General features: G+C 37.6%; 15 protein-coding genes, 1 long non-coding RNA gene and 1 pseudogene across 36 annotated transcripts; 9 read left to right on the top strand and 8 right to left on the bottom strand.

The window, feature by feature from the left end:
• Window positions 1–3,087: 3,087 nt before the first annotated feature.
• On the top strand, window positions 3,088–14,992 carry LOC135648302 (oxysterol-binding protein-related protein 1D-like). 2 transcript variants are annotated; one of them, XM_065165835.1, is made up of 8 exons: window positions 3,088–4,012; window positions 6,589–6,945; window positions 8,433–8,520; window positions 9,490–9,965; window positions 12,343–12,498; window positions 12,690–12,998; window positions 13,690–14,034; window positions 14,681–14,992. In XM_065165835.1, exons 1-8 carry the CDS (start codon window positions 3,479–3,481, stop codon window positions 14,846–14,848), a joined length of 2,433 nt encoding a protein of 810 aa, XP_065021907.1. In that variant the 5' UTR covers window positions 3,088–3,478; the 3' UTR covers window positions 14,849–14,992. The 2 variants fall into 2 exon arrangements, with proteins under 2 accessions (XP_065021907.1, XP_065021908.1); XM_065165836.1 differs by having other exon boundaries at window positions 3,900–4,012; window positions 6,573–6,945.
• Window positions 14,993–16,994: 2,002 nt separating this feature from the next.
• On the top strand, window positions 16,995–17,569 carry LOC135649377 (uncharacterized). Its single transcript, XR_010501246.1, has 2 exons — window positions 16,995–17,152; window positions 17,255–17,569. It is a non-coding gene; the product is annotated as an uncharacterized LOC135649377 (long non-coding RNA).
• Window positions 17,570–17,575: 6 nt separating this feature from the next.
• On the bottom strand, window positions 17,576–19,634 carry LOC103996735 (BTB/POZ and TAZ domain-containing protein 2). Of its 2 annotated transcripts, XM_065167663.1 has the most exons (6): window positions 19,403–19,634; window positions 19,211–19,323; window positions 18,806–19,127; window positions 18,094–18,413; window positions 17,846–18,008; window positions 17,576–17,713 (listed from the first exon to the last, which is right to left on the bottom strand). In XM_065167663.1, the coding sequence occupies exons 1-5, from the start codon at window positions 19,532–19,534 to the stop codon at window positions 17,852–17,854; spliced, it is 1,044 nt and encodes a 347-aa protein (XP_065023735.1). In that variant the 5' UTR covers window positions 19,535–19,634; the 3' UTR covers window positions 17,576–17,713; window positions 17,846–17,851. The 2 variants fall into 2 exon arrangements, with proteins under 2 accessions (XP_065023735.1, XP_009415987.2); XM_009417712.3 differs by having other exon boundaries at window positions 17,576–18,008.
• A 4,112-nt stretch (window positions 19,635–23,746) lies between these two features.
• On the top strand, window positions 23,747–28,405 carry LOC135649343 (glycerol-3-phosphate dehydrogenase [NAD(+)]-like). Its single transcript, XM_065167607.1, has 11 exons — window positions 23,747–24,119; window positions 24,362–24,438; window positions 24,526–24,598; window positions 25,552–25,769; window positions 25,848–25,955; window positions 26,909–26,972; window positions 27,063–27,100; window positions 27,177–27,297; window positions 27,376–27,430; window positions 27,547–27,595; window positions 27,989–28,405. The coding sequence occupies exons 1-11, from the start codon at window positions 23,942–23,944 to the stop codon at window positions 28,169–28,171; spliced, it is 1,164 nt and encodes a 387-aa protein (XP_065023679.1). The 5' UTR covers window positions 23,747–23,941; the 3' UTR covers window positions 28,172–28,405.
• An 880-nt stretch (window positions 28,406–29,285) lies between these two features.
• LOC135648558 (uncharacterized) lies at window positions 29,286–34,969 on the bottom strand. The gene is made up of 5 exons (XM_065166335.1): window positions 34,601–34,969; window positions 32,167–32,203; window positions 31,810–32,046; window positions 31,626–31,673; window positions 29,286–30,017 (listed from the first exon to the last, which is right to left on the bottom strand). Exons 1-5 carry the CDS (start codon window positions 34,900–34,902, stop codon window positions 29,538–29,540), a joined length of 1,104 nt encoding a protein of 367 aa, XP_065022407.1. The 5' UTR covers window positions 34,903–34,969; the 3' UTR covers window positions 29,286–29,537.
• Window positions 34,970–38,214: 3,245 nt separating this feature from the next.
• Window positions 38,215–41,041, top strand: LOC135649392 (protein SIEVE ELEMENT OCCLUSION B-like). The gene is made up of 6 exons (XM_065167687.1): window positions 38,215–38,468; window positions 38,581–38,685; window positions 38,778–39,226; window positions 39,300–39,409; window positions 39,486–40,111; window positions 40,200–41,041. The coding sequence occupies exons 1-6, from the start codon at window positions 38,268–38,270 to the stop codon at window positions 40,815–40,817; spliced, it is 2,109 nt and encodes a 702-aa protein (XP_065023759.1). The 5' UTR covers window positions 38,215–38,267; the 3' UTR covers window positions 40,818–41,041.
• A 632-nt stretch (window positions 41,042–41,673) lies between these two features.
• LOC135584458 (uncharacterized) lies at window positions 41,674–46,310 on the top strand. 9 transcript variants are annotated; one of them, XM_065165908.1, is made up of 3 exons: window positions 41,674–43,137; window positions 45,393–45,487; window positions 45,806–46,310. In XM_065165908.1, the coding sequence occupies exon 1, from the start codon at window positions 41,680–41,682 to the stop codon at window positions 42,937–42,939; it is 1,260 nt and encodes a 419-aa protein (XP_065021980.1). In that variant the 5' UTR covers window positions 41,674–41,679; the 3' UTR covers window positions 42,940–43,137; window positions 45,393–45,487; window positions 45,806–46,310. The 9 variants fall into 9 exon arrangements, with proteins under 9 accessions (XP_065021980.1, XP_065021977.1, XP_065021978.1 ...); XM_065165905.1 differs by having other exon boundaries at window positions 45,393–45,499; XM_065165906.1 differs by having other exon boundaries at window positions 45,393–45,499; window positions 45,767–46,310.
• Window positions 46,311–49,418: 3,108 nt separating this feature from the next.
• Window positions 49,419–55,786, bottom strand: LOC135648336 (protein FAR1-RELATED SEQUENCE 6-like). 8 transcript variants are annotated; one of them, XM_065165941.1, is made up of 5 exons: window positions 55,450–55,786; window positions 50,185–52,677; window positions 50,001–50,111; window positions 49,855–49,918; window positions 49,419–49,705 (listed from the first exon to the last, which is right to left on the bottom strand). In XM_065165941.1, the coding sequence occupies exons 1-5, from the start codon at window positions 55,753–55,755 to the stop codon at window positions 49,638–49,640; spliced, it is 3,042 nt and encodes a 1,013-aa protein (XP_065022013.1). In that variant the 5' UTR covers window positions 55,756–55,786; the 3' UTR covers window positions 49,419–49,637. The 8 variants fall into 8 exon arrangements, 6 of the variants coding, with proteins under 6 accessions (XP_065022013.1, XP_065022014.1, XP_065022018.1 ...); XM_065165942.1 differs by having other exon boundaries at window positions 50,001–50,105; XM_065165946.1 differs by having other exon boundaries at window positions 49,419–49,713; window positions 55,446–55,736.
• A 1,835-nt stretch (window positions 55,787–57,621) lies between these two features.
• LOC135584393 (coilin-like) lies at window positions 57,622–68,717 on the bottom strand. 3 transcript variants are annotated; one of them, XM_065167289.1, is made up of 14 exons: window positions 68,455–68,716; window positions 68,053–68,117; window positions 67,460–67,738; window positions 67,064–67,267; window positions 64,981–65,047; window positions 63,789–63,866; window positions 63,520–63,658; window positions 61,211–61,254; window positions 59,143–59,337; window positions 58,812–58,883; window positions 58,492–58,644; window positions 58,230–58,383; window positions 57,923–58,135; window positions 57,622–57,787 (listed from the first exon to the last, which is right to left on the bottom strand). In XM_065167289.1, the coding sequence occupies exons 1-14, from the start codon at window positions 68,644–68,646 to the stop codon at window positions 57,768–57,770; spliced, it is 1,875 nt and encodes a 624-aa protein (XP_065023361.1). In that variant the 5' UTR covers window positions 68,647–68,716; the 3' UTR covers window positions 57,622–57,767. The 3 variants fall into 3 exon arrangements, with proteins under 3 accessions (XP_065023361.1, XP_065023360.1, XP_065023362.1); XM_065167288.1 differs by having other exon boundaries at window positions 57,649–58,135; XM_065167290.1 differs by lacking the exon at window positions 67,064–67,267 and having other exon boundaries at window positions 57,649–58,135; window positions 68,455–68,717.
• A 1,119-nt stretch (window positions 68,718–69,836) lies between these two features.
• On the bottom strand, window positions 69,837–73,938 carry LOC135648388 (cytochrome b5-like). The gene is made up of 3 exons (XM_065166044.1): window positions 73,761–73,938; window positions 70,330–70,396; window positions 69,837–70,240 (listed from the first exon to the last, which is right to left on the bottom strand). The coding sequence occupies exons 1-3, from the start codon at window positions 73,845–73,847 to the stop codon at window positions 69,990–69,992; spliced, it is 405 nt and encodes a 134-aa protein (XP_065022116.1). The 5' UTR covers window positions 73,848–73,938; the 3' UTR covers window positions 69,837–69,989.
• A 1,571-nt stretch (window positions 73,939–75,509) lies between these two features.
• LOC135648455 (high-affinity nitrate transporter-activating protein 2.1-like) lies at window positions 75,510–76,377 on the top strand. Its single transcript, XM_065166167.1, has 2 exons — window positions 75,510–75,678; window positions 75,759–76,377. The coding sequence occupies exons 1-2, from the start codon at window positions 75,555–75,557 to the stop codon at window positions 76,229–76,231; spliced, it is 597 nt and encodes a 198-aa protein (XP_065022239.1). The 5' UTR covers window positions 75,510–75,554; the 3' UTR covers window positions 76,232–76,377.
• Window positions 76,378–80,035: 3,658 nt separating this feature from the next.
• Window positions 80,036–80,823, top strand: LOC103996724 (uncharacterized). Its single transcript, XM_009417697.3, has one exon. The coding sequence runs from the start codon at window positions 80,071–80,073 to the stop codon at window positions 80,665–80,667; it is 597 nt and encodes a 198-aa protein (XP_009415972.2). The 5' UTR covers window positions 80,036–80,070; the 3' UTR covers window positions 80,668–80,823.
• Window positions 80,824–85,692: 4,869 nt separating this feature from the next.
• On the bottom strand, window positions 85,693–89,926 carry LOC103996723 (GDSL esterase/lipase ACHE). Its single transcript, XM_009417695.3, has 5 exons — window positions 89,561–89,926; window positions 86,830–87,039; window positions 86,571–86,737; window positions 86,200–86,470; window positions 85,693–86,110 (listed from the first exon to the last, which is right to left on the bottom strand). The coding sequence occupies exons 1-5, from the start codon at window positions 89,790–89,792 to the stop codon at window positions 85,845–85,847; spliced, it is 1,146 nt and encodes a 381-aa protein (XP_009415970.2). The 5' UTR covers window positions 89,793–89,926; the 3' UTR covers window positions 85,693–85,844.
• Window positions 89,927–95,136: 5,210 nt separating this feature from the next.
• Window positions 95,137–95,845, top strand: LOC103997217 (uncharacterized). Its single transcript, XM_009418388.3, has one exon. The coding sequence runs from the start codon at window positions 95,238–95,240 to the stop codon at window positions 95,715–95,717; it is 480 nt and encodes a 159-aa protein (XP_009416663.2). The 5' UTR covers window positions 95,137–95,237; the 3' UTR covers window positions 95,718–95,845.
• A 1,369-nt stretch (window positions 95,846–97,214) lies between these two features.
• Window positions 97,215–102,323, top strand: LOC135649255 (uncharacterized; annotated as a pseudogene).
• A 2,564-nt stretch (window positions 102,324–104,887) lies between these two features.
• Window positions 104,888–106,120, bottom strand: LOC135649972 (ethylene-responsive transcription factor ESR2-like). The gene has a single exon (XM_065168978.1). The coding sequence runs from the start codon at window positions 106,118–106,120 to the stop codon at window positions 105,032–105,034; it is 1,089 nt and encodes a 362-aa protein (XP_065025050.1). The 3' UTR covers window positions 104,888–105,031.
• A 3,572-nt stretch (window positions 106,121–109,692) lies between these two features.
• Window positions 109,693–116,237, bottom strand: LOC135648329 (serine/threonine-protein kinase STY13-like). 2 transcript variants are annotated; one of them, XM_065165916.1, is made up of 6 exons: window positions 115,581–116,237; window positions 115,357–115,489; window positions 115,077–115,272; window positions 110,789–110,913; window positions 110,543–110,701; window positions 109,693–110,457 (listed from the first exon to the last, which is right to left on the bottom strand). In XM_065165916.1, the coding sequence occupies exons 1-6, from the start codon at window positions 115,709–115,711 to the stop codon at window positions 110,146–110,148; spliced, it is 1,056 nt and encodes a 351-aa protein (XP_065021988.1). In that variant the 5' UTR covers window positions 115,712–116,237; the 3' UTR covers window positions 109,693–110,145. The 2 variants fall into 2 exon arrangements, with proteins under 2 accessions (XP_065021988.1, XP_065021989.1); XM_065165917.1 differs by having other exon boundaries at window positions 109,792–110,457; window positions 110,789–110,892.
• Window positions 116,238–129,326: the final 13,089 nt, after the last annotated feature.

Here is a 129,326-nt window from a genome sequence, read left to right as displayed (position 1 = left end):
AGCAGTGTTTGGCGGCTGTCGCTGCCGCGTGCTTGTGGACTCCGGATCTCCTGTTTAGTTTGCTGCAGAATCACACGAAAAATTCCACGACGCACCGAAAGACAGGTGGCGCGACCAGCGCAGCGGATACCGCCATCTGGCAGGGGAGCGCTTTGTAACGCTGCCACGTGTTTTCTCCGTGCTCACGGCTTCGGATCTGCTGTTTGGTTTGCTCGGTGCCTCAGGATCTGCTGTTTGGTTTGCTGCAGCATCGCATATAAAATGCCGACAATTTCCTCGTTGCTGTTTGGTGTCTCCACCCATTAACTGTTACGTTCGTTCTTATGAATCGTTGAGATGCTGTTTACGGGTAGGGAGTCGCAGTTTGACGTTGACTTGACGGTGGACGCCGTCGGTCAGACCTCTCGTCAAACTCGATTCTATTTGCCACAGTTTCCTTGATGAAAAAAAAGAGAACAATTGAGAGTTTGAGGGAAATTGGAGGTTTTATTTGATAATTCATTTTAGATGAATTTTTTTAGTTATAAAATTATTTTAATTGATAATTCATTAATAATGGCATTCCCAATATTGAGTTATTAAAAAGATGAAAATCTCTTATATACTTAATAAGGATCAAAATTAAATATGAATAGTTGATTTAAAATGATTAAGCATATGCTAATAAGTATAAGTTGCATTTTGTAATCACAATATTACAAAATATTTATACTTTTCTCTTAATTCATTAAAATAATTTTTAATAAATTAAAAGAAATCCAACCCTTGCTTACGCTTGAGTCATAGAATTCGAGAAGATTGACCCTCGCTATCGTCCAAAATAAGAAAATTGAAAAACTCAACCCTCGACTTCATAGAGACACGGAGGTCAAGAAGTCTAACCCCCACATTCTTCAAAGATGGGGAGGTTAAAAAATTCGACCCTCACCTTTACTTGAGGTCTAGAGATTGAAAAACTTGACTCTCGCTTTCACCTGAGACAGAGAGGTTGGGAAACCCAACCCCACCTTCGCTTGAGTCGTGGAGGTTGAGAAAACTCAACCACCTCCTCTACTTGAGTCATGGAGATTAGCAAACTAAATCAATCGAGAAAAGATTGATAAGTTAAGAAACCTGACCTTGTCAAACCAATGTGCATCCCTCGATAATACTAAATGTAGATTGATGATGGATCGTCACTAGCAATGCTCAGGCACGATGAACTAGATAGACATGTCGGACGAATTAGATGTATCACCAAGTTAAGTTGGCGATGGATCAAAGAGGTATAAGCTTAACGTACTATATGAACTAAATATTACACTTTAGACCCCTCTCATAAGAATCTTGAAATATGCCTTCGTGTAAAGGAGGACAAATGACATAAGTACATCGTTGACCAATCTTCATCAATATATGACCATCACATAGTGTATAGGATGAAAGGAATATATGAAGAGCATCATTCACACATCTGCTCACATTGGTAAAAGTCTAAGGTAGACAGTTATGAGCTGCCCCTCAGCAAAGGGGAGTCTATTAAAAATAATTAGAGACTATCTCCCCGTAGAATATTCATGAAATATTATATCCCTTTACAACAAAGTATAAAAGCTTATCTTCACTACAATAAAAATGAAGCTACTTTTTTTACTACTCGTGTCCATACTTTATATACTTGAGGGGTATCGGAGCGATCGAGTTAAGAAACCTCTCCCGACCTCAATCTTCATATAGGTGACACCTCGACAGCTCGATGTTTCTATCTCGGAGACATCTCAAACAATTCCACATATATAGGTTTGGACCACATCAGGATGGCAATAACTATTTCCCTCAACAAAAACCAACTAATATAAAAATAAAAATTTTAATATGTATTTTTATTAGTTTAGAGTAAGAACATCTAAACGAAGAGAATTCTATATGGATTATAATATTTTTAAATATGCATTATATATTTTTTTTCTAAAATATTATTTATTAAAAAAATATATCTAATTAATTAGACTTATTTATCCTATTTATGAGGTATAATTAGATACTCCTCCGATTATCTTATATGAGTATTTTAAGAATTAAGTCAAAATTAGGAATGCCATTTGAGAAATCCGAAATGTATACAAGCGCTTATCGAGAAAACCCAAATGAAGAATTTTTCTTGGTAATTCATATTTTTATTTTTAGTAGAAAATAAGTGAATATTTTTTGTTTGGAATCCAAAAGAATTCTTAAACCTTGTGCTAATGCTTTGTATTTATTTGAATGGTTGATGTGCGTGAGGCATAAACTCTCTTCCAAAACATTACGACTGTAACTAAATTCATGAATTATTCGTTCATGATAATATCATATATCATATCTATTTTTAAAATATAAAAGATATTACCTATCTTAGTCGATAAAGAACTTGACACTAGAAAAATCGAATCTCTTTTTATTTATGATAATATAGTCGATCATATCCATGGCCCCATTTTCATTTATGATTGTAGTCACATTAGCCATAAATCACCAAAAAGAAGATGGGATGATAACATATGCCAAACAAAAAGTCATAAAGTGAAAGAAAAGAGATCACCAAGCCAACCCCTCCCCCTTCAATGCTCATGCTCTCTTCCGAAGGTTTCCCAGCTCACAGCATTTGCCTTCCAATATATTCCCTCAATCAAAGACATCCCATTTCTATTACTCCTCACCACCACCCAGCCCAAACGTGCACCAACGTAAGCTCCACACGGATCACCACAAGCGATTTCTCTGCTCCACCCCGTCGTCGACCCCTTGTTATGCCATCGCGGTGAATGGGAGAGAACCCCGTGGCCCGTCTCAGTCCGTTCCTTACCACCTCCTCTACCAGTGCGATCACTGAAGGAGACAAGGGGACCCACGGCGGTCTTCGGCGAGCGCCCAGCGAGAGATGACTTCACTAACTCCGGTCTACCCGTTTTCCTACCCATCTGCGGATCACCGGCACGGCCACTTGGCAGCCAAGTGACGCCATTGTAAGATGTGGCGTAGAGGTGGAGCAAACGGGCGATCCGTGGCAGGCCCATCCGGTCTCTTTCATCCTCTCCTCTCCCTCCCTCCCTCCCTACTTCTCTACTAGTCTGCCTGCTGCCTGCCCACCGCTGGTGCTGCAGCTGCCGCCGTTTCTGCTGCGCCCGTTCAGCGAATTTAATAGATCTGCCGCGCCTCCGCTTACTCGCCTTCCTCCTCTGCCCTCTTCTGCTCCTCTCTTAACAACTCCTCCGCCCATTAATATTCTTTATTAGCACAACCCAACCCTCTCTCTCTCTCTCTCTCCCCTTCTTCTTCTTCTTCTTCAGATCTGGATGCGGCGCTCTCATGTCGCTCCGCCGATCCCTGAAATGGCGGCCCTCCGATCGCAGCCCCTCTCCGCCGATTTGGATTCGGCGAGATCTCATCGTCGCTTGATCTCTTCTGCTTGATCGTTCTCCTTGGTGTGGAACTTCTGGAGATCGCAACCCCCTGGAAGATGAATCCTCTGTGCTGCATTGCGCCCGTGTCGCTGGAGCGGGGCGACCGCGGGGACCCCTCCCAGGTGGGGACGCTCAAGGCGGCGAAGCCCCCGCTGGGGGCCGAGAGCCCCTCCAGGAGCTTGTCCAGCAAGATGCTGATTCAGGCCCCAACGATACCCTCGGACTCGGATGCCGCCGCGCGCCGCGGAGCGGCGGATGAGGCTGCAGCTGCGGCGGGGTTAGCGGAGGGTGGGGATGCCAAGAGTGGCAGTGGGAATGGGGCGGTGGCGGGGGTTCTTTGGAAGTGGGTGAACTACGGGAAAGGGTGGCGTTCGCGGTGGTTCGTGCTGCAGGACGGGGTGCTGTCGTACTACAAGGTTCATGGGCCGGATAGGGTATCGGTGGGGCCCGCAGCGTGCAAGGCTGGGGTGAGGGTCATCGGCGAGGAGTCGCTGAGACGGGTGAGGAAAGAGCAGCAGTGGGAGAGCGGTAGTTTCGTGGGTTGGGGGGCTGCAAACCAGTGGAAGCCATTTGGGGAGGTACACCTGAAGGTGAGATTTCGGGCTGCTCTTCACCTCTTATGTTCGCTACTACTGAATATTTCGCTCTTACTCGATAAGTCGATATGATTCTTGAGGTATTCTATTGCTGTTGAATCGTGTAGTTAAGTTTTCTTGATGCCAGTGGATTTTAAGTTGCAACAAGCAGCGGGGTCATGACATGTTATTTTGTGTTTAGACATGATATCATGAAACTGTTCCTTCTGATCCCAATCTCTCGGGAATACCGGTCTTTGTAGGATCTTTATACTGTTTAGGTTCACTGAAATCACGATTTATTTCAGCAGATGCGGCAAAATATGAAGTTCAAGTTCTTTTGAAAATTAGATCAGTAAAAGCATGGGTGACAATCTTTAATATCAGAAATGGTTTATACAAGAACTAGATGATAATGATGTTGACCCTGTTAATTATGTGGTTTCTTCTATAAGCTCATTTTCTTAAATTGTTGTCTGATCTCCCGACAAGCTAGTTTCATCCTCCCAGGGAATCACATTCTCTTGCTTTCTCTTCTAACTTATGAGGTTTTAGCAAAATGAAAATGTTAATGCCCTATTGGATGTGTGTTTCACTGTTGTGAATGGAAGGGTTAATCACTACCTTGATAGTCCTTTATCTAGATATTTGACCAAAGAACATGTCACTCAGTAGGATATTGTGATAGATCATACATGCATAATAATTTCAAAAGTACAATAACAACAATTTATAGATATGAGATGGGTTGCAATAAACTATTTACTTAAAATATAGTATATAATTATTTTTGTAAAGATTTTATGATGCCTTGAAAAATAAACTTATGACAAAATTCCTTTATATAAAAAGTGCTGAGAATTAGTAAAGAAAGGAGTTTGTAGTGGATACATTATCGTGGCCAAATACATAAAGGATAGAGTAGTTACTTCAAAATTTTGTGGAAGATACATTGTTGGTTACTACGTGGTTGCACCAAGGTTAAATTGACTCCTTATTGTTTTTCATGAACAATTAAATGTACTTCTGACCAAAGGTAACATGAGGAAAAACCATTTAAAGATGCTATGAACGCAGGAGAACTAACCCTGTTTTGATGAGTGAATCAATTAAGACTTCCAATTTGAAGAGAGGTAGGAGGCTTAAAACCTCATTAGGAGAAAGAACTGTTTGCTCTAAATTAGACTATTAACAAGGATTAAGATCTCTATCTGGTACTAATACTAGTTGATGGTCAAACCATTATGACGTCAATATCATACAGTATATGGATGTTGGTAAGGGCTGATACTCGTTCGTAGTGGTTGGATGGACCACTACAAATAGAGAAAGAGAGAGAATAAGAGATGGTAGAGGAAAGGAGGAGATGGAGGAGTGGTCCCATGTGATGGAGGAGAGATGAGGATGTGGCGATATGGATGAGCAGAGGAAGAGTGAAAACAATGACCGGGGAGATGGTGATGCAACAATGCAGCAGAGAGGAGGAGAGGCGGCAACGGGGAAGACAAGAGGAAAAATACATGGTACAATGGGTTCCATATTGGGCTGTAGATTGTTGCTTAACACCACTTGATAATGGCCCAGCTTAAGTTTACCAAGTGGTAAGATAGGTTTAGGATTAGACTGAGTGAAATTGCTTGGTCTTCGTACAAGTCAGCAGTATCGATCAGTGTGGTCGGTTTGTAAAACAGGACAAGTGATATTATCTAAAGAGAGCTCATTGGTGGGAAAAGATTCATGGAGCTAACCTAAAATAGTTGGGACATTATGTCTGATTGTTCATTCGCTTTTCAAATTACATTATTACTTATCTTTTTTGCCACAATCTTGTACAACGAGAATGGCCACAGATAAGGGAGCTTAACCATATAAGCTGCCTGTAGCCATGCCAAGAAAAATGTAAATTCAAGAAATTCATATCTCAGGCTAAGCAAAGAAAAAAAGAGAGGATACCAGTATATTAGCTATAATTTTGAAGGATTTTTCTTGTCTTTGTAAGTTAGTTTTTTTGCATCATTTTTTCTGCTGTGTCTTCCATGATTATTAGTCAAATTATACAGGAAATTCTGGGGCAGTAAGATAACATCCTTCCGGTTATCTATAGTCCTATTAGTTCTTCCTTTGCAAAATTGAGCTTTGAACATTGTGCGGTTGTTAATCAGATATCAATCTGCTAAAACAAAGACATCTTTTTGAAGATGGAAGGTATTTCCCATTCATGAAATTATGGTTTATGCTTTATAGCAATATACAATTTAGTTCTTATATCTTCTAAATTTTGCCTCAATGATCCATCATAAAATTTTCTACAATACATGAATAAGTTGTACGATCAAGAAAACATCCTTCGAAGGCAAGTGCGTTTTCTTTCTAGCTCCTTGCATAGCAATACCTATGGTATTGGCATAATTTTTATTGATCAGTAATAAAATAAAATGATCAAAATAAGCATGCTTACTCTTGCTTCAACCTATGTCCATTGTGGTATTTGTTTGGATCCTGCTATGATCTCTTAATCCATTCTAAACTAGTTACATGGTCTCCTATTTAATATATATTTTTTATGAGTGCACAGTGAAATGATTTTTCAGGTTACTTCAATTCGTGCTAGCAAATCAGATGACAAAAGGCTGTATATTTTTACTGGCACGAAAACTCTTCATCTACGGTGTGATTCTAGAGAAGATCGAACTGCATGGATTGAAGCTTTGTTGTCTGCCAAAGAGAATTTTGCGCATTTGCTGACAATTAATGCATCTGAACCTTCAGTAGAAGTTACTGTCTCGACTGACAAGCTGCGAGGAAGACTGTTGCAGGAAGGACTGAGTGAATCAACAGTGAAAGAATGTGAGTCTATTATGCTATCTGAAATCTCTGAGCTGCAGAATCAATTAAAGTCTCTGCAGCAGAAGCATCTTATTCTGCTTGACACATTAAGGCAGTTGGAGGTAAAATTTCTGAAATTTTATGAAGAATGGTATACCAATGTTCAAATAATTTGCTGGTAGATATAAAATGACTCTGAGGCTAATACATTGGCAATGCAACATAGAATAGGAGGGTTTTATTTTCAATTAATTGATACAATAATTAGTTTGATGAGTTTCTCTAATTTTGCTTTAAATCAATATTCTGCCAAAATAAATTTGGTGCTTGAAGTGCTTTAAAACTGTTCTTTTTGTGTTTAACATTATTCATCGATTGGTCCTAAAATGAAGAAGCACAGCATCATATAATGTTTAACTTGGTATTTTAAATTAGGATCAGAAGTGACCTGTGGGAAGAATCAGGATCACAAGACTTCAACCAATAGATAAATTGGAGGATATGGATTGGAGGATCAGGATTTCAACCAAAAAGACTTTGGAATCATTTAAGAGTCAAGATATACTGATTCGGAAACAGGAAAACAGAAAAATATTTAATGATCTATAGATAAATTAACAATTTGTTTCTCTCTTACTGATTATTACAGCGGATATACTATTTAGTAATTATTTTTAGAAACAGAATATTAAACTTTTAGTGATTATTTAGCTTTGCTTCTATTTTTAAAATTTTTTTTTGAAAAATTGAATCTAACTACTCTTTTGAAGTGAGAAGAGAAAGACTATTATCTTTCTATAACTGTATGGATTCATTTCTATTTTTATTAATCGTTTCACATAATAATTTCCTTATTTTTTATGAACTTTTAGTAAATAAATTTTGAATGTTTTCTGATTGTCCAGCTCTATATTAAATTTATGTAGTTTATGTTTTTATAGAAATTGGCAGTTAACACTTCTATGTTTTTAGAGACTAATTTTATTAGATGTTTTTATTTTTGATCTGATATTATATTCTATTCTGTAGTTTTTAGTTTATATTATTTGTTTATACTTTTTTATTTGTTATAAATTATCATATGCATTCTTATTACATTTGACTTGCTATTTTTACATTGTTTGTTATCTATCTTCATATTCTCTATTTTTTCTATGTTTCTACTAAGCCAAAATTTTTCTTTAATCTTCTTTTCTTTTCTTCTGTTCTGATCTCTTTTCTTTCCTTGTCTTCTCATTCCTTCTCTTCTTATTTCATTTCTCTTTTCTTCTCTTTTATGTTCTCTTTTTTTTTTCTTTTCTTCTACTTTTTCCTTTTCCTATTAATTTCCCTCCTTGTAACCGGAGATGCATGGATTCATGTGGAAAGCACAGGGATAAAAGGGTGGATGAGTAAATGGGGAAATGGACATAGGGGCATGGATATGATGCGGACAAACCAACACGAAAAATTAAGAAAGAACATAATATGACTTGGAAAGGGCAACTAGATATTATATTATATGCATATTTATGTATAATTAATTAATGTTTCTTATGGGTAAATATTTGCTTACTATTATTATAATTGTATAGAGAGTACCCTTATTGCTGGAGTTTCGTTCATGCAGACAGAGAAAGTTGAATTGGAAACTACAGTGATTGATGAAACAAAGGAACGTGAAGCACATCTTGGACTGATGAATGGAAGATTTAGCGGTTAGTACTGTTTATGTCTCCTTGATTTGTGATATTAATACAAGAAGTAAAAGCATAAATTTATGTTATATAGTGTGTTGCTTGTTTCCATATCTGTATCATCAACCATTGGTTAGTTTTAGTCCTAGGTAGTGTTGGGATCTTGTTCCTATCTTACATGAATCTTTGTTCCAAGCTGCTTATGTAACATACTGAAGCTTTTGAATTTTGAGTTCTAAATTGAGTCAGTGACTAACTTGTTCAAACCATTTGTCCCACTCTTAAAAATATTTGTCTTATGTGATGAATATGCACTTTGTTGATCCCTAAATTCTTTTCTTCTAGCTGCTATATCCTAAATGCAATGGTTTTTTTCCAAAAATTTAAATGGTATGCATTCTGCATTCTGGAACACTTATTGCCATCAAAATATGCAAGATTCCCTATTCATCTGTGGAATAATAGAAATAGCATACAATTTAATTACACAGAGACGAATGGAAAGAATTTACAAGTTGCTAGTGGGACAAATGGTTTGAACAAGTTAGTCACTGACTCAATTTAGACATCAAAATTATAGTAGAAAAGCATGATGATTTTATACAGTTTATCAAAATTAAGTGGCCAAATTATTATTATTATTATTATTATTATTTTGAAAAATAAGCAGCGAAGATAGGATTCGAGCCCAAGACCATACGATTAACTTTTTTATTTGAAAAAGCTTTAGTTAATTTGGAATTTACAATTAATTCTTTTTTTAATGTTAAATTTCATATTTCCAGTGATCATGCTGTTTTTACCTTTCTTGTTTATGTTAGACATTTAATTGGTAGCTTTACCATTTTACCTTACATTTTCATGTTTTATGCCCGAATTATACACCTTTTACCATCTGATATTGTAATAAACATAACTAAACTCAATTTTTGTTTAGACTTGTCTGTGCATTTCCTTTTTGAGAACAGTCCTCACTTTTCTTTTGTGCAGATTTCTATTCAGTTATATCAGAGGGAACAGCAACTGACTCTGAAGCTGATAATGAAAGTCAAGGGGCAGATGCAGAAACAGATGAAGATGATGGCATGTACTTTGATACTAGAGACTTCTTATCTTCCGAGTCACTTAGAAGTGCTTCGTATCGTAGTAGGGAAGTTATGGGTAATTGTTGCACTGGGTCAACATGTTGTACTGAATCCTACTTTCCCGACAATATTCAAGATATTAGTACAGGAGTTCAAATGATTGAGTATCCATATGTTAAGCGGAGGAACAAATTGCCTGAGCCCAAGGAAAAGGAGAAACCTGTTGGTTTGTGGTCAATAATCAAAGAGAATATTGGGAAGGATCTTTCTGGAGTCTGTCTTCCTGTTTACTTCAATGAGCCACTCTCTTCTCTGCAGAAATGCTTTGAGGATCTAGAACATTCTTACTTGGTGGATCGAGCGTTAGAATGGGGAAGGCTGGTATGGTTACACATTTAATTTCTTTTCATTTTGGTGAAATACACTTTTCGATTGCTTAGGAGAATGTTTGTCTTGGTCTTTTATTTGGAAGCCTTAATTCTTCAGAAATTTTATTCTAGAAGTGTAAGCATATTACCTGATCATTGGTCTTGACCAGGACAATTCTTCGTACAATATCTTATCTATAAATTTTTTATTGAATCTTCAGTGGAATGGGTTGTTGGTTATACTTTTAGATTTTCTTTTCTGTTGGCAAGAATCTTTCCTACAGTCTTTCATGTGATTCTAATATATCAAATAATAATGAAGAAACTTCTTACGTGGTTAACTGCACCTTTTAAATAGTTATTTTTTGTTTTTTTTCAATTATAGTACCATAGAACAATATTCTCACTTTTTTATGCATTAATATTTATAGTAAACCTGTTTGAGGTCGTCTCTATACATGACGGTAGGATTGTCCACCTAAGTCTAACATATGCATAAGCAATAATTATTAAGCTGATAGTTGATCATTCATGTCATAGTATCATGTACACAAAACAAAAATGTCGCATTATATCCTCATCCAATGAATCTTAACATATATAGGAAGATTCATACATTCTTATGATGGTTTTGTGGATTTGATTGATCCATCACTTATTGAAACATTTCTGTTTGTTATCTATTTGAGTATTTGTCTGACCAATTAAACTTTTGTTAAAGCAAATCAGAAGCTCTTTGGTTAATTTATGGCTAGGTAGCAAGGTTTCAAATACTGATCTGTACGGTGTATGCTAATCCATATTTTCCCTGTCGAAGCAAGGATCGGTATTGAACCATATGGTCTCATACCGTCAGCATATAATATTTTCATATTTTCTTCGAGTGATTCTGGGTGGTACAGATCGTTATACTCTATTACACTTGGTACCATACCAGTCTGGTAGATTACCGAAACTGATATCAGAACAAGATTTAAATCCTTGCTAGGTAGACTTGCTTTTGTGTTAAAGATAGTAAGATTGCACAAACTGCAGCACTGACGACTAAAAATTTCCTAGGGCTATTCGGTAGGCAAATGAACCTTCTTTTGGAACTTTTTAGGTTTATTTTTTTCCAGGTTGGTGCAGTGAGATACTCCTAATGCGTAAAATCTGCTATGAAAATTACCTCTACTTTCATGTAGGTGCATATTCCAAAAAGACAACGTAGTGCTGGCTAATAACAATGGTGCAGGCCTTAGGAATACCAAAATTATTCCCTTTTTTCACATTTTGTATAGTCTATTTCATAGATTTGAACCCAGGATGACAAGTCGATGGAATAATTTTATGTAGGTGCATTTTGTCCATTACAGAAAGTACTAGATGAAGGATATCATCCAAAATTTAACCGATATATCTTGCGACACATGCAGTGCCATATTTTGAAAGTTTCCTCTTTAGGTAACACCTTCAGTGCAACATAAGATTATCTTCCCGTGTGTTTTTCAGACAACCTTTGATTCGAGGAACTACTCCATATTGAATTATGGCTTTGATGGGCTATATTTCACCATAATTTATTTGGTCCCTCTCTAATTAGCTCTAAGACCTGACATTTTAGTGTAAACTGGGTAGTATCATTTGTGGTAAGGCCTCTATTACATCTGTTTCTGTTTGTAATCATGTGCAAATCTTCTCTCTGCTTATTGAGATAAAAACCTTGTAGATATGGTTGAAAGTCTTCTGGTTGCCACATGCAAGGACCTAATGTGGTAGTGGAAAGTCAGTTTTAAAATTTTACTAGATCTTCATTGGAGCCTTCTCAAATTTGATTTCTCCAGTGTAGCCCATGATATGTTGATAGGACGCAGCATGGAAGCTGTGAACTATATCTTCTTAGTTATGGTACCATTCTTAACTGTTGTCACATTTATCCAGATCTCTCATTTTGCTTCTGATCCTGCAGAATGGTGATCATGAATGCTTGATGGCGATAGTGCCGGTAGTGATTAGAATGGTTGCTGAAAATATTGTAATGTTAATTCAAACTATAGTGAATACGGTTATATCTCTTTGAAACATCCTTAAATTTTATGTTAATCGAAACATCCTTAAGTTTGGAAATAGTTCTAGCAAAGAACTGACAATAGACTATCAAATTTCGGTACCACTATATCTGGCAGACTTTTAAATTTTATGTACGAATAAAACCAACATTATGTAGCTTTAGTTGCTGGTTTAATTAATCATGGCTATTATGAGACTCCATTAACATAATTTCCATCTGCCTGACATAGTTATATATAAGCAATGAAAGATTTTGTAAGAAATGCACTCTTTGATGTCTATGAATATATTTATTATTGCTCGAATGCTGATAACAAGGAAACAAGATGAACATACTGCAGGGAAACAGCCTGATGAGGATTCTTCACATTGCTGCTTTTGCTGTTTCTGGGTATGCTTCGACAGAAGGCCGACAGTGCAAACCCTTTAACCCTCTTCTTGGTGAGACATATGAAGCTGATTATCCAGACAAGGGCCTCCGCTTCTTCTCTGAGAAGGTTTCAGTTTCTCTTTCCTCAGCAGTTGGTCTATGTAATAATTAATTATGATGGATATGCCCTCTCATTATATTTCTATTCCTTGCATATCATTCTTTTCTGTTCAACAAATGTTCTTTTAATGCTTGGAGCACTACAGCATTGTCATGAACATCACATTACTGGTTTTAGTAACAATGATTTTCTTTCAGGTGAGCCACCATCCAATGATTGTTGCTTGTCACTGTGAAGGTAGAGGATGGAAATTCTGGGGTGATTCCAATCTAAAAGGAAAGTTTTGGGGCCGATCTATTCAGCTTGATCCTATTGGGATCTTAACTCTTCAGTTTGAAGATGGAGAGACATTTCAGTGGACTAAAGTCACTACTTCAATATACAACATAATTATTGGAAAAATCTATTGTGACCACTATGGTACTATGCGAATAAGGGGCAGTGGCCATTACTCCTGCAAGCTCAAATTTAAAGAACAGTCCATCATTGATCGTAATCCCCATCAGGTATTTTTACGATCTTGCAGATGTCTGAATCCCGAAACACAATTGTCACTAGTTCTAGCGGCATAAAATTGTTGCGATATCTTTATATGCAACTGATTGTTTTCATCAATGCAGTTTTTTTTTATAAGCAAAAAAATAGAATCATCCCTTACAGCAAAGCACTTGTGACAGTTTTGATTGTAAACTTGTTTTTTAGAGTATATTTATTATATTTGTAAATTTCTCTTTTCTATTTTAAGCACAATCCATTTTGTATAAGGAGAATAACTACTTCAGTATGCAATATCCAATAGTTGTTATTTGAACAGACTATCTTGTTTTTAAAAATTTAACCATAATAAAATCACGAAAATTGGGCTTGTCTTGATATAAGTAGCAACGGGATTACTGCATAAAAGACAGTCGATAAGCATTGGACCCAACAATGATATGCAAGTTATTCCAAGGATGGCATGCTTCATCATATTAGAGTGATACAGATTATTCTATTCTGATTCTAGTAGTTCTTTGTTTATATATATCAATACATTTGTTCTGATATTTATGCTATTGCATGAAAGGTGCTTTTATGTCCTTGTTTTAAAATTTAGATGATTGCTATTGTGATGGTTTCACAGTTGTTTTGTGATCTGTCATATTTATGTCTTCTTCACCTCTCTGTCTACTCAAGGAGATTTGTTTTGTTGTTCAGGTGCATGGTTTTGTGCAAGATAATAGAACCGGTAACAAGGTAGCTATGTTGATAGGTAAGTGGGATGAGGCCATGTATTATGTGCTCGGAGACCCAAGTACAAAGCCAAAGGGTTATGATCCAATGTCAGAGGCTGTGCTGCTTTGGGAACAAGACAAGTCTGTAACACAAACACGATACAACCTCACACCATTTGCTATTTCATTAAATGAGTTGACACCATCCTTGATGGAGAAGTTGCCCCCAACTGACTCCCGCTTAAGGCCTGATCAGCGGCATTTAGAGAATGGTGAATATGAGCTGGCAAATGCAGAGAAACTCAGGCTGGAACAGTTGCAAAGACAGGTATTTTGTCACTGCTTCGACATGTAGAACTATTCCCCATTGTGTCGCATACTATGATTTCCATCTGCATTTCTTTTGCCTTTGATAATGATTTTAGGTAACCGCCAGTTTTTCTTTTCTTACTTTGAAATTTGTCAAATCATGCTACCAGGAAATTTGATACATTTAATATAGGAGTCTTGGACAAACAATGGAGATCCATTCAATAGCAAACTAGAGAATAGTTGAATCAGAAATATGATTTACTACATGGAGTAAGCCTGTTAGTTGGAACTAAATTTAGCATGCGTTGGAATTAATTATTTATGATATAGGTGAAATTGATGGATTAAGTTATGATAATATGGGTGCTTTGATAATTAAGCTATAATATGGACATGAATTTGTCAATAAAAAAATAGAATATATAACCCTTCACATTTATGTAGTGTTAGAATGTGCCTGCCATCCTGATGAATAATAGGATATTCCTAAATTTTTCATAAAGAAAGAAGGCACTTTGATAATTCAACACTTCAAAAATATAGAGAAGAAAATAGTAAACTTCATGCTAATGGATTGGCATGACTTTGAGCATTTTATCTTTGCACAATTTTTTTTTGTTAGAGACAGGTTGACGTTGGAATAAATTTGTCATTGTTCATAGGCAAGGAAACTGCAAGAGAAGGGATGGCAACCAAGGTGGTTCAGAAAAGATGTGGAGGATGACTGTTACCAGTATGTGGGTGGATACTGGGAAGCAAGAGAGGAAGGAAAATGGGATGGAATTCCAGATATATTTGGTCAGGGTGACACTTTGTTGAGTACAGAGTAATTTGTTTTTCTACCTTCCATGTGTAAGTAGTAAGTAGTAAGGAAAATTAGATGCACAGTAATTTATAATTAGGAGGATGTACTTCTCTTTTGTGAAGCATCAGATGTTTGAGATCAAGATTTCACTATCATCAATTTTATTTTAGATACTCATCTTGTTCATTAATGATATTAAATCTAATCCAAGACCAAGACTGTAAGGGAAGCTCAAAAGGCAAGGTTCTGGGTCACGAGAGTCATGACACAATCTGTTCCCGAGACACTGGTAAACTTTATTATCAGAGGTCTGGATCACATTGTTCCCATTTTCACACAGTGACAAAAGTCGTATGTGCTGTTCGTAGTTGCTTCTACCTTGTTTGTAGGTCCACTCAAAGTCATCTACGAATGTGGAGGTTGGCTGCGACAGGGCTTGGGTGCATGGGGAAGGCAGTGTATATGCTAAAGGCAAAGGCACAGCAAACGATGTTGCTTCCAAAGAACAGTATCGGCAGCCACAAAAACCAAATGCTTATGAAGCTAGCTGCTACTAAATAGTCAAACTGGAAAACTCTTTATTTCTTGGAACATTTAGGTTCCAGCCTCATGTATTCCAATACTCTTTAACACCTTGCTAGCCTAATCTTCTTACAGATTGGTATTTTGATTCTCATCACCTCAGCAACGACCGTACTCGGACAGCAGTGCAGAGAAGAAAATGCCATGGTGCAGAATTTGCAGTTCCCTTTCTCAGGAAGGACGCTACACATCCTTATGCAGGTTTAACTTCACTGTGCGAAGACTTGGCGGCCCTTTCTAAGTTGTAAGTCCTGCAATAATGGATATTGTTGCATTGTTTGTTTGTCTAGATTCCCAGACACGGCAGCTAGAGAGTTCAATACTAAAAAGCTTCGACGCCCTCCGCTTGCTGAGGCTTCTTTACTAGGTATTGAAACTAACCATATGACCAGAGAAGTGCCGTCCTATTACCACAGGAAGGATCACTAGCTAATGTTCTTCAAAATTAAATCTGCTTAGGATGCCTTGCTTCCCCCTTTAGCATGTGCCTCATGCTTAAACATCATCATTGAGAACCTATTTAAGCTCTTTCATTTCTTCTTAGTGCGTTCTCCTAGGATGAAAAGTTTGTTATATGTCATATTTGAGTCTACATCAAACTTGTTTTCATTTAGTCATTCACAACATCTCTAATCATATTAAAAGAATTTAATATTTTATTGCTCATAAGAAATATCTTCTATTTTTTCCTTTCATCATTAATGCCAATCGATTTATTTTGTATAATCATAACATTGTAAATAGTTAGCAGGAAAACACATCACCCATTTTGGATTGGGTGGAAAAAATAACAACTTTTTGAAGGGGCATTTTTGGGACATTAGAAATATAAGATGATTGTTTGAGAATTATGAAAATGGGATATCATCCCAAAAAAAAAACCCAAAAAGAAAATAATTTATAGGGCAATCGCCCATTGAAAATAATATTTTATTTTTTTTCTTAATTCCACACTTTCAAATACACATTTTCATCCGGAGTACGTTTGTGGTACATTTATGGCTTAGAAAATTAGATATGATTATTCAAATTTTATTATTACATATGTCGACAAACTAATAAATAAATGGAACTTGAAATACTATTTTCCTTATTTTGACCAACTATCATTTTTATGCAACTGGAACAAAAGAAATCTCATGATGCCGGAGCAGCTAGAATTCTTGGTCTCTAATCTTCCTCCATGGTCTTTCCTGGTGGTGGCAACCAATTATGAGAGAAGACTAGTGGCTGTAACTCTAATGACAGACAGTCGGCAGTAATGAGTCCCCTCCATCCTCCTTTTTGACTTGGAAAGGATTTTTAACCAACCCTAATCATATAAACATCTCCCTCATTATGACCATGTCCACCCATTAGACCAGTAATTAATTTCTCACCGCCATGTGCTCGTACTCTTGCTAGTGGAGCTCACATGAGACAAAAGTATTCTGAGAGATCTCAGCCTCCAAAAGGAAACAAAAGAAGAAGAGAGAGACAACTTTCTCTAAGCTCACAGAAAGACCAGAAGCTAGAGATTCCTTTTCTCTCATAACCTGTAGGCCAGCCACTGGAACTAGCAAACCTGGTTGTCTGCTCGCTTAACTCTCCTTTCGTTGAACCGATGAGAGAAGTTAACTTTGAATCCATACAAAAGGGAGGTCAGTGAGAGGGAGTATGGGGTATCTCAGAGTAGTCGCAGCGGTTTGGATGGCTCTTCTCGCGCTTGCAGTCCTCTCCTTCCTCCATCAACAACCTACAGCTGCTGGTAAAGCATCCTTCCTTCTACTGCATCATGTCATTCTTGTTGTTATCACCCAAAGTTCTTGACATGTTCTCTGTCTCCGTGCTTCATTTCCTCGATGCAAAGGCGCCATCAGGCTGCACGATGACCGGAGACCGACGCCGGTTAGAGGAACGAGTACAACGACGACGGATGGGATGCCTTGGTGGTGGAATCAGGATTACGCTCGTGTAAGCGATCGAAGACCCATTAACAACAGGTTCATTCCATGAGTGGAAGAGGGCGAGAACTTAGTATCTCGTAAGTTGCACTGATAGAAATCTGCAGTTCATATAGTACGTATAGTTTTGGGTTAGCAGTTCTCATATATTCTCAAGATGTTTAGTACGTGAATGCAATACTTAACTCAATCCCATGGAAAAAGGAATACAGTGTTCTTGATTTGGTTCTTGTTTTCTCTCATTTCACGATGCTCGAATCCATCTACTGGATGTTTGCCATGTCACAGTGTGCACCATAGCGAAGCAAACCGTTCGTTCTTGGTTTTGCCATTTCTGTTTTGTCTGCGGATCTCTATTTCTGCTACTGTAAGGAGCATGATCTTACCGATATCAATCTCATACAACAGATCAATATCATTCTTAGAGTAGAATTTGGCTAATTCCATACAAGGTGGGAATCAAAGAATCATCTAAGCCGAGAAAGAGAAGATCGTACATGACCCTATCTTGTTCCTCTACATCTCATCCATGACTTGTGCACTACTTGTGGCACCTTCCTGCTGGCTAGTGAAGACATAACCCTAGCAGTAGCAACCTTCTTCACCAGAAGTCTCCATGTCTTGTCTACCTTCTCCTCCTGCATCTTCTCCTTGAACTGCCTGTTGCCAACGACGGTAGGTAAGACCCCAGAAGAACAACTCAACACAAAAGCAAGAGTTGATGAGCTCGAGAGGGATGGCTTACTTGCAGAGAGGGATTCTACAGGAGGCATGCTGATCACAGAGGGAGGAATGGAGGCGGAAGAGCTGCCACATCCTCTTGCAGTGCGTGCAGGTCTTGGTGGCCGCCTGCAGCTTACGGCCGCAGGTGGCGAAGTGGCGGATGAGGAGCTGCAGCCCCTCGCACGTACTAAAACTCATGCAAGGGTTGTCGGGGCGGCGGCTGTTGTGCGGCCAAACGTCGGTGCAGCCTTCGGTGTAGATGTGCTGCAGGCAGTTCATCGCCTCGCTCAGTTGCCTGTACATCGCCTGATCCACTCTCTCTCTCTTCCATCGCTTCCTTCGCTGCGCAGATCACCGTGGATTAGTCCACTACCCAACACAATTCTATGTTTCGGTCGATTCTCGTCGGTTAACGGAATGGGAATCGCTTGGATTTCATGTATTATGTTCTCTCACTTGACTTTTCAGCACTCAAAGGCTCCTCCTACCGAGTGTTCGACTCAATTCTTGACTTCCTTTGATCGGAGTAGGTAGCTAAGATAGACGAATTCCAATTACCTTAATCTACCTTACAAGAACAAAAGACAACGAAAACGGACAGCTAATTTCTTCTGTATCAGATCCAAATCCACCCTAAGTATCCAGATCTAATCACCAAGCAGTCTAATAGAATAAGAATTAGGATCATTATTACGACTCAGACAAGCATCCATGGCGATGATCAGATCACAAACCTGGGCTGTTTCTTGCACGAATTGGAGGACCTCCAGCTCCAGGGCCGGATCACGCTTCTGCACGAAGCGCCACCCCTCCGACTCCTGCACGGCCGCGAAGTCCGCGGCCACCAGCCTCAAACACCGCTGGTGCAGCCGCGGCGCGTCGCACAGCCTCGCCAGTTTCAGCACGTCCATCGCCCTCGCCGCGCTCAGCCACGCCGCCAGGCCCGCCTCGCACCGCCCCTTCAGCCACCGTACGCGGTACGCGTGCGACAGCGCCAGCAGGGCCATGCCGTGCCGCTCCATCTCTTCCTTCGCCTCTCTCGACGACGTCGCACTCCTGAAAGTAGACACCACGCTTGCTTACAGCTTCTACCCGCTTCGATCTCAACACAGAGGCGTTCACACGTCGAGATGATGAACCTGGAGGAGTAGAGGAGCCGAACGAAGGCGACGACAGAGTCGTGGGGGACACCGAGGATGTGGAGGATCCGCGAACGATCCAGCATCCGCTCCAACACGGAGGAAGACGAAGCCTGTCATCACGACCCAATCAATCCAGAGAAGGCTTGAGCTGTTCAGAAGCAAGATTCAAAGACGATGATGATGACATACGAGAACAGTGGAATGAGCAGGGATGCTTTGGCCGTCGGAGGTCACGATCCGGACGTCGGTGGGAGGCACGTGCTCGTTCCCGACCTCGTGCCATCGCCGGCAGCCATTTCGACGGTCAGCGGAAGCTCCCATATCACAGTTGGATGGGTCTCCCAAAGGCTCCTCTATATGGGAGAGTAGGTTGAGGAGGGAGGAGAGGGAGATGTGAAGGGCAAAGGGTTGCGTTTATAGAAAAGAAGGGTTGGGTGGACAGATGCAAAATCTACCATCAAACAGTAGATTGCTCAGCCGCAAATTAAATAGGGCAATTTTTTGGAGCTCAATTGAGGAGCTGACTTGCTGCCTCGTCACTGACCACTAAGTAGATTTAGATTGTGTCGGTGACAACTAAGTTTTGAGTTTTATTACGTTATATATATATATATATATATATATATATATATATATATATATATATATATATATATATATATATATATATATATACTTAAATTTAGAAGGATAAATAAAAAATCACTAAATTTGAATATATTATTTATATGTGAATAATTTTGTTTTTTTCTTAATTTCTAATACTTAAGGAGGCCCACAACCATGTTGGATCTCTGTCATCCATGGTCTTAACTTTGACTGTCGTGGGGTCTATGAATCATTTGGTCTCATCCTACTTATCATACGTCCACCTCTCTCTCTCTCTCTCTCTCTCTCTCTCTGTGATCTCTCTTCGCAATTATTGTAAATCTCAACACAAACACTGCTTGCTGCTGATGCTTCCTTCCACCTTCCCAATGACAAGGACATCGAATTGAATGTGGTTTTTTTTCTTTTTCTTTTTTTTTGGAAGAGGTCTAACTTGATTATTGATAGTAAGATCGAATGATGGAATCAGATTCTCGTTATTTATCTTTTAAGAAAAACTTTTTTTTTTATTATGACATAATAGTTTACTATTTTCTTGATGATGTTAGCTGGAAAATTTTTTGTGATCGACGATAGATTCTTAATGCTATGCGTTGGGTCCATGTATCTTTTAATTGTAGAATAATGATCATATGAATCACGTTGAGATTTGGTTGGGATGGAACCAAAAGAAAATCCAAAACAAAATAATAGATCAAATCACCTCATTTCGTTTGTTTGTAGTTTGGATTTGTACTAGTGACTTGACATCGCACCAACTCCGATGTGGCCATTTTTGTGGCCACAGATATAATCTAAGAAATTATCCTAATTTTGATATAGAACTCACCTCGATTTTGATCCTATAAATTATTGAAATCTATAGATCTTAGTATTGAAATTAGCTTTTGATCCACATAATGAGGTACTCTTGGAAAATCATTATCTTTTGCAAGATAAATCTTCGATGTTCCTTCAAAACTATTTACTGCTGAAGGTGTGTTTAGCATGATTAGTCTGAGAGTCAAAATAGAGTCTAAAATCTTTAACATACTAAAAAAATATATTTCTATAATAAAAATTATTCTAAAAAAATATCCTCCTCCTTATAATGAGATACAAGTCAACTGAGTAAAATATATGTGTCGAAGCTCGATTGATCCGAAATATCGATCATATCAATATCAGATTTAAAACCTTGAACAAGTTAATGTAAGAAAAATAAAAGGTTGGGATTGTGGTGTAGAAGACTCCAAGGAGTAGGTTCCACTGACTATTTGGTCCATTAATAATGTGACTATGAGATGGAAAGCTTTGGTACACAAATAGGCACATGAGCTTATATCTTTGTGTTCTTACCTTATGATAAGGCTGAGAGCAGTAGGTAGTCCCAGCTGTTTGACTCAGAAGCTTGTCGTAATTTGCACCTATCAACACTAGGACATGGGCAGCATCCCCTCACAACTTGGGACCATCATATGTGACCATCTCAATCTCTTGTGACATCTCTCTCCTGTTTCACATGTTCCTAAAATTATCTATCATAGTTGAGCTATGACACATTAAAAATTATCTGATCCAACAATCTAATGCATTATTTATACTATTGAATATGATTTTATTTGAGGCTCACCTTAAGACATGATTTAAGCCCTACTTTCTTAAATTATATACACAAAATATTAATTTGGTCGTAGTATATCTGACTCGACCTAAGTCGAGGGTTCGACATCTCATCCTATAATTTATTTTATGTCTAAAATATTATTTTGATGATAATATATCAAATTTATTTACTAAAAATTTAACGTTCGAGATCTTATCGGATAGATTTTTATACTTAAAATATTAGTATGGTGATAGTAAATCTTATTCGATAAGTTTTACTTTTAAAACATTGGATTGATAATAACGTACAAGATTTACTTAATAAATATTATGACTTCAAAATTTATCGCACATATGTGAAGATTTCAATTTGTTTATTCATGAAAATCTTGACTATTAATATCATGAATTTAGAATCAATCTGGTCTTCAACATTTATCTTCTGTTGAAAAAAATTTATAATATATTAAATTTAAAATAAAAAAAATTTGAATCTTGAAAGAACTTTTTATAATTATTTCATTTAATTTAAGCATACTCATTTGAAAAATGTAACATGTAGTCTAATCATTAAAACAAGTTATTTGGATGGTATTAGGTTGAAGATCTAGTCATGCTGTCCTGCTCAGCTGCTGGTCTTGGGTCACTTGGTCAATGAGCATGTGATGTTTTAATGCTTCATACTCAACCTAATCATTGGAAGATTGCCAGTGAAGAAGAAGAGGCAGCTTCCTGCCCTTACTCATCTTCTGCATTGCATTGCATTGCTATTAGCAACCTTACTTGGTCCCATTGTCATCATGTAGAGAGGAAAAGAGCTAATAGGATAAGGAAAGAACAGAAGAAGTCACATGAGTCATGCACTCACACCACTGTTGGCAATGGGTTGGTCACAAGCAGTCCCTGAACACTGCTTTCAACCTCTTGTTCTTGATGGATGCTGACAGATCTGAGAAGCTGGGGAGAAAGTTGCGTGACATCTTCTTCCTGCATGTTACCCATTTTTCACTTCATTATTTTTCTCATAAAAAATATAAAAAAATAATATAATCAGTGGAACAATGTAATAAAAAATTTTCGGATAAAGACAAAGATAAAGACGAAGACGCTTGCTTGTTAAGAACATCAATCATAAATTTGGAGTTCGTTTCTATATCGACTCACGACATACGTTGAATTACTTTCATATGAAAATATATATATTTATAATTAAGAAAAACACATGAAATATCCTTTATTTTTTCTTCTTATGACGAAACCAATACCGCTATCTAAATCATGATTCTATGCTCCATCATAATTAATTTTAATCCAATCTTTAATATGAAGTTTCTCCACCTCCCCCCTCAAAGGTAGATAGGAAAGTGCTATGTAAATTTATGCCAACAGCAACCCTGAAACTTGATCTAACTTATGCCAAATTGGCCCAATAAAACAAGCAAATTTAATGAATTGAATACATCGTTGCCTCCGTTACTGTCACTATTATTAGATAATTCAGCATTAGGAACGGCAACAAAATTATGATTCTTCTGCATGCAACCGAATCGAGCTTGACATCCGAATGAGAGATCATACACAGCATTATGTGATCAGCAGCACTGTTTTCGTTTCCACTTATCAGTAAAAATGTTTCGAGTTCGAATTCCCTGGTCATGTCCCCAAGCTTGTTTAGCTTTTCGGCCTGTAAAGGCTTGTCCTTCATGTCTTGCACTTAATGTTCTCCATGAACACATCGAGTCGCTTGTCCTTCATGTTTTCATTTTCCAATGGCTCTTATAGCAATAAGACTATCATCAACGAAAAAAAAGAGAAATCTTAATTCCTTTAAAAAGGGATAATCTTCTTCTAACTTGCACGATCCTTAAGAAGGTTAGAGAGGATTTGTTATATAAAAAGATAGGAGGAGATTGAGTCAACTTGTCCTAAGAAAAAGAAGGAGAATATATGCAAATGTGAATCTAAGCCATAAGATTTCCTAAATCAAGTTTGATAAGAACTATGAGAGATTTATTTTTAGACTTAAAAGATTGTATGAACTAACTCACTTGCAATCAATATGTTATTATGGAGATTTTTATCTAGAATAAAAGTTCATTATTCTTGATCAATCAAATTATTAAAATAATAATAATAATAATAATAATAATAATAATAATAATATTATTATTATTATTATTATTATTATTATTATAAAGTCACGCATGCACATTAAAAAAAGGGAGGTTCGCACGTGCCCACGTGCAGGTAATGTCCGCGTATGGGGCCGCCAACTAAGCGCGAGCCAAGCAAAACACCCCATCGGCCTCGGCGACGCACGTGACAAGTCTCTTACCTTCGCTGGCCTACCTAAGGAGGCGCTGACAGAGAAGGGAGGGGGCGTGGTGGGGGAGGTGAGGGGGAAGAACGGAAAGTGGAGGGAGCGAGCATAGGCGGCTCCGCCATTCTTTCCACATCGCCTCCCTTCGGTCTCTCCGCGCCCAACTCCTCCGATTCCTCCACCACCTTCCCCTCCCCCACATATCTATATACATGGCTCCTGCCATCGAAGGAAAGCGGCCCGAGGTGAAGTCACCAATGAACACCACCTGCTGCAACCGGGAGGAGATCACTCCCCGGTACAGGGTCACGGTGGTCGGCAGCGGCAACTGGGGCAGCGTCGCCGCCAAACTCATCGCCTCCAACACCGTCAAGCTTCCCATCTTCCACGGTGAATCTTTTCTTCCTATGTGCTCCCCTGCATGACATCCAATACTGCCTCAAAAGTCATCTCTTTTCTTGGTGTTGGAATGAGCATTTCTTTCCTCTCTTCTCTCATCGATCTCTCTCACATCGGATGCTCAGGATTCAATCCCCTTTACAGAACAATTCAAGCTGTAGACGATGATAGCATATAATTTATCTCTCTGGAACCCAAGCAAAGAGATATCACTGTTTGTTTCGATGATGCAGATGAAGTACGGATGTGGGTGTTCGAAGAGATACTGCCTGGTGGAGAGAAGCTGTCCAAGGCGATCAATCAAACTAATGTGAGATCCACTGTTTTCATTTTGACTCTCGCACTTGTGCTACATGAATTCTGTCTTGGCTGATGATTTCTGCTATACCACAAACAGGAGAATGTAAAGTACCTTCCAGGCATAAAGCTCGGAAAGAATGTGATTGCGGATCCTGACCTTGAGAATGCAGGTATCTAATTGATCTGTGGGCTATACTGAAGTGAAAATAGATTTGAGAGGCTCAAAGAAATTATTAGAAGATACTTTGATTCTTATTTAGCATCATATGCTGACTTCGCCTTTTGAGTCTCTCAAAGTAGACAGCTTAGACACTAGAAGGAGTACCACTCAGAGAGGAAGTTTGGAAGAAGATGATCGATAAGTTTCTTAGGTAATCGATATTCCAACCACATCAACGTAGGCATCTTTTACAACTTTATGACCTTGTGCTCAAACAACAATTAAGCTCCACGAGGATTGAAAATGACAGAGAGAAATCCATTAAGGGGCAAAATCCAGCGATTGTTATTCGGATACATGCTGCAGTACCGAGGAGGATGGACCAACATTGAGAGATCGACGAGGCAATATGAGGAAGATAGAGAGGCAGGGACGGGTTTAAGTTTCACATTAAATAAAAAAAAGGGTTGAACCCAACTAGATGATCCAAAAAGGTTTGGTTTGTGTGCCTGTTCACCATTGGACCGATAAATAACATTCAATATGGAGCGATTTGAAAAGTACTTAGAACCTTGGGAAGGGGTAAGGGAGGACTGGAAATATATCAGTATGACTTTAATATTCAAAGAACTTGTTGTATCACCAAATGTATTTAGGTCAATGCTATGTCTTCATGTTTGTGACGGAAAACTCTCACCTACACAAGATGTGCACCACAAACTTACCTCCCTGGTGTACAGGCTCGTTTTCAATATTGCTGACCCTTTCTTGCTCTCTTAATTTCTTCAAAGTGCTCGAGGTGCCAAGCACTTGTGATGATGTGTATGTATATCAAAGTTAATGCATTTGGGCATGTAAAATATCATTTAGAAAGTTAGACATCTCCAAGTAAATTAGTAGTGTAAATTAATGTGCTTCTGGGGCATCCTTATGCAATTGACATGTCATCTATCTGTTTTTCAGTGAAAGAAGCAAACATGCTGGTCTTTGTAACTCCCCACCAGTTCGTTGCGGGCATATGCAAAAGGCTTGTAGGGAAAATAAAACCCAATACAGAGGCCATCTCTCTGATTAAGGGTATGGAGGTTAAAATGGAGGGGCCATGCATGATCTCGAAACTTATAACTGATATGCTTGGGATCAACTGTTGTGTTCTCATGGGTGCTAACATCGCTAATGAGGCAAGGAGTTATCTGATTTTTCTATCTATTCTAACTTGTTTTCTCTGTTCAGGAATATGACTTGTGTCTTTTGGACAGATTGCTGTTGAGAAGTTCAGCGAAGCGACAATTGGCTACAGACAAGATAAGGAGGTTGCACAAAGATGGGCTAGATTATTCTGCACCCCTTACTTTCTAGTATCTGTGGTAAGCATTCATTTGTTCATTTGCTGCTTTCGATTATCCAAGGCAATTTTGTTCATCACACATGTTCGTATACATTATATTTTTACACTGTAGATATTTCCCAATTTTAAAATATTTAAATAGTGCTAAATTGTTGATGTGAAAGGAAAAGGAGAGTGAAAATTTTCTAGATCACTTCTAAAGGACAGAGTAGCCAAAACAGGATAGCCAAGTGCAGAACTCTCGGAATCTTAGCAATGAGATTGTTCGTACGACAAGTAGTCTAAACAGGACATCATAATTTATTACTACTATTGTGCTGGATTACACATGGGGAGAGAGGCAGGGATGATGCAGGGCATCTGAGTAAATTGCCCAAAACCATATGATTACTTTTCTAATATTTTAGTATTTTTTACCATATCTGAAGAAACAAGGTAAAACATATTCCTGGAAATCAGAGTTGTATCTAATAAAGCTTTAGGATAAGACTAGGATTACAATTCTAACCAGGGAATATCCTCCACCATTCACAGGTAGAAATCCCCAAACCAAACTGAACTTGAGGAATGATTAACATTTACTGATTATTTTGAGCTGCATTTCGAAATATATGATAATATAGCAAAGGTTGGTTATCGCAATTGCATTACATGTAACTAAAGAGTATTCAACTTAGGAAACAGGTTACTTCTAGATATTAGATGACAATCAAAATTCCTCACTGAGATGATTTGAGGAAGCAAAGGAACATATAGAATTCATCGGCAAGGATGCAGAGAAACCATGTATGTTATAGCTGAAAAGAAAAAGGTTGAAACTTGTGCATAATTTTACATCCTGTGCCCAACAGGCAATGAGTTCTACTATGCATTTAAAGTGCAAACACCCACAGCACTGGAGCAAGAAAGAACGTTGATATGGCTAAGTATAATTTATCTGCATCAAGTAAGCTTAGGCCCAAATCATTGCAGGTACAGGATGTGGAAGGAGTAGAGCTCTGTGGGACTCTGAAGAATGTGGTTGCTATTGCAGCAGGTTCAAACTATTAGTTTTGTTGACTTTGTGATACTCCTATAGTCCTATTTACCTTGGAAAAAATCAGTCAAGTAATGAATTTGTGTACAGGTCTTGTGGATGGCATGAACATGGGAAATAACACAAAGGTTTGCATGAATACATTTACCTTGATAAGACTTTATGCATAAAACATTTTGTAACCTCATGTTTAATATATACCAGGCAGCAATAATGAGGATTGGTTTAAGGGAGATGCGTGCACTTTCAAAACTGCTATTCCCTTCTGTTAGAGACAGCACCTTCTTTGAAAGCTGCGGTGTGGCCGATCTAATAACAACTTGTCGTAAGAAGCTGTTTCATACAAACCTTTGTATCAATATGCTATATAGTATATATCACCACTTATGGTTTTGTTATGCAGTTGGAGGGAGAAACAGAAAAGTTGCCGAGGCTTTTGCAAAATGTGGTGGCAAAAGGTTATTCTCTGACTAGATTAAATATTCTTTCTTGGGTACATAGATTTCATATAATTTGAACTGAGGGGCTTATTTTTCTATGAATTTTTTATCTGAACTGTGGAACCTGATGACAGATCATTTGATGAGCTAGAAGCAGAGCTATTAGGAGGCCAGAAGTTACAGGTACAATGAAGATTAAGATAAATTTGCTTTGATACTTTACAATATCTCCATGTGTAAATGTAAAATTCTAAGATATTTAAATTTTACCGAATTCTATCATCTACATACAAAAATGTGCAAATTTGACATGTCAGGGAAGGAAATCAAAGCATATGTTGATAGTGTCTAACTGTTTAAATAACCCCAAACTTACAACCTTACTGATGCCAATTGGAAATGTCTGGCTTCACTTTCCAATTTTATAGTTTCAATGCAAAAGCTAAAAATTGAGCTCATATTGAATAATAGCATAAGTATCACAAGTTCGCACTTGTCACAAAACATGTGATAAAGCATTCCTTCATCAGTATCTTCTACATTAGTGGTTTTAACTGTGTGATATTGCTCTTGAAGGGTGTCTCCACAGCAAAAGAAGTTTATGAAATTCTGAGTCACCGGGGATGGCAAGCCATATTCCCACTTTTCACGACTGTACATGAGATCTGCATCGGTCAGCTCCCATCGTCAGCAATAGTCGAATACAGTGAGCAGGCGACAAATTTCTCCATTGTGGAAGGTCTTGCTCAGTACTGCTGAATCCCTAAATGTATCTACTTGCAGATCGACCACATTAAGTCGAACTTCTGCATGAACTTTATGAAACCACAGACATTTTTCATTGTGGAATCAAAACCACTTGAAAATATTATCCCTTGCATGCTATCATCAGTAAAGTTTCCTTGTAATTTATCGAAAGTTCTTTTCCCTCATTCTTGCTATGTGCAAGTGATGCTCATCTTGATTTTATGTAAAGGAAGAACAGTGTCACAACTCAGCAGGAACTTCATCAATCCCCACAATTATTGTTGGAGATCACATTCTCCATTTTTTATCTGTGTCAATGAACTTTATCTTATGACCTGTTCACAGTCCTTGCGGCAGACTTTGTAGTAATTCTTGCTGAAATGATCTGTCAACTTCTATATTATTTGACCATTGGATTCTTTTGTGCATTGAAGGCCAGAATTTGTATATATCAGTAGGCAGATTCAGCAAAATAGATGGTAGAATTTATGAATGTGAATTATCCGTTTTTTTTCCTCTCTCTTACAATTAAGCAGTTCACAGTTTCAAAACTCACTTGACTTGGAAATTTGGAAGCCTCAAAATATTTTGAACATACAGAAACATTACCAACAGAAATAATAATAACAAGAACAATAACACTTTTCTATTTGAATTAAACCTAGTAAAATGCCAAACTATCATGTACACATATAAAAATTTTCTTGTTTTGTTGTGTATTACATAAAATATGTATCCTGTGAATCCAAGCATATGAAAGAAACCAGATGAAATGGTAAGATATATGTTATCAGGACTCAAGAAATATACCTTGCTCAAAACAAGTTCAACTAAGAAAAAATTTAGCAAGGTTTAAATTCTTGATCCGACACTAGTTTCGGATCTGAGATTGATCAGTATGCAATCTTGGATCGGTATGAAACTTGAGAAAACATATTTTATCAAGTTACCGATAAAGTTCTAGATAACTTGATGCAATGCAATGTGATCAACATAAAGAACCTGTTACATGCACTTAAAGTATCACTTCTAGTGAGGAGAACCCTTGTGTCAAGAAGTCCAGATATCATAAAAATGAAAAGAACTAACAATAAAATCCAAAATCTTCACTTGTTTGTGCAGCTGCTTCCAAAGAGAACAAACTATTAAATGGATGATCACATAAATCCCAATAAACCATCATGTCAATCATTTTTGACAAAAGATGTCATTTTAACTCAGGAACTACGCTACATCAACAACTTTCTTTCCAGCTCTACCAACTGTTGTGTAACATCCACAAATAAACTACATAATTGGCGAAAAGAAAAAAAAAAAACACAAATAAATTCCTTGATACAACAAAGCCCATTTATAATTTTTACATGGGGTAAAATGACTAGCCAGCCCATATCCTGTCCAACCTGTCCACACTCTTCCGGCCTCTATCCAGCTGATCAGTGTTCTTCTTAGACTTCTCCGGGCAATCCACACTTCTCCTACATTTCTCCAAATGGTCAAACGAGGTCTTTGACTTTCCCAATTTTTCCATATTGCTACGTCGCTGATCCTTGTTTCTTGACTTATCTGAACTAGGCCTATGCTTCTCCCTATGATCAATGCTCTTCCTTGATGGTTCAAAACAATCAGAGCTCTTCCTAGGAGGTTCAAATCTTTCTGTACTTATTCTCCAGGTGCTTCTGTGGGAAGGTGATTTCTCCACTGTAGATACAAACTTTTTGAGATGTTTGATGTACTCAGGAAAAAGTTCTAAATCACAATGCTTCCCTCCTTTGAGCCAAAGTGGTTCATACTTCTCCTTACACAGTTCCCAAAGCTTCTTACCATGAGAACAATCTACAACTTCGTCCAATGTTCCCTGCAGATCAGATTGAAAATATATGAGAATCACAACTACAAGCAATATGTTTTGACAAACAAAACAAATAAAAGAAAATTCTTATATAAACAGGTAAATCAATTCAAAATTAAGAAGCACACAAAAGCTTGCATGCATGACAATTCTTGCTATGTATGCATTAGAATTACATTTTTAGTACTTGATATGTGCATGCAAGCACAAAACTGAATTATTTACAGTGCTATCTTTCTGTGTTTAAGTTTGCTTAGAGCATGTTATATTTTTGAAATTGGATATTAAAGTATTGTATTTTTTTCTTTCTGGAAAAAGTAAAATTTCTTAAGCACAAAAAATTAGCTCAAAAAATATATTAAATACATTTTTAGATATTATTACCATATTGAAAGAGGCATGCTCAACGAAAAAATTTCTAAACAAAAGGTTAAGGAAGCCACCTGCATGTTTAATGCAAGTGCACAAATCTAGTGAGTCATACAAGGATCAGTTATAGATGTTAGGCAAATACTGGCTGCTTTTGGTATGCAGATGGAGCAGATCTCATCTCACTGATCTGAAAAAACATAATTTAAGAGCTGCAGCTGATAGCTTCAATTGGGAACTGGTTTAGTTGCCGATTAATTCCTAAATCTTAAAATCCTAGTCCAAGAGGGAAATGAAGGCCAAGCATATCTTTTTTGTACAGAGGTCAGTGATGTTGTCAGTGACAAGTATGCAATTTCATTAAAAGAAATTATCTTCTGACTGGGCCACCACATTTTACCTTTTGATCTACTCTTCTCCATACTCACTCTTACACTGATTTTTTTCACCCTCCTCTTTGCTTAATATCTCCTGTACTAATTTTTTTCAGCTATCAACTAATTTGCTGCCCGTCGTTTGTGCGCATATGTATATTGACAGTGGATAAACCTAATTTTTTATCTCAGATCTATAGCCTAAGTTTATATCTACTGTTCTGTTGTCCTGCCAGGAGATATATTGCTGCTTAGTAGAGCCATAAGATTTTATTAACCCAAGCCTCATTCATTGAGTCATAAGATTTTATTAACCCAAGCCTCATTCACTGTTTTCATGACTTTAATTTATCAACATAATGGCAGGCTATTCTTATTGGTTCTAAATTAACCCATATATGCATTCAAGGATGCCCAATACCTGGCAAACATATGGATATGCCCAAAACAGAAAGTGACCCACAAAGCCTTTCTGGTGACATCTCAGCTCTTGAGATGTATACTAGTTGCAGTCAGCAATTGACTTTGTTTCAACCATTATTTGGAAAATTCCTAAAGATACATTAATTAACAATTTATCTGTTGATGAGGTCACAAAGGTGATAATATGGAATGTACTTGGAAATTTAATGACCTTTCCAAAGGTCATCAGAAGAGCTAAAATTATGATGGTAAATAAGTACAGAATTCATTGCATTTTTCACCACATATTGTTACAAGCCGTATAACAGTGCTCTTATAAACTTTTCCTAATCATTGAAAAAGTGAAGTTACTTCTACAAAAATAGATGGCAACAAATGAGAATGTAGTAAAAACATACACAACATCCACAATAAAAAAAATAAAAAGAAACAAAGATAGATAACTTACATGAATTATTAGCACCGGGCATTTGACCAGTGGAATTTTGTCAATATTCTGGACAAACATGGTGAGGGAAAGTTTAAATATAGAGACGGAGGGAGAGAGAGAGAGAGAGAGAGAGAGAGAGAGAGAGAGAGAGAGAGAGAGAGAAATTAAAACAAAAATTGTAAAAGCCCATTAAAGTGTTAACCTTGTAAATGTCGAACCAATATGTGCGCTTTACTGGATACATCACTCTTAAACCTGACAGTATAGGGCTATGCAGAACAATAGCGCGTAAGCGAGGTAGGCGAGTAGCCAAATCCACAGTTGGTCCACTTCCAACAGATTGTCCATACAATATAATCTCTTCCTCCTTAGCACCATATTGCTCTATGAGGCATTTATAAGCAGCTTCTATATCAGCATAAGTATTTTGTTCACTTGGCTGCGAAGAATAAAGAAAGAGATATAATCTTATGGTGTAGCCAAACGTGGTCCTCTTAATCTCAAAATGCTGGCAAGCAGAAAAAATCCAAGAAATAAATCTAAGAGAACAGAGACAGACCTTTCCAGAGGATTGCCCATATCCAGAGTAATCATACCTGCATGAGTATGAAAAGACTGGTCAATGTGCATTGTCATAAAAAGTACATACCGTATATACATAGGTTGATGAAACACAGTCAAACGAACCATGCAACTATAAAATTACAAAATCTATGCAAATTTGATCAATTGTGAAAATGTGTTAAGTCCTGTCAAACTTGAAAGTTCATAAAAATGACCAATATCCTGATGTGGCTTATTGAAATGACACATCAGTTGGCTTGCATTCTACAAATGGTAACGGCCATGTATGAGTGAATAAAAATTCTTAATTCAAATTATCGCTAAATTGTACTCCCATCTACAAAGCCTGACCAAGTACAAATCAGAATAAACCAACATGCATCTGTTCACACAATTAAAAATAAAACTAAAAAATACAGCTGCTAACAACTTATGCAAATAACTTGTTTCTATATTCAAATTCACAGTCACATAACTGACCAGCAACTTGGTCTTATTTCAAATTTATGATCTTTTTTTTACCAATTGTATTCTGTTAAAAAATCAAATCAGTGTTCTTCTCCACGACGTAGACAATCTTTCAAGCTCTAAGCCTTGTCCCATTTTTTAAAGGTAAGCACAGACATTAATCAAATATAATTCAGATTAATTATTTAATCAACTAGCAATGTGGCTCTATAATCTATGACATACATTACATGAGTATCTATAGCCTATAACATACAAGCCAACTTGGTCTTGCAAATGTAATTGCCTTAGTTCATTTTCTTCCAATTAATGAATGCAACATATGACAAACTTGATCAGATGATTCTCACAATTTTAAACAGCATTCTGTATTTTTCCTCCTTATTGACCCCTCATGATGACAATCTGTCCAACTGCCGTCTTCCCTGTTCATAAGATCTCTATTAGCTTCATCATTTTGATCTAATTCATTAATTTATCATCCTTGATGAATTTTGTTCTTTCTAGATCCCTTTGTTACATTGTGTATCATACAATTAATAAACCTTCTTTGTTTGTCTTTTTATTTCCTTTTCACCAAGATGTTAGAAAACCAACCCTACCTCAGCTCTTGGAGATGATCTCATACCTATTCATTGGAGGCAACATGCCAATATATGAAAAAAAACAAGATCCAGTTGCATTCTTACTATCATCTTGATATTGGATTTTACTATCGTGTCTGGTTTAGTACTTCCAAGTTCCAAGAACATGGAACACAATGTTGACTTTTGTTTTGCTTGGCTTAAGCTTGTCATAACTGGGTAAGAAAAATATTGATGTTCTCTTAAGACCGCAAAGCAACTAACACCAAGCATAAGTCTTATGAGCTGAACCAAATATCTGTGGCTAGATATTAATTTTGATTAACGGATATAAGGATATAACCTTCTCATCAAGGTATTTTCCCAATTTGAGGAGGATAAAGAGACCTCTAAAGAGAATATGCAACAAGGAAATAGACAACTAGTGATGTTACCAAAAAAAAAGAACATACACACTAAAAAAATTTCATGTTAAGTAACAGAATGAAAAATTATGCCATTATACTAAAAACAAAAGAACAAACACATTGTTAAGTAACAGATATTCTTCATGGCTCATGCAGCTACCTACGATACCAAAGAGCCTAGAAACATATCTTTTAGCCCAAATTCTGATAAAGTAACGAAAAATTATTATAAAACTTCCAACAACTAGGAAAAGTGCAACTACAGTTAATAAAATGCACATTGTCTTATCTTCATAACTAAAGCTTCAGAATACTGTAAAGCTTGTGATGGATCGATCAATAACAATATTCATATAACTGCAAACGTACTTCCTGCCTGTTACAAGTTCCAAAGCCAAACCACATAGGCACACTCGCTAAACCCATTAAATCTAGCAGACCATGACCCAAATCTGCTTCCTCTAAAGCAGTGACTTTTATCCGCAGTTGCTTATCAATCTCCCAACGATCAAAAGGAAAGAGGAATTTGACAATAAAAATGACAAATCTACCTTCAAATGTCATTTTGATCCTCGGTGCAAAATTATTACGATCTAGCAAGCACTCGATATTCCTTTTATTACCCAGTATAAAACCCAAGATTAAATAAAGAACCCTAAATCTTAGATTACAGCTGTCTGACACAGTCTAACGGAGACATGCCACCAAATGCATCCGTAGATTCATGGTTCCGTAAAAGCACTAACTTTCCAACTAGGTATATAGAATCAAGCTTCATAAAGAAATTAGATACAGATTAATCCGACCGTCAAAGAAGCTCCCTTTTTTTTTTTTCCTTTTGGATGAAAATCAGACTTGAAGCACGCAAATCGACGGACCAAAACCTTATCCACAACAAATCCGGTGTCTACCGCGAAAACGAACACGAATTGATGGAAATAGTTGAGTAAACGAGTGGTTTCGTTCGTACCCCAGGAGGTTGACGCGGAGGTGGATGCTGAGCTCGAGGAAGAGCTCGTACATCTGGCCGAGGTCGGCGGCGTTGCCGTGAGAGTAGAGGAGGGTGGAGGACGCCATGGGGTTGCGGACGTAGACAGCCACGATCTCCGTGCCCCGGCGCGTGGGGAGGCGGAGCACCTCCACGTTCTCCCGGTGGGGGAAGCGGCTCAGCCTCGCCATCCCCGTCCCCGGATCCGTCACCACCTCGTACGATGGAGGCGACGGCGGGAAGAATGCCAGCTTCGCCGCCACCGACGACGCCACGCCGCCCATCGCTCCCTCCCAATTCCTTCTCCTGATCTCCTCACTAATGAGCGACGACAGGAGAGTTGTTGAGGCGAAACCGTAAATACCACAAACAAAAGGCGGAAACTCCAGCGAAGGTTCTCCAAAATAATAATAATAATAATAATAATAATAATAATATAAAATATAGTATTGTGTTAATATTGATTTCTAAGTTACTGATATCCAAAAATTAAAAGTATTATACTGACTCAATGACACCGAACACCAACAAAGCAGCTTCCGTTCTTGTGCTTCCACATTTCGTGAATATTAGCATGATTTAACTGTTTCTTTAAATTTCTTAAGAAAAGTTTCTTTACATATAATTAAAATATTTATATAGTATTTCCTCTTCAATTATTTTTGTCTTTTCTTTTCTTGAATTATTCTGCATCTGTAGAGATATTAGTCCTACACTTTTGACCAGATGAAAAGCTTAAAAATAAAAAGTGAAAGAGCAAGTGACAACGACAGTGTTGGCTTTGACGGGTCAAAGTAGACTCGAGTCAAAGTCAAACAGTTTGTTTTCGTGATTATACGAAGCTTCGTCTCCAACAAATTTTAATTTTATATAAAAGAAATCTTAATAACTATATTTAATTTATTGGAAGGATACATAAGAACTAAAAATAATGGAAGGACGAGTGCAGCTGACCGAGGCATTCATTCCATGGCGGTGTGCGGCATTGATGGCAGGGCGGGAGAGATGCGTCTCCGAAACCGCCATGCTAGATAGCAATTATTGATTCATTATTAATGCTAAGGAGGAGAAGACAACCAGTCAATGAAAGGTGGTTGTATTCTTAGATCACGCTCTCGAAAGCGGCCCATTCGTTTGTTCGTTTGTGTGCATCGGCGCCGGGAAAGAAGGCGGTGGGAGGGCAGACGCTTTGGACGAACGCGGCGGTGGCTTTTCCTTCCCCTTTTCTTCAAATTTCGTGCGCATATTTTATATGCGTGCGAGCGAGACGAGTGGGTGTGCGTGCAGTAGCGGCGGGAGGCGGAAGCAGAGGCTGCAACCTGCAACGAGGACGGCCGGGTCTTGGGAGCATGGCCCGACACGTGCTGCTGGACGATCACTGCCGTCCATCCTGCGGATCTCGCATCACGAGGAGCATGGAGTCACTCACGGTCACATGATGGTGCGTCGATCACATCGAGACGTTTGATTTGATTTTTATTTTATTTTTTAATTTGATGATCACAAACCTCAGAAGACGATCCAATGAGTTTTAGCATCTTCGACGGATCGATTTAATGTGTAAATAAAGAACAAATGTTGTAGATATCATCTTAAACTGTTGTAAAATCATCTAAGGATTTTAGAAGTTACCAAATGCATTAAGGATGAAGATAAAAGAAGCCGATTAATGATTTAAAATAAAATTATTTTAAAAAAAATATGAATATTTTAGAATAATTTTAAAAAAAAATAGGTTTTTATTTTCTTCACATAATATTTTTTTGTTTTATTTCCACGCTTTTTTTTTCTAAAAAATAATGTTACCTCTCCATCTTGTCGTGACTATTTTCGGCTCATCACCTCTATCTCATCATATTATGTTTTGCTCATCTTAAACTATTGCACCGGGGCTATCAAATTGATGAACATAATATTATCTTGTTATCTCCTTCGTATTATCTATCTTCATCGAGAAAGTTAAGGAGAGAGGTCTTGTGAGTCATTATCGTAGCAGTTATCACTGTGAGAGTCATTACAACAATAGCATCACTATAAAGGTGATTCTTGGAAGATGATGAAAGTGACCATGGAGGAATAATCTTATATTTAAAAAAAATAAGTGATGCTCCATACAAATAAAATAAAAAAAGTGATGCTATGTGGAAAATAAAATAAAATTTTAGGTTTTTTAAAAGAAATTTGTCGAATATTTTATAAGTAACATAAATATATAACAGTGATGGATTTAATAATCATAATTTTATTTATAAATACAAAACAAATGATGTAACAAATATTGTAAAATATGAAAAGAGGTAAGAATATGGACCAGATAGTATTATTGACATTTAACAGAGTCTAAAAAATCCAGCGATAATTCGTTTAACAAGATTTTGAGGATGAGAAAGTTGACCTATGATTTATAAATAATAATTTATAAGAATAAGATGAATATAAAAATATTATAATTATATAAAGACTTAAAATAATTATTCACACAATGAAACTTTGAAAATGAGTAAACAAAGGTAGAATACGATGTGAAATAAAATATTTTTGAGATCAATTTGGTTTTATTCTTGTAATATCATCAATAGAAGCTATTTATTTGTTAGTACAATTAATAAAAATATAGTGAGAATAAGTAAAATTTAAAGATGATTTTTTTAATGGTTTTGAAAAACATATAAAATTTATTATGGTATGAGTTTTGAATATATATTTATTATAAAAAATTTACCGAGGAGTACCATTACATGCAATTTTTAGTGTTACTACTGACCATATGCTACAATGTCCTCATATTTGCCCTGATTAGATCATTCAACCATGATTGAACTTAAGTCGGTCTGTTTCTAGTCGAGATCGTATTTGAATCAAGTGGTATAGTCAAGCCAATTAATATCAATCAAGATTTCAATTACTAGTTTATACATATCATTTATCGATCTGACGAAGAATTGACTCCATTCTAGTGGTATCATCTGGTTCGTTATCGGACCAGAAATGGTTCGATCCAATTCAAATATGGTTCGGTTCATTCATGATTAATTATGAATAGGAAGGCTGAGGGAGGACATCCATCGTGCATTGAGATACGTGCTGTTCTTGACGTCGAGCCCTGACAAGACTCCTCCGTAAAGATTGCTTTATCATCTTCCAATAATGATACGCAATGCTAATGGCTGATAGCTGTCTAAATCAAATCCTTTCTATTAGTAAACATCAACCATGGAAAGGAAGATACATATCCCTAAAGGACGTAAAGTGCATGCATCCTTCCCCTTTATTATACCCATAAGAAAAGAATTTTCTTCTACTTTATTGATGCCTCTGCATTTGTCTTTGCTCCGCTGGATGAGAAGTCGATGCAAATTACGTGGGTTGTTCTTTTAGAGGACATCCGTGGTAAAGAGGAAAGCCATGCATGCTTGAACTCTACCATGACACTACGTATCGGGCAAAAGAAGAAACCCCAGTTATGAAGCAAAGGTTCGGTTCACTTGAGCTTTGGCAAGCAAAGTACTGTTGGTCCGCTTCCATCTTTATTCTCTGTGTTCCTTGTTCTACCTCTTCTGCAATTGGCTATATAAAGACCATGGCCTCCGAGCACCTGCACTGCACAGCCACTGCAGGTTTAGCCCTTTCGTTTGCCATTGTTGCGGAAATGGCGTCGACAGCAGCGGCGGCGGCGACTAAGATGCATCTGATCAAGGGAGATCGCCACCTCTACGCGAAGTCGGACGACAGCGTGGTAGTGAAGCAAATCCTTGCAACGCACTCCCCCGACGGCCGTGACATCGATACCATGCCGCTGTTGAAACTCGTGGAGGACATACTGCAGCGGGCTACCCCTACTGTCATCGTGGTATGATCACATAAGCTGACTCTAGCTTGTTTCTTGCAAGTCGTAGAACAAGTATTTGACGTTGGAATGTAGATCTAATCTTGCGTTTTGCTTTGATCTGGTAATTGGACAGACGCCGCAAGCTCATCTGGAGCTTGTGGAAGACAAAGCGCATCATCTTGAAGTTGTGGGAATGCTTGAAGCCCTGGCCTACACCATCCACAAGATATCTTGCGAGGTAATGCAGCAGCATCTGTACACTTATCACTCTTATTTAAGCCTCCAAGGTTAATTATTGAGACTTCTTTTCGTTCTTTCGGGCCACTACAGTTGACCTGCAAGTGCTCCGGCGGAGGCGACGGGCACGCGACAACGTTATCCCTGTTCAACTCACTATCAAACTACTCTTGGGATGCAAAAGTAGTGATAGCGCTGGCGGCGTTTGCTGTGAGCTATGGGGAGTTCTGGCTGACTGCCCAGCTTCACACAGTCAATCCTCTGGCGAAGTCGGTGGCGCTCCTCAAGCAGCTGCCTGACATTCTCGAGCACACCGAGGCCCTCAAGCCTCGGTTCGATGCCCTCAACAACCTCATCAAGGCAATGGTGGATGTCACCAAGTGCATCGTCCAGTTCAAGGAGCTGCCTTCTGAGTACATCTCGCCCGACGCCCCTGACATGGCCATGGCCTTGGCGCACATCCCCACTGCCGTCTACTGGACCATCAGAAGTGTCGTAGCTTGTGCTTCTCAGATCATTTCCCTCATAGGCCTGGGTCATGAGTAAGCTCAATCCCTTGGTTCCCAAAAGACTACTTGAAGCTCGAAGCCATAAACGTTTCTTCTCTGGTCGCAGGCATGTCAGCTCCACCAGCGAAGCATGGGAGCTCTCAAGTCTGGCTCACAAACTCAGCAACATCCATGATCACCTCACCAAGCAACTTGAACTGTGCTATCGACACATTGGTCAGAGCGAATACAAATTTATGCTTTAGTCATGGTTTGAAACCAGTTATTAGTCCACTCATCTTTCTTGATTCAGGTGAGAAGAAGAACATTGAAGCATACCAGACGCTGGTGCATCTCTTCCAGACTGTGCACATCGATAACATGAAGATCCTCAAGGCACTCATGTACTCCAAGGATGATCTACCGCTGGTAGACGGGACTACCAAGAGAAGAGTTAGCGTCGACGTACTGAGGAGGAAGATTGTGATGCTTTTCATCTCCGATCTCGACATCTCCCAGGAGGAGCTCTTTGTTCTGATACAGATATACAGTGACACGCACCAAGGGAAGATCGAACGGCACTACGAGATCGTCTGGCTGCCCATCATCGACAGGCACGTTCCGTGGGGAGGTGCCAAAGAGGAGACCTTCAACCGCTTGGCTTCCATGATGCCGTGGTACTCGCTGCACCACCCCTCGTTGCTAGAGCCACCAGTGATCAAGTATATACGGGACGTGTGGCACTTCGACAAGAGGCCAATGCTGGTGGTGTTGGACCCTCAGGGGAAGGTCGTTTGCCCTAATGCCCTCCACATGATGTGGATTTGGGGAAGCCTTGCCTTCCCCTTCACCAGCAACAGGGAGGAGGCGCTCTGGAAGGATGAGACGTGGCGGCTCGAGTTCCTGATCGACGAAATCGATCCTGTGATGCTTGGATGGGTATGAATCAGCATTGTGCGTTCATGGATTATTTGTCTAAGCTTGCAAATGATTCTTGTTCTTCTTCTTCTCTGATATGATCCGAAAGGTGAAAGAAGGCCGCCATGTCTGCCTGTATGGAGGAGAGGACATCGAGTGGATACGGAGGTTTACCACGTTGATGAGGCGCGCGTCGCAGGAAGCCAGGATCCCCTTGGAGATGGTGTACGTGGGGAAGAGCAGCCCGAGGGACCGCGTGAAGAAAGCCGTGACGGTGATCGCCAACGAGAAGCTGAGCGGCTACTGGCAGGACCCGGTGATGATGTGGTTCTTCTGGACGCGGCTGGAGAGCATGTGGTACTCCAAGATGCACCACGGCAAGACCGTCGAGAACGACCCCATCGTGCAGGAGGTGCTGACGATGCTGAGCTTCGACGGCAGCGACGACGGGTGGGCGGTGGTCAGCCGGGGTTCGGTGGAGATGGTGAAGGCGCAGGGGAAGATGATCAACAACTGCCTCGAGACGTTCGACAAATGGAAGGTGAGGGTGGAGGAGGAGGGATTCATCCCGGCCCTGACGAACGCGCTGCAGCCGTTCCACACCCCGGAGCACTGCACCCGCCTCATCCTTCCCGGAGACACGGGCAGGATCACGGAGCAGGTGGTGTGCGCGGAGTGCAAGCGCCCCATGGAGAAGTTCGTCCTCTACCGCTGCTGTAATGAATAGAGATGACGGGGTTGGCCGACGGCAAGCTTGGATTGAGGTCGTAGTGGATTCACAATAAAGATGTGTGGGAGAGAAGTCTGTAGCTTTCTCTTTACTTTGTTTTCTGGTGTCTTCGAATTCAGTGCCTGCCCTGTGAGTGAGTCTGCTCTCGAGTACGGCATTGGTCGTCAACCTTCTCAGCTTTGTTTCCAATAATAAAACCAGTTGTCTTGTTCTTTAGCTCCTATGCCTGCTTTTGGTTTGCAATAGATATATCAACATTTCTTTCTGTAAAAGAAATTATTAAAGCGATTGGGAAAATTATTTGCTGTAATATGAGATATATGAAGGATATTTCCAGTCTATGAAACAAATAAAATGCTCCTAATATTCTTACCTTTATAGTATCCAACAAAATGTTGTTAGAGGATATTAACCATTATTAGTACTTCAATATAATCAAACGACAACAAATTGATGGAAATTCAAACTTTTATTTTGCAATAGAATATATGAATTTATATTTAGATGGATAATATTTTTTAAAAAGATGAGATCCTAAAACCTTTGATAATTAATTTAGATAAATTTATATAAAAATATATCAAATGAGATTTCAATCCTTCTTAGGTGGATAAATGCATCACTAATTAACTAATGTTTCATAAGGTATATATCAATAGATAAATATAAAATTATTAAATTTAAATATTAATATAATAATATACGCACATTTTTTGGCATATTTTTAATTATAAAATCAAGTTTTTGCAATCTTATCCCAAGAGGCCTTTGTAGGCCCATTTATCATGGGCCGGCCCATCAATGAATCATCTCCCTTCTTCCTCCCATGTCCTTCCTCCAACCAAGTGAGTCTCGTCGAATGATGATGCTACCTACTTGCTTCCACAAATCCTACATGCCGACCACATCGCTCCTCTTCGCATCGCCTCCATTCCTTCTCCCCTCTCCTTCCTTCTCCAAGAGCTACACATCGAGCCGCCGCTCCTCGTTCGCGGAGGGACACCGACAACAATCACAGCCCATTTCCGCTGCCCGCTCCTCGCCGCTTCCTTCCTCGACCTCCTGCCACGGCTTGGTGTTCGACGTTGGCCCCGCCCCTTCCTGGGACAGCCACGAGGTTGGCTCCCCGGTCGTCAAGCGGTACGTCCGGGACGACGAGGAGCGGTGGCTCATGTGGTACCATGGCAGAGGCGACGAAGGCGACTCCATCGGCGTGGCGGTCTCCGGGAACGGGATCCACTGGGAGAGAGGATCTGGCCCTGTCACAACTAGCGACGACGTTGGCCAGGTCATGCGCCGCAGCTCCGACTGGTGGGCGTTCGACACGGCGAGCGTGAGCCCATCGGATGTGCTTATCATGTCCAGCGAGAAGCTCACAGCGCCCGGCGCCGTCTACTGGCTTTACTATACCGGCTCTAGCCAGGAGAAGCTGGAGATCCCCGGTGAGGACGCAGGCGACCAATGTCGCCCTCGTTTCGTGTCGCTGCCGGGCCTCGCTATCAGCCAAGACGGCCGACACTGGGCGAGGATCGAAGGGGAGCACCACAGCGGCGCCCTCTTCGACGCCGGCTCTGCCGGCGAGTGGGACGCCCTGTTTGCGGCATCACCGAAGGTCGTGTACCATGGCCAAGGCGATCTGAGGATGTATTACCACTCGTTCGACCAGAGGAACGGGCATCACGCGGTCGGCATCGCCAGGTCCAGGGACGGGATACGGTGGGTGAAGCTAGGGGAGGTCCTGGGACGCGGACCCGCCGGCTCTTTCGACGAGGCCGGCGCCAGGAATGCTCACGTCGTGAGGAACCAGAGAGACGGCTCGTACCTAATGGCTTACGAAGGTGTCTCTGTGGAGGGGGCTACACGTATCGGCTTGGCGCTGTCTTCAGACGGATTGAAGCACTGGCGGCGATGGGGTGATGAGGTGATTCTTGAGCCATCCACTGATGAGGACGGATGGGATAGCAGAGGGGTCGGCGCTCCATGTCTGCTCCAAATTATGGAAGGAGGGGGAGAAGAATGGAGGCTGTACTACACAGGCATAGGGAAGGACGGGAGGGCAGGCATTGGAATGGCGGTTTCGGAAGGTTCAGAGCTTGGTAGCTTCAAGAAATGGGTGTGAATCCAACTGTAAGGCGACATGGATTCCCAGTGCATCCACCCTGATGTCTACATCTCACCTTTTCTTTCAGCTTGTATTTGCTTGATCAATCATAGAACAAAAAGGGATTCACCCAAGGGAGGACAGCATCTCAGGTCACCATACCAAGTGTGAGATGGGTTCCAATTCTTCTCATTTGACCTTCCAAGACTCATTCCAGTAAGTTCTGTAATGATAGGTTTTAATAACCTTATGCTTGCCAGCATGCCCATCACATGTAAGGTTTCAATGGTCTCTAATGAGATCACTCTTACCGCTACGGTAACAAGGTCTGGATTGTTATTCTCTTTGAGTTTTTATGATTTATGTTCTTTTTTCTTATGGACTCATAAAATAGGGGTATAATCTGCATATGTTATTATTCAGATGCAATAAATGTGCTTCCAGTCAATCATTTGTTCAGTTCATAAAGCATGTAGTTATGATTTTTCTTTTTGAACAATTCATGTGCCTTGGTGTTCTTTGTTCTTATCACAAAGTGTATCATGCTGGCAATAAATGTTCTTTCAGCTGATCATTTTCTTGGTCTAGAAAGCATGTATTATATTATCATATTTCTAATCTTTGAACAAGTCTGAAATTTTGAGATTTGTTCAATTGAGTTACAAGCTAAATCAAATTTATGGGTTTCAAATAATTATTAGCTTAATGTGAGAAATAATATAACAGGAACATGGACTAATATTTGTCAAAACTAAACTAATATCTGATTCTACTTTCTATATATCTGCCTGGACTTTGCAATGATATGTAACCTATGTGATCTAATTTGTAAAAGTCAGGATAGCTTTTCTGAAGGTGGATGGAGAAGATTTTTAGTGCAAGTCATTGCAATGTGACATTAGAGCATCTTTATGTGTCCCTTCATCTGGATTTATGTGTTGTGAAGACCAGTGCAAGAGCTAATGGACTATTTGGCACAAAGAGAGTGATAGAAACACCGAGGATAATTAGATAGGAATCCAAGCAAGTTTAGTTCCATATTGGAATTAGGAAATATGAATGTGTACACAACCAAAGTTGATTTAGGGAATTTTCGTGATATTTTCCTTTTTTTCGAAAGTTAGAGTACTTTTGGAGCAGCGCACTTGTCCAGATCATTCTAGTAATACAATGATTTTATATTAGAAACTAGTTGAATGTTTCCCATTATGAGAGGAATTTGTTTTCACTATTAAAGTTTTATAACAAGATAGTCATTGGGTGATCAGACACTTATATTGGCAAGAAATTTATCATGGTTCAGCCTCTGTCTAGTCCAAAAGAAAAAAGATGGTAGTGATTTAGCTTTAGCGTTAAAATTGTCAAATGTGTTATATTCAAGGTTTTCAATCTTGGGTACTGGACCTGTGCTGGTCCATGGTCGAATCGATAAGGGTGCGTACTGTGTGTTGGTATTTTGCTGGGGGAGGGGGAGAAAGGAGGAGGAGGGAGGAAGAATAAAGAAGAAGGAAGAAAGGAGGGGGAAGAGGAGATGTATTATAGGCAGTGGTCGAGCAAAGAATGAAGGAGAAAAATGCTTGTGAGTAGTGAGCCCTAGGAGATGGGTTATTTAAAAGAAAAACATTTGTTTTAATGAAGAAAAAAGAATAGGCTGAACCATCCAAAATAGGATGCTCCACAGCCCAATAACCTATTGGATCGGTACATAGCGTCCTGTATGTAGGGTGAAATATAAATCTACATCTATGGTTATATCCTTGGGATGATAATAGGATAGATCTTTATTTACCCTATATTGCTTGAACTGATAGGTTTGCTCTATCATGGTGTAGTGACCCTTCTCAAACTTGGGTTTCCCTCCTTTTATCAAGATGCACATGAATGAGAGTTCATGACTTTTTTTTTTTCCAAATAAATCTGGAATCACTAAGAACCATATGATTCATGGTGGATTGAAGGGTCATAGATGGAAGAGTCATGTGTTTCGTTGTTGATGCTGATGGAATCCCCATATCCAATTCCTGCAATGGGTTCCATGGTGCAGATAACAAGTACCTTGACATGGATAAACATATTTAAGATTCAATCAGCATTAGGAAAACTTGTAGTGCACATTCATAACTGATGTATATCTATATCAAAATGCCAGTCCTGTTTCCTTACAGAGTGGTAGTCTTAGATCTAGACGTATGATGTAAAATATCTGTAGGGAAATATGGAGGTCTTGCATGTGAAGTGATGTTCATGTAACTGCAGTTTTCTTTGTTTGTTCCAAGCTGTATTTCTTGGATCATGAAACTTCCTTCTTAATGTTTTGTTATGATCATTAAGTAAGAATAATGATTTATCTCAAGGTGCTCCTAGTGGTAACAACATCCATCCCCCGAAGTTAAAGGTCTAACTCATTGAAATTAATTGCCTGTTCTATTTTTATTTGCTAAAATGGGAGTGAAAAGTTATCTTGGATGTAGGGTGTGTTATCTCTAGAGATAATGAAGAATTGCTGAAGCATCGAGCATCAGTCGACACGAAGAAAGATTCATACGAGTAGGAGATCCAGTGTCTGGTGATAATTTCAGTTACATTTCTCTTTTTTGTCCTTTTGTAACAGTTCCAGCTACAAATCTAAAAACAAGATCAACAGTTTCATGTGTTTAAGAGAAAAAAGATGGAAATAGAAGGATAATTTTGTGTTAAGCTTATCAAGAACTTTGCCCCACTTCCAGATACAATCAAACAATGCTCCATGTACTCTGATTTTGAAGTTTCATCATATGCCTCCATCTTTCCCGCATGGTTTGAGATTTTAATAGAATTTTCTTAACAGCAGTTTAGTTCTTTGCAGACATTCTTCCAATCAAGAAGGCTTTTGTTTTTGTTGCAGCCACTGTCTCCCCATTGGAACCTACTACGGATATATTCTTCAGTGAGAACCTCTTTTGTGCGAGCAAAATTTGCATCTGGAACACTTGGGAAGCAAAAAGAGAAGTTCTAATCAATTGCAGCCTCCCGGAATAAGCAAAAAGCCTCTCACTCCAAGATGATACTTCTGCCATAGTCCAAGAATTCTGGAAGAGATCAGAGGCAACCAACTTCTTTAAAAATAGCTAGCTGTAATCGATAGGGAGAATTATAAACTTAATTTGGATGCAAGTGCTAACACATCTCATTGTTCCAGGTTCAATTTGTCAGGAAACTCTGGCTGCAACAGCATTTCATTCACAAAAGCATATGGTACACTGTCAAAGAGAGAGGAGGTTTTCTTTTAATATCCATTTTCTGAGAGTGCATTTTGCAGGCAACTTTTCTCATCCTCTGATACCTCCTAATCAGTTTTATGTGCTAGGAAATTGATATAGATATAAATTATCACATTCATAGTTTTTGTCTGTCGGAATTGCATGTTCCAAACCTCGTCCAGCTACTTGCTACCTGAACTCGAGTGCTTATTTTGCTGTTGATGTTGGTTTTTGATCCATTGGTATGTAGCAATGGTAGTATTTTCCTACACATATGTGTGAGTGGTGTGATATGACATTTATTTTTCCAGTGGGATTATCTTAAACGTATAAGAGTGAACATGCAAGACATTCATCTTAAGACATCTTAGATTCTAAGCATGAAATCAAAGAGCTTTTATGAGGGAAAGTAAGCATCATGGTGAGGAGGGGAGGAAGGATACTGTAGTGTAGCAACCATATTATTTATGGTAGGAGACGAGGGAAGGAAAAATGAAGAGTAAGGAGAATAAAGAAGAGAACGAAGAAAGAGCAAAAGGAGAAAGAAGAAAGGAGGTATTTTAGAGCTTATTGTTACAGACTTAGTTAAATTTACTTAAGTTGTGGAGCTCTCTTGTAAAAAAAAAATTTAAATTTTCTCAAAGAAACGATAAAAATTGATTAGTTTCAAAAGCAAATTGTGGATAAATCTCAATGTTTCAAACAAAAGCATACGACTTAAGCAATTCAATAAATACTTTGAAGGCAAAAAGAATAAGGCTTTGAATTTCAAAAAGATAGTTTCAAGTCCCATATCCATATCGACTGTTTAATCGGATGTTAGGTCGCTTAGCAAGCTTATATATGATTTACGTATAAGCTCGGAAAAAATTTACATATGATTTATGTATAAGCTCAAAAGTTTAAAATTAAATCACCGACACTACTTAAAGTCCTATCCAGTCTTGTGTCACTCAGAGTTCTAAGATGATTGACATTTGAGCAACTGTCTCGAAAACAACTTTGTAATCTTATAGAGTTTACCAAAACTAACAAAAAAAAAACATGCAAAACAAAAAGTACAATATATCAAAATTGAAGAACGTTGATTCTGTTAAAGGTGTTATGGACACGTGATAGACATGGATAATATTCTCCCTCATTTAATCTATTGATGACATATGTTGGTATTCTTTGGCAATCACATCTTCTGTGCTGCTAAAGTTTGGACTACTTCATCAAGTATTAGAGAGTTCTGCACGCCCTCATGTAGAATCCTTATGAGCATAGTAATTCTTATCATGAGATCTATCACAATTTATCTTTGAAGTGTTGCATTGACTCCTTAGTATTCCAGTCAGTCAGTCGATCGAGCCGAAGTTCCATTTGATCGATCCAAAATTGTGCGTTCTCTACCTTAAGCAAGTTGGCTTGAAGATTTAGGTGTGCTTCAGCTTCTATAACCCTCCCTTTATGGCTTTTTTGTCTTTCCGGTGCTGGTGATTCGGGTTGCACTTCCTTCGAGTGAAGAGAATTGCCAATGTGTGGGATCACCTTTTTTACTATTGTAGTTTGCCGTCAAGGCTACATCCTACTCTCCTCCATTGTGGTCGTACGAGGGGCTGCTCCCCCCTTCGTAGCCTTGCTAGACTCAGCATGATGTTTTGCCATGGTGAGTGCACGAATTCACCGATTGCTGCGATTGCTTGTCCACTCTCGTACCAAGTACTGTAGATTTAGTTAATTTTTTTATAAGTCGTGAGGCTACGAGGATGGGTCAATCTAAGTGTAATCTTGTATAGGTTTTAAAGAACTTGTAAAGAAAAAAATTGAATAATTTTAAAAGTTGATCAAGAGTATATCATCGGTCAATCTTCATCCGACGTATGACCATCACGTGATGTCCGAAGTGAAAAAAAAATGATGGATGACACTCTCCACCTGTCTACCTATGTGAGGAAGGACTCAAGATAGACGATTATAGACTATCCACCTTATCGCCTACGTGTACAAGTGATCAAGGAGGAGATTGTTGGAGGCAGTTAGAGGTTGCCTCTTCACAATATATTACGTGAAATATTCTGCTCCTTTACGACTAAGTATAAAAGGTCATCTTCAATATAATGAAGAGAGGGGTTATCTTTTTTTTACCACTTGCATACATACTCATATATCTTTGATTATTAACTTGGCATCGGAGGGACCACGTTGGAAAATCTCTTTCGACCTCGTTCTTAGTGTAGGTGGTACCTCAGGAGCTTAATATTTCTATCTCAGAGGCATTTTGAACAATCCTATATATATAGATCAAGACCACGTCGGGCCAACCAAAATATTAATGACTTCTTCCCTCAACATTTTTAGTGCTAGAAGGGCCTGATATTATAGGAACGATCGCCCATCAACCCTCTCAATGAATGCTTGAGCAAAGAGGTTTTACTCCTGACGTATAGTACTTTCACTCGAGGAGGACAACAGTCATCCTTTCCACACATGGGCACATCCACCTTGATGCAAATGTCGATACGATATTGTCATCTATTCAACAACCCGAGTCTCTCACCCCCAAGGATGCCCTTGAGCCACCCGCTCATTCTCGCTTAAATATTATTAAATCTCAAATCTCACTTAGTAAGTACATATGCCAATAAGCATAATATTGGTCATCGCTCTACTTTTACCTCAATTAACCTAGTAGGGTGGCGTCGAGGTTCTTTAACTTAGTGTTGTGCTGACATCACAAGAGCGAATGAGACCCATTGAACTACTATGCGAGGAGGGGGGGGAGGGATATTTAGAATTTAATCCTAATTTGATGAACTGTACCATCATTATATCCTGAATATGAGATCTAGTTGGCAGAGTCAACGAAGGATTCCTTATGGATCCAACTACGATAGATGGGCTGATATTTGAAGGAGATACGATGAGAGTCCCAATAATAAAAAGGTAAAGTGTTTTTGATCCACTCCACAAGATTTTATACAATACCAACACAGGTCTGTCAATCAAATCAAATCAAAGTATAATACAGAAAAACTCTCGATAAATGCATTGACGCACACTATCCAAAAAAAACACTTAGCACAACAGAATCAAATTACCAGGTAACCTTTTGAAGAAGAAGAATGAAACTGCCTGAGATTTTATACAATCTACATTAGATTACAAAGAATATAATTGTGAGGCTCCTGCCGATGTAAGATCTAGGAAGGATCAATGTATACAGTTTTATCTTGGAATATTTTTAAAAAACTATTTTCATTTCTTGAATGCTGATCTCCCAGATTACAAAGGAACCACCTCACTGCTGTAATCTATATTAGATTGCATACACAACAAAATTAAGTGTTCACAAAACAAAAAGATCACGGCAGTTAAAACTAGCTATGCCTGAAGCACAATATTCTCAGTCCACCCAGGAAGATGCATCCATTCTCCAAACCGCCACAGATTATAGAAATCCAAATACCTCTGGTTTATGATTGGTTCTTCAGATTATCCTGTGTTCTTCATATTCCTTGGATGATCCATGAATGGTTCTATGATGAGTCCAGCCTTGGCTTCTTTATTTCTAGTAATGATGCAACACATCAATATAAAATGTCGGCTTAATTGTCACATTAAGGGTACTAGTTTAAAATATTCCAAATAAGCAGGATTCAAAAAGATGGTTTTCAAAATGAATGACTGTGTTTAAAAAAGACTCTGTTACCTTGTTTAGTTGCAGTAGCCTGACCATAATATTGATCAAAGATGGGGCCAACTTGTGAATTTGCCTAATGTGACACAAATAAATGAAAATAATCTGATATTTTTAACATGACAAATGCCAGACATAAATCTTGATCACAAGAATACCTGAATATTAATGCTTTCTTGTGAGTCAATATCAACTATTACGTGGGATCTCAGCATATCAATTCCATCTCCTTCATCATCAGCAACTTGCTTCATTTCTGAGTCCTGAAACTAAATCAAGAAAATAATTTAAGTAATTCATGATCGTAACACAGATTTTGTGGTTTAACTTGGTAAATGTTACCTTATTCCCCTTCTCTTTACTTGTTCCGCATTGGCCATTAGTCCTTGTACAAGTTAATTTCTTTGCAGCTTGCTCAACTGTAGACACCTTTCTTTTTGTTGATGGACATCCCTGCCATCGAACGGTTATAGGAATAGGGCTAAATAGTTTACTCTTATCAATCACACTCCCGAAGGACTCACCCGTATCTTCACAGCCAGCAGATTTAGCACCACTTGTTAGACTGGGTTTATTGTTCCCATTTACTGCATCATTTACCTTTAACTTCTGCTGAAAGTCATCAATACAATTCCACAATATTTTGCAGGCATCATCAGATGCCACAGCCAAATCTGCTGCATCATCAAATTTCTTAAGAAGATAATGATATCGCTGGCCTTCGAAATTGCTACTCCAATCATCATGACAAACTTTAACCCTTGTGTGATGCCTACTCAAATCCTTCCTCCATCTTGATAAAACATACTTGGAAGAAACAGTAATATCTGACTGGATCTTAATAAGAACAGAGACTATATGCCTACATAAGATTCCTCTAAACTCAAACAGGCAACAAGAACAATTAATTTCTTTCTCCTCCTTGTTAAAATAGACTTTGTAATCAAGTGTTCTATGATGTTGATTATTTTCTTCTCCAACAGCCAAAATCTCAGACACACTGAATTCAAGCACACCATCCATTTCTCTTACCAAGCATACTTCACAATATAGCTTCGCTATCACCTCTTGTTGAAATTCCTTAAACTTCTCAATGGTGTAAACCTGTTGAAATTGCTTTTCTATGGGGAAATGAGTTACACAAGGAATCTGCGAATTGAAAGACTGAATATCTGCTTGGTTTTCCTTCTCAACCTTACTCTTGAATATGTCATTGTACTGCTCAAGGAACTGCTTTATGGTTGTCATGGAGCTCACATTCCCATCAAAGAATGGATTCATGGTTTCACCGTGCTGTGTGGACAACATTCCAGCCCAAAATGTATCTTTCCCAAAAGCTGGAACCCAATAATTCCTTTCTTCATATAAATTAGTTAGCCATTCATCACTTTCAAGCTCCTTAAATGCTTTAATGATGTCAGCCCAGCTGTCCTCAAATTCTTTCTTTGTTGAAGCATCATAAACAGCATGTTGTATGGCATTTGTTATGGGTTCACACATTTCGTAACTCCCCAACTTCTCTGGTACTGTCTTCAGTATATGCCACAAACACCAACTATGTCGAGTGTCAGGGAATACCATCTCAACTGCTTTCCTTATTGCTTCTGACTGAGTTGTGATGATGGCTATTGGGGCACATCCAGACATGCATGATAGCCAAGTTTTAAACAGCCAGATAAATGTCTCTACCTCCTCATCTAATAACAATCCACATCCAAACAAAATTGCCTGGCCATGATGGTTTACCCCTACAAAAGTTGACAAGGGCATGTTGTACTTATTTGTCAAGTATGATGTATCGAACATAACAACATCACCAAACTCTTCATATGCTGCCCTACACCTTGCATCTGCCCAGAATACATTTCTAATATGAGATTTGCAATCAATATCCATAACGTAGAAGAAATTCGAATTCTTAGCTTGCATCCGAACAAAGTAATCATACATTGATTCTGCATCTCCAACCTCAAGCCGCAACCTCTTTGCCTTCTCAACAGTATTTCTGCAGTCTTTTCCTAAAGTTGAGACATTCTCGGAACCTTTAGATTGGGCGATGACAGACTGAGAGCTCTTACTGATGTCAACTCCCTCAACATTATTTATTTCAAGCATAGTCTTCACATCATAATTGATTTTCCTATTGCATAAAAAGAAACATGACTTACTTGGAAACAGCACATGATTGTGTTCCAGAACAACAGAATTAACTCTGCAACTCCCACTTTCAAACACTGTAGCATTAACTCTAGCCTTGCATCCAGTTTTTTTCAAAGGGTTAGGATTAAGGATATTACGTTTAGAAGAGTATGATTTCCCTACTCGAGAGCAAGCAATAGTAACAAACTTTGATTTTCCATCAGCGGAAAATGATATTGCTCTTCTCATGATCCCAAAACCTTCCTGCTTAGCATAATTATTATAATATTCAACAAGAGCATCCAAAGAATAGAATGTCATCCCACGCACAGGGGGGTTTATTACTGCATTGTCCTCCAATAATGTCTCTTGCTCATTCTTTTTAAGAGGTACAATTGTGTCATCGTCCAATCTATTTTGTATCCCTTGCTCTTTATTATGTAAAGTTGCAGTTGCATCATTTTTTAATTGATTTTCTGCCTCTTGCTCATTCTTTTCTAGAGTCATAGTTGCATAATCTTCCAATCTATGTTCGGCCTCATGCTCATTCTTATCTACAGTCATAATTGCATTATCTTCCAATATATTTTCCGTTCCTTTCTCATTCTTGTTTTCTGCTGAACTCTCCATTTCTTGCTCATCTATTATCTCATCACTGGTATCTCCAGATGAAGAAAGGCCCTCCTCTGGCTCCATCTAGTTTACCAAGTTAAAAATATGCCATGCACATGTCAAGAACAAAGAAAATTCAACTTAAAATAAGGGAAGTGTAAGAAAAAATTACCAAAAGCAGTTGATAGATCAAAAGGTAGAGGGACCTTAGCCTTAATTGGTGGTGGTGATCAGGGCTCAAAGTCTTGAGTATCAGACCTGAACCAATCATTGGATGGACTGGTAGGTTTGTAGTGACGTACAAGCACATGGCATGTGTCATTGTGCAGGCGACAGACAGGTCGGTGGGCGGTGGGCTGGTGGTGATGTTGTGCTCTGTGCCCTAAGTGTCTCGACGAACGATAGTGATAAAGAGAGGTTTAATATACTTCATAATATGTTAAAATGGTTTTTAACTAAAAACTAGACCAGACTTAAGCCATCCAAAATAGGCTGATTTGCAGCCTGGTTATCTGTTGGACTGATATTTACCGCTCAGTTTTTTAAACCATGATAGCGATTTTGATGAAGATGATAATGGTTCAATTTCAAATACCTTCTAAAAATTGACATTATATTATAAGGCAACAATAAAAAGTATTTGCATGAAAAATGTTACAAGGACCACATTAAGCTAGCCTTAATTCTCATGGGAACAAATCATCACCATTAATACAGCATAGACTTTTCAAGAATAAAGACAATCTGTCTGAAGTAACTAAACGAATTTCTGAAGTCTATACCAATTATACAACCATTAACAGTTTCACATGTCAGTCCATGGCCAAAGATACAGACAGTCCCACAACAGAAGGATGAGGATAAAATACAAGATCTTAAACCTCATTTAAGAATAATTGACTAATTAATGAACTGAACATTATACTTCTTTGATAAGGTTATGACTGAAGAAGGCAATACTTTGCTTGAAACGTTGAGACATATAACAAACTACTCGAGTGAGTTCATACAAAACCATTTCCATAATCATCCATATTCTCTCTCTTTTTTTCTTCATAATCCCTCTTACTCAGTCTGTTGTCTGTACATTTCCCATCAAAAGAGCCGATCTAAGCGATTGTTCTTAATTTTTATCTCAATGACTGCTGATTGGATTCTACACTTATAGCATGTTATTTAGTACAACATGCTATATAAAGTCAAAATTAACATAAAATTTGAATGCCTGCAACCTTATATTCTATAATAATGAACCATATTCAAATTTGATTCATAAAAAAAACTAGTACTGTGTGCAGTCATGATAATCCAGAAATTCATCTTATTTCTATCCTGATTAGATAACAATTCTACAGAGAGATCTCCTTCCCTACTACTCGTCCAACGTCCATATAAATTAGAGAGTCTCTGTTTTCTTTTGACTCATTTATTCCAGTAGGTATTATGAAGCTAAACAGTAGGAATTGCAGGTTCAATTATCTTCCACTTCCAACATTCAAATAGGAAGAACTTCAAATATTTTTTTCTTTAAGAGTTCTTCAACTACACATATGTCAATCATATGAAGGATGCAATTCTATTTCAATTTATAAAATAAAATTAAAGGGATTATTTTTGTATAATTCCAGATGTCACCCCAGGTTGAAAATCCTCCTACTTAAAAAAAGGAAATTTAGAGTTTTAGCTATATCATAGAGTAGAGAAGGATGAAATTCACTAACAAGTCAATCTTACAATGAAATTACAAACTAGGTTATGTTTATTGCATGTCCTGAATAATCAAGAGGTATGAAAATTAATATACTCTACATAGAACAAGTTCCATTTGGGTTTTTTACTTCTTAGATCAGGATACGAACAGAATCTTATTTTGTAGAATACAAAAATGAAGTTATACCAATGAGCAATTCCCAGGTCTCAACTTCTTAAAAAATACAAATATGAATAAAAGTATAAACAGAAACAAATGCTGAAGTCCATAAGCACCTAGCACCTCAGAGCCTTTGGACATAGATACATTGTATGTACAAGAGCTTGTAAATCTCATTTCCAATGTCACTTGATATTCTGAACCTCTAAATTTTTTCCTCTCCATCCAAGATAGTCAATATAAAAAAATCTTCGGTAGGCCTTTGATGTGACATGCAAAAACTAGGATGCAACTAATCAAATGTAGAGCATCTCTAGTTGGTCTGAACATCAACTACTCCCATAAGTGAATACACCAAAACACAACCTCCTACTGTTAATGACACATACAACTATTACCAGATACTAGATACTACTTCTAGATATGAGATTGATGGAGATCATGCAACAACCATACTCCAATTCATCAGCATAATGACAATTCTACAATGACTAACTACACGGATAAAACACATCTAGCAAGTAAACATACACTGATAAGCATCAATTTACTTTTTAAAAAGCCAAAATTATACTTTAAACATGCCAGTAGCCCCATCCTTCCCAACCCACCGTTTATGAGTACAACAACAAACACCTTACTTTTCAGTATGGCTTTTCTTAGGATCCATCCATAACCAAGAAATGCTGGTTGAAGTGACCTCAACACAAATAACTTTGCAATGCTCAACTCATTTGTCAAGCCACAATAGAAGGCAACAAAAGGCAAAGCAAAAAAAATCCCCATCTTCCTTTATAATTCTCACAATGTCTTCACGTAATTTGATAGATTTCACCACAATAACTAGAGAGGTCACATACACAAGAAACATAATTCGAACAGTTAAACAGAGTCTCCAGCAAAAAGAAGTAGAAGAGAAGAAAGTGCAAGCAATGAGCTAATTAGGGTTATGGGAGTGACGGAAAAACAAATAGGAACTCACCCACCTTATGCTCAATTCGCCGTAGCTGTGCAAAGAGGAGGCATGATGGGGAGTGGGGAAGGGAGGGGACCTCGAAAGGGATCGAAACCTGATGATCACTCGGGAAATGCACGGCATGGAATGGGCCCTTCGACTGGGGGGGAGCGGGGCTCCCCGTTGGGGCACCGTTCAGGAGTGCTAGGCGGGGGAGAGGACGCCGCCGCCGCGGCCGTCGTTGTCTGGAACCGTGCGAGAGGAGAACGACCGGGGAATTCGAGACGGCGGACGGAGGACGGGGGAGCGATGCTATTTGCCACGGGCGGTCAACCATGTTCGGTTAGCATGGCCTTATTTAGTTTCATTTTTACGAACTGGATTACGGCAAACTTTGCACGGGCAATCTTACCTGCCGTGGGGAGAAAAATAATAAGAAAAGATATATTCCGATATTAATTATAAGATTTAAATTAAAATAATTCATGAAATCAATTATGCAAGGGTAGCATTTCGGTTCTGAGCCCTTATATTTCAAAATATTACATTGGTACTGTTTAGTTATGCAAGTTAAACATCTAGGTTCATTTATTCTAACATCGTCAGTTTTACGAATGAAAACATACAAATAAAGAGTAAAATAATAATTTTAACATTTCAGTTAATGGTGGTGAATAACGTTAGTGACGGATGCAAAGTGACGATGGAGCCTCTACGCTCTCGTTGCATCTTGTCACTTGGGTGATCGCTATTATTGTGTCCTCCACCATCCCCCTCCACTTGTCCTTCACCACCAATACAAAGAGGGGTGGTACGATGCTCAGTTTGATGAGGGCGGTGTGATCAAGTAGGTAGAGGGCCAAGTCAAAGTGGACCTTTAGTGCGTTCTTGATGGACCTAATCGACGCATTGAGAGTGACAAAGAGGTCCACAAGGGTGACAATGTGAGGTTTCTTTACCTCGATGATAAAGCGGTATGCTTCAACAAATATGAGGCTATAAAGGGTTGCAGCAAGCAACAGGGAAGAGGAGATGGAGGGCAACCACGAGGGTGTCAAGGGTGTCTAGGGTGCACATGAATGCCTCACGGGTGAAGATGGGGAGGTTAAGGAGGGCATCGACGGTGTTCTCCTAGGCCTCGATTGCAGACGAGTGATGGTAGTGGTGGTCGAGGAGACTATGGTAAGGAGGGGCACGACGTTAGTATCAACGAGGGTGACGTGCATCTTCGAGTCCTACTTCGAAAGGCGACGGATCTCCGCGATGGCTTCGATAGCGAACTTCGATTCCGTGACAATGGAGCGTTAAAACTATATTTTTGCCATTTGTTTTCGTATTTCCATTGGTAAAATTGACGTTGTTCAGGTAAATGGACTTATATATTTTACTTTCATAACCCTAGAGATACCAATATAACTTTTTAAAGTATAAGAACTAGGACATTAAATGTATTTAACTAATGGGATAATCTATAATTAGGGGTAATCTATAATTAGCCTTAGCATTTTTGTTCAATGGAAATTTTTGTAGATTCACCCCTACATTTGATCTAAAAGATTTTTTTGCATATTAACCTCTAAATACTTCCCATATTATAAATATCGTAATCTGAGGATGGCTCCTTTCACAGAAATAAGATGACCTCACATTGGTGGAATCCTTGTCCATTTAACATGTGTTGGAATCAAGTGCACATCTATATATACTCCAAAATCCTTCTTTAGTTATAGAAAACCTCATGATGAGATTGCATATGACACTCTGAAATTGTTGGGAAGCATATTTGGAACCATGTAGTCCTCAAACATATATGAATCGGATGCGAGCGAAATATTTATGGGTTTCAATTCACTGAGCATGTATAAGTATCTTCCTGATTAGTCTTTTGGTAGCTAAAAGATCATTGTAATAAGAAAAGCTTTAACAAGCTGTTTGTATTTACTTGAATTAGTTAGAGAGGTAAGAAAGTAACCATTCTTCCAAAGAACGATTCATGACATCTATAGCATATTCTCCAACGCTTTAAAGTACTTCCAGGAACAACAAAAGATTATGATTTCACTTTATTTAAAGGAATTTGGAAATTTTGTCATCCAAGCTTCTTATAGGTTTGAGTTTTCACTGCAACCATGCTAAGAAATTTAGCTGAAAAACCAACTTTTAATGTCAAACTGAGTTCCAAGCATAATGAAGCAGAGTGACATTAACTCAATACCTAATTACTCAACAATTAATCCCAGTAAGTCCAAAACTTGATTACCACCATTTCAGTCTTCATCGTGTGGCTTGAAACTGGCTCATCTTCCGCCACCATAAAAGATGATACAATGTAGAGGACGAATTGCAAGGTCAACGCCTGAGGATCACCACTAAAACAAAGTTTTTAGTTGACATGAGCCACATATTGGTAACTACACATGGGAGGGTGTGCACTCTCATTGTAGAAGTGGCAACACCAGGCAAAATCATCACACAAGGGAATCACTTGGAACTAGGATACTTGCCAGAGGCATGTTTGCCAGGAGAATTAGCATTGCTGCCATTTGTCCCTCTTAATAATGCCAGAGTAGGTCCCAGTGCACTGCCTCTCAATGCCCTAAATGACCATGAAGCAGTGGTGGAGCCCTTGATAGCCCAGGTATCAGTCTGCTGAAGTTGTGCCTTCCTCTCACTCAAAGCCTGATCAATTTGGTCCCACCCCATGGTTGGTCTCGATTCTGTAAAACAACATCATCCATAATCTTATTTTGATCTATCGTTTGGCATCCAATAGAAGATTAACGAAAATTCTGTCCAAAACTTGGTACAAACCTACAAGAGGTGCAGCTGAGTGTCTAGGATTAGCATCAACCAATGCTAGGTCCCAGTTGTTTGATTGTGCTTTTTCCTTTGACTTCTCATTATGAAGGTTATCTGAGTCATGTCCCTTGAGCAGGCGAACATCAACAAGTGAGGTATACTCAATCTGCATCAACAAAAATAGTGGTTAAAAATACTGCAGAGAAGTATATTCATAATTAATTCATAATAACTAATCAAACCACATTTGGTGTGTGTAAATACAATTGGGTACCTCCAAAGAGCCATCTTCCTTGTATAATGTGGAGTCTGGTTCCTGTGCAGATTCTTCTGCATCTTTTTTCTCCTGGGAAGATATTGGGTACTCCGGAATAGGTAGTAAGACAATTTTCATAGATATGGAATCATACGATGAAACTTTTCCTACCTGCAAATAAAGAAATCAACAGTTGTGCATTTATTCATGGACAAAAAGATCATTAGGTGAACATGCAAATTGCCAGCTCATTCAATAATATCTACTTGTATAATTCACAATCATTACGGAATGGTATGTTTTTATTGGACATTGAATATAAAGAGTAGGCTTCATACTCGGAAGGAAGAGAGCTCAGGACACCATGATGAGGATAACTCAACCAATCGATATACAAGGATATCACCTTCCTGAAAAGGGAAAAAGCAAAACCAAATAGTATTTTACCTAGCCATGCAAAAAACCTTAATCCATCCTCTGCATGGTGACAAAAGAAAGCATATCAAAATTGTAATCATGCACAGTTGGCCTTTAGAATGGCAACCCTCAGATCACCAAAGAGCAATAGATGTCACAAATAGCACTTTTAGTTAAGAACACAAAAAATTGAAGAGTAAAACCATCATTATTGTCTACCCACTTCTGATATAATAATATCAGGGAACATACCTCTGGTAGACGAGTTAAAGGAAAAAGGCTTTCAAAGTTTATATGGTCATCTACATGTTCCCCCTCTTCAGTGATCATATTTTCGTTAAAGGCTCCATTACAATAATCATCGTCACTCTTCTTGCTTAAAGTCTTCTCCCTACCCCATTTCTGACCCTTTTTCTTGCTGGTTGTTCCATTCCATTGCAGAGTTTCCTGGAGTATTGGGATACAACATAAGCAACATAAAGGCACAGGTCATCAATAAAATCTTCTGCATTATTTCCTAGAGGCGACTTGAATAATAAAGTATGCTTATAAGAAAATGAACTGCCAGATCAAAGTTTAACAAGGCAACTGTCCAAAAAAGTAACTATATGCCATTATCAGTTCTAATTCCTAAAACTTAAACAACATATACCTAATGCCCTAAAGCTTTTTCCAAAGACCACCATGTCATGTGAATAAAATTAGACAAGTATGTTTCAAGCCTGTTCAAAGATTTAGCAGCAGGAAGATTTGATTTTGGTCACCATCCACTCAAAACTCACTTAGCAACTAGTTCCTTCACCTGGCTCTAAAATGTTCCGTTAAGTTTTAGGAACAGGTCTATCACTATATACCTCAATTTAGTGACTCGTCGCCTGCAAGGACTTTCTGAATACACCAGTTACACCTAACATGTGAACCGGATGCATAAGGATGTTGTGTTCTGCCAGAAATACAACACATGAAGTTGAAATGCTAGATATTCCTAAAGGCATACCATTAGAGAAACTTCCTTGACCAATAGGATAGATCAAGAAAACAGCAGTAGCAGCTGCAATGGAAGCTGAATATGCAACAAAAATCCAAGGATGCATACCCAGATAGAAACTAAGTTCATACTCATGATCAATGTAACAAGCTACATCAAGAGGTTAGTTAATTCAGATATTGTTGGTTATATCTCCATCATTATGCCATCACATGCAAATATTGCATATTCCCTAAACATCATTCATGTGTCAGCCATTTAATCACTTATGCATAAAAACAACAAACCAGTTAAAAATATAAAGTACCTCAATTCTTTTATCCCCAAACCAAATGGGAAAGGTGTAGTTTACTTATACATTAACTTACGAGATACTTACTCGATACTTATATAAGCTATTGTAAGTGAAAGAAGTCTGATAACCTGCTGTCAAACTAACTGCTACCGGGACATTGTTACGGGGAAGCTGAAACTACAGTGAATTAAAAAGAACTGCAAACTAGAAATTCATAAACTCAAATAAAAAGTTTAAACAAATTATAACATCAAAGGTTCTTTTAGGTAATAAACTGCAGTAATCTTCAGATTGAACTTGTTATTTTGGCCTACTGTTCTATGGCTGAGTGCCCAAAAAGCCCTTGGCCCCATGTCATTTTTCCCCATAACTGCACACATTTTTTGTTTCCAGACCAAAATGACATCTCACCAACAACAAGAACCATTAATGTTCTCTCCATCAAGCATTAATGCAATCATTTTTTCACAGCTTTGATGGCTGTTTTTTTAAATTAAATTTTCTCTCCCTCCCTCCCTCCCTCCCTCCCTCTACACCGATGCACTCCAACTCCAATGCTCTCTCTCTCTCTCTCTCGCTGGGTTCGTGCCAACAAATACAGGTCTCTGACTGAAACTTAAAATCTTGCCTAAAATGTCCTCTCATCCTATTAACAAAATGTTTTTAGCAAAACAAGTTTTCTTGTGTTGACATTAAAAAAATATGCTTCAGTGGTGTGATAATAGGCTCACAATTTAGAATATATGATTGGCCAAATTATTTTTTAGTGATGTGAGAATAGGCTCGCAAATTAGAACATATGGTGACCAAATAAACTCTAAGTTGGGAATCATTGCAGGTGTCATATGAACAGCCATATATAAGCAGCTGAAGGCCTGAAAGTTTCCAGCAACCCTATTTTCCAACCTACTGTTGAAGGCAGAAAAAAACCCACAACCATTAACTGATTAAAGACTTGCAAAGAGTTTTTACAACTAAACATGAATGTAAGAACACAATGATAACTCCATGGTGCAACTAACATGACAGGAACATACCACTGGTCCATTTGACTGTGTGTTGCCATGTTCTCCGTCTCCATCTGCAAACAAATGTCAATTCAAATGATGTTGAATGTGAAAGAATAAACATGAATTTCAACATAATCTATATAAAAAAATGATCTTTAAGCTCGAAGCATGTCTATCATCAATAGCTAACCTCAAAAAATGAGACACTAAGTAAACTGATTTCCGTAAGACAAACAAAAATGCAATCACAAATTAGTATAAATAGTCTTGATGTCATGCAATGTCCACATTAACTGACAGCACATGCAACTTAATTTACACAGCAAAAGCCAGAGAACCTTGTGACATAAACAAGGAGTCACTGTATACATAGAGTATTTCAAACATGTTCAAATGATCTCGAAGTATGATATATTGTAGTTATAAGTTATAACAAATGCTAAATCAGAAACTGGCCTACTGCATCTACATTTGCCTAACGGTTCTATCTGTTAGTTGAGAAGACAAGAATCAACCTCCAAGGTCAAAGTTACCAGAACAGGTTGGGCACATATAGGTAAACTAAAATCAGCAAAGGAACTCACATGGAGAAGGAAACTCGAGTTGAGGTGTTTGGTTGATGGAGAAGAATGAGAAATATTTAATTGAAAGTGACACGGGTATATCATGTGATAGGTCTGATACAACTTAGATATGGGCGATCCTCAGTTGAGATATATCATATGTACAATTACTACACTAACAACTTAGATGTGCATACTACAAGGACATATATGTTACTATCCATGATGCTGGATAATCAATCAAGTTGCTCACAAATAAATAATATAGGACAAGTAAATCACTGAAAAAAGAAAACCCCCTTCAGAAGAAACAATGAAGGACAAAAACACTACTTGAAAAGGTCATGACATAAGTGCAATAATCCACGTAGCATAATGAACATTTGCATGATCAGGATTAGGGTTTGTTGTACCAATGGATATCGCCTGGTACGGGCGATATATACCAATCCGATAGCATACTAGTGCACAGACTATCCTCTACTAGGCAGCACCGATCACTTGATCCCGTATTGGACGATACAAGATCTATGCCGGGCAATAATAATCGAAATCCGACCATTACCGACCTGTACCAGTCAGTAACGATCGGATTTTGACAGTTGCTGATCAAGGGCTGAGATTGCCCTATTTCAAATGGTCAATTTGACCATTTAAGGCTTAGCAAAGGGTTTTTAAACCCTTTCCTCCCCTCTCCTTTAACTCATTTCACTCTCTCAATCTCTAGAACCCTCTCAAACTCATTTTCATTTGCATCTCTCGCCTATTCTCATATTTTTACTCTCCTAAATTCAACAAAGCTACGATTTATGGATTGGATCAAATTTGGGAGGATTAAAAAGAAAAACACTCTAACCAAGAGGTATGCATTCTCTTTCTAGATTTTTATTGATTTATGGGATGATTAAACCTATTCTATATGGTGTATGACTTAATGTCTAATATGTTATTTGATATATTTTTTATGGTACAATAATGTTAATTATGGAGTAGTTAAGGTCTTTAATATTATGATTAGTGTGTTTAATATTTTTTTTTTTGAAATTAAACACTTAATAGGTTAAATCTTTATATTTCATGCAGATCAAGGATTGGATCATATGTTTGTGATGGTATATAAATTTAATTAAGTTTTAATTAATTTTTTTAATACTGTGATTAGTGGTTTAAATAATAATTTAATCAAAATTTGATTGATATTGAGTCAATTTATATTATTTTTGCTAAAATTATATTAAATTTATATTTATTTCCAACTTAAAATCCTAATATAATTTTTTTTTATTTTTCAAATATTTTTGAAGGTTCTCTTGATGATTTTGGATGTACCATCGATACGTCCTGACATACGATCAATATGCTTCGGTACATATCGTATCGTGCAAGACTCAATACATTGGTACGGATCGAAATTACAATCCTTAATTAGTATAAAAACCAAAAGATAATAAATACATGATTTATGTTGACAGCCAAAAAGCCTACAGTTGTAATGATGAGTCAAATATTCTGTTTTCCACCACAATCTCATCGATGAAACATTATATAACAACAAATTACCTGGTTGACAATTTAAATAGCCAACCTTTTTAATATATTGATCAATTTCAAATTGAAGAATCAACAGAAATATTTGTGTAAAATTGGGTAAACATACTTTTCCGAACTGAATAACGAAACTCATTACATAGTGATTGATTTAGGTACCAATGACCTAAGGTTTGAAGCATTCTAAAAGCGAAGAAACATGAGGGACCAAGATCTGAACCATACCTATAGGCTCAAATCGGATATGACCAGGTCGAACAATGACAGGAACAATTTCTTCCTCTATTTCAATAGTCTGATCTACTATTTTATATTTAGATAATGTACCCTGCACATCATTTGCCTGCTTTTCACCCTGTTTATTCTGCACAATTCAACATAAATAACTAAGATAACCATGATAGAACATGGTATTAGTAAAATAAATTTTATCTGGTGAACTCAACCAGACCTCAAAACAATATAAGACGAGAAACATTTTATTGAACAAATACCTCACTTAGTTGCTGATTAGCCATTTCCCGCAACCATTGTCGTTTCGCCTTTTTTCGACGAGCACTTCTGCTGGGAGACTGATCAATAAATATTCAAACATAACTTATTTGGAACAAATCAACAGAACTTGTAAAGTATCTAAAAAAATAATGGAAAGCTGATGACAAACTATAACAATCATGGAAACAAAATTACTCTGAGCTATAAAATCAAAAGTTCCACTCTTGTATTCCAAGCAGGAAAGTTGATGTCATATGAATAGAACACTTAATTGTACATTTTAAGTGTCAGATGTACATAACCTAATTTTTGGCACAAAGCAAATCAATTATTCATTCAGTTCACCATCCTCCAAAGTAGATTCAGATTCCAAACAGGAAGTAAACACATGAACATCACTAAATACCCTAGGGAAGTAAATCACACATCTTTAAGGTGATCTTATGTTAGCATCAAACAAGTACATGGTAGTAGTCAAAGATACAATCAACAATCATAATGTCTCATCAGAATTGGACCTAAAGCATGAACCACATATGCCAAACAATCATCCAACTTACAGCAGGCTAAGGGTTCAAAATCTAATCCACTGATCAAAGTCATCTAAAGGCGCAGTTGAACTCTTTGTCAGCCTCAATCCTACTGACTCTTAATCAGAGTCATCATTTGTAAGAATGGACTGTACTGGCTTTTCTGAGGCGTACGGTCATACCAGACCATGTAGACAACACCAGCACTGAAGCCAGAAAGCTCATAATATATTGAGGATATTCTATTTCCTCCATTATATGGTGCAGTCATTTACTAGCATAGGACCATCATACTGAGACTTCAACCCATCTACTTGAATTTAGCAGACAGCATTATGCACATTGTGAACAAATTCCTCCAGAGATCCAAGACAATGATGCAGCTTTAGTGGGGATCCTAGTCCTGATTTACTGTTCAGTTTTTGCTACTTGCAACACATTTATACATGATTTCCTCATTCTTTCACCTCTTTACAATTTCAAATGCTTATTGGCATGCAAAAACAAACAAAATTATCCTTGACATTAAAATTCCTACAGCACCATATCAGATATTTCCTTTTAGTCTCACAAAGCTACTGCCTAGCGGATGTCTAATGAAACTTGACAAGAACCGACTATATAATCAATATAAAAGATACTTGAAAGAAGAGGTGCTTACCTTATTCATGCTATCAGTAAGCTGTTGTTGAGATGGAATTCTATGACAGTTTTCAACCTGATCATGCCTACAAAACGAAGTGCATGTTAAAGAGTTTTCCACATACTTAACAAATAAGAAAGAAAATATCTAACATAAATATATATGATTCCCTGCATGAGCTTGGATATATAGCTTAATTTTTTTCTAGTAACAAGTAACCTTACTTCACAACTAAGGCTATGTACATTGACCCACCCCAAATCCGACAATGTGGGAGTATGACAGGCAAGGTCATCCTTTTCTAGCAAGTAGTAAAAGAGAAAATACCTTTTGTTTTCAATTATATTAATAACCATGCATGTAGTGTATAATGGTGTCAGGAGCTTAACACAATCCCTAAAAACAACCAAATCATGTGTTTATATAGATAGCACGGAGGGTTTTTTCAATGAGTGGCCAAGATCTCATGTAATGTAACCTAATCAGTGAATGCAAGTTCCACCATTCAGATAGTAATATAAACAAAGATGGTTAACAATTATTTGACACAAAATTGTCAAAATATGTGATTAAACGGGAACCTCCCCCCCATTACAACCCGTCGAAAGATGTTAAAGGTCCACCACAAAAATGGACATCTAGTAGAAAATGCCATGAAAATAATATGAATGTGAATATGAATAAAAATTTAAGTACAAACATTTTGATAATTCCTAACTTCCAAGAACATATATCATATTCAGTTTCTTGCATTAACTTTTCAATGGAGTTCAAATAAAGAATGGGAGCTTTTGACATCCACTATTTTATATTGGACATTACAATGGCAATCATAAGCCTTCTTTGATTTTTCACTATAATGTCTCTTTTCAATGCAGGACCCTTGACAAAAAAATAGCACCCAAAATAATAACATAAAAATGGAAGAAAAATAAAAAACTGATCATAATCAAGATATAAAGGTAAACACAATGGATGAAAAAGAAAACAAATAAAGAAAATTTAACAAATCAACATATTCATTTTTCTTGTTTGTTTGTTGCACAAACATAAAAACAACTTTATACTTGCAAGTTGTTAATAAAATAATTATTTGATGCTTATTGTATAACTCAAAATGATAATTATTGTGATATTTTATCCCAAATCCTATTACTATTTACTAATAATTATTTATAACAAGTGCCTACTTAAGGAAAAATTGACCGATAACTTTCTAGTTAGCTTTGGAGGCCTCATCTATGCATTCATGTTATAGCTTAGCCTAGAATTCAAAAGATGCCAAAACCTAAGTCAAGCCCACGACAACATTGATAGTCATACAAAAAGGAAATATGATGTTACACAAAGAAAATGTAATTATTTACAGACTTGAAAAAAGATTGAACTAGATTTACTTTCTACAGTTTAGAAGCAAATAATACCCTGATACTTATACTCACTAGATCAATGTTCAGTTCCACTACAGTGATAAATTATCTAATATGCTGTTTAGAATTTTGTAAAGAATTTTGCCGGTTTGCTCTTACTAGAAGACCCCACTATGCTTGCAGGAAATATTCTTGATTGTGTCTGCATCATAGGGATAATATTGATGCTTGCAAAAGGAACATTCAGAAACAAATTCAATGAATGATAATACCATCTGTCCCTCTAAAATCTGAGGCCAGCTGTGGCAACATCCATCTATATACTACAGTAAAGCTTTGGCTCTGATCACTGGCAATATCCTCTACAAAGCATCTTCATCATGTTGTGCAACATCATACCAATTAAGAGATGGTCTAATGTGTCATCAGAACCAAAATTGAGTTCTCTTTCATTATAAAGAACAATCATACTGTTAAAACAAACAATTACTTTCTCTAGGGAATGAGTAACAAAAACTTCTTATTCCCTTAAAACCTAAAGAATATAAATCACTCTTCTTCAGGGCTATTCTCTTATGCTACTAATCCATTTCAAGTGTAAACAAGTAGTGTGTTCCCATCCTCTAGATCAATAATATGTAGAACCATAAATTAAAGAAATGACACAATCAGAAAGCAATTTAGCTGTACCTCTAAAACTGAAGTATAGTAAAATCTGACCAATGAAGTACCTCTCTTTTGTCATGACATGGCAATTTCTCTTCTGAACAGCATTTTGTGAGGAAACCAATTTCTCGTGTTTTTCATTTCTGTTGGATAGTATATGTGTCTTATCTAGTGTTGGACTTTTCTGCTGCTCAGAATGAACGTTTTCCTCTTGGTCAGCAGTTACAATAGTCTCTTTGGAGGTGGGGCTGGTAAGTTTTATTTTTTTCCTAATGCATCAATGAAAAGCAGGAAAATATATCCCGAGATTAGAAACAGTATAAGCAATTATCATGTCTAATATACTAAATTGATAAAGAAATGGGTGTTGAAAGTTTAAAACAGATGACCCACATCCAAAATAAATTCTAAGCGGGTGAAGATCCTTGCAAAAGATAAAATAAGGAGGCACAAATTAATACTTTGAGTTTTGAGGCTTATCTGACTGCTTCCTTTTCCTTTTCAAAATTGTTTCTTCACTTGAGAGAATTTGTCTCTTTGTTGTGTTCCCTTCAACTTCACATGCATCCTCTCCCTTTTTGCTTTTGCACAACTCTAAATCTTCGTGAAAATCTTTAATGTTGAGAAGTTCATTGCCAGATGTTATAGGTTGCTTCTCTACTATCTTGGAATCTTGAATGTGATAAGCATCACCACATATCTCAAGAAGCTGCTTCGTTTTAGCAACTTTCTTTTTCACCCTGGTATAGAAAAGTCCAATGTGGCATTACAGAACTGATATTTCATGAAACAGGAACGTTTACATCATGAAAAACAACAGCAGATTCTTATAACCACAAAAACTGTAAGATATGAACACAGACAAGACCGTGCAGGACACAGCCCAAAGCGCACAAAGTGACAGACGTGTACTTCATCACAGCTGACTACCTATGCATTCAGATTTTGTACAACTACTTTACAACCTACAACTTCTATGATTGTAATGTAACACTAAGTGATTAAACGGAAAGCAATACATCACTACAAAGCAACAATATGCTAAATTATCTACCTGACAATATCCTTGTCCCTGAAAATGCTACTTGATTCAAACGGCGGTAGAACAAATTCATCCATCTGCAATAAAAAATCCAAAAAATGTAGATAAATGTAATTTATATATATGCCAAATCCAAGAAAATCTAAAAAAAATAAAGAATAGCACCACATTGTGATCACCCGTAAGGGTGGAACACATGTTGCAACCAACATCAATCACCAATATGACTGACTTCTTTGTCTACATCTTACAAAACATGTTTCGTCCGATGAAATACCTAAAAGAAGGACCAAGAATAACCAAAAGAAAAACATTGTCGAGAGTGATCGAAGTAAAGTACAAAATCCAAATGGAAACCGGTTGGACTCCTGATGATGGCTAAAACTGGACACGAGAGGGGAGCGGAACGCATACGGAGAGAAGGACGCCATGGGGGCAGGAGAGGTGGAGGGCGAAGGCGCGGACGAGGTGGGTGGCGACGTCGGAGACGGTGGAGAGCTCGGGGCGGAGGAGGAGCCAGCACCGGCAGAGGCCCTCCAATCTCTGCGTCTTGGTGAGGACGCGGTGGTCGTCGAACTCCACCCGCAACCTCACAGCGTCTTCCATTGCCGCACCGAAAGAGGAGGCAGCGACCACCGACCACGGTCCCCCTGTTAAACCCTCTTCTTTGGGGCTTCTGCTGGATTTATCGGGGTTTTTTCGCGTATAAAACCCTCGCATTTATGGTTTTTCAATATGTATTCTTCGATTGGATCACTCATTAGTAAATTGTTTTTTTATATAACGCCTTGTAATTCTAATTAATTTAGCATATATCCTTCTAATTAATTTAACATATATCTTTTTTAACTTAAAAATTTTATATTAAAATTTTTATAATAATAAAAATAAAATATCTAATTTTATTTAGCATAACATCATCAGTTTTATCGACAAAAGCACAAAAATAATAGGTAAAAAAATAATTTTAATATTCTAATTATATTTTTGATAGTGACGGATAACGGTGCTCTTAAGGATCGTGGATAGCTATTGTGAATAAGCGAAAAGAGCAAGAACAAAAGATGAAACAAAAAGAGAAGAGAAAGAGGATAATACAAATATCAACACTCTATATTTACATCTACATCGCTTAGTAACTATGTCAGTGTCGACGCATATGTAGAGTAAAAAAAATTGCTCGACATCTGCATCAATATCGATGTTGCGCTTTCCTACATTGTTGTTGGCACTGATGTAGAGCATCAATATCTGTGTTAGAGCATCAATATCTATGTTGTCCTCTTCCTGCTTATCATCGCTCTCTCTATTTGTTTACGATAACCATCAGTGACCCTTAACGATATCACCATTTACTATCATCAAAAATATAATTAGTAAATGAAACTAGATGGTTCGCTTTAGTAACTAGAAATTAAATTTTAATATTAATTTTATAAATCTAGAGATCAAAATGTTAAAGAAGGGGGGGGGGGGGGGGGGGAATGGAATTTGCAGCACTCAGCTATCTAGTGGAAGAAGAACAAGTCTCATGTATAGTTTGCTAAAGCTTAGGTTTTACCTGGTTGAGATCAGGATAATGTCACAAAAACAAATAGATTTGTGTTGACCACCATATCATTCACTGCTCAGTCATCAATTTTTCATTCAGTAATCAATAAAAGGAAAAAAAACCTTTAGATATCCTTATTAGAGAATATGCAGATTGATGGACAATTTCTGAAAACTGAAACAATAGGAAATAAATAGAAGCAAAGGTGTTAACAAGGAAAGTACAGGAGAAAGTTTCTCAGGCATTTCACTGTAATAGGTACTTTGATATAACACCAAAATAAATGACTTCCTGAATGAGCCACAAGCAAACAGTTGACCATAGCCAAACCACAGTATCATAACAAAGTAAACGGCGTTCTGACTGATTAATTATAAATGTTATGGTAACAAAATTTTTAAGCTGATTTTGTGTAGATTTTGATGGCAACAGCCAACCCCAAGATTGCCAAGGGAACCAAAAACTGGAGAAGCCTGATGATGAACTCAGATGTCTTGTCCTGGTTGTAGTGAGGTTGCTTGGGAGCAGTGTATTTGACATCCTTAAGAATTGTTGTGTCATCAATCTCCCCAACATAGTACTCATCCAACATTGCCCTTGCAGCGGTGCTATGCCCAACATCTTCAAAGTCATCAGTTGCATCTTTCCCTAAAAAGGAAAACATGTCAAAGAAGAAACATCTTACAAATACATTAGTGATGAAGCATGGCGATCCGGACAACTCAAAATCGATTTACCAGTTGATGACACCAACACCTCATCCCCTCCAGGGTGATCGTCCAAGAATTTGGTGACATCATAAACCTGCCAAATAAAACATCAAAAGTGAGAAAAAGCACAAACTACTGTAAGTGATGCAATTATTAAAAATTGATAGCTTAATAAAAAAATTGATAGCTTAATTAATAAAGCGACAGCATAAATGCTTCTTGATGACAGCAAAACTAGTTTACATAAACCACCAATAATAGAGTTCCTAAAATGTTAATGCTTGATTGAACTCTATTTTAGGAGCAAGGGACGCCGATGTTAGATTCTTCAGCAACAATTTTCTCATGTGCTACGTGAGTATTTATTGGGTATAATACAACACATTTATTGGTTATGAATAGATAAAATTCCAATTCTCTATTTCCAATAGGACTTAAAAAATAGCAATTACTAGAAATTACCCAGATAGCATGTCAGCCAATTTGGTTCTTTCTCAGTCACTAAGTGTTAGAGGAAAAGTCGCAAAGCACAATGATAGGGAGTACAAGTAATAGAGGTAGAGGATTAATTCCATGATTAGTGATACCCATCATAAAGTCATCGAACAAGGACCAAAAGAAAGGTCTGACAAACTTCCATAACCTTAAGATGACTAATGACAGTAATAAGTTAATAAGTTTAATTAACCAAAACCTTCACAGGGATAATTGAGCCACTCACTGCAGCTACAACATTCATTTTTCTTGAACATTTTGCAGATATGCAACTAGAAGTGTAATAATCCACCATCAGTTATACATCGTGTCGGGCCTGATAGATTCACAACTTCACTGATGTCTTGTTGTTAGCAGATAAACCAACTTGAGCGCAATTGCCTTCTTGGAAAGAAAAGCACCGAGACCAGAAGAATTTTGCATTCATCATATCATGCAAGAAGAAAGTGAAACGGAAGGATTATTACTATCTATCAATTAATTAACTTCTCATCACCATAACTTCTATGCATGAACAATTTTCTTAAAGATCAGCACTTGATGATATCTTAACCTAGCTTACTTATTTTTGGATAAAGCAAAGTTCCTACTACGTTAGCATTTATTCTGCAGTATGTAAGGTGAACATAGAACTTCTTTCTTGAGTTATTTTATAGAACTATCCCATATCAGGCTGGAAAAAGATGTTGCCTCATTCGATACTATATCTTATTTTCACCAAAAACATAGATTTAATTTATCAGCCTCCAAGTGGGCCATCTTTGTCATCCTTCCATTCCCAAATAATTGTCTATAATAGATTTGATCTGTCTAAAAGGAAAATGAAACCAATCTAATTATATAAATTTCTATGACATAAATATAAGTTGAGCTAATCTAACATTGAGCATGTGATACTTGATCTATTTCATTAACTCTTCAATGAAAAGAGAATCTATCAGTTGCTGTGGTTCCAGCCTAGAACTATTTCCTTGAGCATGTGATACTTAATCTAACATCGAGCATGTGATATCTATCTCGTTATTTCCTTGACCTAGAACTATTTCTATGGACAAAGCAATCTGTCAAAGGCATTTCCCCTATTGTTGCTATTATTTCCAATTAACCCAAAAATATAGATTTTTTGTCAAAATCTAAATTGTCATCATAGTCATTTTTTATTCTTTATCACATAATTATCTGACAAAACATGAAGCATCTAAAAGAAAACAACACCAATGTGAATTGCATAAGCTTATATATTTTAAAGATGAGTTGAGCACATCTGACCTAGAGCATGTAGTTGATCTGTTTTCGTTCTCTCTTTAATGAAAACAGCATATAAAAAATAATAACACATTGATCAACAAGCAATTTCAATTGCTCTAGTTCCATCCAATATTAAGCTAAAAATCTCAATTTAAAGTTTCTACAATAAGCTATAGAAATGGTGACTATTGCTAATCGCCATCCTTAGATACAATTTTAATTATGGTTTTCTATGTTAACAACAAGGAAGAATGGTGGCTAACATGAAAACTAGAGGCTCTATGGCTATAAATTTTATCCAAAATTCTAACAATTTTTCTCATAGGACACTGAACCTAAAAGTTTATTAATATTCTAAACAGAAAATAAAAGGAACAGAGGATCTGCTCATCTTAGTTTGCGAAAAGGAAGACAAAAGAAGCTATTTTTGTAGGATCCTTTAATTAATAAGAGAGGTAAAATTTTTGAAAGGTAAAACTTTTTAAGGTTATTCTAAAGATATTGAGTTTCCTAAAAGATGAATGAATTGTCAACTTAAATATTATAACACCCCAGATTAATCTTACATCGGAAATGGACAAGAATAAGATTAACTTATAAGGGTCTAATGGGTGTACTACTATCAACTTCGACTTAAACATTTCAACTAGTGGTTTTGGTTCAACAAGATTGATAGACCAATTAACACATCAAGCTCGATTCATGACAAATGATATTAGAACTAAACTAGTTTTGAGATATGATGAAAGGCTCAGATAGAAAAGAGCTAATCGTGGATGAAGTCAAAGGACTCGTCACTGTATGAAGCCACCACTGGATTATAACTCACATGCACCATGTTAGAACTTGATCTGGGCTATGCTAAACCTTGACGAGAACGTTAAGCCCCTGAGTAGGGAAGATTATAACACTTTAGATTAATTTCACATCGAAAATAGATAAGATTAAGATTGACTTATAAGGGTCTGATCTTATTTATTTCAGTTACTCCCACACAAGTTGTGCAGCCCGAAGGTTATACAAAAATAAGTAAAACGAAGTGAGTTGAATGAAAGGGTTGGTGTGGCCACAGCAACTACTGGCCCTTCAAAGGGCTTAGATTCGGTTGTGCCCACATTATCTGTTTGATTTCCCTTATATATTATTAAAATCTAAATTTAACAAAAAATTTAAATCACCACCACATGCACCTAGACAAAGATAACAAACAACAAAAAAACCATCCACGTCTTTTTTCACTTCTTGCCCCTCTTACATTTTTTCTCTTCTACTGTGGATCCAACAAAAGTGTTCCGATTCACTCTTCTATCGTGAACAAAGCTTCCATTGTATTTCTATCTGTTTTGTGCATGTCGTCCTTGCACAGGGACGCCCTAATCTTCTTCCAATTCTATTGGATGTCTCCAATGGAACATTTTTGTCACAGTAATCCAATACGTTCACCACTAGAAGTAGTCTACAACCGTTCAAATGGCAACCCAACTCATCCCAGCGCCCTCCAACAAGGGAAATCCGTAACCTACAACGAGCATACAAAATCCACCAGCGGATGCTTCACACGAACAATACCAACCCTCGACGTGGCCCAACGTATCAAGATTAGAAGGTAGATGGACAGAACACAAGAAAAAGAAAAATGCATCAGATCTAAAGAAGAGATGGATGAGGGGACGGATCGAAGGAGATCATCAAGGGGGAATGAAATGGATGCGAACCTTGCCGTCGATGACGAGCCAGCAGTCATTGGCAGAGTTGTGGGCGGAGACCTCGGCCAAGGTGTAGACCTTCCTATCGCTCCCCATCTCTCCCTGTCCCTCCCTCTCCTCCCCCCCAACTAATCGCAATCTGAGACCAAAAGAGGAGAAGAACCAAGAAATTGGAATGGGGAGATTCGGGGGTTAGTGTTGAGAAGGCGCAATTCCTGTTTTACATGCGATCAAAAATGGAAGGAAAAGCTGGGCCCACCCCATACCCAAATGAAATGTGGGCCCAACTACCTTTTTTTCCCTTGAGAAATAAAAATAAAAATAATTTCTTTATTTTTCATTATATTAAATTGCGTAGAAATTGTTGGATTCGTATATAATATCCTTCAGTTAGGTTTTAGCTCGTAATGATCTGATATTTATTCCATAATTATCTTATTTATGAAAGTATTTTAGGATTAAGTTTTATTTTCTAATATAAAAAAGCTTAGGTGACAATGATGTCTGATTTCAAAATCTTACTAATATCAATATCTTTACCAATTAATTTAATATATATATATATTGTTATTTTGATATTTATTTTTATTATTTATATTTTTTTTAAGAATAAATAGTGAAAACGATATTGGTTTTTATTATATAAAATTTATCAAAAAAATATTTTTGAACGCTTAATCTTTAATAAGTAAATATCCTTTTATCATTATTAGACTAAGTATAAAATCTCCAAACCCTAACCTTTCATATACAAAACTCTTTTATTTTATCAAGCAGATTTGCATTATGTCCATAAATATAAAACAATTGTGATAGGTTTGGCAAATTATATATGATTGGTGTTCTTAGTGAAGAGGTATGCATACAGAACTGGTCATTTAAATTTATTATGTGCCTAAAAGTACGTGTCCTCTATATATATATATATATATATAATCTGACGCAAGCTTGGTCCGTGCGTGCGCTGCACGTGCAGCGAGCAACGAGCGCGATTGCTGGCGCCGGTGTTAGCCACGTCGCGGATGCTGGCGTGCCCCGCGCAACCGGACGCGGGACGCAGGACACGCGAGACGCGTGAGGGGACGAAGGTATAACTTTGGCGTTTTGCTTTAGCGCCTCTGACACACGTGGAGAAAGCACTGGCTTACACGCCTTGCAAACGTCACTGCAATTTATGTTCCTTGTCGCCTGGCATTTAAACCAAGAAATAATGAACTATGCAAACAAATAATATGTCAACAAGATTGCATCGTCATGCATCTTTTGTTCATTCAAGATGTCGTAATGCCACTGAATCACCTGTTCATGATCTCAAAGACTGCAGGTTGTAGCTGAATGAAGCAAGAAAGATCAATTCTTGAGGAATATCTTACAGCATATACATTGCTGGGATCTCTTATTAGTTTACTTCTGTGCCGACTCTTTGGAGCTCTCCCAGTCCAATTATGCTGTAGATGGCAGCTGACAGTTGACTTTTGGATTCCACCTCACCACAATTCCATCACACCTCAAGAAGAATTGCCTCTAATGGAAGCCATTAGGCCCACTGGAGGAAGTCAAACGATATCTCTTTGCCCTTTGGCCGAAGTCGAGAGCCATCAGGAGCACAGATGAAGATTCCTATGAACCTGTACGAACATCCTTTGGTTCCCCTAAAGAGCTCCCTCGTTGGGGAAGTCAACTGTGTTGCAATACTCTATTAGCTTCTCATTGTTTTGGGAGTCTATATATATACAAGATTGCTGCTCCATCAATCTCCAGAGAAGGCTTCCACAGTTGAAGGAAAAGAGCAGAATCTCCTCCATGGCTACAGCTCCTCTTCTTCGTCTTGTGCTAGTTGTGTCTTGTATAGGGTCTTCCATGGCTGTGCTCTTCTCCAGCCTTCCAAATACGCTCACAGTCACTGCATCTCCTGCTGCAGGCCAAGGTTTGTCTCCTTTCTCTGTCCTTTTCTCTTCATGATTTCTTTCCTTGTGTATGACATGGATGTCTGTCTACATGATTCAGTGCTGCACGCCGGCGTCGACCAGATCAAGGTGAGCTGGAAGCTGAACCAGAGCACGCCGGCGAGCGCTGACTCGGACTACAAGAAGGTCAAAGTGCTGCTGTGCTACGATCCGGTGAGCCAGGCCGACCGCGGGTGGCGCAAGACCGACGACCACCTGAAGAAGGACAAGACGTGCCAGTTCAAGGTCACCACGCAGCCCTACAGCAGCGGCGGCGGCTCCTTCGTGTACACCGTGGAGCGCAGCATCCCCACCGGGACCTACTTCGTGAGGGCGTACGCGCTCGACTCCGGCGACACCGAGGTCGCTTACGGGCAGACGACCAACGCCGCGAAGACCACCAACCTGTTCGACGTGGTGGGGATCACCGGCCGCCACGCGTCGCTCGACATTGCGGCGGGCTGTTTCTCCGCCTTTTCCATTCTTGCGCTCGTCTTCTTCTTCGTGGTGGAGAAGAGGAAGGCAAAGAAGTAATAGGAAGCCGGCGTTCCAAGGATGGAATTACACGGTGATTTCTCCTCTTCCCTTCCCTCGAACGCTTTGTGGAGCTAAAGAGCATGTCTTGTACTACTTAAGACTTGTGATAGATTCACCCCCAAATGCTTTCACGGTGTTTGTTTTGTTATCGTCATCCAACCTATCTAATTCGAATCGCACCTTTTTTTTTTCCAAGAGATTTAATTTCACTTTAATTTTATTATATTTTCACTATACTAATTTTTAATAAATATTTATTTTGAGATTAGTTATAGATTATTTTGTTTAATTAATTAACTTTAGTATTCCTATTCTGTTTATATTTTTAAAAATTATAAAAAAAATATATTAAAATCTCTATACATATTCAAATAAAATATTTAATTTCGTTTCTCTTATCATTAATTCTCTTGTTAAAAATATTATAAGATTTACTATTGAATATAACACTTCAATTTATTACTGGGCACATGCAATATTTTCGAATCAATAACATAAAGAAAAACGAGATTAAATATTTCACTTTTCAAATATAAAAATCAAAATACTAAAGATAATTAATTACATAATTAATATATAATTAACTTTTTATTTTGAATAATCTAAACAAATAGGACAAAAACAAGCATAAAAATATCAATTCCTTATAGGAGTGAAATTAATTACCAAGTATTTAAAATTAACAATGCTTTGTCATGTTATCATATATAATCAAATTTAAAAGAACACGTTTTCGTAGTTCTCTGCACATAACACAAATTTTATAGCAAACAGACAATATATAAACTACAGATGGAAACTGAAAGCAATTTGTCTTTGTTTGACTTTTTGCATAATAATCAAATGTTGCAAGCCAAGTAGTCGAGGATAACAAGAATGCACACGACAGACTACATGAAATGGAAAAGAAACGAGCATTCTTAAATGGAACAGGAAGATGGCAATCTAATCACTAATGAATTTTTATTGCAATACCACAAAGAAGAATCAGAAAGATTATTTGGACAAAGGATTAACACCTGCACATACAAACCAAGTCGACTCAGATATTGTTTAACCAAACAGAAATATACTTCCAAAACCAAGTCGACTCACATGCAATTTACAAAACAATAACACAGAAGATTGACAGTGCCTTGGTATGGAATTTTCTTTCTTCCAAGCTATTTTGAGACAATTAAAACAAAGACTAAACAAAGAGATTCTGTAAATTATAACATGACAAAGTACAAGAAGAGAATGCCAACCGCATCCAGGCGATTGATTAACGATTTGCTAGACTAAGATGCCAATTAACTCAAGGTGTCAGGTTTAAGAAGGGTCTATAGCAGCAAGATAAGCTCAGGAAATTAAGACCAGGCTACCTTTTGTAGAATGAAAATTTACTTGATCTCAGTTTACAAATAGGTCATCAGAGGAAGAACTGAAGTTAAATTAAATAGTTGCATATCAAAATTAAAAAAAGACCAATTTGATCACTGATCAAGTTTTTTCCTTGACATATTCATATTCTTACTACTGTTGGAAGCACAATACATCAGCATAAAAGAAGATAAAGAGAAGAACTCGAAAAATAACAAAAGTAGTTTTCCCATGATCAACAAGAAGACTAACTGCAAAAATCAGTTCATCCAACCATGTAATGAGAGCAATAGTAGGATCTTTGATTATATAGAATTAAGTATTCCAAGCCAACAGTGCATCGTTGAGAAGTGAAGTGATTGCTCTGTATCATTCTGTCTACTTTATAGAATGCTCATCTTGCCGACAAAGAAGTGATGATGCATTGCTAATTAAAATACACTTCTAACAATCTATAGAGTACAAAAAGAAAGACAATGTTGTCTATTGAAAAAGCTCCTCTGAATAAGTCAACGGTTCAATAATTAGGATTCAAATTAAAATTTGCAAAAACTGAGGTAGAACAAACCTTGATCAAGCCAAGTATTGGCAAATTGAGATGGATCAGAAAGTGCAAAAGGTTAACAACACAATCTCTGATTGTAAGTTGTGATAATCATCAAACAACAAAGGATCATATGCATATAATCAGTTACTATACTACCATCAGATGCAACCGGTGACCCAGATCACAACAAAAAACAAAAGAAAGTAGTCTAAAGATTAAGCTGGTCAAGAACAATAATTCAATTAAATCTATTTATTGTACATGCCCTGGTCCAAACCTTCCAGTGAATACTGAACAAGTCTTAACTGTATCAGCCAATAACTCCATGTCTAGCTTGTCATCCTGCTATACAACAACAAGAAGCCAAAATGCCCCAAATACTTTGAAGTCAATCATCAAGCATGTTATCTACTATTCATTGATCAAAATCAGATAAAGCGACCAAAGAAGAGAACTGAATTAAACAGCCTTACTTTTACATTAATCAAAGCATGATCTTTCATGATAATAAACCTAATAAAATCACGATAACATCTACAACCTCCTATACCGTAGAGATTCATAGTCACAAATGCAATAAGAGAAAAAGGCAAAAGCAGCAAAAATGCAAAAATACGACAATGCAGAGCAGGAGTTCCTTGGATTGCCACCTAACGTGTGTTTGATGTAAAATCTCAAAGAGTTACCATCGCCGCACCAATCAGTGAAGCAAGCCCTGCAACTGGAAGAAAGACGAAGCTCTACATTCGGTGATTACTCCATAATGAACTGGATGACTCCAGTACCGACGGTCTTGCCGCCCTCTCTGATATCGAACCGCATGCCCTGTTCACAGGCGCATGACGAGTTCCACCCCCATCTGGACACGGTCTCCAGGTATGACCATTGTCGCCTCCTCATCATTGTCGTTCATTATGGATGAGATCCGATCGGTGGCATCGGTGGTCCTCATATAGAACTGTGGCCTATACCCGCGAAGAAGGGTGAGGACCTCGAACTCGACGAGCTGGAGGAGCACCTCATTGTCCACCTGATCCTGCTTGTTGAGTAAAACCACTGTGTCGGGTACGCCGACCTGCTTGGCAGGGAGGATCTACTCGTTGGTCCGTAGCATGGTGCCGTCGGCGCCGGAAACAACAAGGATAACGCCGTCCATTTGTGCGGCGCCGGTGATCATTTTCGTGACATGGTCAGCGTGGCTGGGGCAGTCGACGTGGGCGTAATGGCGGTACTCCGTCTCATACTCGACGGACGCGGTGTTGAAGGTGATGCCGCGGGCGCGCCCCTCGCTTCTTGAGGTCGGACCCACCGACGGCGGCGAGGGCCATGGTGAAGACGCGGTGAGGGTGATCTTGCCGTGGTCGACGTGCCCGATGGTGCCGATGTTGATGTGTGGCTTCTTTGGCTCGAACTTCCGGTGGGGGGTCCGGACGAGGAACAGGCCGCCGAGGCGACGGCGGAGGCTCTGCTGACAGATCGCACTGGTGTTGCAGCAGAAGCTAATTGTAGAGAGCGACAAAGAAGAGGAGAGAAGGTTGGTGGTGGTGGAAGATACCGAAGGGGCTTTTGGGGTTATGGGCTCGGCATAAGAGGAGGCATGACGATGATGAAGAAGGGAGAAGAGCCGTTTTGACTTCCATCGTGGTGACGATGGATGCCCGTCATGGTTGATGGGATTGATCTCGATGAACGAGTAGGATTTAAAGTTAGGGATGAAGGGTGGAGATGTGATCATGGGAGGAGAATTATATCTCTACAATGGGCCTTGAACGCCATACGGGCTATTACACGTGGCTTCGGTCCACTGGGTGGAGCAACCCTGACCGCCAGGCGGTAATCTCCCAGGAGGTGACTTGAACCATCTGGAACCCTAATAAACTCTCGCGGCCGCCATCAGCATCTTTTCTCTCGAATTGTTGCCCTAATCATGGCGTCCACCCTCGACTTCCGACGCCTCGACGAAGGCCTCGGCGGCCAGAAGAACAAGCGGAAGCGTCCCGAACCCGGCGGCGGCCCTGACTCGATGGATGTTGATCCTCTCTCCGACGCCGCCACCGCCACCGTCTCCCTCCCCCCGCCCGCCAAGCGGCCCGCCCTCCCCTCCCTCGAGGATCCGGAGAAGCCCGCGTTCGGTCGCCCCACCTACGATGGCATCATCGCCGGCAGGGTCTCCGGCCGTAAGTGGAAGCAGCCCCGCGCCCAGCGAACCTCCGCCTGTGCCGTCTCCCTCCGCCGGCCTTCCCTCGACGTCCGGACCAAGGAGAAGGAGCTGAAGCGCGCGTACAAGGAGCGAATGGCGGAGCTGAAGGAGGAGATCCGGCGGAACAAGGAGGAGAAGCGGAAGCGGAGGGAGGAGAACGAGAAACGGAAGCAGGAGAACACGCTGCGGTCGGGCACCAAGCTGCAGAAGATCACCAACCCCAAGACCCTGAAGAAGATCGCCAAGTCGAAGCAGAGGAAGCAGCTTAAAGTGGTTCCTGATGAACTGTTCAACAAGAACGGTGGCATCAAGAACAAGAATTAGGCCGGTTGGAGCCTGTCGACCCTTTTTCCAAGTTAAAGTTTTGATCTTTTTTTCCGAGTACATCTGTAATTGTTGGAAGATTTCGCCAAGAACTCGTGACTGTTGCTGGTGTCTTATTCAATCTTAAATATGGTATGGAAGTGACGTTAGGCTTTATTTTTCTGGGCATCTCTACCTTTACCTTCTGCAAAATCCAATTAGTCTCTCCTCTTATTTTCTTTGTCGTTAATTTCTAGTATTATTGCTTGTTTGTTGTAATTTCCAATGTATTGCGACTCTGAATCAACTATTGAGTTGCTGTTAAAGAGTGGAACTTGATTGAATTTGTAGTTGTTTCCGGAAGGTTGCAGCGGAGTATGTGGATTTCCTTTATATTAGAATCTGCGATAGTATCTATGCTATTCCTGTTATCTTATGAACAGTTCACTTGGCTTACATGGTGTAGGTTTACATTCTGCAGTCACTGGCATTATGCTTCAAGTGTGAGAACTAATAGTTTTTTTGTGCTTTGCAGTTCTATCGTGAGGAACAACAATGGAAGTTACTTATAAACTGAACTATATGAGCAATTATTTCTGCCTTTTTTTTGCTCTGTTATAGTGAGTGGGCGGATCATGTGTTCTGATTGGTAAGCGGCCAATATATGTTGGGAAGAGTATTTGACTCAAGAAAAGAAAGAACAGTATGTATGGTTTGAGAGTTGTGACTCTTGTTTATGGGGATTAGTCAATCCTTGGCAAGAGCCATAAAAAGAAGAGGTCAAGATTAAGTGATTGTAGACCCATAGAACATCAATTCGCAGTTATCTTTAATTTTTTTCAGCAATATACTCTTCCTATAGTTAGAGAAGAATCAGTTGTATTTAATCTCCAACTTGTTGGTTTTTTCTTGTCATCTTTCTATGCATGCACATACACATACACCCATACATAGATATACAGAGATACCTAGGGAAGAAGAGGAGGGGTCTTTTGCTGTAGATTGCAACATCTACTATTTTTTACCTGTCTTCTATCATTATCTATGATAGTTCAAATGCTGATTTTAGTCAATTGCTTCTCAAGCCATGTATTGTTTTCTCTTTTCATTGGCCTTTTGATTCATTCTTTATGGTTTTGTCATATTTTCTTTGGATAACTCATGGGTATTTGTGGAAGCATAACAACATGAAATCTTATTTTACAAATAATTGTATTTGTTATGAAACATCCGATTGAGAATGTGGGATCTCACAATACAAAATTTTGAGGTTCTTGAGTCCTTATTCTTTTAAAACCATATGGTTCATTTATTCTATTGGTTTTACCTGGAATTGTTGCATCATTTAAGTTCTGTAGATTTTTCTTCTGAAAAAATATTGAGCCTTTAAAAAATTTTATTCAGCCTTTTCTTGTTGTGGAAAGTGGTACGCACTGCTGCAGCAAAGAGTGTGTTTAGCTGAACTTGATGCTTTTATCTGAATTTCTCACATTCTTTGTCAGATTTAGACAGTTTAAAGTTCACCTTAATAAAAAAATTAAAATCCAGATGGCAAAAGATATATTGCTTGTTCTTTATACATCTATTTGTCCATATTAATCAGCAGAGTGAAATCTACTAATTGCTTTATCAGAAAGAACAAGTTTGGAGAAGGTTGGATGATAGAATTGTTGTTGCTACGGATTGAAATGGTCTTCCTGTTTGTGTCTTAAACTGCAGTGACCTGAAATATCTGTATTAGTGGCTGGCAGTAAAGGTTATCATTTGAAATTAATAGTCATTACAACTATATGAGGTGTTGCCAATGATATGGAGTTTTTGAAATGTCTAACTTCATTGAGTAGTTTTTGAAGTAATGATTTGGAAAGCTTTTGAATTTCTAGAATAGCTTAGGGTTTATCCTGTATGATTTCTGCAGAACAAGCAATAGATTGTTCACAAACTTTTCCACTTATTCTTACTTTCTACTCGTATTTTTCTACTGAAATTTGATGATGTTGGAAAAGTGATGCTTAGTAGTAATCAAATTTACCTCCTAGTAGTAATAACATTTGCAGGCACTTTAATGTTGTTATTCTCTTTTTGTTTCTTCTTTCCTTGGGTGTCATTTACCTCAATCAACAGCTTTTCTTATCAGTAGAAATCTATGGCATTAAGCATTGCAATATAGTGATAGTGCATGACTGCTGGGGTTTATAAGAGTGATGTCTCCCCCTTTGGACTTTGTGGGTAAGATGTATTTCCAAGTACCTTGACCCCTCAGTTGGGAAAGACAGGGATCTTCTTAGCATGGTCCTCATCATGGCAATGGAGTGTACATTTCTCTGCAAGACTGCATAGAATTGTTCGGATTCCCTTTTTCTCATATCCTGATGCTGATATAGCCTCTTAAAAAGATCCCAGTAAGATCAACAACAATGTTATTTGTTGGGATCCATGCCATAATTTGGAATTGTTATGCCAAAGGATGCCAAAGTGTATAACAATTAATGAGCTTGACAGCCTTGGAGACAAAAGAATCACAACTGGCATTTTCTTAAGCTTAAGCATCCAAGATATTCTAATGCGATCTCTGTTTAGAGTTCAAAATGATGGCAGATGCATGACAGTCGTTCCCATGTTTGGAGCAAGCCAACATGGGTGTATGTTATGAGTGCCTTTGCTGTTCCATTACATTACACCCAACAAATTGTTCTTTCATGTATCAAACTTCTACAGGATGCATGTTGAGGCAGGAGACAATTCTGGAGAGAGAGAGAGAGAGAGAGAGATGGTCTGCAAGTCCACCCTCAAGTTCCTTTTCCATTGTCAATATTGAAGCATCACTTTATCTGTAGCTGCCTGGCAAAAGACAAGGCAGTAGCTACAGCCATCAGGTATATAACAACAATATGAAAGCTAATCCCCACGTACTGTTCAAAGGTGGGTGAGCCTGTTCATCTGGGCTGTCACTTTATTCCTCTCAACATAGCGATTGCGTGAGCTAATCACATATTAGCAAGGTAAGACCTTTTTAGTATTTTGATTGTTAGACTAAAAAAATTATATTAAATTTTTTTATAATTATAAAAATAAAATATTTAATTTTATTTATTCTAATATTATCGATTTTATCGAAAAAATATAACGCATGACAATACATGTCAAAATGATATTAAAATAATAGACAAAAATATAATTTCAATGCCCTAATTACTTTTTCGATTATGGCGGACGACGACATCGTTAGGAGTCACGGGTGGTTTTTTGGTTGTTGTCCGTAAGAACGACGTAGTGGCCACGAGAACATTGGGGACTTCTGCGGTTTCTTATAGGGAGAGGAGGATAAGAAGAGAGAACGATGATAAGAGGTGAGGCAAAGGGAGAGAATGAAGAGGGCGATGCAGATGTTGACACTCTGCATTTGCGTCAATATCACTCGACATGCCGACACAGATACAAAGTGATGCCACCTTTCCCTGCATCGTTGTCAGCGTCGATACATGCATAAAGTGACATCACTCTTCCTCGCATCATTGTCAACGTCGACGCAAATGCCGAATGGCACTTTTGTCGTTCTGTATCTGCGTTGACGCCAACGTAGTTATTGAGCAGTAGCGACACAAATGTATAGCATTTACATCTGCATCATTCTCTTCCTCTTTTCCTTTTGTGTCACCTCTCATCGTCGCTCTCCCTCCTCATCCTCCTTCCCTTGTAAAAAGTCACAAAAGTCCCGAGCGTTCTCGTCGATCACTGCATCGTTCTCATCGACCACAACCACAACAACCACCCATGGCCCCCAATGATGTCATCGTTCGTCATCACTGAAAACGTAACTAAGATGTTAAAATTATCTTTTTACCCATCGTTTTCATGTCATTTCTGTGTTGTTACGGACTCTATCTTCCATCGGTAAAATCGACGATGTTATATGAATTAAATGAAGTTAAATATTTCACTTTGATAATTATATATATTTTAATATAAAATTTTAAAATCTAAAGATTAGAATATTAAAGATGTCAAACTATAAAGAATAATCTTTAATTAACTCGCATGCTATTCGAAAATGATCTTTGTGTTCAAGGCATTCATACGGTAAATGATTTTTTTTTAACAAAAGTATATTCATGACCTTCTTGATCATCTCAAAATACTTGAAACCAATATTATTATTACACCAATCTTTATAAGTGTTCCTGGTACCTTATTTGATAGTGTTAATCTCATTACGAACGAGAAGGCATATATCTCATTTATTTCTATGGAGAAAGAATTATGGATAGAAAGACAAGTGAGTGTGCTTATTTGCAAAGAGATTCAAATGTCCCCTTTTCCTCTTGCCCTTTTGTCGATTCTCTCAGTCTTATTATTAAGGCAAAAGCTGCAATAACTTGATAATATATTATCAACCTATACAACGATAAATTATATCAATTTATGCATAAACCTATTTTCAACCATTGAATAATCATTAAGATCATCATAATCCTCTCAATGTTTTAATAATATATTATCATGATTTTAAATCATAAAAATTATGATAACATATTATTATGATTTTCTCAAATAATGAGGATCATGATCTTAACGTAATTTCCTAAATTATGAAATAATGTAGATAAATATTTTATATTTATCATTGATTGAGAAAATTATATAATCTATTATTATGAAATTATTTAGATGAGTATTTTATATTTATTATTAATTAAAAATATATAATTATCATATATATATATATATATATATATTATAATCTATTATGAAATGACTAGTCATTTTGTTTCAGTTGTTATCAGCTTTATCTCAGTGCACTCCCTGCATTGCTTTGCACGCACACACTAGAAGAAAGCTCTACCATCAAGAAGTCGAGCACGCATGGTGGATGTAGCCTTTTGCCTTTGCAAAAGGAGAGGTGGTGGGCTTGGAAAGCGCAGTGGCTCCTGTAAAGTTCTGCAACTTTAGTTAGCGCCCAGCCTACAACTTCAGATGGCACAGAAGATAAAGATGATTGGCTTTACATGCAGTTGTGGCTGAATCCAATCTCATCACGCAGAGTAGTAGGGGAATTATGAGTTCCATTTCATCACAATTCATACCAGTAACACATGTATGTCATTGTCAAGTGCTGAGCACACTTGCTTGTGCTACCACAAAATCATCTGAATCACTCATGCAGCATTATTAGCAGCCTAATGGAAGAAAAGAGAGTCTCACTGGTTTTGCCTTTGACAAGCCATTCTCAGAGGGACTGGTGGGTCTGAGAATGCACCCTCCACTATTTGATCGTACACCCACTTGTTTGCAGCCTCTGTGTAGTGAACTCCATCCCAGCATATCCTCTTCAGAGGATCCCGGCATGCCTTCCCGACCAGGACTTCAGTGCCGTTGACTATGACCTTGGATCCACAGCCCCAGTGGATGTTGTAGTTGTACTTGCCACCGTGCCCGCAGCAAGCCACAAGAGGATGCTCAAAGCCTGCAAATTACAGCACTCCAACATTGTTCATCAGTATCTGAAGCCATGATTAAATTCAGCATTTGTTCAGCGTCGGTTGCAAGTCTTACTATGCTTCTTTGCTTGGCTTATGAGGGAGTACTTTATGGTGTAGACATCAACATAGGTGAATACCGCCTGAGGGAGGTCCTTCCTGAGCTGGGCTACAGTTTCCTTCAGTTTTGCGTTGAATAGCTGAGCCACATCATTGAAAGGAGCTCCACAACCGACATGGTCCACCTCGGGTGCCCTGATAGGATATCGGTCGAGAACGTAAGGCAGACAGCCAAAGGGACCTGTGTTATGGATCCAAAAGAATCTCCCACCTTGTCCATAGACACCCTGCACCAACTCAATCCAAGAATTTTGTCATCCTCTAACATTAATGAGGCGAGTATTTCTCATATTGTTTTTTCTCTCATGGTTTTCTGCTTCTTCATACCTTTATAACAACAGTGAATTTGTTGAGGATATCAGGAATGGTTGCTTTAACTTCATCAGTAGTCATGTTACTGACATAGCCTGAAGTGAGGTCATTTTGGCCGATGTCGAAGGTGTACAAAGCCTTAGAGAAGTAGTCCTCTGGAGGTAATTCATCTTTGAAGACTCCTGCAGAGAACAACCAAAGATTAATTGGCAAGTTTGTACATCATCACAAGGGGATCACTTGGTCGAGCTAAAAGTATATCTCTGGTACTTGCCTTTCTTGTAAGCTATCTGCGACCTAGATTTGAACTGTGCAAACTGCCAGGACTGCACATCCAAGGAGAAGGGGCTGTACCCAGTTTGAAATAAAGTTGTATTTTGTCGTTGGATTGTTGATCCTGCTGTAGCAAAATTGGCACCATGGGAGAAATTTGTCGCCACTGAATCAAGATATGCATTGAGGAAAGGAAGTCCAAGGCCCTGAGCTGAAGATCCAAACAAAAATTTGAACCTGGTTACTATTAGTTGAACACAATATATGGTTATCAATAATAGGATTGTTTCTGATGTAAGATAAACTCTCCTGAAAAGCCAAGTGGTTGTTGATTGTTGATGACTGACTCTCTTTCACATGTTTTTTTATGATTGCAGAGTGCAAAAATTCAATAGCAGTACTTGGTTAAGCCAGATATAGAAATTTCAAGGTGAACAACGATCAATCTGCCCTGACATATCTATCAATAAAAGGATGTCAGACAAACTTTCTCTCTAATATTCGGACTAAGTTCACGAGTCAATGCAATTGGGTGACCTTTTTGTCAAGGATTATGGATGGAAGCTGGCAACAGGACTCTATTGAAACACTAATTAAGGTTTAGGAAGTCAAATGATAAAAATCAAGCTTTGGGGAACCATTTGTCCAAAAAGTCAATAATTACTGATGTAATTAACCCCAACCATAAGCTTAATCTCTGCCTTCGATAAGGTGCAAGTTTGCTCCCTGGAAGTCTTAAATTGGAGTTTGAACAGAGGTTGAGCTTGATCTTACTCGGACCTAATACTCATAGCCAAAACCGACTTAAAGGTGAAAAATGGGCTCAGTCCACTTTTTCACAAGTAGGACTGAGAAGATTGCCCCGGTCCACTGATAACTAATGTTGACAACTAATAGTCTTTTGTGCTGACAGGGGGTACAAATGAATGTGATTTTTATAACACCTAAATATAGATATTAGAGATTTTGTTGTAGTTAAATAAATGCATATGTATATGCGCATAGGTGGAGGAAAGAAAAAGAAAATTTTAAGTCCACAATCTTATAACTTCAGATCAAATGTGAGAGCTCAAAACCAATGATCAGATCAAATACAATAAGCAAAATCCAAAATTTTTGAAAGGCTTGCAAACATGTCATTATTTTTGCATGTCCAACAACAGAGTATTAAAGCAATAATGCAAACATCATTTATTGCAGTAAACAATGATTTGGGACATTTCAAATAAAGAATATAACCAATGGCTGTATGCAGATATTTATTGGCATGTGTAGAAAATTTCAACAAATTAACTTGGTTGCTTTAATTGGTGAAATGTTTTGCAACATCAAAAATATTTATTTTTTAACTACTTGAACCTTTTTCTTTTCTAAATATAAAGTCAGATAATGCCAGTCTTCGATTTAGTTCTCCTATATCTATGTTCGTATAGATGTAGAATTAAGCAAGGATCTTAAGATGAATCCAATTATGAAAGAATCAATCATGAAATCTTCAAATTGCGGATCAACTCAAACATGATTTTGATATTTGGATAACCTAAAGATTCTAACATATCATCAATTGGAGAATAAAACAGGTAGTTTTAAATTTTTAATGACACAATACGTTTTTATTGGATGAAATTTTTTTAAAAAACTGAATTGATATAATTATCATTTAAAAGGATTTATATGAATGTTAATAACTTTTTATCATTAACTAAAGTATTCTAATCCATAGGTTTATGAATGAATATTTTATTGACTATTCATTTTATATTGATATGATTAACACACAAAATATATTCAATTAACATTTTATATCTGACTCCCAGTATCCAATAATGTGACTATCAATACCTAATTATTTGGTGCACACCAATCGTAAATGGTTGCAACCAAGGTTTTAAATCCCAATCCCATAATCTATCAGATTGGTATGACACCAACATACCAGGCAGCGTACCGACTCATATCAACTAAGTCGAGAAAATATTTAAAAGATAAAAGATCCATGTAGCCAACCCCAAAAGTTGGGACTTATGATTTTAACGTTGTTGTGGTAAAAGCCCAAATTACCCATCATTGTCTCTTTAGTGTGATATTACCTCCATACTTATACGATTGTTAGTAAGTCATTTCTAATACGACCATGCATCAATTTTCCCCAGTAATCAAACCGGCATTCACAAGCAGCCAACCAAAATCTGGCCCAGTGATCAAATTTGATAGATGAGATTAAGTGAACCCAGCCATAGTTGCAGCTGCAGATTGCTTACTGCAGAGCAAATGACATGACATCAATAACTCAACCAGTTACTTTGTGTCGGTTGTACATCTGTGATCCACATAAACTCTGCGCATGATAGTCAAAGACGTGTCTCAGGTCAAAGAAATGTGTCTCAAAGTCTTCCAATAGGTTTGGCCTGGCAAAGACAACTTTTCCCTGTTGATAAGATCTTAAAATGTGTACCATTTCAGTAGCTAGCAAAAAGACTCTTGGGTATCAGGCTGTGATGGTTAATAGCACTGATCTGGTGACTGCAATTGACAAAGTGTAGACTCAAAAACATGTTTTTAAGCTTATAGTGATATTTTAAATCCTCGATCTGTGGGAAAGGGATCCGATACACACTGATTGGGTACAGTAATATCATTTTACTACTGACAGAAAATTAGAGACTTGATTGTTTTTGTTGCAGCATTTCGCAGTGGCAAGTGAAAAGAAGAAGAAAACTGAGACAGCTTACCGATGAAGTCGATGATGAGGCGGCCGTCGCAGTATCTGCCGGCCGGCGCCCCGAAGAAGGTCTCGCCATGTGGCGGTGGAGCGGGGCCGAAGGCCGCCGACAGCCCTCCGGTGTCGGAGTTGGAGTCCCCAAAGTTGAAGATGGCCGGGAAGGCGCAGGGCGAGGGCGAAGCTGAGGTCTTCAGCAGCAGGACAGAGGTGAGTAGGAGAAGAAGGATGCGGTGAGAGGCCATTGGCAAGATGACAAGGGGGAGGACAATGGATGAGGAAGAGGCCCAGAAGAGCAGTAAAAGAAGGAAGGGTGAGCTGCGTGCCGCTCTCCTGCGGAGGTGGCCACAGTCTAAACAGAGAGAGAGAGAGAGAGAGAGAAGAGTTGATTGAGTTCACGTGCGTGAGGACGGGCAGTCATTTTGTTTTACTGCTCCTTTTATTGTATTGGTTTGCCGAGAAATATTCGCAACAATATTTAGCATGTGCGGAGTAATTAACATTACTTGTTTGTGTAGTATATTTTAGCACTTAACATAAATTAAATTATCATAAATAATATTTTATTTTATTTTATTTTATTTATTAACTTCCTTATGTAGTATGGTTAGGAAAATAATTAAAATTAATTTCTATAATCATTTGAATAAGTTAAGAATTTTATCAATTAATTTATTTCCTAATTAGTGATATATATTTTAGAAAATAAATGGTTAAAATTTTATTTTTGGGTGTGAAACATATAAAATAAATACTATAATTTTATCTTTATATGAAAATAAAATAAATATAAAATTATTCCTTACTTTTCGAGAAGAACCCATCTTCTCGAAGGGCTCCCCCTTAATTTTATCTTTACTAACTTCTCACCGAGCTTTAGGAGGAATGAAGAGAGGATCCTCCACGAGTAGTTTTTCTTCGTATTTTAAATTTTTTATTATAATTTTTATAAGTTTTATTATGTATAATAATAATTAAATTTTAAAATTTTATGAAGTAAAAAATTATAATTAAAATATGATATTAAAACAATGTATTAATTTAATGTTAATTCTAATTCATTTAATTATACATATTTATGTTTCAAATAATTATGTGTAAATTTTTATAATTTAATTAGATTTAAATTTGTATCATGAATTTAAATTAGTTATTTCATTAAAAAAATAGATTTGAGATTAATTGTTATTTTATAATATTTTAAATATTTTTTAAAATATTATAATATAATTTAATAAGGGATGTCAAATTATTGTCTGACTTAATTATATTGATTAGTCAGACTAGCTCATGTAGTAAAGTACCCCCCAACCCATGTGGTCGGGCATGTCACATTCTATATAGTCATATATGATTAAGCCCATGTGATTAGACATAGTTTAGTCCTTATGATCAAGTATAACCCGACCCATATGACCAAGTATAATCAAGCCTATCTAGTTAACCATGATCCAACCCACATAGCTAAGTATAGTGTATCACATAAGGTTAGGTATAGCATAACTTATATGACTCATCCACAACCAATAGTAATCCAATTTAGTAATAAGACTCATCCGATCCTATAAAGCTAAGCTTACCCAATTATATAATCGACATTAGATATGTCATTACCTCTTTATCCGAACATGTTGTATTTTAGTCCATCTATTACTTGGAATAGGCATGTGCAATGCATATAATCTAAGGCTCGGGTAGGTTAACTTAGTCTGAACTACCATTATGCAGTATGGTCTAATTCTCTCTCAACTTATTGGTTTGAACTTATTTAGTTAATTGAATTAAACATATTTGATTAGTTCAAGTGATTAATAGTTATTCCATACTATTTTCATTGATTTAAGGTTATTTGACTTAAATAAAATCAATCAAATTTAAATTAGACTAATTGGATTTATTCTTATGGATATGAGGTTACTGTTAATCTGGATGATCTTGGATCGATTCTTTATGGATATAAGGTTACCGTTGTTATGTCTTGATTGATTATGTTGAGTGATTAATATTGGAATTACAAGCCATAAAAGGAGTTATGGGCTCATTATAATATGGAGCCACGAATGAATATAGTATAGTAAATTATACATTAAGCAATCTCTCGTAATGTTTTATCATATTACTTCTTGAATACATGAATAGATCAATATAAATAAATGATCATTATTGTTTATGTATCAGAGTAGGATAATTTTTTTTAGGATTAGCGAACTGTTAAATGTTATGGTTAAATAGTTTCCTCATCCATTATTACGAGTAACGTGTCCCTATTTAGACAGGTGAAGAATATCACTTTATCTGTTGTTAGAAGTATGGTATGGATTCTCTTAATCCATTGTTGGGAGAAATTCATCATATATAGTATACATCACCATCTACTATTGAGAGTACAATATTAGGTATGATATACGTCTTTATTATCATATTGTTATATATGTCATCGAGATGTATTGTATGTGACTGATGCATAATTTTATTTATTGCATAAGAATTATTATTATTTTTAATATATAATTTCCTTAATAAATTGATATATTATTATTATTTTTTATCTTTATTATCATATTGTTATGTATGTCATTAAGATGTATTGCATATGATTGATGCATAATTTTATTTACTATATAAGGATTATCATTATTTTTAATATATACTTTTCTTAATAAATTGATATATTATTATTATTTTATATTAAATTATTGATTTATATATATATATATATATATTACGAGGATTAAAAATTATTTTTTATAATTTTATAAAGATTCCTGCTAATATATATGATCGATGTTGTGTTTGTTTTTATAATAATCTACTATTTTGTAATAGATATAAAGTGTAAGCTCAGAAAATTTTTCGTAACTTATGACCTTACTAAATAATACATGATTTTTTTTAATAAATTTTTTTAATATTATAAGAATAAAATTTTAAATGTAAAGAAAAAAAGGGTCTTCTGTAAATTAAATAATAATATGATGATTTAGTTTTTTTTTTAAAATGGGATATGACATTAATGGTTTAATCTATGAAGCGACCCAAATAGATCGAGACATGTTTGACACTAAAAAATTTCATAGGATAGATTCCATCAAAGTCAATAAATAAATCAAAATATAAGTTTTTAGAGATTGTTTTAGATATAGGATAGATGCCGAGATATAGCCAATAATTTACCTCACTTGCCACAAGCATTAAATTCACTCAACAAAGTCTGACATTTTCATACCCATTAAAGAAGGAAGGAAGAAGGGTCGGTTTGGTTCAATGATTGTCCGACCCAATTCTTGCATCCATCATTTTCAGTAAAAATATGCATAGAATAAAAGAAGCAAACAATGATTATTTAAAAAGAATTAAATAAAAAATGTGGTGGCGTTTGAGAGATTATTCTTGACTTATTTCTTGAAATTTAATACATGCTAAAGACACCCTCAATTAATCATTCAACTTACGAAACATGATAATATGAGATTGGAAGTATCTAATCTCTTTTTAACAAACTTCTTAATAATAATATGAGAATTATGATTAAGATTATTAAGATAAATTTTGATCATCAAATTGTTATGATGAGGTTGACTTGACTTCATTTGATTTTCCCTCAAATTTTATCATATTTAAAGCTTAAATGTGATTCACATTTTATCGATAAGTTAGAACGACTCTAAGATATCTCTCATAAGACTTGTGCTAAGGATCTATATGATGTCAAAATTAATATTTATCTTATTCAAGTAATAAAAAATTTAAAATTTAAAATATTTGATGATTTATTCTTTAGAGTGTGATGTGGTCTCAAGAGTCATAAAAAAATAATTATATCAATGAAGAATATTTTATTTTAAATATCATATTGATATAGTAGGTTTATTTAGCATGATGTCATTTTTCGATCAATCGAGTTTCATGTATCAAATTATTTTTAAATGTGTTAATTAATTTAATTAGTAAAGATTTTGATCGTAAATTTTTAAATTTAAAATATGACTTAACAACTTATTCTTTAAAAAAATTATACTAAGTTTCTACATAAGATTATTAATTTTTTTTTATCATATATCTTGATAAAAAAAATTTATAAGTTTAGATGGTTTTTTCCCATTTTTTCTAATTGCAATGATGAGAGTACAACATAAATCTCTAGTTTGACTCATTGTTCTTATGTTCGAGTAGTTCTTGGGGTTGCATGTGTACTTGGCCCGTAATGTTGTGTCGGACAGCTGGCGTTCTGAGCTGGCCTCCGTCCTTCGTGTCAGGCTGACTCGTCTTGTCTTCATCGAGTAAGGACGACTCCTCCCGTCGACGTCCCCTCCCACCTCACCCGGCTTTTATACCCATCGCTTTTACCTGGGTCACCCCACCCACTGGGCCGTAACGGCCCGCCAGAAACCCCCTGTATGTGGGCCCAGGACTGGTATTGAAAGGGGTAGAAGATTCCACGGTTCGTTTTTCGCTTTATTATTTATTTTATTTGTTTCTTTTTTCTATTTCCTAAATATGTTTTCATCGTAATTATTATCATCATGAAGGGGTTGAAATCGGCACTCGTGAAGTGACGACTCATACAAGATGTGATAATACTTCTATGTTTTGGGAAGCAGATGTCATGCAAGTTATCATCAACCTATTTACTTCCATGATTGTGATAGAGCACATCGGATGGATGAGTTTTCCAAATCCTATTTTAGAATACTAACAAATTCGATATTTGTTATGACAAAATGAAACTATTTAGATGTCAAATCCTATAAAATTATTATATCGAGAATATATTCAATAAAATCTCTTTAATGTTTAGGTCAATCTAAACCAATGAGATGTTCGTAGAACGTCGAGAGTTAGAAGAGAGGATATGAATTTGTTTGTTATGTGTACTTGAGATGGCTTTTATAGTATTATTTTTGGGCTGTTATACTTATAGGCACACATTGATATAAGGGACGATTACGCATATATTTTGATCCTAATAAAATCGTGCTATGTCGAATACGTAGGATGTGCGATAGTTGTGATGCTGTTAGTAACATCTTGTGAATAAGACTATGTCAACCACATGTAGTTGAAATGTTGGTCACTGATGTGTCAACCATATAGCATTAATGTATCGATCACTATCAATTATATGATGCCAAAGTAACGATTTAATATCAAGGTATTGACTATGTAGTGTCAAGATATTAATCATGTTGTGTCGATTTGACGATCATATAGTACTAAGATGTTGATCGTATAGCATCGAAGTATTGGCTACGATACGCTAAGATATTGCCAGGTGTCCACTAAAATGTCGACCACATAGCATTTAGCGTATTGACTATATAATTGTTAAAGTGTTGACTATGTCATTAGCAATTGGATTTGCAAGAACATTTTAAGGTACCAAAGGCAGCGATTTATTATGTTCACTTATTAAACATTGGTCCATCGAAATCTCATTCATTATAATTTTTGAATATATTAATCAGCCCAAAAATAAGGGTTTTATGAATTTTGAAATATGACTGTCCTAAAATAGCATCTTACAATAAAAAGATACAATTAATAAGACACTTCTTGACATAATTTTTATGTCGAATTAACAAGCGATACATCTCGTTCGACCACTTGATTTGGAAATTCCATCTCCACCGTCCAAAATCAACATTACAAGTCAACCAAGCGGCAAAACCTTATCTTCCTCTCAGAGAAACATGCGCCCCTTCTTCACCGCTGCAGTAGCCATGACAAAGCCGGAGCAGCAGCAGCAACGGCGGCATGTGGACGAGCAGGAGCTGGAGCTCCTCAAGGCGGTGGCGCAGGCGTGGCACGCGCAGTCCGGCAACCCCAAGCCGACCGACGAGTTCCACGCCCGGAGAGCCAGCTCCTCCCTCCGGCAGCCCACCCGGTTCAAGCTCGAGGCGGTGGCCATGGCCGCCAGGGCCGCCGAGTCCCACTGGGACTTCGCGCACTCCCTATGGGACTCCTACGAGATCGTGACCCTGTCGAAGAAGCTGGAGGCCAACGTCGCGTTGGACGACGTCCCCCCCTGGCAGAGCCCGCCCGAGTACGGCCGGCCCGACAAGCGATCCAGAGAGAGCAAGAACAGCCTGAGGAACCTCATCCACAGGTCTTCTTCCTCCACCAAGAGACATGACCTCGACGTGCAGAAAGTTACGAGAGAAGAACGATGATAGTATGGTGTTCATATTGTGACGGCTTCTTCATTTGTTGCTTACCGTATTACTTTACATGAGAATCTCGATCCTAGGTGTAATTTACATCAAAATCCTTAATTATAAAAGTGAAACATTTAACTCTACTTATCATAACATCATTAGTTTTATTGATAGAAATATAAAAATAATAATAATTTTAATATTTAAATTATGTTTTTAGTAATAATGGATGATGACATTATTGAAGCTACGAACAACTATTGTAGTTGAGGAAGGGCAACGATGAAATATGAGGCAAAGAGAGAGAAAAAAAAGGACGACATCTATATTGATGCCAATGCAGATGTAGGGCATCATCATCATTTTTTGTATTATTGTTAATGTCGACATAGATGTAAAATGGTACTATCTTTCTCTGCATTATTATCAATTCTAACGTAGATGTAGAGTAGTATCGCTCTGCATCTACGTCGGTGCCAATGCAAATATAGAACATTGTCATATACATCATCTTCTTCCTCCTCTCCATTTGTCTCATCTTTCATTGTCTCTCCCTCATCCATAATAACCACACGCGATCTCTAAATATGTCGTTATCCGTCACCATCGAAAGCGTAATTGAGATATTGAAATTATCTTTTTGCTCATTATTTTTATATTTCTGTTGGTAAAATCGGTAATACTAAATAGATATAATTACATAAGATAATATATAATTATTAGCTTCGTAGCTACATCATATAATTTATAATTGTCCATATCTATAATCTGTTAAATGATCCCTGTTACGTTCTATTTCTCCCATTCGTTCTCATCCCCATAGCTCAGCCCTGTAATACTACTACTTTGATGTGCTCATCTCCGCATAAACTTCAGACCGTATCAGTCTTCCTGACGTTTTATGACGTATCAGCTCCAATCTTACAACTCGGACAGGTGATTCAAATCTTAGTTTCTTTCATATAATTTAAGATAAAAATTAATATACACATTTTTATCCCTACAAGTAAACGATGATATATATATATATATATATATATATATATATATATATATATATATATATATATATATATATATATATAATGCAATCAAAATTTCACAGTTCGTAACACCGCACGTCGACAAATTCGCGACCAATGTTAACACTAAGCCCAAAACAAATATTAGAAGACAAAGAATAAAAAGAATAGTAAGAAATACCACTTAGCTTCGGGACCAAGAATCCAAAGCGACCTTCTTTCTCAACACATCACCAACCTTCTTAACGCACAACCACTTGTATATCTTACCCTTTTCTCTACCTGAATCCTAGGTGGTTCAAAGATTGGTCGTAACGCGGGTCCCGCGTGGACCCACTTACTCAATCCAATCGCATGGAAGGAATATCGGAGAGTAGGCGATGAACGGGTAACTGTCACTGCGCGTGAACGCCCGAACCACTAGGCTCGGTGGCTCGAGCCACAGTCTCGGGGGGGTTTTTCCCGCCGGAACAAATACTTCATGTGGTGGGCTGGAGAATGGCGACGACTGACGCCTCCTCGCTTCGTTCTCCCCGTTTCTAAGTAGCGCAGTCTCAGTCTCAGCTGATATCAAGAACTTGGGATGGCAAGGTGCGTTTGATATCATCATCTTGCAAGACTAGATTCTTCTGCTGTTGTTAGAAAGTGCATGCTTAGCTCAATTCTTGCTCATCGATGTGTAATTGCTGCGTGGCTGCTACGTTGATGATTGGGGCTTTTCGAGCCTCATCATTTTTCGTTATTAGTGGTGTTAAAAGGAGACGCTTCTGTTGATTTAAGTAGGATACGGCTTAGGGGATTCATTTATTGTGTAGGAGGCTTTGTGCATTTTGTCCATTTGGGGCACCGATTGAAGAAAGTCCGGACTTTCAATGGATTTCGTTGGTGGTTCGCTGAATGATTTTGCATTGGTGTAGTGGTTCATTGGTTGTGCCTGTTAATGTTCTTGGTTGTTCTGTTTTTTTGTCCTTTGCAACCTTGGATACCAGGTTTCGCGCATGGGAGATAGTCTATCTGTAAACATAGAGGTAAGATTGTGTACATTGAGCTTCTCCTTATCCCGTATTAGCAGGAATCTCATCCGCCCTTTTCTTTACATAACAATGGAGCTGCAAGAAATTATGGCTCTAGCATTGGAGCCGGTTGGGGTTTGCTTTAGCTTCCCTTTCTCGAGGTCTCTTTACCGAATTGAGGAGCTGAACATGTAAACGATGATTTGAGTGAATGGCAAATTCATATGTATGAGAAGAATGTGGCATATTGACATTCATAACTTTGATTTAGATTGCTAGAAGTTAGTGTGACAAGTCAATGAATAGAATTTATGGGTAGAGAAAAGTCATTCTAATGCTTGAAAGATCTGGGCACTGTTTCTAGTATTGCAAAATTGAAGTGTTTCAAAAGAAGAAAAAGAATCTTTTGAGGTAAGAAAGGGGAAAGAACGATTATGTGCATATGGTAAATGGATTAGGGATAAGGCATATACAGGGTCATATGGTAAACAGAACTTGATTTGATTCATCAAATGAACACCAATTACAATCAATTATGTGCCTTTTTTTTATTTTAGCATTCTTTGGGACCTAAATCCTAACTAAGCCAGCCAAAGACAAGCCTTTCTCTTAAAAAAAAGAAGGTAATCCATCTAAATCATATGTAAATAGACCTTTTGAACTTTCTAAGATCTAGTCGTGATTGCTTCATAACTTTTCTATGGGAATTTATACTTAAGATTTGATCCTTCAACATCAAAATGATCTAAAGTAAGATTCCAGAAGCATCTTAAGACAACCACAGAAATAATGGCAGGAAATGGAAAGCAACACTGGACTCAGTTTTGGACTCTGATAGAGTCAACTAAGTCCTGGGAAAAACTTGTTTTGCATCACAGAGATTCCAACCAAAGAAATTCGTATAGGATCAAATCCAATAACTTCAATAAGTACAGGATTTTCAATGTGTTGTGGAATAGTAATTCCATTTCCCTATACATTGGGCCTTTGAAATACCACTCTATTTTCAGCTGATAGCCAAATCAAGCTATGCTTATTCTTCTCACTGTCATTAGTCTAATTCTGACAAGATTAATTACGAACTAGAGGTTAGGCTTTGTGGAGAAAGACATGACTATTGGTCTTTATCTTGGTTGAGCTAAACAATATCTTGTGGCATAAGTGTTGCATTGAACTGATAACAAAAAAGAAAACCAGCAAAATCAATTCTTAAAGAAACTATGAAGTAGAATACAATTGCCATACTCGTTGAAGAGAGGCTTACCAACAATTTCAATGTAGCTTTTTAGTTTTTGTCAGGCTGAACTTCCTATTTGTCCTTCGATTATTCTTTGGTGTCCTATTTGTAGTAGATAGGGTCTAACAGATATATAAGCCCTAGACTTACAGTTCTGTCTTCCTCAATCTCTCCATTATTGGCCCCTGCTTTTGTGAGACATAGGGGGTTAATATTGTCTATTTCAAGTAACCATCTCAATCTTAATTACATGTTGAAAGTTTGAAATGAGCAAACTATGTGTTTTTAGGTTTACATGTTGAAACTAGTGCTTTGTGTGTATGCTTTATACCGAATTGTGAACTAACTTGTCTTCACTATGTTTATAATGCTTGCTTATACTCGAATTACTAAACGATTGCCTCATGTGTTAGACATATGTATGTATCCACTGTAAGTAGTTTTTTTTAATCTTTCTTTATATTTTATAGGACATGGCTTATCACTGGTAGGGGGATTGCGAGGAAAGTAAAGAATGCCAACTGCTTTGATAACGATCAAATCAAAGATTTAGGGGTAGGAGCAAATCGAGAGTGCCCTAATTGCAAGCATCTTATTGATAATAGCGATGTGAGTTCTCATCTGTCCACCATCACCATTTATACTCTTTGTTATATAATTCTGTTTTTGGCAATTTGTATTCATTACATTTTATTCATCTAAGGTTTTTAATCTTTTAACATATTTGATCAATTTGATTGAACTAATTTTCTTGTTGATGTATTAGATTCTTTCTTTTGTTCCTAGTGTTATGAAATGCCTCTTTAGAAAGAGATTTTCTATTTTTTAAAATATGTTAAGCAATATATTTAAGAATATATTTTTATTGTTAAGACTTTGCAATATATTTAAGCAGGATTTGTCGTGTTGTGGTATATTACTCAGTATGGGTGGTACGTATCGATCCAACAGGGGATCGATATATACGGTCTGTACCAGCCGGAATGGTCAAAATCTGATCATTATTAACAGATGGCTCATATCTGACCAGTTCCAATGGTTAGATCTATTTGAAAGGGTTTTTAAACTTTTTCCTCCCCCTCTTTCACGCCCTTTCATTCTCTCAAATTCATATATGATTGGAGCTCATCATCTTCCTAATTTTTGTATTATGGAGGACCTTACGGCCAACAGTAGTACGATAATTATTGGTCATTCTTCTCCAAGCAGTTGTATGGTGGTAAAAATAGAAGTTTCAACATTCTCCAATCTCCTCACCAATACATGCCACAATTGTACTTCCCTTAGGAATCGTCTTGGATATGTATGATTCATGACGATTAGATTATGACAATCATCACATTGATGCACCAATGACATATGATGCATTAATATATTATATCGTGGGATCAATTTCAGAATTGGGTCCAAAAAAATATCAAATTGATATGCATATACATAGGATTGATGACCTCGATCTATCGCCCATGGGGTTCTATCATTCTTTTTAGTGGTAGAACTAGGTATATCTATTGATCGATTATTTGATTCATTTAAATTTTAAAATTTAAATTGTTTAATACATAATCTAAAAATTCAATCATTTCATTATAGATAATTTAATATCAACAAAAGGATAGTCTGAAATGTACCCCAAAGTTTCTCCTTCAAGCCCGAAAAAATATATCATTATTTTTTCCTAATTTAGATTTTTTTGTTCAATTGATACTAAATTTATATTTATTTTCAACCTAAAATCCTAATTTATTTTTTTATTTTTCAGAAAATTTTGAAGTTATTTTTTGTCATTTTCCTATGTTGTCAGCACGTCCCAACATACTGACACACAATATACTGGTATGAGGCAGTACATATTGTACCACCGGTAAGCCAATATATCGGTTTGGAATAGTAAGGTGAATCTTGTATTTGAAGATAAAGAAGCAAAAAAACAAATATTGATTTTTTGGTCCCTATAAAAAATTGAGTATTAATATTTTATTTATACCCAATAGTCACATTAATGGTCAATAACTATTTCTAAAGATTTACTGTCCCAAAAATTGACCCATCTAATCAACAACTATATGTAAACAGTTTGAAAATCCATTAGTTGCTTTCCAGAACTGCTGGAGTTAGTAGTTAAGTTATTTTGGCCATTCGATTTTCTTTGTCTGCATTTCCAGAAATACTTCATGTTTCTACGTGGGTGAAATACACTGAAATACTTTCTATGTTGCATATGCCCCGTTGTTTTTTTTATCGATTTTTGTTAATTTACTTTCAAGTGGTCTTAACATATCCCTAATTTATTGTTGATAAAAACTTCAAGAATAACTTAAAATCACTGTGTGAATATTGCCAAAACTTGCTTGTTTTACAGGATCATCAGGCATTCTTGATGTCTGTATTTAAACCCCCTACTTTTGACCTCTTTTGGGCGTTGATTTTTGAATATTTTTGTCTCTCTATGCAGGTTACCTCGGTTTGGCCTGGACTTCCAGCTGGTGTTAGGTTTGATCCATCTGATGTTGAACTATTGGAACATCTAGCAGGAAAGATTGGTCTAGAGAATTCAAAGCTGCACATGTTGAATTCAAAAAAATTCAATATTTCTTCTGATTATCCATATTGGGCTTTCAGGAGGAACACTGTCCCAATTCAGGGGCTCCTCTTTTGCCGTTATCTATCAGTCAGTGGACGGGCGAAGTTGAAACCCCTGCACGCTGGGCGGGCGAATCTCAAGCTGTTGATGAGCCAGACCCAATCAATTTGCAGGAGTCATTGTTGTGCCATGAGGTCCTCGATTCTTTTCCTCATTTTGAGGACTCATCATTGCATGTAAACGGCACAAATCTCAACTGCGGCAGGAATGTGCCAGCTTCTGCGATCGACAGTACAGCCTGCGAATTCTCAGATCTCGACAACATACTAATCGATACACCACCAGACTTCCAGCTTTCTGTAAGATTCACTAGCCGTTGTTTGTATAAATCTTTAAAGAGGGTGTGTTCTCATATCTTCCCTGGATTGCAGGACTTGCAATTTGGCTCACAAGAAAGCTCAATGAGTTGGCTGGACCGATTCTAGATTCAACAGCGAGCGTCTCTCCTGATGATGCTCGAGTCGCTGCAGATTCTTGTAATCTCATGATCACCATGTTTTGAAATTGTATATAATGAAAGAGAAACACAGGACGCACACAAGACTCATAGTATCGATTTCTATCTTGGCTTATCATTGTTTGTGACATTTAAGCAAAAGGGAAGTTTGGGTTTAGTCAAAAGGAAATTCCACTCTTATCAATGTTCTAATGGTATTCAATGCGGCAAAATTCAATTGTTTCTGATGATGTATAAAATTATGTGGAATTTCTTAATAACTAGCTTACATTATGGTTTGAATATTCTTGTTGTGTTATTATAAACTCTTGTTCAAACATTGTTTTTTAGATCGAGAGCCATTTAATGTTCTCTAGCATTTTTTTAGATGATTCGTGGCGAATTTTTGTAAATACATCATCATTATTTAGTCATCATTTGTTCTTCCAATTCATTTATGTTTATTGTTCTATCCCTTGCAGGCAATTGGTATTCGTATCCTGTAAGACCTCAGAGTATTATCATAACGAGTAAATTAAGGTTGTTTAGGTATTATATATATATATATATTACCTCAGGATGTTAATGAGAATTTAAAGGTGCATATGAAATCTCAATACTTTGTGAGCATAATTGTTTATAAACGTACTTTTTTTATTACTATCATTCAAATCAAACACATTTATCTAATTATTTTGATCTTTTTTTAATCTGAAAACGCTTGACGAATCAATTAAACTAATAGCCATATATTTTCCCCGAACAAAATGCAGCCCAAAAAAGTTCACTAAGAGGTGGAAAAATCAATCCATCACACATGAATGATTAGAACAACAACAACAAAAATAAAAAAGTGTCAGTGAGACTGCAAGACCGGCCTGCAAAAGGAAACATGGGGTATTCGAGGGTCAAATCTCATCAATCCTTCGGATCCACACCGAGAGATCCCCATGCTGCCGTATAGAATCCTCCAGGGTGTATTCCACCCTCGTTCCTCCCATGCATGATTGATGGGACGTGCATCTATCTTGATGGCATTTCACTTCAGTCATTGTTGCCCTCCTCATTCGTACCATCAGCTTGTGGGTCACAGACGAAGACGCAACGAAAGCCAATAGAGAGAGAACAGCAGGTGCAGGTTGCCTTTCAACTCAAAGTCTTTTGTTCCCACGGATGCAACGCAATGCATGTGTGCAGCGTGTACTACTGCCAATAAATGGGTGCCTGTGGCGGCAGCCCGGAGCTTTTTTCTGCAAGTTTACGGTCCGCCGCCGCTCGCTCGCTCCCTCGCCTTTGCAAACTGGGAAGGCCAAGCGTGCACGTGAATCTGCAATGTCGACTGTGGAGCTGGTGACTCCTCCCTTCTCTGTTGTTTCCCTCCCTGCCTCGCTGGTTCCAGGACGCACGGTGCATGGCCATGGCTGCACTTCAAGTCAAAGTTAGACGCTGGTGGTTCTGTGTCTGAAATGACGTCTTCGGAGGCACTTGGGAGCGCAGCCGGTGTTTGAATTCTGGTGATGTGCAACACATGTTTCAGCACTCAGAACCTCTACGACTCTTTTACATCTCACGTTAGATTGGCTCCAGTATCATGATAAGCTATATGATCATGATTTAGGTAATTATATGATCACAAATACATCAGAGAGAGAGAGAGAGAGAGAGAGAGAGAGAGAGAGCAGTGGGATCATGATAAGTTGCTTCTTGTTTGGAGTTTAGGGTTAGTCTAGTTTCGTGTGAAATCATGTCAAATCATTAATTTTATTTTACGGGATCTTAGAGAGAATGTTGTTGCTTCAGTATGATCATAGATTATGTTCTTGTCCATGGATGATTCAGGTATGATCATAGAACGAATCAATATGACATAAAATAATATATCTGCAAGACCTAATCAAAAGTTCAGGTCACGCATGCTCCCATGATTCATCCTCTCCTCTGAATGATAGTGATTATAGTCCTGGAATTAACCTATCTGCTTATAGGGATAATGATTATAGATTTACATCATAACACAATTAAGTGGTATTGAGATTTAATTTTGTTATTGTATCAAAGTAAAAGATCTTGTGTTTCCAATTCTTTCTTTATCCTTCAAGTTTAGTTTTCTCTCTCCCAGTTTGGATCATCAAACAAAGAAGTGTGGACTATGATCTTTCTTCTTCTTCTTCTGTTTGCATGAGAAAACTGGGTCAGACAAACCCTGCATCGCCTTCAATAACAATGGCAAAAAAAGATTAAAGAAAACACTATTACTAGCAAAACACATCAGGACGGACATTCTGATCTGCTAATGTCAAACTCAGATATTCCATCCCATTAATTACCAATTAACTCTTGCCGTACTTTCCATCACTGCATTGTCGCCATGAAATTATGTTATCTGTGGCTGCGGAGATGACAGCTACCTGTTCTATTGAATGCAAACCCAACCAACGAAGAAGAACGAGCCACTTACGTTACCACTGCATCGTAATCAAACAAACCATTTCAGCTTTAATCCGTTTCCTATGATTAATGCAGAGACTGTGATCTCGTGGCTAACACTCAAACATAATCATGCTACTGCAACTTTCTTGGAGCAAATGATGGAGACGTTATTATCTTGGATTAACTCCGCCTGCAATGTGATCTCTCTCTCTCTCTCTCTCTCTCTCTCTCTCTCTCTCTTCCCACGCTTTTGGGACAGCAAGAGTCGCATTGGAGCTCAATGTTGACCTAATTGAGTGAAATGAAGCTTACGGGTGATGACGAGCACATGACAAGAACCAACGTGCAGGCATACGTTGATTTGCACCACCATGCATGGCTCGGAATGTATAGCACGCGACTAATGATCGGATAGCTTCGGTTCGATCCTAAGAAACGATTACAAGTAAAGCAAGATACAGTTTGCAGGAGGAGAAGGAGATCCCTACACTCCTCTTCCTTGCAAGGCTTAGCTACTTAGCTGAAATAAATGGAGGGAAGGACAGGCTTAAGCTTTGCGTAGCTTGGCGGACAAGATCTCGAAGAAGTCCGGGTACTGGATGATGTCCTCCAGGAGTCCCTGAGGGATCATGGGGAAGTTGCCAGCTTCATCGAAGCAATCCGCAGCATCGAACGTGTTCTGCTCTTGCTTCAGAGGCACCTGGATCTCATAACCGAGATGATGATCCACTGCGTTCTCGCCATCCCGTTGGTTGCGCTTATCCTTCAGTGAGCAGTTCGTGTCAGTGCCTCGCTGTCGGTAGAAGCCGTTCACGATCTCCTGGAGGAGTCCGGATTCGGGTGGCTCGGTGTGGAAGAAGTCGCAGTCTTCGTCGAATTCGGTGGGGAGTTCGGGCAGGGAAGAAGCGGCTGCGGCTGGTGATGAACCGGTGCAAATTGGGTGCTGCTGTTGCTGTAGCAGTAGGGAGGACAGGTCCGAGGAAGAAGCAGCGGGAAAGGACGCATCGATCGGGTCGTAATTGGAACCATTGCCAAAAGGACCACCGATGCCACTCGTGGTGGCATTGGTGATTGCAGCGGCAGCAGCAGAAGCGTAACAGGAGAGAGAAGAGCAGGAAGGGTAAGCGGCAGGTGGATCGTGGTGCAAAGGAGAGGAAGAGTGGTGGATGAGGTCCCGAAGGAGAAGAGGGCTGAAAGCAGAGTGCTGATGATGGGGGACGAGCGGAGACTGGTTCATGTGGGGAACGCCTGGCCACGGCCACTCCGAGGGATGCAGGAACAAGTGGTCCGCCGCGGCAGCCGGCACCGGAGGCGGCGGCACGACCGTGGTGGGGGGATAATGGAAGTTGGTGCGGGCCTTGAGCCCCCGCATCGCGCGGGCGGCGATGTCGTACGCGCAGGCGGCCTGCTCGGCGGTGTCGAAGGTGCCCAGCCATCGCCGCTCCTTCGACTGCGGGTCGCGGATCTCCGCCGCGTAACGCCCCCACGGCCGACGCCGGACGCCGCGGTACCGCGTGCCGTCCTTCCCCGGCGCCGCCGTCGCCGCAGCCGCCGCTCGCTTCCCGCCATTGTTGCTGCTGCTGCCAGCGGCAGAGCATTTCCTGTGGTGATGATGGCCGCCATTGCCGTCTTCCATCTCCGCCTCGTATCCAACCTTGCTCTCACATCAATGCATAAGCAACCCGGTGGTGTGAGGGAGAGGAAGGGTTTTGAGGGGGTATTTATAGAAGGAATGAGGGTAGCTTCAATGATCCATTCATGCAAAGCATATAATAAGGTGAGAAGGAGGGGAATTGCTAACGGCTGAAGCCTCACCAACTCTTTATCCTCCCCTATGATTTCATGCAGCTAAAGCAGTTACGGAGCTATCCTGAAACCTAATGGGAAGGGCTTCTCTCCATGATGGTGCAACTACAGAGGAAGTAACGTATTAATCATCCTCTGGTTAATGATGGTAGCAAGCAAATGATCGAACAGAAGATGGTGGTGGCATGCATGGGTTTGACTGCGTTGCCATCTGGGTTTAAAGGTTAATTCAATGAGGTCGTCCGTGCACCGTGTTTTGCATGGCGACAGAGGTGTGGTGGTGGTGTTGCCGCCCCCCTCTGCGTTTCCCGATGGCGGGAGCGCCCCTTGCACTCCATGTCAAACAAGCACAAGCCTCCAAATTCCAATTTAGTATTATCACATATGAGGGGCGGAGAGAGAGAGAGAGAGAGAGGGAGAAGAGACTTCCTCCCCTTCAACTCCATGCATGCACGCTTATGTAGCAGTAGCTATTCTATTCTACTTCATCCTGGAGGTAGGTTTGACCTTTTAGCTGAGGCTGCACAGATATGTCTCCCCGTGTCATTCGTTATACATCACCGTAACACCAAGGGTTCTTACCGTAGAGAGAGAGAGAGAAGGGACTTCCTCTTTAACTCCATGCATGCACGCTTATGTAGTAGCTATTCTATTCTGATTCACCCTGGTTGTAGGTTTCACCTTTTAGCTGAGGCTACACAGATATGTCTCCCCATGTCATGCGTTGGATATACACATCACCGTAACACTAAGACCTCTTACCAACACCGTAATGAATCGCCTCTCCGAGGCAACCTGATTACAACATCGGACCTCTCTCTCTCTCTCTCTCTCTCCGATGAGAAGGAATGCAAGCCAGCTAAGAGGTCTCACCATCGCAGTAAATAACGGTCAGCTATTTCCGAGATGAGATGTGTCTCAAATGGTGGTTGGCAAGTTGATTGATGGGCTTGGTTGTGTGTGTCTTTGGCGTGTAAACGATACTATTACCCAATAGGCTCATGCCTCCCATTAAAGAAGAGAGAGAGAGAGAGAGAGGGAGAGGGGGGTGTGGCTAAGGGGGGAAGAGACCTGCATGACTATGTTACAGAATGATTACACTGGCGGCGATCAGAAATTGTTCCCTGGCGGTCTCAAGTTCTTTTCACTGGCAATTTTAACTAGGAATGTGGCAGGAGAAGAAGAGATGGCAGCCAGTTGTGAGTGTCATTCCCATGAACAGACCTGGCATTGCCGCTGCATGTGTGTGCTCTTCTGTGGTTTTGCCCCGGTGGGTGCAGTTAATTTGGCTCCTCTTGTTCGAGCTGCGAGCTGCTAGGGTTTGGAAACCAAGGATTATTTCACATGGACTTGTCTCTGCTAGCTTGCCTTCTAGGATTGGCTTCTAGGGGTCGTAGCCACCCTGCAAGCATTTGCTGTGCCACATGAGAAGAAGAACAAATTTTCCTTTGATGAATAGAACGATACTATTACCCAATAGGCTCATGCTTCCCATCAAAGAAGAGAGAGAGAGAGAGAGGAGGGGGTGTGGCTAAGGTGGGGAAGCGGCCTGCATGACTATGATACAGAATGATTACACTGGCGTGGATCAGAAATTGTTCCCTGGCGGTCTCGAGTTCTTTTCACTGGCAATTTTAACTAGGAATAATGTGGCAGAAGAGGAAGAGATGGCAGCCAGTTGTGAGTGTCATTCCCATGAACAGACCTGGCATTGCTGCTGCATGTGTGTGCTCTTCTGTGGTTTTGCCCCGGTGGGTGCAGTTAATTTGGCTCCTCTTGTTCCAGCTGCGAGCTGCTAGGGTTTGGAAACCAAGGATTATTTCACATGGATTTGTCTCTGCTAGCTTGCCTTCTAGGATTGGCTTCTAGGGGCAGTAGCCACCCTGCAAGCATTTGCTGTGCCACATGAGAAAGAGAACAAATTTTCTTTTGATGAATAGAACTGTACAAACACACACTATAGTTTCTACTACAGCCTCGATGTAAGATCATATTCCTAATATACCAAAGTTATGAGTCCTTGTATATATATATATATACACACACATATGAGAGAGTGAGTGAGTGAGAGAGAGAGAGATGTAAACTCCTAAGAGTTACTTAGGAGCCTTCAGAGGTTTTGTCCTGTAAAAAGGAGTGCAGTATCCCTTTGTAAGTGCACCAAATCAGAGAAATTGCAAGACAAAAGTAGAGGGAGGACTGCAATCTCTTCAGATTCTTTGTTTATCAGTAAAGTTTTTTTCTTTTACTCATTGCTCCAAGTCTTCTGTATCTGTTGATGTTTGGGTTTCTTTCTCCTCTCCCATTTTTAGATCCTATTTCTCCACACTTGATTGCGCGTAGAAAGGTTAGCTAATGTGCAAGAGAACAGACATGTTTTCCTAAAGAAGATATAAGAGGAGCTGTCTCGATTAATTGCGTGAAGCTGGATTAGCTTGAACAATAATATACTGTCGAATAAGACATTCCTTCGTTAGCCTTAATCGTGCGACAATGGTTTAATTAGCTTCTGTTGTTGAGCAATTAGTAACTAAGCATGATTACCTCTTTGTTTGCATAAAAAGCAATGATAATTTATTTTCATCCAACACATTAATCTAGTAAATAAGTCAAGTGGCCACATTGTGCTGGCTAGAATATTTCAAATCATGGTATGATGATCAAACTAATCTCATATTGCAAGAAGATTGAGAAAAATTATTATTTGTAGTAAAAAAAATTTCATGGAGCAAACTAGTGGATTTGATTCATGTACCATATGGTGTATCTTTTGGCAGAGACCATCCTATAGTTGAAAATGATGGCTTTGTCATTCTATATATACATAGCCTACAAATGTACTTTCGATTTAATTTGGAGATAGATAGACTTTTGGCTAGTAGAAACTTTTCAGGTACTGTTTCTTTTCCTTCGTTATGTTTTTGCCCAATATAACCTAAGCTTTTGATTCCTACCATCACTCTTCTGGGCTAGAGAATGAGAAGTTGGAGGATTACTTTGCTTCTTTAGTATTGTATAGTTTAATCTCAATTCTCTGCCACTATGATCTCACATTGTATGTTTCTGATAAAGATTTTGACAGTATAATATAAGACTTATTTTTTTAAAAAAATATGTATTTATAAAATGATAAATGATGAAGATCTAATAAAAGATCTTACCATCAATATAGACTGATTGATATCTTCACAGATTTATCAGATAAGGTTCTGAATATTCAATATAGCATGGAACCTCTTATGTATAGAAACATGAACACTAATATTATCCACAAGTATAGCTAATTGAGTTGGAGAGTTACATGGGTTAAGCCTTGAAACATTTAGAGGCTGTATGATAGAATTACTTCCTGTTGATGTGATTTATAATTTTGATAGATCCTGGCAAGAAAGCAACACCAAATAGACCTTTGAAGCCAACCATTCTTTGAGAATACCACATCAAATACAATTTGTCAGCTCCATTATGGAGAATTTATGCAAAATCAGGTAATAAAGTCACTGGAATCACCAACCAAATATATTGATGGCAGATGGTATCGAGGATCAGATAAATAATGTGATTTCTAAAGCACCTAAAAGATCGGATCAGATCATAGTATGTAACTCAATAGTTGTGTTCAACTTGAAGAGAAGCCTTTCTTTCCCACCCGTTCCACGGGCATTTTGACAAGCAATTTACACCATATATGAGAGGGAAACAGGTTATTTTGATCTTGTAAGCAAGGCGAAGGGCATATCTTGTTTCTTCCCAGCACGCAGCATGCAGGAACAGGGAAACAGCAGGGTTGCAAGAGTAACCATCTGAGAAACCACCAAACAGTTTGGAGGGTTTAGTGCTCTCTTTAGAGGTTGATCAGAAGCACTGGCCGAAGCAGAAATATCGCTTGTTATCAGTGAACTTGTCAGGCTTTGTGGTATCACCCAGTTCATCTCGGGCTGCCATTAGTGAACTTGTCCCAGGTGATTCAGGTGGTAAAACCACATTCTCTGAGCTGAAGGCACGGGAACGAACCACACGTTCAGGCGGCAAAAGCATGGTAAGATAATCTAGGAGCATCTGTATTATCTGGGTGAAGTTGGGGCGTGAATTTGGGTCCTCTTTCCAACAGGAAGTTAAGATCAGAGCTAGTTCCTCAGGAAGGTTATCCGCGCTTGGCCTGGTGTTCTGAAATAGAGAAAAGTATATTTTTTTAGGAATATTTGAAAAATCGCATGAGTTAAAGCATACGATAGCACAGTGGACTGACTACCTTGAAAGCAGCTGCATAGGCTGCTTGAAGGTTAGACATGCCTTCAAATGGAAGACGATTATGAAGCAGCTCCCACAACACGATCGCAAAGCTGTATACATCCACCTTGTGATTGTAATGTTTCTTTTCCCCATGCCTTAATGTGACAGTGCTGTATAACTGTAAAGAAGAAGATGTTTTGGACTTAAATGATCATCGAGAATGTTAAACAGAAGACTACTGATGTAAACATGCACTTAGAAGCACCTCTGGAGCCATCCAACGGTATGTCCCTGTTTCAGCAGTCATCATCTCTGTTAATGTTTCTTCCCTAGCCAAACCAAGGTCAACAAGTTTCACTGTCCTCTGATCTGCAGTCAATAGCAAGTTCTCTGGGAAAGAAACAAGGATCCGATAATTATAAAGTGAAATTTCATGCACACAAACTCATTCCTCGGCTTAAAGAAACAGGCTGCATGAGTATATAGAAGTTGAGTGAATCCAAAAGCCACATACAAGACAACTTTTGGCGCATGCCTTTGCAGAAGGTAAGATTTCATAGAATCAAGTACAAAGACAATAGAAATGCCTTTCATAAGAAATCCAATTACTGCAACTCTTCTAATGACGTTACAAGAAAGGACTAAAATTAACTTCCCGAAATCCATATTTGAGGGGCTTGGCATTATATTCCTATGGTAAAGGACCTGCATCTCACAAAAGCTACCCAGGGAAATTACAACCCTGTGGAGAATCATAGCTTCAAGACTACTATTTCATAATCCATCATATAATATCTAATAAACACCCTTATTGCAGACCATTTTTCTAGATCAGTTTAAGTGCTTGACTCAATGTACAAGTAATAGGCATCAAAAAGATCTTGCCAAACAAGTTTGGTTCTGTTATCTAGGATGTTAACATTCACTTATATAGGCAGGAACTATAATAAGCATATATGACGATCTATGTGCTTGATTTTGTCTTCAATGTCACTCGTATAAGCAGGAACCAAAAATGTTCAATATAACTCGTGTCAAAATATGTGAACAAGAAGTTATTAATAACCTTGCCCAGTCTATGTTTTGACTTTGACAGAGTAGAGATCAATCCCAAAATTCATCTAATACCCTCTCTTTTGTTTTCTTTTCATCTGTTAACAAAAGAGAGAAGCATTTCTTAACAGAAGTCTTCAGATATCTTCATTAAACTATTCTATAAAGTTATCAAGTGCATTCCATTTTTGTCATGCCCCTGTATCATCAGCTCATGTTCCCAAAATGTAAAACTCCATATGTATTGCAAAACAAGGAATCAACAGAAGAGTATGATGTGGGAATTCAATGGTCCAGCATCATCAGCTCATGCTCCCAAAATATAAATCTCCGTGTGCATTGTAAAAAATAAAATAAAATCAACGGCCAAGTATGATATAGAAAATTATGTATCATCCATCCTCTGAAAAAGGAGTAAGATAAGTTTTACCTAGAAGATTTGATAAAGAACCTCTAGATAATCATTAGAAAACTGAAAACATACTGAACATAAACATAAAACGAAACATAAAAACTCCAAAAGAAAAGAGTAATTAGGGTTCCAAAATAAAGAAGAAATGACAATAAACTTCATCCTTACAAAATCCTTCAAAGAAAATCAAAAGAAAAAGAATTTCAATATTACATGTATTAGAATATACATGCAGAAATGAAATACATAATCCTACTGCAGGAAATTGTACTTAACAAGCTAAATATATGTTCACCTGGACAATCACATTTTGATTCAATAAAAAAGAATGCCATTCAACCGAACAACTAACCTTTTTAACAAAAGAAATAACATGAGCTAATCTGGTCTCCTATATGGCACATACTGTTATAGTAGCTAATCGCACTGCTATTCTATTTTAATAATCCTTAATTTCAAGATCCTGACAGATTAGTGACTGATGAAACTATCTAATTAAGAAGAGCAAAGGAGTACCAAAACTTCCTCAAGATTCTAGAAGACAACATGAGAGGAGTGTGAAGTGTGAACCACAACTCATTCTCTTGCAGAGCACACTTTGAAACAAATATCTTAGTCTTAATCCTGCACACGGCATGCATGTGATCTCTGATGCAATGTGCTCTTGCTGCAGTGATCATTCAACTGTGTATCTAGGATTTGCTCATTTTCCTTGGATGAAACTTGGATTAGTATCAAAATTCAACAAACTTGCCATCGATGGAAAACTTCCAAACAATGATTTATTTTATATCTTACTTCTGGATCATTTTGAATTAATCTCTTCAGAATTTTTCCCTGCAACTATTAGCCACCAAAATTGATAAGACCAAACACACATATACCTAGCATCAATATTATTTACAGTAGGTCAATGGAGATAATTAGTCTTTTTATCCACCAATAATGAGAATATCATGGTCACCTTCCCAAATGTACCTACCATGATCAAACATACTATCTTGATGTTTGAGCATTTTTACCTTAGAACCATTTTCTTTCCAAAGACTGGAAAAGGTCAAGACAATACCATCTTCTAGATTGAAAAGTAATAAGTTATTTCACATCTGAATTTTCTTAACTATGTAAACGTTGGCATTTTCATCCGTTGAATATCTATTATTAAATTGAAAAAAATGGAAGAAAACAAAAATAATGTTATACATCAATTATGATATTCAGTTTGAGAAATCAATTTTCTGAGAAAAATACAGTGAACCATATGAAGATCTTCACAGTTCATGATCTTATTAACACTGCATACATTTTCCTCAAGGAAAAAATTATATATGTAATATTTTTTATTAGGAGACCGACAGCAATTCAAATGACTGGTCCAATAGAAGTTCAACAAATGCAAGTTCCTATTATGCAACTATTACTAACTCTAACTTGGAAGGTCTGGAACAATGTGGTCCAAAATAATAAAGCCAATCCTTGTGAACCATCACAATTATCTTCATACTTTCGATGTGAGCCTAATCAAGGTATCAATTTTTCCTTTTCAAAGGCTTAATGTCCTTGTGAAGTTCTAAGTTCTACCATATAACCCAGAATCATTTCTTTGGTACTTGGTATGTGAGGTCCACAACCTAACCTAGTGGTGGCTTATGTCTCTTATCCTATCCACGAATATCTCTTTCCTACTTGTACTCATTCACCAATGCATGTTCAATACTAGGTTCACCTTGACACCAATCAAGGAATGAAATTTCGGTCAAAATGGTATGGTACGATGTGCTCGGTTCATGGACTAGGAAATTTTAGTTGAAATCAACTCGTTATAAGGCCGACCAAAATAAGCTGGTATAAGGTACATCATGTGGTACACCTTGAAGGCCATGGATGCCTTTTACGTTTGACAGTGGAATCAGATATATATTAATAATGTTATCTCCATGTATTATTTTGCTCAAATCATAAAGTTTCGCCATCTAATCCAACATTTCAACTCTTTTTTGAGTTACACTTTGATTTCAAAAACATGGAGTTCTCTAGAGAGAGCTCTAGACTATCATTCAAAAAGAATGAAATAAATAACATATATGTCAATCATGTCTATGATTCATAGTATATCAAATGTAAAGGGAACATGGATTTAGTTTAAATGCTGCAGAGGAGTTGAGTGACAAGAAGGAATTTGATCTATGCATCAAGAAAGATCACAAAGTAACCCAAGGATTCAGCATATGCACCCAATGTCAATTTTTAGGATCTAATAATACCCATATCCATGGATTCAAACACCAAACTATGCCGAACAATATTTACTGGTTCGACCCCATACCAGTACATAGCATTATTTACCCTGTCGGATTAGCAAGGGAACATGAAACTTTTTTTATATTATTTTTCCAGCAGCTTAACTTGGTTATACCATCCCACACCAACATACTTTGCTCGTCCGACAATGGACACGTATTAGTTATAACCTGTTTTTAAATCCTTGCTCCTTACCCATTTAAAAGGAAAAAACAAATATTCCATCATCAATTTATGATAATCCAATATCATATCATAGTGTCTACTAATAGCAAAGATATAATTATTTACCAAGTAAAAGAACTTCTGACATGCACATAGATGTTGACATGGTGGAATCAGCAAAAGAAGTATAAAAATGCACATGTTTTGATATCTCAATTTAAAGATAGTAAAGATTGAAGGTAACTATGCAATACTTCAATTCTTAAGAATAATAGTTCCGCTGTAGTACTTCTCAGTGAGATATTGAGTAGTTTATAAGCTCGAAGGAAGAACTTTGAAACACATCTTTCCAATCAGGATGCAGGAATACATGAATTTTTGGGAATAAAGTTTGTCTCTCCAGTAATTAGATAAATGTGTACTGAATGTAAATTATTATAGACCATTCTAGGTAATACTCTGAAACAACTACGACTGAGAGTTGTGATATAGAGATGACATTCTATATACAGCAAAACAATAAATCAGAGGACATATAACATGCATATCAGTAAGGTTGAAGGTATATGACTTGTAATTGTGAGAATTCTAGATATTAAAGAGATAATTCCAAGAAAATTACCAGGCTTCAGATCACGATGAATGATCCCATGAGAATGCAAGCATTCCATAGCCCGCGCTATATCCAGTGCAAAGCCAACAGCAACTCGAGGCTCCAAGCTCCGTGGCCTCAAGTTTACCAAGTATTTGCGGAGCGACCCCCCCGGCAGGAGATCGGTGACCACCACCATCACAGGCTCCTTGCAAGCTCCAATAAACTGAAATCGGCAACACCATCGCGCTAACGATCAACGGAAACGAAGAAAAATGCTAGGACTAGGGCGCCACCAGTGGAGTCGAACCTTGACGAGGTTCTTATGCTGAACACGGGCGAGCATCGCCACCTCCCTCATGAATCTGGCCTCCTTCTTCGCCACCTCCTCGGGGGTGTCCCCCTTGTGCATGACCTTGACAGCAACATTCTGATTCTTGTACCTACACACCATAACCAAATGCAAGATGCAAAGCATAAGCGAGCAAGTCAACAGTGTCTCCAAGAATCATCGATCCCGGCCAAGCGACTCACTTGCCCTCGTAGACTTTAGCGTGAGCGCCCTCCCCAATCTTCGGCCCGACGAAGAGCAACTTGGGATCGATGAGCCACTTCGGATCCAGGCGGAACTCGTCGAGGGCAAAGAATCCATCGCAAGATTCCATGTCTGCGCGAAATTAACAGGATCTAGCATGTATCTCGCCTCCTACAGCGAATCATGAAGAGTGCAAGAGAAATAGAACCCCAGAGCAGAAAGGGGCTGCCTTTCTTCTCTTCCTCGCACTGTAGCTGCTAATTCCGAGTGGATCGAGGCAAAACAAGTGCAAGAGCAGAGGCCATGCCCTGCACCTCAGCTGGCTGTCTTCCCAAGGCTCCCACACCCCATATCAGATGCATCCCATGGATTTCTATCACAAGAAGAATGGAACCGCAGCAGGTGCATGTCCCCCAACCCCCCACGACATGACAAAGCCCAAATGCCACCGCCAACGCCAGTCCCCCTCTTCTCTCCTCTCCTATCCCTTCTTCCAAGCAGCAACGGGACAGCGACAAACGGGCCTTGGGAAGATGGCAGGAAATTGAGAAGGAAAGGAAGAGAACAAAACAAATCTCCGCCACCCGAGATTTGTTGGAAGACAGGAGGCGGTCTCTCTCGGTCTGCGATGCAGCCGCCGCGGAGACGATAAAGAGGAATCCTACCCAGCACGATGCCATCATACATATATTAATATCCCCCTTCATCACTCGCACATTTATGCGTTTACTTCTCCTCCTTTTTATTATTATTATTATTATTATTATTATTATTATTATTATTATTATTATATATATATATATATATATATATATATATATATATATATAGTGCAAGAGAAAGGTGGGGAGCATCCAAACACGCAATGTTTGGAGAATTGGAGGCTGTGGGCCAAAGAAGCTTAGGATATGGAGAAGTAACATCAACAGATCCACCAGCTCCCAGTCTAGTTTAATGCAGACGCCACCATGCTAAGGGAGCAGCAGAGAAAAGATTACTTCTACTCTATGAGGTGCAGCCTGAGGATTATGTAAGGAGGCAGAGTGTGTGGTGGAAGCTTGCAAGAAGAAGACACCTTGTGGGGTGTTATGTAGACATCACAGAGGCGTAAGAAGAAGAAGAAGAAGAAGAGGAAGAAGAAGACTGTGCATCACCATGAGGCGAGGGAGACAGCGCCCAGTGCGCATCATTAAACCTTCGCTTTGCTCGATAAAATAATGAGTGCACGCGTGTGGCAGTGGGAGATGTGCATGGGAAGGTGGGAGGAAACATCTCGATCGCACTCGGTGCTTAGTTTACTTCCCCTGCTTTCTCGTCGATGCATCATCGTGTAGCACAGAGAGAGAGAGAAGGTAGTAGCAGAATCCGCTGATGTCTACCTGCCGACAGCTGCCCGATGGTGTAGCAGTGTGTTGCGAGGGGTTACGTCGTGAAGTGATGGGGATGGAAGTGGCAGTGGAGCCACACACGTCACGGGTAATGGGTAATGGGTAATGTGAGTCATGCGGTGGGACACATTTCAGTTGACCAAGATTTTGTTATTAAGATCTGATGAGAGTTAATGCATGTAATTTATTTATATTGTTTCTCTTTCCAGAGTATCGTATCGAATTTGGGTCATTTATTAGTACCAGTTCGAGCTGAACTGATTGGGTTCATCTCTTTGGACTCATTTGGGTCATTGATCATAGGACTGTTCCTTTTTTTGAGAGAGAATTTTGTAAGAAAAAGGTGTTAGAGGTTTCTTTTAAGATCCTGCCCCCATAATTAAGACAATAAAAATACTCATAATCTGATTAAAAATATAATAATAAAAACTTAAAAGTACATCATTACGTGTTTGGTTGATAGAGAATATAGAATGAGTCAATTATCATTCGTTACATCAAGATCGATATTTTTTTATTCATAAGGGTCAGGGTCTAAAAAAAGGATCGGATTAATTTTTAAACTATCAAACTGTTGAGTTGCCAAGACACCTCTTAGGAATGACCAAAAGATAGTTCGGATTAATTACTAATAAGTTATCTTACATAATGTTCTTAAGAATATTTCATAAAATCAAGGGACTGTTTAAATCGATTATTAATATATTTTAAAAATATTAAAAGACAGTTTGAATCGGTTACAAACCCTTCACTCTGGAAGATTTATATGAGATATTATTCTTTCTCTAAATGTTAGAATAAAGATACATTCAAATCTTTCAAAAGGAGAGTGAAAAATAAGGCTATTAACTTTGAATGTCGAAGGGATCGAGAGAATTTTCGTAGTCTAGATATCAATGATACATTTTTCAATAATAATTAAAAAAAAATTCTATGTATCTTTTATGATAGTTAAAAATATTATTAAAAGATAATAATTAAAAAAAAATTCTATGTATCTTTCATGATAGTTAAAAATTTCGTTAAAAGATAGTGAGATAAACTCTCGACAAGGTAGTGCCACCAACCAATAAAAAAGGATGAGACCTGATGCTCGATAGGAAATAATAAAAAATAATAATATTTTAAGTACGAAAGATGAGTTTTCATGAGGATAATTTATAATATGACATGAACTTAGTTGGTGGATTACGGTGATAGATCATCTTTCTTCCTAGATTGAGGTAACGTTGTGGATGTAGACATGTGGCATTACGAGATTGACGTCGATCTTTATCAGAGAGATAATGGAGGATAAAGTTCTTTGAAGACATGTCAAGGTTCAAGTTGCCATGCGAGGGCATTGTAGGAGGAGCTTATGGGAATCCCATGCGGCCATGATTTCTTTGACTCGAGGCCTCGTCATCCCTTCCATCTTGATTTCCTCCTGTTTATGTGTGTGTGTGTGTGTGAGAGAGAGAGAGAGAGAGAGAGAGAGATGACCGATAAGAAGTAAATAAAATTTTCTAAATTAGTCCAAGAAAGAAAAAAAGGTTTATTTCTTTTTTTGCCAAGAATTTTGAATTTTTCCTTCTATAAACTCTATTTTATATGCTTCGACACGATGAATAGAACTATTAAAAATAAAAAATTGCAATCCTTTCTTGATTTTATTGTGACCTCTATTTTTTTAAGAAATTTTATTCGCTTCATTAAAAATATATCAAAATATTAATACACTATGTATAATTTTTATATTTTGGGAAAAGGTATTAAAAATATTTTTTAGTGATCAATATGTGTATGTCATGAAACACTACTCCAAACATCTGTGATGGTGTTGGTACAAAAGAATTTCTAAAACTAATTGTGGAAAGTCACGCAATGCATGAAATGGATATATTAGTGACAAAATTTAGCATAAACTCCAACCTATCAATTTTATCCAAACATAGATCCTTTCAAAATATGTAAATTTAACCAATTTGTAGATATCATTATAAAGTTAACCAATTTCATGAGTGTCTTTTCAATTTGGTTTATCGACGTCTCGTCCGATTCTTCGACGTATAATCTTCTCTTATGACTTATTGTCCAATTAGCCAGTTGATATCTACAACTTTGATTTCCTTAACGTAATTTTCACTCTTCTTAACCCGAGGCCTTTTGTCAATGTGTCGACTGATCATTCGTCTCGACGTCTAATCTTCTGACATATTCCACTTCGGCCCAACATGATTCTTCTTGTTTTAATTATCTCTCTTTGATCGAAGCTAGTCCTACGTCACTCAAAACGCAGATTAGATCACAAACATTATCAATTGGTTTCATCATCAGATTCAATAATGTATATATATATATATATATATATATATATATATATATATATATATATATATATATATATATATATATATATATATATATATATATATATATAGTATCAAAATTGATAATTGTGAGGACAAGCATAATATTTATAATTTTATAAATGCATAAGTGATCTTTGGTAAAATGATATAATAACAATGGCAATAAATAAGTCTCAATCATTCTCAATCATTTATTGTTTACTAAGGCCTATAAAAAATCATAAGTTTAATCAAGTTTAAAATAATTAAATATATATTTATAATTTTTATTAAGATTTTTTTAATCTTTCTCTATCTCTCCTTTTACCACTAACATTAATCATTTTATGATTCTCTTTTATTATCCAAAGCGATACATACTTATTAACGCATAAAAATATATTTTTTTTTCTTCATAGTAATTTCACATATTTATCTCAACATTCTCATGTCATATATATATATATATATATATATATATATAATCTTTTAACTCTCAAACACCAATGTTCATAAGATTTGATATAATTTTACATTAATTATCGGTGAGTTAGCATAATCCTACATATTTTTTAATCTAGTCTTGGGGCCGACATAGATGGTGCTATTTTAGTATAATGATAAAAAAAATAAATTTGAAAAGTGATGAGATCAGGATACAAAGAATATGCTCGAAAAATCAACTTTCAGTCTAAAAAAAGGAAAAGAGGGATGGAGGAAATGTATCTCTCAAAATAATTTCTATATACACTAATGTTAATGTGCCATATATACGTTCGATGAATATCATGCATTTTTTTTTCACTTGGTTAAGTGATCTTTAAAAAAGATGTTAATCGTCCTTTTCCAAAAATAAAAATGTGGAGTGGGAAATTCTAACGAACAATAGAATGGTTTTAATTTTCCTTTTGTTCTTTGGCACCTCTTCAAATGACTAATCACTTTGTTATTTTGTGTTTCTCGGGTATAATATAAATAATCATATATATATATATATGTAATTTTTTTTGGATCATATTTGATTAGATGTGACATTCAGAATTATTGAAGATCAAACCCAAACAAGAACAAGAAGATGAGCATTAACGAAACTGTTGCGATCGATCAATCAATCAAACACGAATGGCAAAGCTGTAGAATGAGTACTACTACAACACAAACACACACACAGCTAGAGAACACCAATCTACCGCACGCCATGCATCTGCTTATTCTTCTTCTTCGTTGGTCTCACTGCTTGTCTGTCCCCTTCTGCAACTTATCTTTGATCCATTGAAACCCTGTGCTCGATCCCTCCTTCACCTTCTTCAAGCCCGACGAAGCCACGACCTTCGTCTTCTCCAGTCCTTTCTTCAACCCTCCACCGCTTTTCTTGTTCTTCTTCTCGCTCTTCTCCTTCCCCTTGGCAAGGTCGGCGTGATCGCTGGTGTCCCACTGGTCCGCCCATGACGGCCCCCCCGAACAGACGTTTTCCTCCATGTCTTGCCTTGTCGGATGAAGATGATAGGGACGTCGAGATGGCGCGAGTTTATGTAGGGGCAGCAGAAGGTGAGGTGAGATCAGAAGAACGTCGAGGTTCATGTACGTGGTGAAGGAATATTACATGACAGCTGGTGCAGTACTTCGTCCATCACCTTGTGATGTGTGTCTCACGGCATATCTTTGTTTCACCGGGAAATATTGCTTTCTTTTCTTGTGCGTAGAAGAGGGAATGGATTGGCACGGAATGTGATCTTGTGAGATTTCATTGTCGATTTGTTGTCTCAGTAAAATTGATCTGATCGATTTATTTTTCCAAATATTCGTGTCCCTTTGTCACTTCGATTGGAGGGCAAAAAGATATATATATTTCAAGTCTTATTTCTAATGAAAGATTACGTCGAAAATTCTTCCAACAAAAAATCATATCAAGTTAGTATACATTTGTTTGTAGGCGTCAAATGCTACCTAAGAAGGCTGCTTAACGAAGCATTGTCCATCATATTAATAAGGGAATATTCATGTGACACATGTAGCAAAATTTTGGTCATATTTGATGATTGATATTATTAAAATTGATAAGCATTTTTTAGGAGTTCTAATTATCTTTAAACTAGCTGATAGAGTTCTTATTAAATTAGGACTCCTTAGTGAATTAGGATATGTTGCAACAGTTTTGGTGAGAGGGAGGAGCAAGACATTTTGGGCTCCTAAGAGCGATATCTAGGGTTTTTAGAGAGGATTGAAAGAGTTTTTTTTTGTGAGAGATGAACAAGGAAAGTAGTTTGATAGTTGATATTACTAAGATTGTTATATATATTTAGGAGTCCTAGTTGTATTTAAATTAGTTGGTAGAGTCCTAATTATATTTAAATTAGTTGGTAGATCATCTATATTATTAAAGTTGATAAGTATTTTTAGGAGTATTAATTGTATTTAGATTAATTAGTAGTGTCCTAATTAAATTAAAACTCTTTAATGAATTAAGATTTGTTCCTATGGTTTTAGTTAGAGGGAGAGACAAGATACTTTCAGTGCTCCTAAGGATAATTTTTAGGTATTTTATAGAGGGTTAGAGAATTTTTCAGGTTTATACGAGAGGTGAACAAAGGAAGTCATACTTTGAGTGGGGATAAATTAAAGAGCTTTGTAATTGATCTCATATATTAAAAATTATATTTTTTTCATAGACGTTAGCAAGAATTTATTAAATCATATTAATCTTATGTTAACTTTCTGGTATATTCTTGTGTCAACTTTCTCTTTTGATTTTTAGAATTCTTTTATTTCTTAATTAAATGGTATTAGAGTTCAAAAGATTCGATGATTAAAAATTCAACAAGGATATTATTGGTTATTTTTTTACTGGTTTTACTAGGAAGAAATTTAATAGAAGATATAATTTTAGTAGGTAAATTAAAAAAAAAAACATAGTAAAAACATTGAAAGGACGAGTAGATAAATTTAAAAAATTGACTAATGAAAATTGAAAGGATGAGAACTATTCATATTTGCATCATAGATAATATTATCAATAATATTATTGATGATGACTTTACCACAATTATTTAGTAAAAGGAGAAGGTAAGACATTTTCGGTATCCTAAGGATGGTTTCTAGGGTTTCGACAAAGGGTTAAAAGAATTATCAAGATTTATATAAGAGGTGAATAAGGAGAGTCGTACTTGAAAGGGGATAACTAAATAATCTTTTAATTAATCTCATATATTGAAGAATATAATTTTTTTCCATTGATATTGGTAAGGATTTATCGCAGCGCATTAATTTTGTGTTAGCTTACTAGTATGTATCTTTGATTATTAATCTCTCGTAAATTTCTCTTTGGATTTTGATTTTTTCTTTCTCTCCCTCCTCCAAACATGACATACCTAAAAAGCATCGATTAGATTCCACGTGTCAAGTTCATGATTGTATTATTTACCTCATATTAAATTTTAGCTTAAGGACATAGTCATCTCAAAGCATAATGTTCTCAATTATTATAACCTCGTTCCAAGAATTTTTATCATTTATAAACCTTGATTTCTCACTTTTATTTTATTTTATTTTTTTCTCAATTTTCTCTAAATACTTTTTTTTTTGGTATTTCCTTCCTCAATTACGACCACTTAACTTTGTAAATGAAAATTTTATGCAGTTATAATATCTTTAAGCTCATACATCTATAATTGTATAAAATATTATTTGACTTTTCTCAGCTTTCTATTTGTTAAATATTTTTTTATTATTCAAGATTCTTTTTTGTGTTATTCAATATAAATTCTAGTTCTTTCTAACCTTGAGGGCATCAACCATATTCAGATATACTGAGATGAATCGATGGCAACAACAAATTGATGCTTTGTTGAAGTGGCAGACGGAGGAAGTGATTGAGAGCCAGGAGGAAGTGATTGACAGCCAGGATACGGCTTTAATTATTCTTCGTTACTGGCCACGTAAAGGGATACAATTTTTGTTTTACATATGGTTGAGTATACAAGATGACGTGGTCAATAATGAAGACTTCTTCCATGTGTTAGCTTCTGAAGGCCTTTGGTCGTATTCAGACATCGTAGGGACGGAAAGGAAATATGTGAAGGCCCCCGATTCTGCACTATTTGTATTTAGTGTCATAAAATATTGTTATATCTTGACGAAGGCTTATTCGGATTCAACAATCCCACCACAATGTTTCTATCTACGTATGTTGGTCGATTCCAACAAGATCATATTTCCAACGATCTTGTCGAGAGGGGTAAACAAGTTAAGAGGTTTGATATTAGAACGGAAGGAGATGGATTTTCAACACAAATATCATATCATACATATTCCAGAAGGTATGTTTACCAATCTTATACATCTACGTATATTATGTTTACGAGCTATCAGAGTCCAGCAGCTACCTGATACAGTGGGCAAATTGCTTGTCTTAAGATACCTCAATCTTTCTCAGTCCGAGATCCAAGTACTTCCTGAATCCTTGTGCAAGCTCAAGAATTTACGAGTCTTAAATCTAGCCTATTGCGAAAAGCTTCGGAACCTACCGAAACGAATACATAATCTTGAGAATTTATATATTTTAAAACTAGCTTATTGTACAAAGCTTCAAATGTTACCTATTTCGGTCACCAACCTCGTAAAACTACAAGAGTTAGATCTGGAAGGTTGTCGATGGCTTGTTGAATTACCCAAGGGTTTGAGTAACATGAAAAAGTTGATAGATCTCAATGTGTATAAATGTCCATTGAATCAAATGCCACATGAAATAAGTCAGATGAGCAACCTTCTGAAGTTGTCTGGATATAACGTAATTGGTGGTCTTGGAAAAACCTTCTCGAAGTTGCAATCGTTGATGAATCTAAAAGTATTATGGCTACAAAATCTTGAACAAGTGTCAAATTTAGAAGATGCTTTCACTCTTTTAAAATTGCATGATGTACTTCCACGACTCACGTATTTGAGGTTAAAGTGGAAACGGGACAATACGGATGACATGAGAACCTCTGAATTGGTTTCGCTACGGGTACTCGAAGGCCTCCAACCCAATCCAAACTTGAAAAAATTAGAGATTATTTTATATGCTAGTGAGGAATTTCCCGAATGGATAAAAAATGGATTTGACTGTCTTCACAAGTTGAAATGGATCAAACTAATCAATCTCAAGAAATGTAAAAGGCTACCGTCACTTGGAGGACTACACGATCTCAAGATTATCGAGATAAGTGGTATGGATTTAATCAATGCTATGGATGAAGCATTCTACGGTGAAAATGAAAATGGGACATTTCCTAATTTGGAAAAACTCATATTGTCCGATATGCCTGCACTAGAAAAATGGTTAAAGGTGGAGCGGCGACGAGAACGTTTGTTCCCGAATCTTGATGAATTGACAATAATCCAATGCCCAAAATTCGAAGCTTTAGAGGTGGATCTGGAGGTCACAAGATTGAGTATTTGGTTGGACAATAAGATGCTGCGGACATCTGAATTCAAGGGTTGGCATAACCTCCAAAGTATAGAGCACTTGGAGATAGTTGGATGCCAAGAGATGAGGTGTTTGCCACAGGACATGAAACGATGTGTTAAACTTCAGAAGTTGAGAATTATCGGATGTGACAATTTGGACTGTTTGCCGGAGTGGCTGCAAGGATTTGAACGTCTGGATTCTTTATGTATATATGGCTGCAGAGCTCTGTCATCCATGCCAGAGAAGCTTAAACGATCGCCAAACGTCCATGTTAAAGGTTGTCCGAAGCTGTGACTTTAACCAGCGGAGCAGAGTACGTTCTCCTACCTTGGAATATTTTATGCTAGGATTAGAGCAGATTGAGATAGAATTAGCAATATTTCATTTCACTGTTCAGAAAGCACCATCTGATTTCGGTAGCAGCATCAAATTGCAGATGTTTGGGACTTGGAAAGGAAACATTATTTTGGAATTCTCCACTGATGCTGTGGTAAGTCGTAGTTTCATTTCTTTTCCTGTAGTCAGAGATAATTGCAAGATTTGCTGGTAGTCAGTCTAAGATGAATTATATTTAATGAAACTGGACCAAGCAATTTTCCACCTGAATGTTGTTGTAATTAGTTCGATGCAACATAGAAAGTGTGTGTATGATTGTTATGCCATGTAACCACTATTATGACTGACTTCCGATGATGTCTAAATTTGAAGATGTTTTCGATGCCTTGGGGTCTTTTGTGGTTCTCTAATATGCTTGCTTTTCTAGCAGACAACAAATTATCTTGGATTGGGTTCTTTGTTTTGTTTTTGTGTGCCAGTCAGCTACAACTTTGATCATAGAGAACCTGTGTGACCATAGTGGCTGAAAGTAAGATTGACTTGCAAATGAAATCAAATCAGGATTTTAAGATTGAAAGTGCACAAATACAAAACATCTGCCTATTGAGGTGACAGAGATTTCCTACAAACTAAATGGTAGAGGATCTCTTCATCAGCCACCTTCCCACCAGTTATTTTAGTAAACTATAAATCTGAAATTAGATATGGTAGAGGATTTATTGTACCAGACTATGTAGGTAGATATCGGATTATATTTTATTATTATTTTCTCAATGATATTGGATATTATATTATAGTGTACCATACCACTTGAGATACTAGAATCATATTAAGTCCAATAAATCGATATTAGATCAATATTTAAATCGCTAGACTTTTCTTTCGTTGTAGCATTTGTTTGATTTTGTTATGAATTTTCTAGATGTCTTTTGTGACCAAGTATTATTTTTGTTCTAGGCTTTTGTAAAAGCTGAAAGACTAAGGTTTACTTTAAGCATTATTTTGATATCTTAATTTGTTTAATTTTCTAGGTCAAGCGTAGCTAACATCATCTGTTTTACTTGTTTTCCTTTTTTCAGAAGGAAAGATGGACTATGGCTCAAGAATTCGTCTGATAAATCAAGACAAGAACAAGTATAATACACCTAAATATCGTTTTGTTGTTTGCTTTATATCCCGACGTTGAGTTGTTTATATTTTATTTATTTACATTGGTTTGAAGTATCATTATGTGTTCTTAAGTGAGTTCGTGGTTAAACCAACAAGAATATTGTTGTACAAATAATATCTTTCATAATTATTGTTGGAGATTTGGTCCTTGCATCAGCCTATGCACACGAATTGCCTCGTTATGGGCATGGAAGTAGGCCTTACCAATTATGCAGCAGGTTATCATGCATTTCTTCATGAAAACTTTTATGCTTTCCTCTATTATATAATTGTTCGTGTTGTTCTTCTTTCTATTGCTATTTACTCAAAATACAGCTTATTGCACTGTACTTCTTTTGGCTCGTCGTGTTTTGAAGAATCAAACACATGAGAATATCGGGTTATCGCATATAAAATAATATATGCGATAACAATAACAACATGCTTATAAATTGTTCTAAAACAATGGGATGCAACTTAAATGCTTGACTTTACCTTTCGATCATGTTTTCGAGAGAATGGATCGTGAATCCATAACAACACTAGAGATAGGCACCGAGAGAGGAGTGGGCGAGAAGGACAAGAAGGATTACTTTTGCCCTGTTTAGCAAGTTTGGCATGGATAATCTATATCACTCTTACTGGAACATGAACTCGTTGAGTCAAGTTTGAGAAGGCATTCGATACATTCTTGAGCTTCACGACTCTTGATCAAGTTTCGTAGGCATTCACTCCACAATATTGCAAACAGACACAAGAAGACGAGGAAAAGCCATCCACATATCGAGCAAATCCAAGCCTTTTTATTAACCTTCCAAACATCAAGATCGACTCTTCCAAAGGTATCTCAAACAACAGCCTTGATTTGTATCAGATGATTACTATATGGTATACATATTACAACTTATAATCTAATCTGGCTTGTAATGAATGACAAAGCATTGCTGTTCTTTGCCCGGAGGAACTGATCTTTATTAGGAACTGATCATAGTGAGAGCCAACTTGAACACAACTATTTTATCTTAGTAAGAACTTGAAAGTGCAAACACCACAAGGATCCCACAGATTTCACATCAGCAACATTTCCAGCATCATGATTGATTGGGTCAAACATTTTGGTTCACCATTATGTCTAATCAACCTCTTCATTAGAAATGTCTCCAGAATCTAACAGAAAAAGACTTTCATGTTTGGACAATGAAAGGAAAGAAATGACATGAATATAACATAAGGCAGAACACTAGAAACCAGGGAAACAGAAACCCAGGATGCTCCATCTGATCTAGCCATAACAAAAGGAAAGAATTTATAATTACTACAGAAATAACATGGATAATTTACAGTGGAACTATGAGTGCCAACACCATGACAAAACAAAGAGTTTTTGACAGCAAAAATCAAGTACAGCAACTGAAACGAGATTTAAGAGTACAAATTGCTGATTAAAATTTGTTTGTCCACATTTTGGGAAAGACAAAATGCACTCATGTGAACAATTATCACAATTAACTCTACTTAAGTAATTAGAAAAACTCAGTTTAAGTAACTATTAGTAAGAGGTGCTTAAATCCACGGCGGAGATGTTCTAATTTTTCTATTATCAGTTGCCTACAGTGAAAATGAAGCAGGAATGCACCAAATTAATTAGTAAGAGAACATTGGAGATGGGTTTGTGGCAAGAATCACAGAAGGGAAGATTGAATCACATGCCAAGGATCCAATGTCCTACTTAATCTTCCTTTAAGCCAAAAAGAACTAACCAACATCTGAACAGGGCATTGCCTTAAACATACAGAAATAAACTGTACATAAAAAAAAATGGATGTTTCAATTAGAAGCTATAAATATTCATGCCTAATTAACTCCGGCAAGTTAATTAGTTAGAAGCTCTGCATGATTTTCCAAAATGATTCGAACTTGGGCAAGATCTTCATGATAAACCTCGATCATATGTTTTAGGACGAGACTCATGTATCACTTGAATGGTAGCAAAAAAAACCAAGCAGTCCATCTGGCACGGTGTAGTTTGGAATTTTAGAAAAAAATAGGGCATCAAATTTAAACTAAAATTAATAGTAGAAAATCATATATCATAAGAAAAAAAAAAAAGTAACAATATTATTCAGTCATAATGTATATAAAAAATATAAATTGAATAAATTTTATCCTTATGGATGAAATATATTTTAGGTACATAATATCTTGAAAATATAATGCTTTAACAACCTAACAAAAAATAATTTCTTGTCAGTTTCAGTTCTTTTTTTTATTATAGTTCTCTTCAATTTCAAATATTGCATAAAGTTTTGATTGGTATGAAAGTTTTGTTAGATAAATCATACCTGTGTGCACCTTTATTGTACTCCTGGAAGGAAGCAAGAGTAAGTTTGTAGTCGCCATAGGTTTATCTTTGCTGTACAGAAGAATGCAACTTACTGTTAGCATCAGTCATGGGATTCACTAGCTTGTATTTGTCATGAGATATTTTCAACATCATTATCGAGCCAAAGCCTGCCACCTTCGACCGATCACAATCATCTAGCAAAACATTTTTGACACCTTACTGTAAATCATAATCATATAGTAGACAACGAGTAGCTATGAACGAATGATCTCAGCTACCTGATCAAAGTTCAGACAGTGGATAATCTTACTTTGGTCTCAAGTGAATGGATTATTGGGTCTGGTTTGCACTCATAAAGATAATTGATGCCCCTGAATCAAAAAAGAAACCAATACTTTGTCAAAAAGAAATTCATTTTTCATATTGATTTGGTTCGCAATTTGTTTTACGTTATATAATCTTTTTAACTCTCTAACACCCGTGTTAATAAGATTTAACATAGTTTTACGTTAATTATCGGTGAGTTAGCGTAACCCTACATATTTTTTAATCTAGTCTTGGGGCTCACATCGATGGCGCTATTTTAGTATAATGATAAAATAAATAAATTTAAAAAATGATAAGATCGGGATACATTTACAAGTCTTAAATCTAGCTCATTGTGAAAAGCTTCTTAAGCTTCCGAGAGGAATACATAATCTTAAGAATTTACATGTTTTAAAATTAGCATATTGTACAAAGCTTCAGATGTT

This window comes from Musa acuminata, chromosome BXJ3-9, assembly GCF_036884655.1.
Source record: "Musa acuminata AAA Group cultivar baxijiao chromosome BXJ3-9, Cavendish_Baxijiao_AAA, whole genome shotgun sequence".
NCBI classification, from domain to species: Eukaryota; Viridiplantae; Streptophyta; class Magnoliopsida; order Zingiberales; family Musaceae; genus Musa; species Musa acuminata.
The sequence above is the reverse complement of the archived record's forward strand: the minus strand, read 5'-3'. Positions and strand labels throughout refer to the sequence as shown.

Excerpts from the sequence above, each read along its gene's own strand:
- LOC135648302 (XM_065165835.1), top strand. The coding sequence starts at position 3,479 with ATGAATCCTCTGTGCTGCATTGCGCCCGTGTCGCTGGAGCGGGGCGAC. Across the intron at positions 8,521-9,489 it reads GATGAATGGAAGATTTAGCG|ATTTCTATTCAGTTATATCA; the intron begins GTTAGTACTGTT and ends TCTTTTGTGCAG. Across the intron at positions 14,035-14,680 it reads TGGAACAGTTGCAAAGACAG|GCAAGGAAACTGCAAGAGAA; the intron begins GTATTTTGTCAC and ends CATTGTTCATAG.
- LOC103996735 (XM_009417712.3), bottom strand. The coding sequence starts at position 19,534 with ATGGGAGCTTCCGCTGACCGTCGAAATGGCTGCCGGCGATGGCACGAG. Across the intron at positions 19,128-19,210 it reads CGGCTCCTCTACTCCTCCAG|GAGTGCGACGTCGTCGAGAG; the intron begins GTTCATCATCTC and ends GTCTACTTTCAG. Across the intron at positions 18,009-18,093 it reads TGTAGAATCCCTCTCTGCAA|GCAGTTCAAGGAGAAGATGC; the intron begins GTAAGCCATCCC and ends CGTTGGCAACAG.
- LOC135649343 (XM_065167607.1), top strand. The coding sequence starts at position 23,942 with ATGGCTCCTGCCATCGAAGGAAAGCGGCCCGAGGTGAAGTCACCAATG. Across the intron at positions 24,120-24,361 it reads CAAGCTTCCCATCTTCCACG|ATGAAGTACGGATGTGGGTG; the intron begins GTGAATCTTTTC and ends TCGATGATGCAG. Across the intron at positions 27,596-27,988 it reads TAGGAGGCCAGAAGTTACAG|GGTGTCTCCACAGCAAAAGA; the intron begins GTACAATGAAGA and ends TTGCTCTTGAAG.
- LOC135648558 (XM_065166335.1), bottom strand. The coding sequence starts at position 34,902 with ATGGGCGGCGTGGCGTCGTCGGTGGCGGCGAAGCTGGCATTCTTCCCG. Across the intron at positions 32,047-32,166 it reads ATGGGCAATCCTCTGGAAAG|CCAAGTGAACAAAATACTTA; the intron begins GTCTGTCTCTGT and ends TATTCTTCGCAG. Across the intron at positions 31,674-31,809 it reads ATTGGTTCGACATTTACAAG|AATATTGACAAAATTCCACT; the intron begins GTTAACACTTTA and ends ATGTTTGTCCAG.
- LOC135649392 (XM_065167687.1), top strand. The coding sequence starts at position 38,268 with ATGGCGTCGACAGCAGCGGCGGCGGCGACTAAGATGCATCTGATCAAG. Across the intron at positions 38,469-38,580 it reads CTACCCCTACTGTCATCGTG|ACGCCGCAAGCTCATCTGGA; the intron begins GTATGATCACAT and ends GTAATTGGACAG. Across the intron at positions 39,410-39,485 it reads ACTGTGCTATCGACACATTG|GTGAGAAGAAGAACATTGAA; the intron begins GTCAGAGCGAAT and ends TTCTTGATTCAG.
- LOC135584458 (XM_065165909.1), top strand. The coding sequence starts at position 41,680 with ATGATGATGCTACCTACTTGCTTCCACAAATCCTACATGCCGACCACA.
- LOC135648336 (XM_065165941.1), bottom strand. The coding sequence starts at position 55,755 with ATGGTTGACCGCCCGTGGCAAATAGCATCGCTCCCCCGTCCTCCGTCC. Across the intron at positions 52,678-55,449 it reads TACGGCGAATTGAGCATAAG|ATGGAGCCAGAGGAGGGCCT; the intron begins GTGGGTGAGTTC and ends TTGGTAAACTAG. Across the intron at positions 49,706-49,854 it reads GGCTACTGCAACTAAACAAG|AAGCCAAGGCTGGACTCATC; the intron begins GTAACAGAGTCT and ends CTAGAAATAAAG.
- LOC135584393 (XM_065167288.1), bottom strand. The coding sequence starts at position 68,646 with ATGGAAGACGCTGTGAGGTTGCGGGTGGAGTTCGACGACCACCGCGTC. Across the intron at positions 67,268-67,459 it reads GATAAGCCTCAAAACTCAAA|GAAAAAAATAAAACTTACCA; the intron begins GTATTAATTTGT and ends TTGATGCATTAG. Across the intron at positions 65,048-67,063 it reads CATGTCATGACAAAAGAGAG|GCATGATCAGGTTGAAAACT; the intron begins GTACTTCATTGG and ends TTCGTTTTGTAG.
- LOC135648388 (XM_065166044.1), bottom strand. The coding sequence starts at position 73,847 with ATGGGGAGCGATAGGAAGGTCTACACCTTGGCCGAGGTCTCCGCCCAC. Across the intron at positions 70,397-73,760 it reads GGCTCGTCATCGACGGCAAG|GTTTATGATGTCACCAAATT; the intron begins GTTCGCATCCAT and ends TTTATTTGGCAG. Across the intron at positions 70,241-70,329 it reads GGTGTTGGTGTCATCAACTG|GGAAAGATGCAACTGATGAC; the intron begins GTAAATCGATTT and ends TTTCCTTTTTAG.
- LOC135648455 (XM_065166167.1), top strand. The coding sequence starts at position 75,555 with ATGGCTACAGCTCCTCTTCTTCGTCTTGTGCTAGTTGTGTCTTGTATA. Across the intron at positions 75,679-75,758 it reads ATCTCCTGCTGCAGGCCAAG|TGCTGCACGCCGGCGTCGAC; the intron begins GTTTGTCTCCTT and ends TACATGATTCAG.
- LOC103996724 (XM_009417697.3), top strand. The coding sequence starts at position 80,071 with ATGGCGTCCACCCTCGACTTCCGACGCCTCGACGAAGGCCTCGGCGGC.
- LOC103996723 (XM_009417695.3), bottom strand. The coding sequence starts at position 89,792 with ATGGCCTCTCACCGCATCCTTCTTCTCCTACTCACCTCTGTCCTGCTG. Across the intron at positions 86,738-86,829 it reads GCAGATAGCTTACAAGAAAG|GAGTCTTCAAAGATGAATTA; the intron begins GCAAGTACCAGA and ends TGTTCTCTGCAG. Across the intron at positions 86,471-86,570 it reads AATTCACTGTTGTTATAAAG|GGTGTCTATGGACAAGGTGG; the intron begins GTATGAAGAAGC and ends GAGTTGGTGCAG.
- LOC103997217 (XM_009418388.3), top strand. The coding sequence starts at position 95,238 with ATGCGCCCCTTCTTCACCGCTGCAGTAGCCATGACAAAGCCGGAGCAG.
- LOC135649972 (XM_065168978.1), bottom strand. The coding sequence starts at position 106,120 with ATGGAAGACGGCAATGGCGGCCATCATCACCACAGGAAATGCTCTGCC.
- LOC135648329 (XM_065165916.1), bottom strand. The coding sequence starts at position 115,711 with ATGGAATCTTGCGATGGATTCTTTGCCCTCGACGAGTTCCGCCTGGAT. Across the intron at positions 115,490-115,580 it reads GCTAAAGTCTACGAGGGCAA|GTACAAGAATCAGAATGTTG; the intron begins GTGAGTCGCTTG and ends TATGGTGTGTAG. Across the intron at positions 110,914-115,076 it reads TCATCGTGATCTGAAGCCTG|AGAACTTGCTATTGACTGCA; the intron begins GTAATTTTCTTG and ends TTTCTTTCCCAG.